The following is a 121,896-nucleotide window of genomic DNA, read 5'->3' as shown; positions in this document are numbered from 1 at the left end:
TTTCTAAACCACGGCCAGGGCAGGGCTAAGGGCCCAGCGCTCAGCGCAAGTAGCTGCGGTCCCCACTGCAGGGCAGGCGCCCCCTCGCCCTTCTCCTCCGGCAGGTGGCGGCAGCCAGCTGTGCCCCTGCTCCCCTGCTCCCCTCCTTCCTGAGCTCTCCCCTCTCCAACAGCCGCCACCCGCTCTGCTGGGGCAGCGGGGGGCAAGGCCCGCCCCGCCCAGGATGTGCACCCCAACAGCCAATGCACAGAGAAGACCAACCCAGCGGACAAGTTCCATCCAGGGGCGATGTGGCAGATGACAGGGTGGGGACCACGTGACCAGAGCAGAGTTGAAGGCCAAGCGAGAGGTGCCAGGCAAAGGTCAGAGGGAGGAGCCTGAACGGCCCCGGGGGAACGGAACGGCCTGGGGGAGCGGGGCGAGGTGAGGCTGGTGACGAGGACGGCGCTCCACTGGGCAGCCCTGGTGGAGGTAGCAGCCAGGGTGCGGGAGGGAACTGAGGGTGGGTGCGCGACCCCCAGCTGTCACAAAGCCCCACAAAACACTCAACCACCTGTCCATCCAAAATCAAGGCTGTATTTACCTTCATTGGTTGATGTGAGAACAGAATGTTTAAAATAACCGGAGTCTACAGTGGAAACACGGGGTTGAAGATACAGAACCGAACAAAGCAAACAGCTACAGATGGCCGAACCAAGGCTCACACGCCGAGGACACAGGTGTGGATGCCAGGAAACAAGGTACGCTGACGACAGGGCATGGTGACATTCACGGGGTTATGAAAGTAAGACTGAAACCAAAAGGAAATCATGCCAAGGCCTTGGCCGGTGGGAAAACATGAGACAAACGTCTGCTGATGTCCTCCGTGAGAAGAGATAGAAGTTATTTCTTTTGTGCCTTTAGCCTTTTCACCTCCCAAAGCCTACTTGTCTGGGGTGGATCCCGAGGACACTGCCGTCAGCACACACGTCCCAGGGCCGCTCCGTGGTCCCCCCGGCGGCCCTGACCGCTTGCATAGTTGAAGGACGCTGCCGCAGTTAAACGTCTGAGGGCATTTCCAACTGACAGCGGGTGGGTTTTTGTGACCATGTTAAACAGATAACCAGAGAAGTTTCTAGAAACCGTTTTTATAAAGTCTACCTAGGTTAAGAATTTAATAACATCATATATTTATATTAACAGACTATTTACAGTTTGTGTTTTTTTTTTAAAAAAACAAACCGAAAAAGAAACCCTTTTACACTTCTGCATAATAAGGCAAATAAAGTTTTGTACATTATTAATTATCCTAATATATATCTGTAATTTCGGTTCCAAGTACCAAGGGAGGGCCAGGGCCGGGCCTGAGTGGGGACCTCACAGTGCGTTGGACAAAATGACCGTTTTCTTCTCCATAAATAAGACAAAAAAACCCCCTGGGGCTCTGAGGCCATTAAATCGCAAAACCAAACTGAAAGTTAAAAAGCAAAAGTCTCTTGTTTCATTTAAATGTCTAAAGAGCACAAAGTTGAAAAAAATACAAATCTATTAAAAACGCTTCTCACCTGTGGGAAAAAAGGTACAAACTTGAATTTTTTTTCCAGTAGCCTCATTCCAAGCTCGGAAAACTAAAGATCACCCCCAGAAAAGCCGTGTATGACACCCCGACTCCACGGGCTGCGAGTGGAAGAGCGAGCATCACCCCAGGGCCGATGGAACTGTGCTTAAGTTCTAGAAACAGACGTTTAGGTTAGTCGACAGCAGTGCGTTCGTTTATGGAGGGGCCTCCGCACACGCGGCGGGCGCGGCCCCGCGGCCACTACCGCGCCTCCACCTCCTGGGGGTTGCGCGAGGGGGAGTAGTCGCGGGCCTCGCCGGGCGCGCGGGCCCCGAGCGGCGTAGTCCTGCTCCGCGGCGGCCCCGGGGGCGTGGGGGGCCCGGCCGCGGCCACCAGAGGGGGCGGCGCGCCGAGCGAGGCAGTGGCGGCCGGCGGGGTCCGCGCCAGGAGCCCGTTGTGCAGCGCGGCGGCGGCGGGCGCGAGGCGCGGGTAGTGCAGGGCGCCCAGCGTGGGCAGCAGCGCCGTGCCGTCCAGGTGCGCGGCCCGGGCGCGCTCCAGCTCGTCGCGGCGCGCCTCCCGTAGGCGCTCGGGGCTGTAGTCGTGCGGCTCGCGGTCGCGGTAGGGGCGCTCGGGCGGCTCGAGGAGGGCGGCGGGGCCCGGGGCGAGCGGGGCGCGGCGGGGCGGCTCTGGGCCGCGGTAGGCCTCCCGCAGCGGCTCCCAGGCGAAAGCTGGGCGCTCGCGGCCCGCGGGGCCCGGGCCAGGCTGCGGGGGCGCGTCGCCGTCCTCCCCGCGCTCCTCCTTGACCTTCACGTCGCTCTGGGACCGCTCGGCCGCCGCCTCGAGCGGCTTTGCCGGCTCTCGGCCCAGGAGGCCAGCCAGGCGCAGGCCGTCCCCCAGGGCCGCCTTGCTGGGCTTGGCGCTGTCCTCCCGGGCCGGGGAGCGGCTCTCCTTGACGCGGGGCTCGGCCTCGCGCTCGGCAGGAAGCCCGGGCCGGCCCGGCTCGCCCTGGCCGCGGAGCAGGAGGCCGCTGCCCGGGTGGCCCACGGCGGCCGCGGGCGAGGTCCGGCTCAGCAGGCGCGTCTTCTCCAGGAGGTCCCTGGGAGCGACAAGACAGAGCGCCCTCCTCAGCCTGGCGGGAAACCGGGCAGCGAGCTCCCCTGACACCAAGCTCCCACCTCATCGCGGCGAGGCCACTGCCCATGGTAGTGACCTCAGGGTCCTTGCGTGCGTGCGTGCGGGGTACGCTTAGCACCTCGGGCTCCCATGGAATCACTGCTACTGGCACCCCGTACACACACGGCGACCACAGCCCACGTCCCCACGCGGGTTACCCCACGGCCGTCTCCCCTCCACAGGCACCACGGAGACCAACTTTGCAGCAGAACCGTAGAACGCTCCACGGGGACCCAGGCCGCGGAGCCCCTGAGCCAGGACAAGTCCTTCAGTGAGGAACGTAGGGCAGTTCCACCCAGGCCCCAGATCCGCTGCAGGGACAGGGTCCTGCAACTCCTTCCTCGTGGGCAGTGTGTGGCCTGGCTGCGGTCACCATAGTTCCGCCCGCCCCATCGCAGGCTGGTTCTCACCCGCAGCACCACCCTGTACTTTACAGTTCTTTGCCTCTGAGCTCGGAGCACAGCGGGCACGGCCCCCACCTTGATGAGGGGCTGGGAGAGCAGCTGGGCTTGAGTGGGTCAGATCCGAGGCTCCTTTTCCCCTTGGGAGTCCCCAGGTCCCCCAGACCCCTGCCCAACCCTCAGTGCTGCACCTGGCCACCATCACTCTACTTGAACCCCACCCACTCGACCCTGAGGTCCCCGTGGGGGACCTGCAACTCCCCGGGCTCCTGACCCTCTGTGGTGACAGTGCTGGCTGTAGGATGCAGGCAGGCCCTAGGCTGCTCCCTGGCACCCTTCCTGGGTCCGGCGACACACGTCCCCACCGCCTTCTAGGCCGATTCTAGGTCGCCTCCTCGCTCTCAACCTCCGCCCTGTGCCCCCAGTACCTGACACGCAGCACTGCCCGTGAGTGAAGTGCCCCAAGTTCAGGACTGGGGGGGACAGGACCTGGGTGGAAGGGCCAGACAGGAAGCCCTCCTCTGCTCCCGTCCACGCGGCGGGCCACGGCTCCTCAAGAACACTCAAGTCCCAGCCTCTGCCGCTGACCGGAGAAGGTGGCTCCCGCCTCCCCTGCCCTGGCCTAGCTCTGCGGCCCATAGGGCTGGGGGCAGGGGGGCACGCACAAGCTCAGCCCCCATCCACCTGCCCCGCCCACAGGCGTACCTCCCAGACTCGGTCCCCCTGGTGGCTCAGCAGCCCCCTGCAGCGTGCAACGGCATTCTCTGCCCTGCTGATCTGAGCTCCCTCGAGGCCCCGCTGTGGTCCACAAGCCCACGGTCCCCGCCAGGGCCTCGGAGGGAGTGCACCCCCGCCCTGCATGGTGCCTGCCCAGACCCTGCGCCAACAAGAGCCCTCCGTGCGGGCAGAATGCAAGGGGCTTGGGGATGGGGGCGCCCTTCCCCTAGTCTTTCCCGGTCCGGAGGATGCAGACTTCACACTCTCCCAACCAAGGAGACTGAATGCAGAGCTCAGCGTGCCCCGCGGGCGGGTACCCGGGGCTCGGCGGAGCTGCCTAGGGGATGCGGGGGCGGGAAGCCGGCAGGATGGGGGAGCGGAGGAACCCCACTCACCGCTCCTCCCTGCTCTTGTCCAGCTCTCGGTCGTGGTTGGTCAGGGCTGAGACCCGCTCGGCGTCTACAGGCTTAGGCCACGGGGGTGGCGTGGGGAAAGAGGGCGGCGCCCGGTGCAGCCGGTTCCAGGCCTCGCGGGGGCTGGGCAGGCCGTGCAGCGTGGGGCCCTCCTTGGGGGCAAAGAGGCCGCCACCAGAAGCTGGGGGGTGGGTGGTGGTGGGAGCGTGAGGCCGAGCTGCCAGGGAGGCGCACACACGCGGAGATTCCCGACCTCAGACCCACAAGTGCCCCAGGGAGGCGGCGAAGGGGGTCCGCGCGCCCGACGTCAGGGCGGCCCGGGCCCGCGCAGGCGCGCGCGGAGGACAAGGTGTGTGCCCATGCGCGAAGTGAGGGCGCATGCGCGGGGAGAGCAGGGGGCGCGGTCACTCACTCAGCGCGTGGCTGCCCAGGCCTCCGAAGGCGTTGCTGCCCAGGCTCCCCAGGCCCCCGAAGGTGCTTGATCTGCTGAAAGGGTCTGTGGGGGCAAGGAGGGCTCAGGGGCCTCCACGTGCGCACTGGACCCTCCCCCCACCCCGTGGCTCCCGAACCTGGCAGGTGCCACCTCTGCAATCTGAGGGGTACCCGGGTTCTTGAGGTCATCTCCCCACCCACCTGCACCCCACAGCCCTGAGGTCAGCACAGGCCAGCCAGACGGCACGGACCTCAAAGAACACCTACCTGTCAAGTGACCAGTGGGCAGGAAGCTGCCAGGATGGGCTGAGGGTCCGAACGGGTTGGTGGTGGGATGGGCAGCACCTGGGGAGGGGGACAGGTTGATGGAGGCCGGAGTGCACCTGGGGCCTCGGCCGTGGCTCCTTCCAAGGGTGGGTGCGCCCTGGATGGCCGCCCCTCCCACTCCAAGCACGTGACCAGGTAGGAGGTGGGCCTTCAACTCCCTGGAGCCTGGAAGACCCCGAGGGGGCGGAGCAGGGAGGCAGGTGCTGACAGCAGCGGAGCCCCCAGAGGAAGAAGGGCAGAGGAACGGCCTGCGATCGAGCCTTCAGGAGTTTCTCCCAAAGCCAGCGGCCCTGGAGTTTCCAACCAGAGCTACAGCCCCGGTCACCTAACAGTGGGTGCGGCCTGGGTGCTGACGGACACTGGCCCGAGTCACGGCTGCCAGAGGCCGCAGCTCCTCCTGCGGCGTCCCCTGGCTGCAGGCCACAGCCCACAAGCGTCACGGCGGCAACAGCCCCGGCTCCCCCGACGCCCCCCAGGACCGAACCTGGAGGGCAGCCGGTGGGCCCAGTCTGGAGACGGGGCTGAGCCAGGGGCCAACTCTGCTGCTTAGGGTGCCCCGCCCCGTAGCCTAGAGGTGAGTGCCTGGCGAGACCAGTGACGTGGGCGCCCCCTCGTGTCCCTCCAGCTCCCTGCACCTGTGGGGACCCCAACAGTGGCGCGCTGCTGCGTGTGTCACCGGTGGGCTCCTCCACCCAGACACACGCAGGTTCTAGCTCCCAGAGAGCTCCCAACTAGAAACTTGACCTCACCTCCAAGTGACCCTGAGTCAAAGAAGTTAGGAAAACAGCTGGCCCCAGGGCTAAAGAGGATGGTGTATCGAGGAGGCCATGGGTGGGTGCGGAGCACAGAGGGGCCCAGGCCACAGCCTGTGGGCTCTGGCCCAGATGGGAGGCCCTCTGCTTTCTGAGGGGCCCTGACGCCTGGCTGGGGTCTGGAGGCCATCAGGGCAGTGGAGCTGGGGCTGGGAAGAGGCGCCACGCTCACCAGGCCAGCCAGCATGACCCCATCCACACCCATCACGCCAGTGTGCCAACGGGCTGCCCGCATGCACCACGTGTCCACGTGCAAGGGGCAGCGGGTGGGGGTGAGCATATATGAGCTCAGAGGAGGGCGGGGGGAGGTGTCCGAGGAACAGTCAGGGAGGGCTCTCTGAGGAGGTGACGTCCTTTGAGGGCCTGACAGCTGGGGAGGAAGCAGCAGCAGCCCCGGCGCGAGGGCTCAAGGCCGCTGACCTCAGCAAGGCCTGCTGCTCGGCTGGCATCTGGGAACTCGGGTTCCAGGAGGTTTCTCGCTTCCCTCTGATAGGAAGGCCTCACGGATGCTCAGGTTGCTTGTGCAAACAAGGTGGTCTGTGCTGAGCACCTGCTTTCCTTCTGGGAGTCCGGGTTTTGGTCCATGCAGGCAGAGCTGCCTGCGTGACCGGCCCCCAGTAAGAACCCTGGGCGCTGGGTCTCCACGAGCTTCCCTGGGAGACAGCACCTCGCCCTGCTGTCATGGCTCCTCGCTGGGGAATGAACTGCGTCCTGGGGCCCCTCGGGGCAGTGCTCAGGAGGCACCCGCCCATTTCCACCCTCCCCCTCCTCCTTGCCGACTGCTGTGTGTCCCTCGGCTGCAACACATACAGCCAGGGCTGGAGTGTGACTTGTGCTGAGTCCTGGGAGCACTGCGAGCCTGGGGGTAGTCCCAGGGAGCCTGACACAGCAAGGCTGTGGCGCGGCTGCTGGCGGGGGCGAGCACAGGGGTTCCGGGAGCCGTTTCCCACCTTTCGGAGAAAAGCCAGACCCTTCCTGGGAGGGACATCGGGAAGGACGCCCCAGAGAGGAGGGCATCCTGGCCAGAGTCCATGTGGGACTCAGGTCAGCAGCGGGGAAGTCTCCGCGGGGGGGTGGGAGAAGCTCGAGGAGGGCAGGGCTGCCAGACCCCTCTGGCTACGACCGGAGAAACAAGAATGCTGCCCGAGCAGCCAGAGCCCTGAGGCGCCCGCACCAGCCAGAGGGAAAAGGCGAGAACGCCTCCGCCCGGCCGCCCCCTGGCCTGCATGGCGGCTGAGCCCCCAGCGCCCACGGGCCAGGCCGCCTTACCTGAGCTGGAGAGGAGGGGCCGGGCCAGGTCCTGCGGGTAGTGGAATCCGGCGAACACACCCGGGGCGGGGGGTCTGCTGAACAAGTCCAGCTTGGCGCCCGCGTCCAGTTTGTGAGGGCCCAGCTGCATCTGCAGGACAGAGTGTGCGCAGGGGCTGCCAGTGAGCTGACAGCAAGGTGGGACGCCACCTGCTCCGCTGGCCTTGCCCAGCGGGCGGTGACACAGGTAAGATTTATCCTGACGACGTTTCAGCGGACGCAGGATAACCGAACGCCATGTGTGATGACACAAGTTCCTGATTGAGGTGTTTCACTCCTTTTCATGTGCTTTTTGAAAGCTGGTGTGTTTGCACTTAAAACACATCTCAATTTGGATGCTACATTTTCATTGGAAATACTTTGTTTACACTTTGTAAAATTAGGCTGGAAGAGCATTCCCATACGCAAGTCGTTCCAGTTTTCCAATGACTAAATTTAGCTTCAGTATTAAGATTCAAATTTATTAAAGTTAAACAAAACTAAGAAGCCAGTCCCTGGGTCACAAGGGCCGCAGGAGGCATGGGGCTAGGTGAGTTCTACCTGCCGAGATGGCAGCGACAGAGCGGGTGCTTGGGCCCTAGCTCGGGGCCCTGCCCACCTCCTTCACTGTGCCTTCCAGGTGGCCCTGTCTGAGCATCTGCATGTTGAAACGCACAATAATCTGTCATAAACCCCTTTCTGTGACTGGTCCTTTGTACCATATTTAGGACGTGATGAGTTAAAGATATTGTGCGTGGGGTAACGTGTTATCTGAGCTGGCAGAGGAGAGCATGGAGACCCTTCTGCGATACGAGGGCAGGGTCCGTCCTGGCCCCCTCAGCGCCCCGGCCCATCGCCCCAGCCGTGGGCCCCCAGGTCTCCCACTTCCCTGCGTCGCTCGGCCAGGGCGCCTGGCACCACCTGCCGGGAGGGGGACGGCCTCGAGCTGGGCTCCTGTTCACCACCTGTCCCCCCCCCCCCACCCGCAGGGAGCACGCAGGCTCTGTGAGCACTTTTGGTCGACTTTGCCCCTGGCTAAAAACCCAGGCACACAGCAGGCCCAAGTGCTAACAGACACCTGGAGGGAAGAAGGGGGCAGGGCCGAAGGCTCGCTGGGAGGACTCGACTGATGGTGGGGAGGCCCGCAGGGTCAGCGCCTCCCAAACCCCTGCCTGTGTCACCCTGGGTGACCAGGCGGGAAGTGGCCTTGAGCTCCCCACACACTGCTGTCCTGTCCCCTCCCAGCCCAGCACAGCGCCTGGGCGAGGGGCACCCTCTGAGCCGCGGGCCGGGCCGCAGGATGAGCAGTCAGGCTCACCTTTATCTTCTGCTGATGGTGGTAGATCTGCCAGGCGATCTGCACGTGCACGGCACACCACCTCCCCGGCTTCTGCGACAGGGCGGGCGACGGGCTCAGCTTTGAGGCCAGGACCCCCTCGCTCCCCCCACCCCCCGCCAGATTCCTGCTGTCACAGCGCACCCCTGTGGCCACTCAAGAGGCACCCAGAGTCCTCCCTGGCCTTGGACCTCCCCTGAGGTCCCGCCAGGCCCCTTCCTCCCAAGGTGAGGCAAGCAGGCATACACACACTCACCCTGACTGCTGTCCGGTACGGGTCTGACACCTGCCATCGACAGAGGAAGAAGCATTAGACCCAGGCTCTGCAAGCAGCCCAGCCCCGGGGGGTCGGGGGGAGAGCACTATGTGGGCCTCCATGAGGGGCCACGATGGCGGGAATGCCCGCCAGGGAAGGAGGGAGGCACAGGCACCGCTGCCACCTACCCCGGGGGCTTTCTGTAGGAGGGTGTGAACAGCACTGGCCTGGCCTGTTAGCTCGAGTGGGTTTGAAGTCTGAGGGGAGAGAGGGACAGGGCACGAGACGACTTTGCAGGCCCCACGCCCAGGCGGCACGAGACCGCCCAGGCGGCACGAGACCCCCCAGGCGCCACCCAGGGGCGGCCTGGCCTCCCACCATATCCTACCCAGAGGTTTCTGAAAAGGCTCTTGACCGACGTGCCTGGGCCAGGGTCTTCCCCAAGGGCCAAGGCAGCCCCGCTTCAGGGAAGGTGAGCAGAGCAAGCCCAGTCCCTGGTCCTGGGGCCTCAGGGGGTGCTTCCTGCCTGGGCCTCCTGCTGCGAGGATGGCCCTGTGCTGCTGCCAGCCAGACCCCGCTGCTGTGCTGCTCCTCCCACCCCCAACCCCGAGAGCTGCCAGCGGGAGAGGTGAGAACGAGCGAAGCCAGGCTCTCCCGGCCCCGTGGGGCACACAGGGCCCCACCCAGGGTCAGAATGTTCTGCACTGAGGTGAAGACCCCTTGGGGGCCACCCGGGATCACGACACACACAACCACGTGCGAGGCGGCTGGAGCTGCCCAGGGATGGGAAGGGCTGGCTGGGGGGGGGGGCGGTCCTGCAGACCCCACCCACAGTGCCCACCCCCCTCCTGGGAGCAGCTGGTACCTTGGGCTGAAAAGCACCCTGCAGGGATCCAAAGGGACCTGGGTGTGGGAGCAGGGCGGGCAGTCCTGGGACGGCTGGAGGGAAGGGCGGGAAAAACTGCAAGAGAAGGCGGGAGGGGCATTCCAGGGGCCTTGCCGGACGCTAGGACGCCCAGGGCAGGGATGCTGGGCCCAGCCCTCTGGTCCCCACTCCGTCACCCCTGCGCTGGGTGGGAGGCTACACGGACACGGCACAGCCCCGCCGCCCTCCACACCCCTCACCCTGCCTGGACAGCCCAGAGCGCGCAGGGACACTCACGTTGGAATGTCGGAAGTAGGGACTGTCCAGCTTGGGCGTGTACTTGTCAAACTGGAAGGGAAGGAGGCAAAGAGTGAGGCCTCCGTCCACGCGGACGCCCTCCGCTGGCCAAGCACCCACCCACACCCTCGGGCCAGGCAGTGGCCAGAGTGAGGCTGGTGGCCTTAGGCCAGCTGTCCCCTAGGCTCCCCGAGGGTGCTGCCCTTTGGCCTTCCCTGTTTTAGTGGTCCCAGCACGGGAGGCGCAGACTCGCCCATCTGGTGTCTGTGGCCATGACTGGGGGGGCGGGGGGGGGCGTGGAGCCCAAGGCTGGTGGTTAGGCTGCAGGACACACCTAGGCCACTGGCAGACTAGTCAGTGACAAAGCAAAGCTAGGTGGTAGCAGAGGGGACCCTGCCCCACAACAGCTGGCTCAGGGGATGGGACCTCGAGGACCAGGAACATGGGAAGAGTCCTGGCTCCCGTGGCCCCTCAGTCCTGTCGGGCCTCCGGACCTGCCGCCCTGCTGCCAGCGGAGACACGGAGGACCCCACGTGGGTGCAACTGGCCCCATGGCCATGTGGACACGCGGTGCTCCCCAAGCCCGAAAGAACGGCTCAGGATGGGGAACCTCATGGCATGACCTGGGGCGGGGGGAGGGGGACGAGAAGAGGGGCTGGACGGACAGCCAGACGGAAGGGGATGGTGTCAGCCTGCATGCGTGCAGAGAGCGTCTGCGTGTGCCTGCTGCGTGTCCCACGCCCGGGCCGCCCCCGCCCGCCCGCCCGCCGGCACGCAGCCTACGCACCGGCGGGGGTGCGGCGGGCGGCAGGAGCGGCGTCGGGGGCGGCCCGGCAGGGAAGGGGGCGAATGTGTGTTGGTGCTGGTGTGTGTGCTGGTGTGTGTGTTGGTGCTGGTGGAACTCCGCCCGCAGCAGAGCTCCCGGGCCCAGGGGGGCGCTCTGGACCAGAAAACGCGCGTTCAGCTCTTGCCTGAGCAGCTCGTGATCTACAAGAGAAAAAGAGAGAGACAGAGAGGCACGTCGGCCGCGGGCTCCCGGCGGGGCGAGGCGGATAGTCACCTGCTGGCACTCCCGGTTTCGGCAGGCCAAGCCGTGGTGGCCGCTCGCTACGTGCGGGCCCCAGGGTGGAGGTAAGAGAGGTGCCTGTGACCAAGTACCAATCAGAATCCCCGAATGAGGCTGGCAATACATGATTGGCTGGCTGAATGAGATCAACAGGCTGGCATCTAAAGGCAAGAGAGAACACCGTGAGCCACCCTGGGAGCCCCCGGAGACAGCCCTGAAGGGGAGCCCTGCCCGTCCCAGCACCCCCAGACCAGTGTCCTGGTCCCATCCTGGGGCACTGAGCTGCCCCCAACCCAAGCTAGGCCGACAAGATTTTAGAAAAAAATTGGAGACCCACAGAGAAATCCTTAGTGACCTAAGATTTGGCCGTGAGGGGCCCCTGCTGGAATCAGGCAGGGAGGGAGAGGCCAGGCTGGGCCAGGCCAGCTGCTGTTCACCTGGGGCCCCTCTCCTCCACAATTCAACCCTCTCCCCTCCCCCGCCCCCCCAGCAGCCCAGGGACGGTGGATGGGAAGAGCCACGGCAGGCCCCGGGAGCCCTCACTGCCATGATCACGGAGCAGCTCCAGATTTCACCAACTCCCTGCCCCAGACTGCCTGACCAGGCCTGGCAAGGGCTCAGAATGGAGCAAGGGATGTCTGTGTCCGTGTACGCGTGTGTGAGCACCTGTATCTGTGTGTATCTGTGTGTGTGTGCGCGCGCGCACACACAACCGAGGCCCTGGCAGGAAGCTTCCTCTGCCCTGGGCAAGGTGGCCTGCTAGCGCTATGGGCTGCGGGGGGGCTGCCATCCAGCTGGGTGGGGTCTGGAGGGCCAGGTGATCACTAAGTATACAGACCTCGGGGGCTGGCCCCCTCCCCAGGGGCCGCGTCCCTCCCCCCGGGGATTAGGGTCCCAGAGTGCAGGGGAACAGTGACCCCGCTGCCCCACCAACGGCGCCCGGACCTACCGGCGGGGTGTCCTGGGATGACCAGGCTGTTGGCCGGCAGCGCCGGGGGCGGGGGCAGTGTCGGGGGCGCGGCGAACATGGCCGCCGCGTGGTGCTGGTGCTGGGCCTGCGAGCGGAGCGCCAAGTGTGAGGTAGAGAGGTGGGGGCCCGGCCCGTGAGGCGACAGGGACGCGTGCTTCGCGAGCCCCAGGCTGGCGCCGCTGCTGGCGCTGCTGCTCCTGCTGCAGGGAGGGGCGCTCAGTGCCCGGCCGGCCGCGCGCGCCCCGCGCCCACCTGCGCCTGCGCAGGCCCCGCCCCGCGCCCACCTGCGGCTGCGCGGGCCCCGCCCCGCGCCCACCTGAGGCTGTGCAGGCCGTTGTGCGCTGCCGCGCCGGGGCCCGGGAAGGCGCCCGCGGGGAGAGGCACGTGCGTCGGGAGTGGGGCCCGGGTCTGCAGGGGCGCGGGCGGCGGCTGTGGCGTGAGGCGGGGCAGGGCCGGGGCTTCCTTCTTGACGGGCGGGCTGGACGGGGCGCCGGGCGCGGGGCCAGCGGAGGGCAGGACCGGCGCGGGGCTGCGCACAGGGGGCAGGAAGGGCGGCTCGGTGCTTAGCTCGCGGCTGCGCTCCAGGCCCGAGACTTTGAGCGCCGCCCCGGCCTTGGCCTCGGACTTCTCGCCCAGCGTGGGTCCTGCGGAGAGAGGGGCCGGAGTGAGCTGGGGTCCCGGCTCACTGAATGCCGTCCAGGGCTGTTTCCGACGGGGAGACACGCGGCGCGGAGCTCCTGCCCACAACACCTCGGTACCCCCGCCCCCCAGGCTACCTGCCCTGAGGGCCGACCCGCAGGGAGTGTCCTGCACCTCCTGCCCACGGAGATCCCAGCGCAGGGACTGTCCCGGCCCCATTTTACAGAGGGAGACCGAGGTGCACTAGGGAGCCGGGCCAGGCAGGGCGCTGGGCTCCCAGCTCATTCTGTCGCCCTTCCTTCCTCCGGCAGGAGCTTCACTCGTGCTAGCAGCTGCTCCTTCTGGACCCACCCGGGTGACCCCTGGCCTAAGCCCTCTGTGGGCCCTTGCCCTGGGGCAGACTTCCGGATGACAAGCCTTGCCTGGTCGGCCGGGAGGAAGCTGCTGCGGGCCAACACTGCCCCCCTCTTCACCGCCCAGAGCCTCTGCTCCCCTGCGAGCTGCGGGCCTGCCCTTGGGCCGTGAGCTCCAGCCAGCCGCCTGCTCACTTGAGACCCTCCTTTTGAAACGGCTACAAGGGAGGCCTCAGGTCACATACCCAGCGGCCAGGCGGGGGGCAGCACCACCCATGTGAGCCGCTTTGCCTGCAGGGGGCAGCATCCCGGTCCCCAGGAGGAGTGGAAATTCAGGTCGCTGGGCTGTGGGCTGACCCCGTGGCTGCCACGCTGAGTGAAGAGCTGGCCACAGACTCCCCTGCGGCTGCAGGGCAGTGTGACCCAGGCTGGCAGAGAGGTGAGAGGTCTGGAGCCTCTGGGAAGTCTCCTTCCCTAGGGCGACACCTCCCTCTGCCTTGGGTCTGTTTGCTTAGGGACGCACCTACAGAGGAGGCCATTGCCACCACTCCTGCAACAAGGACAGGAACAGAGGGCCACTGGCTTCAGCCCACTTGCTGCTCACAGCTGCCCAGGGACACTAGCCCTTTCTCCCCTCCTGTCTCTCTCACATCTCCACACGAGGCCCTCACAAAGTAAGAGCAGCCATCAGGATGGAAAGAGGCAGGCATGGGCCATGCAGACCTGGACGTGACCCCACGTGTGCCACCAGTGCCCCAGCCCTTCTGGAGATGCCTGGAACCTTCTAGAGCCTCCTGCCACTGGAAAAGCATGAGCACTGCTACTCATCACCACCCCCCCCCCCGCCACCTCTCTGGGTACCTCAAAGCCCAGAGTTCCCTGAACTCTGCTGAATCGTAACCTCCAAACCTGTGACTGTGACCTTATTTGGAAAAAGGGTCTTTGCAGCCGTAATCAAGCTAAGAATCTCAAGATGAGATCAGCTTGGAATCAGGTGGGCCCTAAATCCAGTGACGGTGTCCTTGTAAGGGACAGAAGAGGAAGAGGCCTCATGAAGGCGGAGGCAGAGATGGGAAGGATGCAGCCAGAAGCCCAGGGATGCCCAGGTTTGCAGGCAATACCAGGAGCTGGAAGAGGCAGGAGGCACCCCTCCCCTGGAGCCTCTGGAGGGAGCGCAGCCCTGCGCACACCTGACTCCAGATTTCTTATCTCCAGAACCGTGAGCAGGTGAATGTCTGTTGTTTCAAGCCACGCGGTTTGTGGTCATTTGTTGAAACTGATACACCCTACGTTAATTACGTCTGAAATGCCAGCTGAGCATGCCTGGCTCCTCCGAGCCTCTGGTGGGCCGCCTTACCCAGACTCCCCAGCAGGTGTCTGCTCGGCTGCAATGCTCTGACTTGAGGAAGGGGCTTCTTGAGTTCAAGGCACGTAGAGGCCGTGCCCAGCTACCAGGCCAACAGGACCCAGGTGCTGCGGGTGCCCCAAGGCCTGTCCTGTGTGCTCACATCCTGAGGGAGCCCCCCAAGCAAAAGGGCCCCTTCTCTGTGCTGGGCCCAGGGAAGCCCCCTTCCCGGCCACAGCCCACAGCTGACAGGCTGGGTCACAAAGGCCTATCCTGGCCTTGATGGGACCGTGGCCAGGCATCCACCCTCCAGAGCAGTGCCGGCCAGAAGAGCTTTGTGGGACAGTGAAATGCTGGGTACCTGCGCCATGCCACTCGGGGGTCACTGGCCAGGGCCTGGGTGTGCTGGCGGGGCCGCATCCCGAGCCAGGAGCTGCTGGCCATCCCAGAGCACCTGAGCCCGTGAGCCCAGGGAGGGCCCGGGAAAGTGCGCTCCTCACGGTCCCCAGCAGTGCAGGGACCCCACTTTGGGAACCGCCGCTCCAGAACTGGCCAGCTCTGGCCGAGACACTGGCCCCGTTCCCAGCTTCCCTTGTTTCCTTGTGGTTTTCCCGGGGGGTTGGCGGGGGGGCGGGCTGCATCCCTCAGTAAATGACAGCACCCAACTCCTGCCTGGGGCTCTGCACCTGAAACTCAAGACAGAGCCTAACTTGGGGGCCGCCACGGACTTCAGGAATGTGTCCTGTCCCTTCCTAGAGGCCAGGAGCCCAGGAACACACTTACCTTTATCGGCTGCTGGGGCAAAGAGCTTCTCGGAGCCCACAGACGCCTGAAAGAAAGAGAGGAGGGTCAGAGGCCAGAGAGACCTACAGGGCTGGGGTGAACCTGGCCCTCACCCCCTGCCCCCGGCACCCAGGAAACAGGTCTGGGCAGGTTCTGCGCACACAAGGGCCGCCCAGCCTGGCAGAACACATCCTTCTGGGCCCACAGCCCCCATGGAGGAGGGTGACCACGCCCAGGCCCAGCTGCAAGTACTTGGACACAGGTCATTCGGCCTGTGACCAGGGAACCAAGGACGCCCCACGCAGCAGGGATGCAGGGGCTCAGCCTGGCCCTGCTGGGTGGGGAGCTAGGACTTGGGAATCGGGGCGCCAACCCGCGGAGCCGGCACCAGGAACCCGAGGGCTCCGCTGGGCCTGGCACTGGAGGTGGCAGGGTGGGGGGAGCAGAGTTGGGATGCCCGCGCCCCCCAGCCCCAGGCTGCAGGACACCACGTGCCACGCCCCAGACATGCTGAGTCACAGGTCTGGGGACCCCGGCCACCATGATGCACTGAGTGTCCAGGGTGGAGTGGGGTCAACCCACTTCAGGAGGGAACGTGGCAGTTTCTGATGGGCCCCTGGGCCGCTCGGCCTCTCCCCTCCGGGCGAGACGCCCGTGTGTGTGCCAGGCCTTGGTGAGGACAGTCAGGATGAGGCTGTGGCCCACCCGCCGGTTCGCAGCCGCAAGCCCGTAAGGCTGTTCTGAGCAGATCTTTTCTCCCTAGCTAGTGTTGTTTTAAAACAGTTTCGCTGAGGTATGATTCACGTACCATACAACACGCCCACTGAAGGCACACAGCTGTGGGCAACCATCACCTCCACCTGTTGTAGAACATTCTCAGCACCCGGGAAAGAAACCACATGCCCTTCAGCTATCGCCCCAATACTCGCATCTCCCCCCGCCCTGGGCACTGCTACTCTGCTCCCAGCGTCTCCCGATGCCCCCATCGTGGACTTCCTCGGGGAGAAAGCATACAGTGGTTGCTGTTGGCGTGGGGTGACTGAGTACCAAAGGGCATGAGGCCTCCCCCCAGGACGGCCACTGTCAAGAAAGACAGAAAACAGCCAAGGCTGGCAAGGACAATGTGGAGAAACTGGAACACGGTGCAGCCGCTGTGGAAAACGGTACGGAGGTTCCTCAAAAAATCAACCATAGAACTACCGTATGATGCGGCAATCCCACTTGGGAGCATATGTCCAGAGAACTGAAAGCAGAAACTCAAACATGTATCTGTCCACCCGTGTTCACAGCAGCATTATTCACAATAGCCAAAACGTGGAAGCAGGGACTTCCCTGGTGGTCTAGTGGCTAAGACTCCACGCTCCCAATGCAGAGGCCCTGGGTTCGACCCCTGGTCAGGGAACTAGATTCCACATGCCAGCAGCTAAGAGCCCGCCCGCCCACAACTAAAAAGATCCCACACATGGCAACAAAGATCCCGAGTGCCGCAACTAAGACCTGGCGTGGGCCAAATAAATAAATAAATATTTTAAAAACCCCAAAAAACAAAAAACCAACAAATGTGGAAGCAACCCAAGTGTCCATAAACAGATGGCTGGATAAACAAAACGTGGTGTATGCACACAATGAAATATTATGCAGCCTTAAAAAGGGAGGAAACTGACATATGCTGCAAGTGGATGACCTTGCGTACACTATGCTCAGTGAAGTAAACCCGTCACAAAAGGACAAATCCTGTGCGGTTCCACTACATGACGTCCCTAGAGCAGGCAAATCCATGGAGGCAGAAAGCAGGCTGGTGGGTGCTGGGGGAGGGGGAGGGGAGGGGGCATTAGTGTTTAATGGGGACAGAGTTTCAGTTTGGCAAGATGAAGAAATTCTGGAGTTGGATGGTGGTGATGGTTGCACAACGATATGAATGTATTTAATGCCCCGAGCTGTACACTTAAAATGGTTAAGATGGTAATTTTGTTATGTGTATCTCACCACGATAAATAAAAAACTTAAAGAAAAAAGCATGAAAGAGCTCTCTGGGGTGATGAAAACATTCTCTGTCGGACTCCGGTGGGGGTATGTAGTGGTATGTATTTGTTGAAACGCACCCAACTGTACACTTAAAACAGGCGCATTTTGTTGCGCGTAAATTGTGGGGCAAGAAAGTCAATCATGAGATGGGGACTGAGGCGAGAACAGACTGACAGGTGAACAGAACAGAAACAAGAGTCCCAGACAGTGACGCCCACGGGAGGCCCAGCACAGGCAGGGCCCGGGTCTGTGGGAAAGGGCAGGAGCTGCTCGGATGGGGGCTCCCCGGGCCCATGTCACTCCAGGCCTGCTGACGGCAACGTGCAGAGCGAACCGTGAACAGACCGCTGTGCCCCTTACACTCGTGCTGGGGTGGGGCCACCTGCCTAACCACGCCCCGAAACCCCGCACTGGGAAGAAAACAGGTGGCAAACGCAGGCCGAAAACACAGGCCCACACTCCCCGGGCTGGACTCAGACCCGCACCAGAGGGGAGTCTGCTAACCGGGGCGCCAGGGGAGCAGGGAGCTGAGGCCGGGGTGCCCTCTGCAGGGAGGCTGTGCCTTGACCTCTTCCTGAGGGTGTTCCCGAGGCATCCTGCGTGGTGAGCAGCCTGGATCGTGGCCTCACCCGAGGAGATCCCGGGGTGGGGGTGGGGGGATGGGTGGGTGAGGGGCCCACCTGGGCTGGGGGTCGGCGGGGTCAGGATGGCAGAGTCAGCAGTGCCAGCCCACCCACCCCTCAGGGCCAGGATGGGGACACCTCACACCTGCTCACTCTGCAGCAGGCACGGCCCCAGCTCTGCTGGGAGCTACGGCCACGTGTCCAGGCGTGAGGCCAGGTGCCCCCAGAGCCCTGTATCCTCCCACAAAGGCCCATGAGTCACCTATCCTCCCACCCAAAGACCCCCAGGCCTAACAGGACTGGACCCTCGCCACGACCCCAGGAGGGGGTCCTGTTGACACTCCCACTTGAGGCCACACAGCCCGAGTGACAGCTGCTTAATTACTAGCTGGTCTCGTTAACACTCTCACAAATTAATTCTCCACACAGCAGCCAAGAGTATCTTTAAAAGCCAAACCAGAACAAGTCACCCTGGACTGAAAGCACTCCAGTGCCTTCCCACTGCCCCAAACTACAGTGTGAGCTTCTCCCCCAGCCCCCAAAAGGGTGTGGCCGGCCGGCCTGTCTGGGCCCTTGACCCAGTGGCTTCGGCCAAGTCCCCCCAGGCCTTCCCAGACCCCGTCAGCCTGAGGGTGCCCCGCCCCCACTGGCGCACGCTTACATCCTCTTCGCCTGCTGCCCTGCACCAGTGGGAGAAGGGCATGAGTGGGCAGGGCCGGCGCCCCCCACATGAGATGGACCAGAGCAGCGGCAGCCACTCTGCTCTCCGGAGCCGCCCCCTTAAGGTCTCCACTACCTGAGGCACCGACAGCCCCTCTGGGCCTGGGGCTGGTGCTGACCGCGCAAGCAGCCCACCCCAGTGCCTTATCGCGTGCCAGCAGCAGGTGCAGGGAGTGAGCTCAGCCTGCAAGCTGTCGTCAGCTCCCAGGGGTGTGGTCGCTGGGCCACTGGGAGGGGGAGGGGGCTACTCCATGGCAGGTCGGCCTCGAGCACCTGCCTCAGCTGCCCCGTGTGTACCAGCCCTCACCGGAGCCCTCCTCTGATACGGCCGGGCGCCCGTCCCACCCAGGCTGGTGTCGCGAAGGAACGTGGTAGAGGCGTCACTCTGAGAAAATGCGTTTGCTCCTGTGGGGCAGGACTGCCCTCGGTCCTAGACTGGGGGTGGAGGGAAGAGCAGCAAGTCCAGTTAAGGCTGCAGGCGCCCCTGCCCTGCCCGGGAGGCCCAGCCAGGCCAGTTCCGGTTCACTTCAAGGCCCCAGGCTGGAGCACTGGACCCCAGAGCCAGGAGGTGGCGCCCCAGACACTGGGAAAGTGAATGGGGAGCAGAGAAGGGAGGAGAGGGGAGGGGGGCGAGGAGCAGCGACGGGGAGTGTCTTCCCTGGCCCTGCCGACCCCTGGGATGCCGCCCGGGCAAAGGCGGGAGGCAGGTGGGAAGGCCACTGTCCCCTGTCTGTCCGGTCCTCACAGCCACACTGCCCAAATTAAAGTTTGCTCAGGGAAGCTGAGGGATCCAAGTCCCCACAGGGGTCGTGGGCAGGGACCTGGCAGGCTTCCACCGCACGGCAAGGGCCAGGACACCGGGCCAGGCACGGCCAGGCCCACTGGAGAAGGCTCTCAAGAAACACCCACAGGCACTCTTAGCTCCCAGGACCTCTGGGGCCGTGGCTCAGGTTCCAGCCCCCTTCCCAGCACAGGCACAAAGCCACCCCTGCTGGGACTTGGCCCAGGTCGAGGTCCCTCGGTTCTTTCCCTTCCAGGACAAGGGGTCTGGAGCCGGCCAGCTGACCCAAGGCGGGTGGGCAGCCCTAGCGCAACCACCAGATCTGTGCTAATAACTTCCTGAGGATTATCCACTGGGACTTGACCCAGGCAGCGCCGGCACCCTCCAATCCTGGCACTGAGCCGGTGTGGGTGTGAAAGAAAAGGGTCACTTCAGGCCAAAGTCCAGGTTGGAGGTCCCCGGGCTGCAAGTTCAGGGTCCCCGTGGAAGGCGCCCGCTCCGTACGGAGAGTGTCAGGGTCAGCACTCTTTCCCCGGAGATCCGCAATCCCGGCCGCGGGCGGAGGTCAAGGCGCGCTTTGTTTGCGAGGACCCGACCTGCGGGGCAGCCTCGGCCCAGACACGCGGCACAGACTCCGCCGGCCGCGCCCCGCCCCAGACAAAGAGCTCCAACTCCGGGCAGGTGAGCGCGGCGGGCGCCGGGAACCCGGGCGGCCAAGCCCGCGCCAGGGCGCAGACAAAGGCGCGCGTCCCCCAGCGCCCTGCCCCGCCTCCGCCGCGGGCCCCCCAGCGCCCTGGCCGAGGCCCAGGACTCTCTGCGGGTCTGCCGCCACGTGCGCCCCACGGGCGCAGGCGGAGGTACGTGGGGTGTCCGCGCGTCCGGCTCCCGTGAGAGACGGAGTGAGCAGAGCGCCGGGGGCCTCTCCCGCTCCCCGTTCCTCTAGAGGGGGCGGCTGCTCTCCCAACCCCGGCCCCCGAAGTCCCGAGTTCCTCCCCGGAGGCACCAGCGCTCACTCACCGCGCGGGCGCCCCGGGTCCGGCGCGCTCTGCAGGCGACCGCCGCTAGTCCTCGTACCGGAGCCGGAGTCGAAGCTGGGCGGCATGGACGCGGGCCCCCGCCAGCCTCGGCCCGTCGAGGTGGCCCCTTCTCCCGTGGCGCCCTGCCTAGCCGGAACCCAGGCCGGGGGCGCGCATGTCCGCCGCGCCGACTCGGCGCGCTCCGGGCGGCTCTCGGTGCGCACCGGGCTCCCGGACGCCGTCGGGCGCGGCGCGTGTCCCACAGGCGGCGGGGACGGCGGCGGCGGGCGCACTGCTGGCTGGCGCGCAGGCGGCGGCCAGGGAGCGCGGCGGGGCGGGGCGGGGGCGGGGCGCGGGCAGGCCCGATTAATCCAGCCCCGAGGCGCGGATCTGCCCGCATGGGGCCGCGGACTTGGGTTCAAGCGTTCGCCGTCCCATCCCCGTCACCAGGTCTGGGCGCGCGGTGCCAGCTGTACCGAACGCTGTATGGGCCGGCTACTCCGACGCGCACAGCAACGAATATGCATGGCTCCTACGCCCAGTTTACAGAGGGGGAAACTGAGTCACGGAGCGGCGAGGTCGAGGAGCTGGGACTTGAAGGAAGGACAACAGAGCCCCCACATCTGTCCGATGTAAGCTCCGCCCTCAGTTTCACCATCTGCGAAATGGGGATGCAAAGTGGGAGAAGGGGTCCAAGTAGTTACTGTAATTTTGAATTGCGCAGTACACGCCAACCCTGACCACTACTCCGGAGCCACCTGGCCGCTCCGTGGGCCCAAACCGAGTTCAGATCCAGGGGGAACAACCGCCCCTTGAGAAGGCCGAGTATATGCCCCACACCGATCCAGGCCCACGGGGTGGCACCTAACATTCCAGAGCGCGCAGGTGCAACACCAGGACACCAGCAGCACAACTCCCAATCATGAAACTTGCTGTAAAAAAAATCCACGGAGGGTAAGGGGGCCGAGGGGCTCCTGCAAGGAGTTTGAGAGCCCACCTCTAAGCTGCTGTGGGGCTAGGGGCACCAGGAGGTCAGCTCTCCTGAGGCATCCAGGGACCCACAGCTTAGAGCCCAGGTTCAGGGCCTGCATACGCCTGCCCTAAGCTGGGCTATCAGAGGCGGGTCCATTCAGTGGGGAAGCGCACAGCCATTCAAACAGGACCCTGGGACACAGCTCCAGAACCGCGGGCACGGGGCCAGCGCTCCCTTTTCAAAAGGCGGCAAAACACAGGCAGACACATGCACTTACACAGCCCACAGTTAATCTCCAACCGTAAAGAAGAAATGGCCAACGGTGCCAGCCTCTAGGTGGGGCTTTTAAGTCCTTTTGTTCTGTTTGAATTATTTACCAGTTACAGGTATTCCCCTTACCCCGCCCCCATAAACGTCATACCACGAAACCGTTTCCTGCCATAAAAACAGCACGTATGCGGCACCGGGCTGAATGGCTCTTAACCATGAAATCACTGGGCCCTCACGCCGATCCTTTGAGGACACACTATTGTCACCTCCATTTTGTTGACGAGGAAACTGAGACAGAGAAGTGAGGTGACATGCTGGAGGCCACGGAGCTGGTATGTGGCAGGGCTGGGATTGGAAACCCGGCAGTCCGACCCTGGGGTCCGTGGGCTTAGCCAAGACGTGCTCTTCCTCTAGGAGAGCAGCAGAGACTGGTCCTGGGACGTGGGATTCTGGCGGGAGAGCCCTGACTCCCAGGCTGGGGGGTGGCTTTACCTCAGGGGTGGGTGTCTGCGGGCCCATGTGCCCCCGTGCCCACTGCACCGTGCCCCAGCAGGGCGTGAGCTCTTGCACTTGGCCCAGCTCCAAGGCCTCTGGCAGCGAAGGGGAAAGGTGTTCATGCAGTGGGGTGTCCTGATCTACCCCTCTGGGGTCAGCAGCAAAAGTGCCCTAAGCCCAGAAGTCAGTGAACCTTACACAGCAAAGTGGAATTAAGGTTGGTCAGTTGACCTGGAGATGGAGAGACGATGCCACGGGCACAGCTTAATCTCAGGGTCCTTACTAGTGGGAGGAGAGACGGGAAGACGCTGCCCTCTGGCTGTGAAGATGGAGGAAGGGGCCGGGAACCCAGGCATGTGGGCGACTCTACAAGCTCAGAAAGGCCGGGAAGGGATTCTCCCTGGAGCCGCAGAGGGGCCGGCCCAGCCCACAGCTGGACTCCCACGGGGACACTCCTGTGGGACTTCTGGCCTCCAGACTGAGAGATAATAGTGTAGTACTCAGCCGCCGAGTTGGTGACAACTTGTCACCGCAGCCACACTCAACTTACACTCACAGCCAGGACCCTGATTAGGGGATGGAATGCAGAAGAACAAGCCGCCCCATCGGCAGGCCTGAGTCAAGCTCACAGCCTAGTGGGAGAGAAGGGCCATACACAGGGAGACAGGTAATACGAGTACAGATGGGGTGGACAGACAGTAAAGGGCAATGTGAAAAGCAGTGACGGGCACTGATCTGAAGGGCAGCTGGGGGAGTCTTCCCATGAGGGGCGTCTGAGCTGAGACCTGAAAGATGAGAAGGACCAGGCTAAGCTGAGGGGAGCTCTAGGGAAGAGTCTTCTGGGGTGGCCACAGCCAGTGCAAAGGCCCTGAGGCAGGAACAACCTGGCAGGGCCAGCCAGGGAGGTGGGGTGGGGCACAGGGCCTTGAGGGCCATGAGGGAGCTTGGGCATTTGTGTTGAGCAACAGGAAGAGATGTGTGTGGGATCCGAGGAGGAGAGGGATGATGAGGTCTTTAAAAAGACCCCTCTGTAGGATCCGCCACAGGGCTGGGTGGGGCACAAGGAGCTGGGCTAGGAGCTGCAGCGACAAGCAGGCGGGGGGATGAAAGGGGGCAGGTGGTGGGGCCCCTCCAGAGGTGGGGACAGGGACCATCCCGTTGGAGATGTCAGCTGGCAGCTGGTTATGGAGCTTGGAGCTCTGGGGGCAGTGACCCTGGTGCACCAGGTCAGGCAACCTCCCCCAGTCGAGCTGCTGAATCCTCGGGGCCCCAAAGGTACGCTCCATCATCATGTCTCCTCCAGATGAGCAGCCGGGCTGCACCCAGTCTCTCCCAGCTACCTGGAGACCCCACCCCTGGCAGTAAAAGGTTCCTGGAGCCAGTGGCAGTGGCAATTGAGGGCTGGGCCAGTGCCGGGAACCAGCGGGAGCAGCTAGGAGCTTCTCCAGCCTCAGCCTGGCCTTGTCACCCAGGTCTGAAACAAGCCCCTGAGTCTGACCATCAGGTCATGGTCAAGGTCTCAATGTGCCCCCTGGCTCCTCTCCCACCACAGCCTGACCCTGGAGGAGCCTGTCTTCCTGTAATGACATGGCTTCACTTCAAACATCATTCTCAAGACCACCTTGGGCACTCACGGTCCTTGAAAAGGCCGCAGTCCTTGCCATGCCACCTCTGAGCCATGGCCCCGCCCTCTGGTTTGGGAGTAAAATCAGACTTTGGGCAGGACTGGCTTTAATTCTGTTTAGAGAGGAAAGTGGCTGTGATATGAAAGATTTAATGAGGTTGGAAATCTAGAAGGAAATGGAGCAGGCCTAGATTACCGGGAGGAATGAAGGCCACCGTCAGAGAGCGCAGGGACGTCCCAGGCCAAACAGAGGTAATCCACTCAGGGCCCGCACGTGGTGGGCAGGGGCCGACAACCCATCTTAGAACCACATCTGTCATCGTTACGCAGAGCAAGGGGGAGGTACCGTCACAGGGGCCATGGAGGGGGCTCCACCCACAGCCGGGGGGCACTGGGAGTGCCCACCCCGCTGCCAATCAGCCACGTCAATCGCTGGGCTCCCCTCGGCTGGGCTAAGGCGCTGCCAGCTGGCCTGCTCCCTCGTGGCTGCCTCTCTGGGAGGCAAGTGGATGCAGGGGCTGCAGACGAAGGCCCGTGGGCCGTGTGACAAGGACACCTGCCGAGACAGGGCCCCATGCGTGTGAGAAGGCCAGTGTGGCTGGGGGGGTCACTGGGGGGATGGGGGACAGGCTTCCTGGGCTGGGCTCCCCAGCCTCGGTTCATCCTTGCCGAGCTGCGACTGTGGCCTCACACAGAGCGACCCCGTGGCTGTGGACCGGAGCACAGACCCTCTCGGCCAGGCTGGCGGGCTCAACGGAGGGGAGGGCATGGGGGGCGGGGCGGAGTCCAGAGGGTCCTCGCTAGCTGGGCATGTCCATCATTGGTGTCCAGTGTTGGGAAAGAAGCAAAGGCCAGAAAAATCTACAAATGCTCACTAATGGGCCGACCAAGGGTGAACTCAGACCCCGCTCAATGCTGGCTCGCCCTCCTTACTGACCAGAAAACGCAAATTCAGTGCAAAACAGCAGAGGGGTAACTGCAGATTGTGCCAAAGATGTGAGAGTTCGTGCAACTGAGAAGACGCTCTGGAAAGCCTTGGAGGAGGCTGACGGGCTCCTGATGGGCTTGGGAGAACAGCCGCGTGGATGCCGAGTGAGGCTGAGCGGGGTCTCTAGGGCGCAGGAGGCCCCGGGCCCTCCGCAGTCCTCAGCGCTGCGGCCACGACAACCCTCTGTGCTCTGTGCTGTCCGTGAGGGGGCTGCGAGAAGGAGGACAGGGCGGCCTGCTGCAGCGGCTGAGCGTGGCCCCCAGAGACACGCACACCCAGAACCTCGGGATGTGACCGTACTTGCAATTAGGGTCTTTGCAGCTGTGATTCAGGATCTCGGGGTGAGTGCACCCTGCATTGGGGGCCCAGGTCCTATGACTGCATCCTTCTGCACAGAGGAGGCCCAGACACGGGGGTGGGGGAGGGAGGCCACGTGACCACGGAGGCGGAGATGGGAGCGATTCCACGAGCTAGGGAAGCCTGAAGCCACCAGAGGCAGCAAGCCTCCTCCAGGGGAGCGCGGCCCTGCCCACACCTTGATGCCAGGCTCCCGGTCTCTGGGACATAGGAGAATAACTTCCTGTGGTTTAAGCTGCCCAGTGTGGTACTGGGGTCCACTGAGTGTGCGGTGGGCACCCTGACCAGCCCATCCCTGAGGGGAGTGGGTTCTCTGCCGGTGTCTAAAGCAGAAGCCATGAGCTCCAGGTATCAGGAGGGGCGCGTGGGCATTGAGCGCACCCGTGAGTGCCCGCTGAATGCACGTGTGTGCGACATTCTGTGGGCGAACACGCGCACGTGTGCGGGTGTGAAGGCATGCGTGTGCGAGCGTGGGAGCACGCGTGCGTGCGACGCAGGGCAGGGACGTGCGGCGGCTCCGTCCCCAGCCGCGTCTGCGTCTGCACGAAGCCCACGGAGGCCTGGCTTTCTTCAGCCAGAACAAGGGCAAAGCCCTTTCTCTCGGGGCGGCGCCTCTGGGCCTGCTGGGGACCCGGGGGCACAGCGCTGTCGTGGCGCTAATCCAGCTCTCCGCTGTGGCGGGGCCAGGGCGTGCAGGGACGGGGTGGGGTGTCTCGGCCGCCCTCTAACCCCTGCCCCAGCCACGTGACTGGTCCTCAAGCCCTGACCATTTTGGAAAGCATCTGCTTGTTCTGCGCGCTTGGCCTCTGCCTGTGCCCTGACCGATCCCATGGTTCCCACCTGCCCCCAGGTGAGGACCACCCACCTCGCAAGCCTGCACCAGGCCCCTGGCGCCCCCGCCCAGTGCGGCCCCCTCCGAGGCTAGCAGGGCAGGTGTGGTCTGAAGGCGCTACGACCCCTCCGGGCACAGAGGGGTATGGACACCCCAGGGCCAGAGGACAACCTCCCTGTAGGCGCCCAGGCAGCCTGGTGCATCCCTGGGGGAGCCCGGGGAGACCTGGAGGTGGATGTGGGAGCTGCCCGGGGTCCTGCTCAGCTAGTTCTGGAACGGCCGGGGCAGGGGAGGCGGGAGGGGCAGATGGCCCCCACCGTGGAGGTCTTCCTGCCTTCTCTTCCAGCCTCCCGGCTTCTCCTCAGCCTCAGCGTTCCCATTCAGCTGGAAGGTGCAGGTTCAGGTCCCGCCTGGCACTTAGGTCTGTGTGACCCCAGCAGGAAGTTAAACTCTCCGCACCCAGCTTTCCGCTGAGCACAGCGGGCACTCCCACCCTCGCTGCTGTGCTGGGCCTCAGGCTACACGGCGCTCGTGGGCGGGGCCCCTGGCGTCAGTGCCCACCCCCCCTTCTCTGTCCCTGGCGGCCATCACATCTGTCTCACCTGTGCTGGAACACCCTTCAGGCTCCTCAGACCCAACACCTTCCAGACCGAGACCCTCCCCTACCTCTACCCCGTGGCGTCCTGGGGCCCCCCACGCACCCAGGGCCGTCCCAGGTGAGCAGTGGGGTCCTGAAGGCATCAGCGGGCTCTAGCGTCCCAGCCCACAGGCCCTAATGGGCCTGGATGGACCCAACGTGATCACAAGGGTCCTCACAAGAGGGAGGCAGGAGAGTCCGAGAAGAAGACGTGACCTCAGAAGCAGAGGTCAGAGTGACGACGGGAGGAGGCTACGAGCCCAGGAACACGGCAGCCTCCAGAAGCCGGCCAGGCAAGGAACCACGTTCTCCCTGGAGCCTGCGGAAGGGACCACCCCTGCTGACACCTTGGTTTTGGCTTAGGGAGACCCATTTTGGACTTCTGACCTCCTGAGCTATAAACTTGAGCTGTTTTAGGCCACCCAGTCTGTGGTAATTTGTTAGAGCAGCTGTAGGACACAAGTGCCTCTCCCACCCCTGCTTCCACAGCCCAGGCCTCCGCCCTCGCCTGCTGGGACTCTTGCAGTAGCCTGACGGTGCCTGACTCCCCTGAGGCCTCCGGTCCTAGCAGATGCTCACTCTGTCCCTCGGGTTCCTCGCTGAGGGTGGGGCTGCAGGACAGATGCCACTTCAGAGGGTTATCTGGGGCTGAATGAGCTGATGCGTGCAGGGGCCAGGAGGCGCGGGCAGCATTTCAGTCATCACATCGTGGTCCTTGCTAGGACCTATGTGCCGCCCCAGTGCCTGCCTGGGACCCTCAGTGAGCAAACTGCCAAAGGCCCTTCCTCTTCCTCGGGCAAACCCGTGGGAAGACACGCTCTGGGTGGAGCAGCCCTAGGTCACGGTGCACAGCCCTGAGCCCTCGTGAGGTCACCCAGTGAGGTTGCCTGTGCAGGGCCCCCTGCACCTCTGTCCCCCCAGCACCCGGCCTTGGAGGGGGGGCCCGCGGCTGGGAGAGGGGAGGACGGGTGAGCCTCCTACAGACTCCGGGAAGGTGTTCTCAGGAGTGGGGCTGGGCCGGCACACAGAGGAAACCTCTGTGAGCAGGGACACTCCGAGGGCAAGCAGGGGCGTCCCGCAGGAAGTGGGGGTGGCGGCGGTGGCGTGGGAGGCAAGTGCCAGCGGGCCTGGGATGCAGAGGGGAGCTGCCCCGAGACGGGCGGCAGGGACGCACGCCGGGCGCTGCTCTGAGCTGCTGTCGGGCTGCCGTGCCCTTTCCTTGCTGCCACAGGGACCTAAGGGGTGGGCCCGCGAGCCTCGTGCCAGAGGTGAGAAGGCGGGGACTCAGAGGGGGCCCCTGTCAGGCGCCAGGCGGAGGAGCCTGGACCGGGCTCTGTGCTCACCGCAGACTGAGGGCCCCGAGGAGCCAGGCTGACCCGGGGCCTGAGGCGGCGGACGCCCGCCCGGCCATCTCAGCAGCCAGCGCCGACCCCCCGAACCCCGGCCTCCACCCCGGGCCGCAGGCACCGCCACGACCCCCCGTTCGCAACGCTCAGCAAAGAGGAAACCGAGGCTCGGGGCTGGAGGGCTGGCCCTCAGAGGACCCCCGGCCCTCCAGCCAGCCGCCTGACAGCCCCACCCCTGCCCCTGCCCGTTCCTGCGGCCCAGTGCGGGGCGCACGTCCTGGCGGGGTGGCGGGGGCGAGCCTGGCAGGCAGGCCAGACAGACATCCCTCAAGAGACGGCTGGGTGCTGGCCGGGCCGCTCAGGCAGACGGCAGCCAGCCCGGACCAGCAGGCTGCCTGACGAGCCCCACACGATTTTTCACCCCATATTTTTCCAATAAAAAAGCAGTTAGACACCGACCGCAGCCATCTGGCCGCCCGGCTCCGGAGCCTCCTGGCAGCTCAGGCCGCCTTCCTCGCCAGCACTGAGCGCCCAGGGCAGGGCCGGGGTGGGGCGTGGGGAAGCATGTAGGGGTTCTGTGGCGAGGGGAGCGTCTCAGGGGGGCGGGGGGCCTGCATCCCGGGCGTGGGCTGCCCCCGGGGCAGGGCCTGGTCCCGCAGAAGGGGAGGCGGCGGGGAGGTTTTCCATCTGTCTGTCTGTCTGTCTGTCTGCGTGTCAGCCTCCGGGGCTGAGCTGGTTGGAGAGGCCTCGCTGGTTTCCGACTGTCTGTCCGTGTCTGGGAGGCACACTGTCCTCAGCGTGTCTGTACCTCGAGCCAAGAGGCAGAGCCCGAGGCCGGCGGGCAAGGGGCGGGTGGGCCGGCAGGAGCCCGGGGCCGGGGAGGCAAGCGGGGCAGGAGGGGCAGCAGTGGGCCCTGGAGGTGCAGGCGCGTCTGACCTCAGACGCTGGCAGGCGCGGGAGGAGCAAACTGGCCAGGAGAGACGGAGCGCTGGTCTTCCCGCCGCCCTGCCCAGGAGGAGGCCTCCTTGGGGCTGCCTGCCTGGCACTCCATCCCCAGCGCCCAGCACAGGTGTGGAGTCAGCGCCGACAGACCCAGGGCACGGGGCTCCGCCCTCACTCTCCCGCCCCACCTGCACACCCAGCTGCGTCTCCTTCGCCGACCCGAGCAGCCCGGGTGCCTTCTGACCGCTGCTTCCAGCCTGCTGTGCACCGAGGAGTGTGACAAGTCAAGCTTGTCCCAGCTTCGTTCAGCCTGTTCGTGGCCAGGCTCCAGGGGAGGCCAGGGCACTGCTGTCAGTGGACGGTGTTTTCCCTGCCACCTGTGCTCTCACGGCCTCGGAAAGGCAGGGCTCTGCCCCGGAGCGCCGGAGCGCCGCAAAGGACAGACGCCTCTCTCTGCTCTCCCCACCCTATGGGGTGGGGAAGGCGGGGGGTGGTAACTTTGGCCGAGGCCCCAGGCAAGTGTCCACCCTGGCCCTCTGACCTGCGCCTGCTTTTGGATGGGCCCAGAGGAAGTTACTCATTGCCCAGAAACCCAGCTTGGGTAAAGGACAGAAGGAACTCCAAAGGTCTCTCCATACCCGCCACCCCAACTCAGACCCAAACAGCCTCGAGTAACCGGGTGTCCCTGCCATGGAGGAAACAGAGAGGTCTGGACCGCAGGTGATACCCTTGGTGCATAATTAGTGCCCCCGGGGAGCACTGCCAGGGTGAGGCTGTGTGTCAGGGACCTCCCAGGATGGTGCCTCCCCACCGCACTTGGATCAAAAGCTGAATTTCTTGCCATGACTTCTTACAATGTGGCCTCTCTGAGCTCACCCACTCCCTCCCTCCTTCTGCTTCGGCCCCACTGGACATTTTACATCAACGTCATCCCTGCCTCACCACGCAGGAGGTGATCAGTCAGGTTGTAAGATCAATGATGTGGGAAAGGGGAATGCAGATAAGATGGCTGGTGCTACAGCTGCTTCTGTGGATTAAGAGGTGACTATGAGGAAGGAAGCCATATGCCAAGAATGGCCAAACAGAAAGACAGAGGAGACTGATGACCACAGACAGGCCATGCCAGCCGGGAGGGTCCACATCCAGACCTTTAGGTGAGAAATGCAAACTCCTTCTTGAGTCCATTTCCATTACAGCTTCCTCCCTGACACGGGCCATGTGGTAGACAGTTGGTGTCTGCACCTTGAAAGCCAGGACAGAGGTAGGGACTTTATCATGTAGGCAACAGAGGTCTCCGCATCTCTCTGGTAAGGGCAGAGATGTGAGCTGGCGAGCAAGGAGACTGTGCCACGCCCAGAGGAGAGCTGGTGAGGGCAGGGTGAGGGCAGGGCGAGGGCAGGGCGAGGGCAGGGCGAGGGCAGCTGCCGCCTCCAGACCTGCAGCCGGGCAGCCAGGCAGGGCCTGGCGAGTCACAACAGCCCAGCCAGTGCTGACCACACACATCCCCGTCCCGGTGGCAGAAATACCAAGATCTGTCCATGCTGGTTGGTGAATAGCCCTGGGGCCCTAGAGGGGGCCCCTATCCCAGGGGGCTGCTCTAGGAAGCCCCAAGACCTCCCCACCACCAGGCAGCTCTTGGGCTCCGTCCAGGCCCCCTTCTCCGAGCGGCACCATGGTCAGCTGCATGGAATCTCGGCCCTGGCCTCTGGCCTGCATCTCAAGCTGTCTGAAACACACCCTAGTGTCCCAGAAGCCCCATGTGCTCATGGAGAAGGCAAACTCGGGTGACCGGGGAGGAATCCTGTACCTTTCCCTGGCTCATCAGCCAAGAGGCTTTCTGCAGCATGGCCCGGCTCTGCCCACTTCAGGGGCCCCACCGCCCCACAAACAAATGGCAGGCTCAGTCACCCTGTGCTAGCTCACTCAGAGCTCACCACAGCCCAGGAGAGGCACCCCGTCACTCCCAGAGCAGGTGGCGACAGTGGGAGGCTTCTCTCTCCCTCCCCCTGCCTGGGCCCCACCAAGGCCTGCCCGTGCCGGAGCCAGGGGCCGTCACACGCCCGCATCGCCTGTGCAGCCCACTGGGGGCCCACTGCCATGGCCACGCCGGGGCCCAGTCACCATAGGGAAGACTGGGCTCTGCCCCTCCTCCTGAGGACCCCTGGCCGCCGAGGCCCGGTGCAAATGCCACGGGGTCAGCCCCAGTGCAGAGGCCTCTGGAACTCAGACCCTGGCCTTCCCAAAGACCCTCAGAGTGGGGTTCTTCCCGCACGCTGCACAGGGAATGGCCAGAAGGAACTGCTGGTTCCAGACCCCACCCCAGACTCGACCAGAGCGAGCTCCCGGGCCGCCCCTGGTGACCGCGCCTGCCGTGCCGTCAGTCCTTGGCCAGGCTGAGCTCGGGGCCACTGTCAGTGCGCGGGTGGGCGTGAATGCAGAGGAGGCCAAAGCCACGGCCTCCGGCTAGCCCTCGGTCACAGCCTGCCGGCCTCGGTGCCCGGGGTTGACGGCCCTGGGCAGAAGTTCTCGGCGTGCCTGGTCAGAGCTGCCATGTGGGGCTGTGCCCTGGCTCGGCCCCTTCCGGCGCCTGGTCTCCACTCCAGGGTCCTCGCTCCGGCAGGAGGGGTGGACCGAGGGGTGGAGGGAGAAACATGCCAGGACCAGCGCTGACCAAGGGGCCCCTGGACAGAGCAGTCAGCAGCCTCAGGGTCTCAGAAGCCCCTCCCCACACCCCCCTCAGAGCAGCCCGTGGCCTCAGAGAGCGTTTCCTGCAGCTTTTCAAATAAAGGAGGTGCTGAAGGTGATGGCCCAGCGCAGCACTTTCCCAGGTGCTGCGATCTAATACATTAAAGACATCAGGAGTGGGGCTTCCCTGGTGGTGCAGTGGTTAAGAATCCGCCTGCCAATGCAGGGGACATGGGTTCGAGCCCTGGCCCGGGAAGATCCCACATGCTGCGGAGCAACTAAGCCCACGAGCCACAACTACTGAGCCCGCGAGCCACAACTACTGAAGCCCGTGCACCTAGAGCCCGTGCTCCACAACAAGAGAAGCCACCACAATGAGAAGCCCACGCACAGCAACGAATAGCCCCCGCTCGCCGCAACTAGAGAAAGCCCATGTGCAGTAACGAAGACCCAATGCAGCCAAAAATAAATACATAAATTTATATAAAAAAAAGACATCAGGAGCGACAGCTCCTGCGGAAATGCGGCACCTGTCCCAGTGCCCTCCGGCGGCCCGACACCTTGTCCACTCACAGGACGGCTGAGCGGGGAGCACTCGGGACCACAGACACTTCCTAGCTGCCCTGCCCTCTGGCCACCTTCCCAGGACGGTCTCGACCACAGCAACGACTCCACACGGGGCTTCTGGGCCAACTCACCTCGGACTGCACATCCTCAAAACCTCACCCGCCCACACCTGCCCCTCCTCCATTCACCACGCGACTCCCGTCCCCCTCCCGGCCCTTGGGATAAACGCTCGCCCAGCCCAGCCCAGTACCCTACCTCACGAGGCTGGTAATCCGGACCCCAGACATCCTCTGCAGGCCTGCCCTGACCCTGAGCACCCTGCTAGCCAGCCTTTGGGTTCTTTCCACACTTGCTCACGTGCTTATAGGCGGCTCTGTGCTTGAGCGTGAAGCCTGTACGAGGGGGGCCGGCCGTCTGTCCGTCCACAGCTCCTGCCCACGCAGGCCAGGACACACCAGAGAGGCAGCAACCGAGGCTCTCACACCGCACAGACCTCCCGACGGGACCACGTACCAGTTCACAGAAACTTGCCTAGACACCAGTTGGTATTCAGCTGCCCTTCTATCCGCCTCACACGAAGAGCCCTCATGCACACTGGCCCCACTGCCTGGACACTTGTCTTCCTTGGTGCCCAGTGCCACCCCCGGGGGGGCCCCACCCCGAGGACAAGGGGCTCCATCACGTCGGCGCGGCCACCTCCTGCCCGTCTCACCACCGAAGACTCTTCAGGTGGGCTGCTAGCTCGTTCCCCAAGGACGGTGCACCCAGCCTGCCCGGGTTCCAGCTGTGTGACCTCGGGCAGGTTCCTTACCCTCTCTGTGCCTTGTCTCCACTTCTACATCAGGAAGCGACAGTCCCTGCCCCACAGGGCTTTGGGACGGTGAGTGCCGGGCGCCTGCGCCCGCTGGGCCTCACGCCTGTTGCCGCTGCTTCTGGTCGCTGCCCCCGGTCGCTGCCCCCGAGAGCCAGTCCCGAGCGGCGCCCCCCGCTGTATCCCTGCCCACGCAGAGCTCAGCACACAATAGGTGCTCTGCCAATACCTGCTGAGCCAAGAGCTCTTGCCCTTCCCCCAGGACACACAGGGCCCGGCAGATGGCCAGGAGCAAGGACTCCCGAACCCCAAGGGCCAAGGCAGGAGCTGCGGAAAGGAACGCAGAGGGATGACGGCACTGCCGGAAGGCCCCTCGGCTGTCCCTGTGCTAACTCTCCCACTGCATAAATCCCGAGTTAGTAGAAACTTCATTGTTCCTGAAAAGCGGGGGGTTGGAGGGAATTGCGAGGGGCCAGGCGCTGTTGCTACTAGCGGAAGTCTCTGTTTTGGGGTGATGTTTACGGCCCCCAGCATGGAAACGCACCAGAGTGTGGCCCCCGCTCTGCCCACGGCTCCCCCATCCCAGGGAACCCTGGACTGAGACAGCTGCCGGCAGGCCAGGAGCTGAGGCCCGGTCCTGCAGCCCCAAGGGGCCTGGGCAGCGTCCCAGGTCCCAGCGTGGACGTCTACCGCGTCCGGCCCTCAGCCAGGTCGGGGAGGTGACAGCCACCCGCACACCCCACAGGAGAACCACGACCTTTCTGCCTGGTGTCCAGGGCCCAGCCTGCTGGGGTCCAGGTCAGCAGGAGGGGCGGGGGAGGGGGTGGAAGGCTTACCTTGTCATCCCCGTCGCTCTCGCTGTCGCACTGCAGTGGGGGGAAGAGAGAGAGAGAGGTGAGTCAGCGCCCCACAGGCGGGTCGGGGGCTAGGGGGTGAGAAGGTGAGAGTGTGGGAGGGGCCTGGGCTGGAGGGCAGGGCCAGAGGAGGCGGCTCTGGCCGCCCCACGCCCCGACTCGGGGCCTCAGGTCTGGGATGGGGGTGTCCCCAGCCAGCAGGACCAGGGGCCCAGGCGCCGGGAGCTGGGAGGGATCTGGGGACCTAGGCAAGCCCTGGGTGGGAGCTCCATCAAGGACCGGGGCAGGGGGCTGGTCGTAGGGGTAGGCGAGGCAGAGGTGAGACAGAGGAGCGCACGTGACCAGGCAGATGCAGACCAGCACCGGCACGCCCCAGCAGGCCCGAGCTACCCGGTGACCCCAGGACACACGTGGAGCAGCCCCCCGCCCCCCTCAGGCTCCCTCCCAGGTGCTGAGCTCTCCAGGCAGTGGGGGGGGCCGCGGTGAGACGTGAGGGGCCCTTGGCTGGTTACGAGGCCGACGGACCAGGGCTCAGGGGAGGGACTCTGGGCACCGCCTGGGCAGGGAGACAGAGAGGCCCAGCCTCGGGTGGCCTGAAGGGGCCGCAGGGAGGGCGGGGGCCCGTGGAGGACAAGCAGTCAGGACAGCCTGTGCTGCAGGTGCTGCCTGCCAGGGTGGGGGCCACCTGCTCCCCCGCCCGCCCCTGCAGATGCCCCAGCAGAAACCGCTCCACGGGTTAGCGCAGCTGGTTAAGGGAAGATTGTGAAAATCGTGCAAACAAATCCTCGTTTTCCATTTTCAGTGAGCAGAGCTTTAAAAAGAAAGCCTGCTCTAGAAACCACAGCAATTTTCCCCCTAAAAGAATATAAACCATAAAGAATCTCTTCCCAGCAACTGTAATTGTGACACGTTTATGTCAAGTGAATTATATTGCTGAAAATAAATCTCCCCGGGACGCACAGGAGGGTGATGGGCCCCAGGCAGACATGTGGAGGTGTTCCACAGACACGTGCTGTTTCTGTGGGGTCCTCCACCAGACCCACTCTGCGATCAGGCACACGCCCTCCGCGCCCCAGGGCCGGGGTGGGTTCAATGACAGGGTTCACGGAGTTGTGGCGACCTGCCTTGTGCTTTATCAGCCACTCACCGCAGGCGGAGAGTGTCCCTGGGGACAGGGGGGATGGGCATTTGGGGGGATCTTCCTGAGGCTGACAGCAGCCCCGTGGACCCTCTGCCCCCCAACCTCGCACTGCGCCCTGCAGGGCCTGGCCCAAGACCTCCAGGGCGGGTGTCCCCTCACAAATGGCAGAAGGACCACGGGCCCAGTCTCCTGGCCGTACAGCCACGGTGAGAGGCCAGGTCCGCCCCTCATGGCTGGCTGGCTCTAGCAGGGTGGCTGAAACCCAGAGGCAGAGCAGGAAGGCGAGGAGGGGAGGTGGGAGATGAGGCTGGAAAGGTGAGTGGCCAGAACATGCAAAGCTTCACCGCACAGCGAGCTTGGACTGAGCTTTGTCGTGCAGCCACATGACCGGCACTTCCGGACGTTCTCTGTGCCAGGAGGGAGGGGTGGGGGGAACTGGGGGGTCGTGGCCTGTGGGAGCGTGGCCTGGAGGGGGGCTGTGGGGGACAGGAACCCCTCTGATGCTGCAGAATTAGCCGAGCTGCCAGACACCCCCAATCAGGCCTCTTTATGCCTAACAAGCCCTTGAGGTGGAAACTGCAATCCCATCAAACCATCAGGGGGCCGGGCCTCGGGCGCAGCACACTGTCCCTTGGGCAGCCTGGAAGCACCCCTAGGCCTGGCCCTGCTCCACCCCAGGCCCGGTTTCATCCCTTCCGCGCTTTCAGACGGTGCCACTGGTGACAGCTAAACGATCTGACATCGAGGAGGGGGTGAGGGTGCTTTCCAGCGAGTCCACGGAGCCTATAATTAACCAAACAACTCACCGTTTTCAGCCAGCGCAGGCTGCGCTGCAAATGAATTCACGTTACTAAGTCCTACTGAATTAATGTTTAACTGCAATAGAGTCGGAATTGAATGAGGCAATTAATCAGGACAAAGAGGGAAAAAGAGCCACATCTGTCTCGTGGGAGCTGCCTGAGTGAGGCGACCTTCACGGGGTTGGGCTGGGCTGGGCGGTCCTGGAGAGCGTCATCCTGGTATGGGTGGGGGTCCAGGCGGGGAGTCCACAGAGCAGGGGACAGACCCTAGGCCCCAAGGGATGTGCTGGGTATGGTGGGAGCCCAAGACATGGGCTCTGGAGCAGACGCCTTCTCTGACGCTGTGCTGCCACCTATGCTGTGCAGCCCTGGGCAAGTGCCATGACCTCTCTGTGCCTCAGTTATGCTTCTGTAAAACGGAGCCAACAGCCCACCTACAGGATTGTTGTACAGCTTATATGAGTGAATACATGCAAAGCACTAGGACAGCGCTGGGTGTGTACTCATCATGATATACCGTGTGGTTGTATTTTCACCACTACCACCACTACCACTACCACCATCACCACCACCACCACTACCACCATCACCACCACCACCATCACCATCATCACCACTATCACCACCATCACCGCCACCACCACCATCACCATCATCACCACCACCACCATCATCACCACCACCACCACCATCACTATCATCACCACCACCATCATCACCATCACCGTCATCACCACCACCACTGTCAGCACCATCATTACCATCATCACCACCACCACCATCATCACCACCACCACCACCATCACCACCACCACCACCATCACTATCATCACCACCACCATCATCACCATCACCGTCATCACCACCACCACTGTCAGCACCATCATTACCATCATCACCATCACCATAACCACCACCATCACCACCACCATCATCACTCAGTATTAATTATTATTGTCTTCCAACTAGGCCGAGAATGAGGGGCTCCCCTTTGGAATGGCTGAAGGCCCAAACCTGAGAGTTTCAGGGAGGTGTCTCCCAGCCCTGGAAGTACCAGCTCTTGCCCCTGACCCTGATGGCTGGTGGCCAGAAAGGGAGCACTCCTTGGCCCAGATGAGAGCCCAGCATCAACTCTATCCTTCCCTGCTTGCCCCCAGCTCCAATCCCGCTCAGGAGGTAGCGCACCCCTTTACTTGCCTACCGGTTCCTCCCAGCCTGGTCGAGCCAGCAGACAATGAACCAGCAGGCCCACTCATCCAGGACCAGCCCCTCTGCCCACCCTTCAGCCAGCCCAGAGGCTTACAGTCCTGAGTGCACCTCAGCTCACCCGAGGGGCCTCAGACCCCGTCAGCCTGAAGCCTGGGCCAGGTGACTCTAATGAGGGGCTGGGGAGAGGCGCCCCGCTGGGAGCTCAAGACCACCCAGTGTAGGTCAGAGGCAGATGTGAGCTCAGGGTCCCACCTCCCAAAGCCCCGAAGCTCAGCTCTTCCATGTCCCAGGCCACTGTGTCACTCATGCAAATAGATGTGACGTGGGGATGCCCAAGGGTAGCTGCGTGTCGCCCACGTTCACGGACGTGACGTGACGAGGGACCCATCCATGGGTGGACGTGGCCTTGAGACACAGCGTGAGAAGCCATAAGCTGGATGAGGCTTTGTTTGGCCTAACTGGCCTAATTTTTAAAAGAAATTCGCTGCCAACATTTAAAACTCTGGAGATTTCTCATGAGGTCCTGTGCCTTCCTGAGAACGGGGAGCCGCGTGCCCGCGTGACAGCCCTGCCCAGTGCCAGGCAGGGCCCCGCCGGGCCCCCTCCCCGCCTCTCCTGACGTCCAGGGCCCGAGTGCTGGCCCTTGTCACATGCTGGGGACATAGCCCCACGGTGGGTCCCGGAGCCCGGGGCTCCGTCCTGCCTTCACTCCCGGTAATGGCGGCCGCTCGTTTCACCTCTCTGGGCCTCAGTTCCTCGTCCGCCGAGACGGGGGGCCTCGGTGCTGCGGGGGCTTGGGGTCACATCGGTCAGTGTGGGTGGGGTGCTCAGGGCAGCAGCTGGTTGGCAGTCCGGGCACATAAATGGGAGCCACTGTCGTCGCCATCTCCACCTTCCTCAGTGTCACCCCCCTCATCATCGTCCCCTTCAGCATCACCGTCGCCTTCACCATCACCACTGACACCTTCGCCGTCACCGTGATCTGCCCCAGCCCTTTCTCCCCTATCACCCGACCAGCCCTTGGAGGCACCTGAGTCATCCACGGGCCTGGGCACAGACACTGTCGCCCGACAGTCCTGCTTCCCCGGGGGCACCTGCACGGCAGGTCTGGAGAGCTTGGCCTCCGTCACCGAGACCCTTCCAGAAACCTGGGCAGCTACTTGCTTGGGGCGAGGGCTGCTCATCGGCCTCCACAAATCGACACGGTTGTTCAGCAGCCGCAGAGACGGGCCTTGCTCTTCTCTCAGAGCGAACGTTAATTACCGCTGCGTCGCTGCTGCCGCTCCCAGTCCTCGAACAAAGGCATGAAAAATTCATGGGCAGGGCGCCCTGCTGCTGAGCCCGTGCGCCCAGCAGACGTTCCAGCACCCAGGGCTGGGCCAGGTCACCCATGGGGGCGGGGCTGTCCCTCCTGATCGCTGCGGGGTCTCCACTGTGCAACAGAGACACAGGTTGAGGGGCTGCCGGGGGGCTGCTGGAAGGAGGCTGTGAAACCGCCCCGGCCCTTCTTCTCACTCAGGCGGCCCCACCTCCATCCAGGGGTCCAGCAGGCTCAGGGCCAGCGTGGCCTGGCTCTTGGAGGCGGGGGTGGGCCGGGCCCCTGCCCGGCAGCAGGGCCTGAGCTGCACAAGGGCCCGCGGAGGCCCTGACTGCAGAGCTGCTGGGGGCCAAGGAGGGCCGGGCCCTCCCCCCGGTCTGGGCCGGGCTCCCAGTGGGCACCGTCACCTGCAAAGGCCTGAGCAGCTGTGAACCGAAAAAGTAGGCAGGATCCGTGGTCTGTGTGTGCGCGGAAGGTGACGGGACGTTCTGTTCAGGCCACCTGGGCGTGGCGGCGAGGAAGGTCTGAGCTGCTGGGCAGCCGCTGCTGACCCCCGCCCTGGGTCGTAGCCACGTGGCCGGAGGTGTGCCCGGGGACGCCCGGGTGGCACCAGTCCTCGGCGCGGGCAGCGCTCGCTGGGCGTGTTCTCGTGGCTCACGTGTGCCTGTGCACGCCTGAGCGCCAAGACATGGGAGTCGTGCTCCAAGGCGTCTCACATGTGAGCCCCTGGGCACCCTGTCCGGGGGCGCTCCACCCTAGCGTGTCCTGCCAGGTGTCCCACAAGCGTGCGGCACCTGAACAGTCAGGCGACCTGCCATGGGGCCACGCGGGCCCAGGAGCGGTGGCTGTGTGGACAGTCCGTGTCTGCGCTCGGGGCTCCCGCCCTTGGCCCGCACGTCAGCTCCAGCTTATTAAACACTCTGCTTTTGGAGCCGCTTTGGAAGAACTGGGGGAGAAGAGAGGGGCGTCGCTGTCTGGGGAGCAGAGGGGCCCCAGCCCGGGCGGAAATGTCGCCTCCGTTTCTGCTGCAAACGCTCTATGGGGATGTAGAACACACGCCAATTAAGCGATTCGGCTAAAATACAGAGCCAAGTGAGCTGTGGACCCCAGCCGGGCGGGGAGCAGCCTGGGAAGAGGCAGCGCTGTCTGGTTACGCTCTGCGGTGGGAAGGCCACTTCTCACCCGGTACGCGCGCCTCCATCACGTAAACGAGCAGCGCGGCTGAGGGTGTCAGCCAGGCACCCCCCCCCCGTCAGAAGCAGACCCTGGGGGCCCTCGGGGGCGGGGGCGCCACCAGGGTGGCGCTGGGGCCTCCGCTGTCTCACGTGCGGGGCGGGGTGCGCGCGGGGCGCCGGGCACACGGCTGGAGAAGGCTGGCAGCACCCTCCTTTCAAGCGCGGCTGCAGCCGCCACTGCTCCCCGTGGCACAAGCCCACTTCGCCGATGGGACAGCAGAGGCTCAAAGGGTAAAGGGGTTTATCTGCGGCCACATGGCCACTGAGCAGGGGCCGTGAGCTGGGTCCAGGCCCCAAATGGCCCTGTGCCACTCTCCACCTGCCCTAGAACCCCAGGCAAGCCCTGGGACCGTAGGGCTGGCAGGAGTGGGGGCAGAAGAGAGGCAGAGGCCCAGAAAACCACAGGGCATGGGGCTGATGCTGTGTTTGCTCACTGGGCTTGCTTCCACACACTTCACTAGTCCCCACCACAGATCTACCTGCTTACGGACGGCGAAACGGAGGCAGAGCGGTTGGGCGTCCTCCCAGGGCATGGCTGCAGGGTGGGTGATAGGCTCCGGAACCCACAGTCCTAACCTGCCCATGTGGTCAGGGCCCCACGCCAGCGACTCCCTCGTGGTGGCCAAGACCGCACTGAGGTCCCAGTACTGCCCCTCAAAGAGCCCCTGGCCCCCTCGGCCCAGGAAGTCACAGTCGGCCCTGATTAATTAGGCATGATACCTGGATGGTGGATCCTGAAAATCCCATGTTTGTTTACTCAGCTAAGTCACTTTCTGTGAGAATTTAGGCTTTAAAGCAAAACAAAGCACTAATTACTCAATTAACGAGCAATTAAGTTACTGCATCCTAATAGCCGGGCGCGGACTGCCTCTGTGGGGAGGGGACCACCGAGCAGGGATGCGCTGTGGCGACGCCACCCGTCACGGGGTGGGCGCAGCGGGGACAGAGGGGCCCGAGTCACCTGGGCCAGGTGCTCAGCCCACACGGCCCACCTGCCTTCCCCAGGCCCCTCCGGGCCAGGAGGGCTGAGCCCCGCAGCCCGTTCCCCGCCGGAAGTGGCAGTGGGTGGAGCTCTGGGGGCCACAGCGGCCACCAAGCCTGGCTGAGAAGAGACGGCCCTGCAGCCGGGTCTCGGGTTTCGCGCGGCCTGAGAGACGGGGGGCTGGGGCCCCTCCTGCACTTTCAGACGCGGCTGAGAGCTGCCTCTGAGGGAGGCCACCGGGGACACGGTGCGGGGCTCGCTGGCAGCCCGGCGTCATCCCAGGCCCCAAGCCTGAGCTGTCGCTGTGGACGCCGCGGCTTCCGGGTGGCCAGCGCGCGGTCTGTCTTCAGTGGGGAGAGGCTGGGGTGGAGCCGGTGCCCCGTGAGAGGGGAGGCCGGCACAGCAAAAGGCCCCCCTCCCAACGCGCCAACCCCAAGAGGACCTGGAACAGAATTCCAGGCCTTCCCACGCCTGGCCTGTGCGACTGGCCTGCTGCCCCGCCCCCCATAACCCTGCCAGGCTGGCCTTCCCCGCCCTCCCCTGAGCTGAGCTTGGGCGCAGCGCTCCATAGCCGCCTATGCAGTCCTGACCTCGCCCTGCAGCCATCTTCAGTCAGTTGCTAATTTGTTTATCACCAGCCTCCTTCCAGTGAAACCCAAGTTCCCTGAGAACAAAGATCTCATTCGGGAACTTCCCTGGCGGTCCAGTGGTTAAGACACCGTGCTCCCAATGCAGGGGGTGCGGGTTCAATCCCTGGGCGGGGAACTAAGACCCCACATGCCACGCGGCAAGGCCAAAAAAAAAAAAGTACAAAGATCTCATTCTTGCAGTCCAGCGCGGGCAGGGAATGAGTGACTGAATGAATGACACGGGGGGTACACACAGACCCTGGACAGCAGTGGGTAGGGAGTGAATGTGGGTAGGGAGTGAATGAATGAATGACTCAAGGGGGATACACACAGACCCCAGACAGCAAAGGGTAGGGAACGAATGAATGAATGACTCGTGGGTGTACACAGAGACCCCAGACAGCAGGGGGTAGGGAACAAATGAATGAATGACTCGTGAGTGTACACAGACCCCGGACAGCACAGGCAGGGAAGGAATGAAGGAGCAGATAGATGACTTAGGCCCTGACAACTGACTGGTCCCACCCCCCTCCCCTCATGGGGTCTCGAGGGTCGGCATCCAGAGGGTGCTTTGGGTTTCACACAGAGTGGGGTTCTGCCTGTGCTGGGGGCCGTCCCCACAGCATTGCCTAGCACCTCACATAATTCTGGAATGTTCTGTCAGACAAAGTTCACGAAGCCGACAACCTGCTCAGTATCACCAGAGCCTTGACCCTGTTATGAAAAACACAAAGTTACTTTTCATTTTCTCCGGGTGCAGTTCCCACAGATACCAAGGAGGACTGGGGCACCTCCCTGTGGGTAACTTTTCCAAGAGCCACGAGGATACACTCGAGCGCCCCACGGCCTCTGCTCTGCGCACCCACGCCGGGACTCAGGCCCGGCACTCACATCATGAACGAGCCCTTTTCCCCCAGCAACTTCTCTTCCCATCAGTTCTGCCCCTGTAGCTTTCTAATTCTGTGCCGGGGTTGCGTGGTCCCACCGTGAGGGGCGATGCAGGGTGCTGTGACGGTGGGCGCGGAGGGCAGCCCCGTCCTTCCCGGGAGCCCTCCCTGAGCCCTCCCCGCAGGCTCCGCCGGCCGACTGGCAAACCTGCTGCCCCCAGATGGGCCAAGCGTGTCTGTCCCGCAGCCCCCCTCCTCCGCTGCGTGCCTCATCGGTCCCCTCCAGCAGCTCCTGGCAACGGAGCGGCGGCCACGTCACTGCTCAGCGCCAAGGGTGACATCGCCTCACGCCCGGGGCAAACGTGACGTCCCCGAATCTCCACAGGCCTCACGGGCCACCAGCTCACCTGACATCCCCCCGCCTCTGGCCGGCCACGTTGTGACTGTAATTACACCTGCATGCACGCACGTGTACTCACGTTGTCGTGTACACGTGCACACCTGTACACATACTTGCACACATGCCCAAGCACACACACACTGACACACAAATGCTCACGTGATGGCTAGGGTCCCACGCGCTCTGTTCCCCTTAGGAACGCCCGTGCCACAGGTACCCCGAGAGGCCGGGCCCCTCCTCCGAGCCTCTCCTCGGGTGGACGGCACCCTTGGACCCGGAGCTTCGGGGCGCCCTCCACATCCGCTCTGTGCACTTTTGCTGACACGACACCCCTCTGACTCACTTCCCCTTTCCCATCTGCCCCTCCCTCCATGGCCTCCACGAGAGCGGGGATTTCTGGGTTCTCTTCAATCCTCTGACCTTGGGGCCTGGAGTGGCACCTGGCCCACAGCGAGGGTGCCACAAATACTTGGGGACGGCCAGCAGTCGCCGCTTTAGGACCCACTTCCCGCCCACCCCTGGCCCCGCCTGAGCTGCAGACCCCGCCGCTTTCGGCTCCCGTCTCAGGGGCCTTGCTGGGGCCTGGGTCCACACCTAGGACGGTGGGTCACACCAAACCCGCTCTCCCTTTTCTCATCAGCGGCTCTCCCCGCAGCCCTCGCTGGGCTGGAATAATGAACGATCCCATGTCAGGAATGAATAAAAGATGGCCCCTGGCCCTGCCGCCCGCCGCTGACCTTTTTGGAGTCGACTGTATTAATATATTCTCCTGTTGTCAGACTCAAAGCGCTAACTGCCTTATGAATTATTTATCAACACAAAAAGTCTTAACCAGAATGGTGTTAACATTAATTCCTAACCTTCTGGGTCCCGGCAGCCCCGCCTGTTCCACATAATTGAATTTCACTCCCAGCGGCCTGCCCGCCACCCTCCCGCTCCCCAGAATGACCGTCCCTCCAGCCATGGCTCCTGGCACACGTGGCCGTGGCCTTGAGGGGTTCCCTAGAGCGTCGGCGTCCAGCTTCTAGGGACAGGACCCGACTGGACGAGAGTCCTTGGCTCGTGCTGCCTGAAGGTGCGAGGGGGGCGGGGCCTCCAGGGGCCTGAATTGCTCTGGGCTAACCTGAGGGGCCAGGGTCTGCCCGCACTCCAGGCTGGGCCAGGAGGGGAGGGCGCCCCCGCATCTCCGCCTCTGCAGCCGCCGCGGGGTGGGAGCAGGCCGAGAGGGGCGGGAGGGGTGTGGCCGGGGGCAGAAGCTGCTGCCTGCCCGGAGGGGCGGGGGAGGAACCTGGGGAGGGGGCTGTGGTGGCCCCCACGAGCCCTCCCAGAGCCCACTGCGGAATGACCACGCCGTCCAGAGCTCGGCCTCACCCCCCCCCGCAGGCTGCGCTCTGGAGAGGTCCGCAGCCAAGCGCCCCTGAATGCCCGCCCTCAGAAATGGTCATGGTGAACGCTGCTGCCCTAAGCAACTAAGTCAGGGCAACTGGTTACTTAGCAACCGATGACAAACACACGAGTGAGAAGAAGCTCGCTGGCCTGGCGAGCGGGGTCCTGAGGTGGCAGGGCCACACCGCAGCAGGCATGTTCTTGGTCACCCTCCCACTGAGGGCCGAGGCCCATCCCCTCCCCTGGGGGCTGGGCTGGCGAGGCTGAGCTGACTGATGGAAAGCGGCACACGTGCCAGCAGGCCAGCCCCAGGGCTGCCTTGCCCTCTGAGAGCCCCGTGCTGCCCCACTGTCCCACAGGGAGACCCCCGTGGAGGGCCTCGAGCTGCCATGGAGAGGGTGGGTCCGTGCCCACCCAGGAGCCAAGGGTGTGAGTGAGTGAGGCCACCTTGCGGCCTGCCGCCCAGCTACGGGGGCAGCACGCCCAGAGCTGAGTGCACAAAGCAGTGGGATACGACAAGACAGCTAGAACACGTGCAGCTCTGGGGGCCAGTGGTTTCTAGAATGTCCCAGAGCCTTCCATATGGAGAGCAGGGGAGGGGAGGGACCCCGTACGGAGGCCAGGGGCTCGGCATCGGGATGGAGGAGCTTGTAGGGCAGGGGCGCGGTAGGGTGTCCGGGGTGGTTTCTCCTGGCAGTGCCTGCAAAGTGCCCAAGGGGGGCCCAAATCCAAGGCCCACTGAAGGCCTGACCCCGCAAGCGCCGGCTGCGGGTGTTCTCCCGTCAGCGGCTCCGTAACGCTAGGCGGGCTGGTGCGTGCGCCGCAGCTCCTACCTCTGCAGCGGGCTGAGGCCTCTTCGTGGGTCCGCTGCCGGTTTGAAATAAAATAATGGGGGGTGGGGAGGAGCCTTTTAAAGATGGTTGCAAAATGCCACGGAGACTTGAGGTTTTCTCACGAATGAATGCTCTCTTGCCACTAAATCCAACCCCTGCTCAGATGACAGCACAAGATACACACGGGTGACACACCCACGTCACCCCCGAGGCCTGGACCACCCAGCCTGAAGCTTCAGGCCCCCAGCTTGCAGTCTGCCTTGCCCACCGCTCCCCAGAGCTCCCGTGGGGCCACCCACCCAGAGGGGCGCCAGCGCCTGACGTGTGTGGGCAGCTGGGACGAGCCTTGCTGAAGCCATGGGCTGGCGGGCCCCTCCCTTCCTCCTTTCGGGCCCCGGCGCACCTGCACCCCAGCTTGCATTTGCCCTTGGCCCGACCTCCCTGCTGGCTCTTCCTGGGACGCTGCCCCTGACCGCTGGCACAGTTGCCCCAGATGCCCTCCGCAGCAGCCAGCACTCCTGGAAGCACCTGCCGCTGACGCACCTGCTCTCTCCCACCATCTCCCCGCCAGGGCAGGGGCCCCAAGACTCGCTCTGCGGTGCGCCCAGCGGAGCACGGCCCCAAGGCGGGCGGCGCAGAGGCCACAGGCCTAGGCAGACGCGTGGAGTGTGACAGCAGGTGCCCGGCAGGCGCGCGGATTCTCCCCGCAGCCCTGTGGGGCGGGTCCCGGGGCTCCACTGTCTTACATATGAGAAGACTGGGGCACCGGGTGGCACCCGGCCCGGCGGCTTCACCTCCTCTCCCGACCTGAGACCCTGCTAGGCCCTGCCCAGCGGGCCGCTCACCCCCTCAGGCTTCACAGGACCTCGGACTGGCAGTGCAGCCTCCAGGCGGGCAGGGGCTAGTGGCCTCTGGCTCTGCCATCCCTGCTCCTCCCCTGCTCGACACCTGGGGGCCACACATGACCTTCCCGGAGGTGGCGCTAGCGTGTTCCTGATAGAGCGGAGCTAGAAGCCAGGATATTCACCGACCCGGGGGCCAAGCCGTCCTGCTGGGTCAAGCACCCAAAGGCCACGGGGCCTGCGGGCCCAGGGCTCCCAGAGGTAGGTGGCTGTCCAGGTCTGTGCCACCCCAACCTGACTGTGACCCGTGGGGGCTCGGAGACGGCCTCCCCCCAGCATGCGCTGGGGCGCTGCTTCATGAGAGGGCGAGCAGGATACAGCAGTGGGGCGGAGGGAGTGATGCGGGCTCAGGGCCGAGAGGTTGGGCCAGGGACCCCCGGGGAGCACAGGACGCCTCCTTCTCCCACCCCAGCGTCTGGCCGGACAGAGGGTGGCCGCAGGAAGTTTCCTGGCCGGGAGAGCGGGTCCCCAGGGCTCCAGAGGGGCCCAGATGCTGGAGCCCTCAGGGGGAGGGCGTGCCGCCCTGGCAGGTTGACCTCTACGCGGGACAGCGGAGTCAGGGGCCAAGGACCCGGCTGCCTGCAGAGGATGGCCACAGCCAGAGGGGCCCAGAGTGTGCCCACGGGAAGCCCCGGCAGGCAGACCTGTCAGCCGCGCACGGCTCCACTCAGGGCCGCTCGTGTCAGGGAAATCCCGAGTCCTTGACCACTCCTCCGTCTACACCAGCACCCCCTCTACACCAGCACCCCCTCCAAAGCCAGCACCCACCCCCCATACCTGCACCACCTACGCCTACAGCACCGTGCAGGTCACCTGCTTCTCTTATTTATCACTTACTCTGTCCCTGCTCTATCTGGGCCCTAGAGCCCTTTTAGGAAGAACCTGCTGCCCCCTGCCTGGAGAGGCCCCCCACCCAGTGCCCGCCCACAGGAAGCCGAGCAGAGGCCCTGAGGGCCATGCCCTTCCTGGTGCCACATCCACCGACCCAGGCCAGCGATGAAGAACGGTCCGGCTGTCCTGGGCACTCTCCCCTCCTGGCCCTCTTCCCAGCGGCGAAGGCCCCCAAGGCGAACACATCACGGTCTGCTTCCCTGGGAATAACAGCCGCGGATGTACCCACATGCCACGTTCAGAATCCCTCACAACTGGCCGCGGAGGCGGTGCTGACCCCCCTGCCCCCAGCCCAGCCGGGAGAGGTGCTGGACGACAGGGGCAGCGGGACGCAGGCTCTCTATCAGCCCACAGGGAAGGACTTCCGGGTCCTCCAGCTGGTCAGGTGTGGGGCACGGCTGCACCCCAGGACCCGGAGAGGTGGGCCAAGTGAAGGACAGACGAGGGAAGAACGGACGAACAGACGGACGGATGTATGGGCAGACGGTGCCTCCTGACAGAAGGCTGGCTGGGTACGGGCTGGGGTTGCATCACAGGTGAGGACACTGCCCACCGCACACCCACCGTCCCTGGCGACCCCTTCCCAGCGGCCCCTTCCTGGCTGAGGACGGTCCTGTGCTCAGAGGTGGGAGGAGGGTGCAGTTCCCGGCTCCAGGGAGAGCCTGACGGGCTTCCATTGCTTTTGTACAGATTACGGCTGCTCTGCTCGGAAGAGGCCCGAGGAGCAGGGTAACGGGTGTCGTAAACCCGCCTCGTAAAGACGGAGCCTGCCGCAGGGCTGCGAGCGGGGCAGCGGGGCGGGTCAGAGGAGGCCCGGCCGCCAGAGCGAGCAGGGGCCGCTGCAGGGGCTGAGGGCGCTGAGCCGCGGCCGCGGTGGGCACGGGGGCAGGCAGGCCTCAGGACGGCCCAGGGGCCCCCCGGGCGCCCCTGCCAGCCTGCAGGACTCGCCGCCCGCGTCCACCAGCCCTCCCGCCCCTGAGGGCTCACGGGAGCCGACGCCCCCGCCACATGCCGCGCCTCATCTTCAGCCACGATCGCCCCTGGCTTACGGGCAAAGCTGGCAAGTGACCTGCAGGCGGCCAACCAGGTACCCCGTCCCCGGCGGGCCACCTGCTCTGCCCTCCCGAGCCCCACACCGGGGCTCCCAGCAGGCAGGGCTGTGCCGCTCGCTCCTGCCAGCGAGGGTGACGGGGCAGAAACCCGAGCGTGGAGCCGGGAGCCACGACGAGCACGCCCGGGAGGAGGGCTGGCAGGACCCACAGGGCGCGGGCGCGTGCGCACGCGGCTCATGGGACATGGCCCTGCCGGCGTGGCTGGAGCTCAGCTGGCCTCGTCCACTGCCGCACCTCCCAGGGCTGTGCGCGGGCTGGTGCTGTCACACACGCGTGCACGGCGGACCTCCCCCGCAGAAGCCGCTGCGCCCCGAGTGTGAGAGGCCTCGTCAGGGTGGGTAGGGGCTCCGCTTCGTGAGCGGCCTGTGCGTCCCCAGGCTGCCCAGGTGCCGGCAGCCCTCTCATGAGGTGCTGACACTCTCACCAGAGGGGGGGCGTCCACAGCCCCTCCCCACGAGCCTAAGGGGTGCTTACGACAACAGAGCCTCAGGAGGCCACAGCACCGCCGCCGCTTCCTCCTAGCTCTCGGGACCCCGGGAACCAGCCACCACGCTTGAGGAAGCCCAACCAGCCCGCCGGGCGAGGCCCACGTCAGAGGCACTGAGGCCACCAACCACGAGCTGGCAGCAAGCCCCAGACGGGGGAGGAAAGGAGCCTCCCGTGACCCCCAGATGTCGAGGTGTTTCCTCGACAATGAGCCCCTGCGCCCCCCCTCCCCGCCCCTCCAGACAGACGTCCTCGGCAACAGCTGGCTGGGCACAGCGCCAGCCTGGGCCCTGCCAGCCCTCGTGTCGGCTCTGTCTGGGCCACGCCAGCTGCTAGTTTTAACTCTGCCCTACTGCCCAGGCTCCAGGGGGAAGGGACCAGCCAGGGGCGCGCCACAGGCCGCAGCAGTCTCCTCCGCGGCCCCGGGGCAGGGTGCCAGCTGGGCCTTGACACGTCTTATTCGCCCACTTGCGCCAGGAATGCGAGGTGTGGAGGTCCCTGAGACCCGGGGCTGGTGCTGCAGTGCAGGTGATGTGAGATTGGCAGGCTCTCTGCAGCCCGGCCAGCAGCTCAGAGGTCACTTCCAGAAACCCCCTTGAGGCAGTCACGCCCATCAGCTAACGATGCCTTGTGTGTATGTGTGTATGGGGGCCACCCCGGCAGGTTCGGCAGGTGGGGCCCCGCCCGACCCAGGTGAGCCTGGGCATCCTGGAGGCCGGGGTGCAGGCAGGTGCCCCTTCCTCCCAGCCCTCCGCCGCTCTCCTGGGAACCAGCGTTAGAGGCTCACTGGCCGCCCCCGCACTGTTCCCGACACACGTGGGCCCCCCGGCCCAGGGCCTTTGCTCCCGGTGTGTGCGTGTGTTGGGGCCGCTCCGGTGTCAGGGCGAGGTGGGGAGGCCTTCCCGCCACGCCACGCAAACTCCTCCGCAGAGCTCACCGCCTCCATGGGGGACGCTACTTATCCCCGGGGCAGGGGCGTTGGCTGTTTGATTCCTTTCCAGCCGCCATGACGGGCGGTGGGTGGTGACCAAGCCCAGGGGAGGGCGGGAGGACCGCGGCTCAGCTGAGACTGGCCAGTGAGGGTGGGAGAGGTGCTGTGCCTTGGGCTCAGGCGGGCGAGGTGGAGGGCAGGCTTCCTCCCATTGGTGACAACCAGGGGCCGGGGCGGGGCGGGGCTGGGTGGGAGGGGACGGCAGGGACGCCGGGGTGTGGCCAGTGCCGGGGGTCCCTTAGCAGAGACCCCTCCTGACAGTGGGCGCTGCAGCGGGGTCTCTGCCCCCGTGCCTCAGCGTCCTCATCTACAGGGTGGGCAGTCATCGCCAGGATAACAACGTCCACCCCGGAGGGTGGCCGTGGGACACCTGCCCGGGTCACTGCGGCGTCACTGCTGCTCGGTGTCCTCCGCTCCCGTCCCCGGGCAGCACGCTCGGGGTGGGGGCAGGGCCAGCCTCCCGCCTCGGCAGGAGTCTAGATACTCATTTCTCTTTAATAGAGGAAAGCCCCAAGTCCCCAGCTTCGGCGGGAGACGAATCCTCGTGTCCTTGGTTGCAAGCAGCCAAATTAGGAAAATTACTTTCTAAGTAATCCTATGGCACTAACGCACCTCTGACGGCGGGCTGGGGAGGCTGCACGGAGCTTTCGGGACGGACGCTGTTGGGGATGAACGATAATTGGGGATTTGCTGGGGATAAATCTCGGCAAATTAAACTCTTTTAAGTACGGTCTATAAACCAGGTCAGACGACAAATGCCCCCGCCCCCCGCCCTGTCACCTAGTACGGGGGGAGGGACGCTGTCGAGGAGAGGCAAGCACAAGCATGACCCCTGCTGGGCCTGAGGCCCCAACTGCAGACACGCACAGACGGCAAGGGACACACAGGCCAAGGTACACACCTACACGCAATGCCACGTGGCCAGACACACACACACACACGTACTGCAGAATCACAGTTGTACATGTACAGAGGCACCCGTGCCACGTCCAGACACAGGCTCTCAGATGGACACTTACATGCAGATACACACGTGTGGCAGGCACACACCCACCTGCTACATCCACAGACACATCCGGGCACCTCCAGACAGACATTCGAGAGGACAAGACCCAGACACACACACAGATGGCCAGAGAGAAACACGTTATGCTTCTACGCGTAGGCGTGCAGCCGCACGGCCACACAGAGACACCGCCTCAAGGCACGTGCATGTGACCGACACGTGTCAACACACAGGGGTACACAACACACACTCCCCTTTCACTGAGAGCCACACACAGACATGGCCCCCAACCTGAGTGGCACCCTCAGGTGTGTCTGAGGCCTCCACAGTGAAATCTGGATCTAGAGGCAGGACTGCAGCCGCCCTGAGCTCGGCCCAGCTGGCCTCCAAACCCCAGCCCCCTGGCTCCTGGCAGGGCCGCCTGCCTGCCCCCAGCCCCGAGCCGCTGCCTGCTGGGCAAGGGTCCTCTGGGCCCGTTTCCATTCCTCCAGCCCCAGGGGCAGCCCCCCCTGCTACCACGCCAACTGGGCAAGAGGGCCACCAGGGCCGGGTTGACCATGCATGCCCTGCAGCGCTGGCCGGCACACGTCAGGGACCTGCGGACACATCTGCTCACGCCAGGGCCTGGTGCGCACACGCAGGCGTCTGCAGACATGGTCCAGGAGCCCCACGGCTGAACAGCAGGCTGGGCCCCTGCCCGCCACCATCTGTCACTCCCGTGCAGCGGCGGCGGGGAGCTAAGCTGCAAGCAGCTGGCATGTTAATTACAGGTTCTTCTCCAGGAAACATTCAAAGCAGCGTTCTGGGGAGAAACCACGAATGACACATGGTGATTTGGAAGCAGAAGGGCCGCCCAGCAGCTCTGGCAAGGAGACTTGGGGCAGGGAGACCCCAGCTGCCCTGGGCATCTCAGACACAGCGGGAAGCTCCACACAGGGCCTCCCTGGGCCCAGCCTCTCGGGACTCCTGGACCCTCTGGGACCGATGCAGGCCGGTGGGCCTTCTGGCCCCCACTGTCCCCGTTACCGTGCCAGCTCGCCCCAGTGCCGACCTGCACCACACTGCCAACCATCTCCCACAGCCCTGGTCCTGGCCCAGCTCCTGGCCTGAATGCCACTGCCAACACAGTCAGCTCCAGGGGAGGCTGGTGTGTCAGGACCGCCCAGGCCCGCGGGAGGAAGGAGCAGCACGGGCCACCGACCATGACCGTGACCGCAGATGAGAGCACCAAGGCTGCCCAAGGAGGGCAGAGGACTCCCCAGGAAGACACCCCTCGGGCGGCCCCGGGACCACCACCCAGAAGTGTCCAGCCCCCCAGGTCAAAGGCTCGAAGACGCTGTGGCCTGGCCCGGGGTTAGAGGCAGAAGGCAGAGCTGCCTGGGCCAGCGGACCCTGGGGGTTGGGGAGCTGGGGGAGAGGACGGCCAGGGATCCATGGCTGTCCCTGCCGCCCGGGGAATTAATGGGTTAATTACACACCCTGTAAAAAGCCCCTGTGATTTAGAGAGGCTGCCTGTCAAACCCTGGAACTCTGGAACTCGCAGTAAATCAGGGGCTGCGGGGATGAGGCGGGCGGAGCCCAGGACCCTGCCCTCCAATGAGCCGAAACGGCTGTAAATCTGCAGAAATGGCTTTTATGGAGCTCTGGGTTTTACGGTGTCATTAACAGTCCTCCTGATACTTAAGAGGAAATGAAATAAAGTCGTGAGGAGGAGGCTGGGGGACAGGGACGGGGCCCCCCCTTGGCTGGAGTATCAGGCGGCAGCAGGCCGTCCCCCTCCTGCCCCTGGGCCCCAGACGACAGCTAAGGGACTGGGGCCACACACCCCGGTCCAGACTCTCCGGCCCGGCCGAGTATGGTCCGGGAGATGGTGTCAGGGCACTGGGGGGCAGCTGCTCCACGGGTGGGACCCGACACCAAGCGCTGCCCCACAGGACCCAGAGGCAGAGTGTCCGGCCCACCCACACTCCTCGCAGGCCAGGGCTGCAGGGCAGGACCCCAGGAGGGATGCTCCCTTGGAACCTCCGCCCACTCCGGCCCCACCCCCAACCTGCACCAACCCCCCTCCAGCCTGGGGGCAGCGCCTGGCACAGTCGGGGCTCCTGAGGGCCAGGGTGCGGGGAGCAGACAGCAGAAGCAGGGCGGGACACTTACGGAGTAACCTCTGCCTGAGACCGCCTGCGCCGAGCTCTGCAGGGAAGGAAGAAGGACAGTCAGGAACCGGCGGCAGCCCCTGATGGCCACCCTCTCCTCCGAGGACCTGAGCAGGCAGAGCCCGGCAGCCCCCTCTGGGGTGTTTGCTGGAACTCTGGCCTGGGGCCACGCCGAGCACCATGGAGCCCAGATCAGCCTGGGGCCTGGCTTGAAGACCTGCACCAGGAGCCTTCCACCCCCAGACCTGGAGACGTGGTCCAGCCCAGCGGGGCCTCCCCACGTTCCTCGGGGATGGGCTCAGCCCTTGGCCAGATCTCAGCCCCTCCCAGAGGACCAACCCCACCTTTCCACACAGGGTTCTGGGCCAGGGGTCGACCCCCTCTCTGTGCTCAGGTCGACCTTTCCCTCACCACCCACCAGCCTCCCAGGTCACAGGGTCCAGCGGGAAACCTCGGGAAGCCTTCCTGGAGGAGGAGCTGGGCAACTGGGGCCTCAGATGTCAAGATGTGGGGGTCAGCTGTGGCCTGGAGGCTGACAGCCACCCCAGAGGCCCTGTGAGGGGACCCCAACAATGCTTGATGGAGCTCCCTCTGGTTCAAAAGGGCATTTCAGATCCGATGGGAGAGACCAGTCAAGTGCATTTCACCAGCTCCCCAGGGCTGAGCCCTGAGGTCCAGGCGGACAGGACATGGTGACCGGGCAGGTGTGTGTGCGGGGGACATTGGCGCAGTCAGCGAGGGCGGGCTTGTCTGAGGTGTGTGGGACCCACAGACCAGGGTCCAGGCCACACTGAGGTCCAGATGCCAAGATTCTTCTGGGAGGGGTGACCACTGCAGCCTGGCCCACTCTGCTCTGCTCAGCTGAGGCCAGGCCACCCCTCCCCGCCCCAGGCAGACCCTGGCCGGCCCGGGCCAGCCCCTGGGGGTCTGCCAGGCCGAGCTCACCGCAGTGGGGGTCCCTCACCACCAGGGGTGGCCCAGCCCCAGGCCCTGCTAATGGGGGTGGGTAGGGTGCCATAATTGCCCCCAAGCTTGCGCCCTCACACCGCTGGCGCTGTGCTCAGAATCTGTCTCCGCTCATTTACTGCGGCTGGCAATTAGAGGAGTTCGAACTAGGGCAGCCCCCGCGGCCCCAGACAATTACCAGCCTATTTTCCCATCTTGTGGCAACAAGATCGGAGCCGGGCAATTAGGCCCTCCTCCCGGCCTCCCGTGCCCGCCCTCCCCCAGCCCCCATTTAAATGATAATGAGAGACGACTCGTTCCATTTAGCCCTGCAGAAAACCCATCTCTGCTCTGCGGCCACTTCTGCAGCTGGGGGTCAAGAAGACAAAGGCCTCTTCCAGGAGCAATGCCTCCTCCTGGGAACCCTTCTGCCTGAGTCGTCCCTCCCCCTGGGGCCCCTCTGTCCCCACCCCTAGCCCTGACATCACCTGCCCATCCCCTTCTCCAAGGTCCAGGGAGACCCAGGGGCCCTGGAAGGCTACCCAGCATCCCCACTGTGGGCCAAATCCCAGCGGCAGCTCCTGTGTGTTGCCTGCCTGGGTCATCCCCACACTGGGCCCCAAGAACACCCAACCCGGGACCTGAGCTCAGGGACCTGTCTTTTAGGCAGGACACCGAAGGGTGTCCCCGGACAGGCCAGCTTGTGCCTCGGTGGGGCACTCTCCCCTCCGCGTGGCCCCCAGTGGCCACCTCAGCATCCAGGCAGAGACCTGGAATGCTGGACACGCAGGCCACTGCCAGCCTGAGCTGACAGGCCGGTCCGCCTGGGCAGGTGGGAGTGCTTCCAGCTTGTTCCCTGCAGTTCCAGACCTGCTCACGGGGCCAGAGACGCTCCCCCTACCCTTCTTAATAAACACATCTGTGCGAGTCATTCCCCATCCACGTCCCTGCCGGCTGCCTGCCTGGCACCAACCCCAAGCCCGCCCCCAGCGGGACACAGGACCTGCACCCCAGCACGGTCGCCTCCACGGGCCCCGGCCAGTGCCTCGTGGTTGCGCCTCATTCAAATCCCTCCTAACGGGGAAGCCCTAATTAGTGAAAAATCATGTTTTAATGAAGGCAGATGCTAGTTGTGAGCACAAAACCCTCAGTTGAGACTCTGGGCCCCTAAGCAAACGGCTTGCAGTGTCTGAAGGTTGGGGGCTGGTCTGGCAGTCACCCCAGGGACCCAGAAATGCTCCGGGGAGCGGCTGGGCTACTCACGTCACTGAGCTGGTCCCGAGAACTGCTCCTCCGGGAGCTGGTGGCTTCTCGGACGCTGTCACCGTCACTGTTGTGGTCGCCCCCTCTGGACACTGTGACCTTCATCTGGGGAACGGGAGACACGGGCTCAGCAAACACCCTGCAGGGTGGGGCCGGGGCACAGCCAGGCTCGGGCTCCTCCCCCCTCCGAGACCCGGTCCCTCTGGGCTGAAACCTGGGGAGGGGGCGGCAGGGGCAGAGCCAAGCATTTACAACCCAGTACCGCCCATTCCTACCCAGAATGGGAAAGAAATGCCTCAGAGAGCGAAGGGCGAGCACTCAGCAGCATGAACTGCTGCCAGCTCGGTCTGTCCTTTCCTCCCGCTGGCCCAGTGGATGACTGTAAAGACTCCTGGATGCGGAGCGGGCCAATGGGCCGCCCTGCCCTTTTCCACTCCACCAGGGCTGGTCAGGGGGCGCCAAGACAGGCCGGCGGCAATTCACCCCCGCTCCCGGCACGCACACCACTCCCGGGCCCCTTCAGTCCTCACCACAACCCATGGTGGGCAGTCAGGGCTGCAAGGTCTGCAGAGCCACTCCCCGCTCTGTGTCCTAGGGCCATTACTCAACCTCTCTGTGCCTCAGTTCTGTCATCTGCAGAATGAAGCAAGTAGTACTCACTAGGACAGGTGCTGCTAGGTCATAAATCTGCCAGAATTTCTGTAGACCTGGCGGGCCCTCAGCTCTTTGCTCCTCACACAAAAGCCCTGTTAGATGCTTTGTGCCCACTTTACAGAGGAGGAAACCAAGGCCTAGAGAGGTTACGTGACAGTGTGGAAAGTGGACCCAAAATCCTGCTTGCATCTTTCTTTTTACTCGGAAATAGTTTCAAACCTCACAGAACTGCGGGGCAGGGGTGCCCATCACAGCCCCAGACCTCCACCCTCCCAGGCCCAGTAAGTCACCACCCCTGAACCAGGTCAGCCTCCGCCCATGTCTTGCCAGCTCCTGGTGCCCTCCCGGCAGGACCCGCGGAGCTCGGCCATCCCACCACCTCCCGGTCTCTCCAGCCTCCCTGTGTTGGAACGTTCCCGCAGCTTCGTCTGGACACGCACTGACGGCCCACACCTTCGTCTGCGTGTCTGACGTCTCCTAGCGGCAGACCGAGGCCGTGGCTTTCGGCCGGCACACTGCCTAGCACCCGATGACCCCTGCTCCAGGGGCTGCCACTGTCCCTGTGGGGCAGCGTGGGGGGCGTGCGGGGCGTGCGGACGGCCTGCCCCCCTCTCCACCCCCAGGCCTCCCAGCCCAGCGCACAAGCTCGCGGAGCTCAGGAGTGCTCAGAAGCTGCGCCACGACCGGGGTCAGGCAGGCCCAGTCCTCCACGCCCAGCCGTTTTTTCATAAGCATCCTTCAGCCCCAGAGACCCCAGCCAGGGCAGGAGGTCAGGACGGGTCAGCAAGGTGCACCAGCTATGCTCTGGAATATTCTCGAGTCCCCAGGAAACCCCCTTATGGCCTGAGCCCTTCTTCCTGCAGACCCCAGCGTGGGCTCAGCCAGAAGCCTCTCTCGAGGCAGCCCCTCAGAGCCCCTGCTCCCCAGGGCCAACCTAAGCCCTGAGATGGGGTACAACTCCCCAAAGCCACAGGCCCCTACACTGTGTGGCCAGCAGAGTGTAATGACAAAACACAGAACCAGGGTCCATCCACAGCCCGGGCCCTGGGTGCAAGGACCCTCTTGGGAAGCTGGAACAGCCACACCCGGGGGGAGCCCAGGCCTCAATATCACCCTCGCTCCCCACGGCAGGCCCTGGGGGCTTCTGCTGCGGCTCTAGTTGAGACTCAACTAGAGGTTTGAAACTATTTCCGAGTAAAAAGAAAGATGCAAGCAGGATTTTGGGTCCACTTTCCACACTGTCACGTAACCTCTCTAGTCCTACCCCAGGCAGGAGCACCCCCATCGTGAGCCCGTGGCACCCCAGCCTCACTAGCTCCCTCGTGCTCAGCCAAGCGGTGAATGCCCAGCCCCTGGGCCAGCGCTGCCTCTTCTAACTGTGCTTGAGCCTGTTTCCTCATCTGTGAAATGGGGGTGCCGACAGAGCCCTTCACAGGCACTATGGGGGTAAGAGGTTCTGTTTGTGAGCCGGAACCCTTCTCCAGCACCGAGAAGCCACCAGGTGTCCCTGTTGTCCCCAGTGGGCTCTAACTGCCCCGCAGGGATGGGCGTTTCTTGCCTCTGGACCCCGTGACAGGCCTCACCAAAAGGAGGGAACATGGGAGCCTGGGGGACCTTCCTCACCGCCTTGCTGGCAGGCAGCCTCTGCAAGAAAACAAACGCCCTAGTCCAGTGGTTTTCACAGTGGGGTCCCCGGACCAGCAGCAGGAGGACCCAGGAGCTGGTTAGCAATGCAAACGCGCACCTTCAGGCCCCGCCCCGACCTGCTGTGCCGTCAGGCCCCCTGGGGGCTTCTGCTGCGGCTCTAGTTGAGACTCACGGCTCTGATCAGCAGTCATCACCCCCATGAGCCCCACCTCACTGCTGGGGGACAGGATCTCGGGTTGGGCTCGGAGCAGGGTCCCTGCCCAGGAAGAAGAAGGCTGGACCCAGAGACACTGCGAGGACAGGAAAGGCCTGGCGCAGGGCCGCTCTGTATAGTTGTGCAGGTTGCTCACTGCACAAGGACACCTAACGAAGCAGGAGGGGAAGCAGAGGCTGAAGAACAACCCACACACAGCTGAAATGTGAGGCGGGAGGATGCCACATTCCACTTCATACATTCACACAAGTTGTCTCCTCTCTAAGCTGGGCCTCAGAGAGGATGCCTTATCCTGACTCCTCGGTGGTGCCCTGCAGAGGGGGGCAGGCTGGGGTCTGTCATCCTTCCTCAGGCAGTCAGTTTTAGCTCTGAAAGCCCCATTTCCCAGAAAATCCTGTAAAACTGAGTCCTGTGCCCTGGGAACCACCCCAACCCTGGACTGGGATGGCTGGTCACCTTCTCTTCCTAGGCCAGGACCCCAAACAGCCCAAGCTGGGGTCTGGCTGTCCTGTAGCCCTGCCTGCTTCCTAGAGGCTCAGAAATGCTGCTAGCCAGCTATGCCAGAAGGCCAGGGACGCCATGCCTCCATTTCTAGCTGGAGCTGGAGAGATACGGTCAGAGTCCCTGGGCACTGATTGTCCTGGGATGGCAGCTGGGAGCCCCTGGGCCTGTGCCCACCCCTGGGCCTTGTGGTCTATCCATCTGCCCATCCATCCATCCATCCACCCATCCATCCACCCTTCCACCTATCCACCCATCTACCCATCCGCTCACCCGTCCATCCACCCATCCATCCATCCATCCACCCATCTACCTGTCCACTCATCCATCCATTCACCATCCATTCACCTATCTATCCATCTATCCATTCACCCACACGTCGTCCACCCATCCACCCACCCAAGGCTTACTGCGTGCCTATGAGCTGGCTCTATTCTGGGCAATGAACACAAACAGACCCAAGCCCGCGCCCTCCTGAAGCCACAAAGAGGCCAGCACACGGTCGGCAGACGGCCACAGGTGCTTTGGAAGGACAACAGCGGAGAAGAGCAAAGAAGGGTCGCCAGGGCGGGCCTCACTGAGAAGGTGACACTTCTGAAAGGCGAGGAGGTGGGTCACGGGGCTATCGGGAAGCGGGGGGGAGGGCACCGCTGGGAGCAATGAGGCTCCCTGGGGAGAGGAGAGCCCTAGCGGTTTCCGCGAGGTGTGCAAAATCCCTGAGCACGTACCCATCGGCTCGTGCAAGGTGGCCCACCACCAGAACGTGTCCTCAGGCTGGCGGGGCCAGGACTCCCCTTTAGACGGGTGGATATGTGGAAGCAGGGCATTGCTCTCCAGCTGGCAGGGTCAGCTCACGGCCCTCAGAAGGGTGGCGAGAGGACACTTCCCTCAGACCAGCAGGGTCGGGGCACCGCCCTCAGACTGAGGCACCCCAGGAGCACCTGGGGTCCTGGGCTTTCTGGCCAGCGGGGCTCCCCTCCTCGCCCTGGGTTCCGTGGCATATCCCAGGAGGAAGCGTCTGTCTCCCGGGCCGGCCGCCAAGCGCACTTGGCCGCAGACAGGCAGCATGTGGTTCCACTCGGTGATCAGACCCCCAGAGTGTGGGGGGCGGGCGGCCAGCCCAGGGGGTGCGGCTGAGAAGGGGCTCGAGAGGCGGGGCCCAGCGGTGTCCCCAGGCTGCCCCTCAAGCTGCACACCAGGTGGCTTCCCCCTGGTGCGGAGAGGAAACGCCCTGGGCCTGGGATGCCCTGGGGCGGGCTGGGGGCGCCCGGCACCCCTCTCGCCAGCAGTGAGCAGGCTCACAGGGAGTCCAGACCCTTCACAGACCAGCACCCACCAGAGCGCACAGATACGAGGGCGACTGAGAGCCCCGGACGGCCCTGCGTGAACCCAACCCGGCCTCTCCTGCCCACATCCCGACCATCGCCCACCTGCTCCTGACACCTGCCCAGTGCCCCGCACGCACACCACCCGGCCGAGACCCTTGGCTGAAGCAGGGCGCATACAGGGCCCCCGCGACCCCTAGAGCCCTGCCGCGCAGACGGAACAGAGGCGCCCTCCCTCCGCACACCCGACTGCTGCGCGCGTGCAGACGCACACGCCACCTCTGGCGACAGTGGGGTGGCGGCCCTGGAGCTGTGCAGTGCACAACCCGGACAGCCGCACGCGACAGCCCCTGCAGGAGCTGGCGCCCGGCCAGACGGTTCTGCCCGCAGACGACCATCAGCCCGTGGAGCTCTCGGGAGTGCACGCGAGCACACACACGTTCTCAGGGGCTCTGGGCTCTGCCCCATGCCTCTCCCCGCTGCCCCCCAGGGGTGGGAGGTGCCCTCTGGCCCACGGCCGGTCTGCACTGGCCTCCAGGATAAGGAGAGGCCCACTTGGCCTCCACACCTGCAGGCCTGGGAGGGGAAGGGGTGGAGGATGGCCTAGTGCAGACCCTGGGGAACCCTGCAAAGGGGGCTGCGGCTGAGGCCACCCAGAGTCTCCTTCAAACCAGTCAGGGGACAGGCTCTGGGAGGTGGGGCAAGGGTCAGGCACATCCCAGCGAGAAGGGAGTCGGGAAAAGTGCCCCCGTGGCCAACTCCACGACGCCCCTGCAGAAACCGAGCACAGGCTCCCGACAGCCCAGGCACCCCATCCCGTGTCCACTCAGCAAACACGCACAAACACGCGTGTGCACACACCCGGCCTCTCCGTGCCGGGGCCACATGGCAACCCAGGCCTGCGGCGGAGGCCCCTCCTCCTGCACTCCCCACTCCTCCCAGCACCCCAGTTTCCTCTCAGGGACCACCCCCCGTGCAAAGCGAGCGCTCCTGGGCCTCCTCAGGGATCGGACACCGTGGGCCTGGGTCTCCGAGACCGTGTGGGCCCCCCGGTGACTCCCCTGGGCACCTCAAGGGAGACTGGGCGGCCACAGGCCAAGCCCACGGCCCCGAGTGGCCCCCGCGGGCTGGACGGGGAGGCCGCGCCGCGCTCATCCACGAGAACCCACCTGCCTTCTCGCCCCCCCCTCGCGCTCCCTGCCCGTTCCAGCCGGTCCCCAGTGTCCAGTGCGTTCTGGGGGCTCCGAAGCCTTCCGTGACCCCTCGGAGCAGGTGCCCGGCACAGCTAAGTGGGGGGCGACAGCCTGTCGTGTCCACCTGAAGCCTGGACTGCAGCAGGGTCCGAGGCCCAGGCTATGCCCGGGATGGGGCCCCCTTCCCCCCGGTGCCCCGCCGCCTAGCCCCTCTGTCACCCCCGCTACATCAGTGCCCCAGGGCTGTAAACCCAAAGCTCTGCCCAGGAAGCCCCTTGCCGCCTGACTACTTGCTCTGTACCCGGTTCCCTGTCGCTCAGGGGGCCGCCTGACCCCACTGAACCTGCACCCCGCCCTGCCTGGCACGTGACAGCAGTGAGGACATCACATACTTTACTCTGTTCAGCCCCCCGCCCCCACCCTCCGAGCTCCAGGTCTGTGCTCTACCTCCCACTCTGGGGAGCCCGGGCTTCAGGCAGGGCCATAGAGCAAGGCTGGCCCAGGGAGGGGCCCTTCTCGCAGACCGGGCAAACACACCCGCGAGGGGGCTGGTGGGCGGGTCAGACGCTGGCGTGGGCGAGGAAGGCCGGGGCCCCCGCCCCACCCGACAAGGCGGCCTGCACGGCCTCTCCTCCGCATGTGCACAGCACACCCCCCAGCTCCGCGTGGAGGACGGTCACCCCAAGTGCAGCACTGCAGGCTGGCGTCCGCGACTGACAGCAGCGCCTGCTGGTGAAGTGTGGTACTGCAGCTGCCGGGTGACCCGGGGAAGGGGGAGGGAGGGGGGCGGTCCTCCGGGCTGCGAGGGGGTGGAGGCTCCAGAACCATGCAGTCAGCCCTAAGGAGCCCCGGCTCTGGGCGTGGGCCCTGCTTCTCCCAGGAATCCTTCCCGATGTTCCCTCCACTCCTGCGCCACCAGGTGTCCCTCTGAGAGTGAAGCAGGGTCGCTGGACCGCGAGTGCCCAACAGGCAGGGGCTGTCCTCAGTCCCCACTACCTGGCATGGGGCCCGGCACAGTGAGGAGGGGTCCCACGCCAGCACAGGGTCAGGGAGCGAGCTGCTGCCCTCTGAGGCTGGCCACCCCTCCCGCTGCTCCACATCCTTCCCCTGGGACTCGGCTCGGTGGGCAGATGGACAGGTGGGTGATTGATGGATGGATGGACAGATGGGGGATGGAGACGTACAACAGACTGTATACGGGACGCTGGCTGAGTTGAGGCTACAACCCGGGGAGCCAGCAGGCTCTGGGAGCTCTATGTAAGCAAGTGCATGTGAGTGTCCGCGACACCCTGCCTGTGCCTGAGTGTGGTCCCTCTTGCTGGGGGACAGCGGTGGTGTGCCGTGTCCTGCCCCCAGTCGTGCCAGTGGACTCTGGGTGTGTGTGCCACCAGAGCAGGGTCCCCTGGGCTCCATCTCACCTCCACTCTTTGGCTGAGCCACTCAGCCTGCTCCATTGCTGTCCCCATCTGTCTGCTGAGTCAAGCCACAAGCACCTCCCCGCAGCTGCCCAGCCCTCCTCCAGTGTGAATTTTGAAACACATAACTCAGCTCATGTCACTGTGCAGCTTAAAACCCCCCAGTGGCCCTCTGTGGGTGAGTGGCATTCACACTTGCCCAGGCCCTGTGCCACCCCCATCCCAGGGTACGGGCCAGCTGGCTCCTCGTCACCCTCAGCTCGGGTCACCTCCTGGGTGAGGCCGCCCCGATCCCCTGGTCTAAAGCAGCCCCCTTCCGTTTCCAGGCAGACCTGTTGTCACCCCCAAATCTCCCCACCCCTGTCACGCCTGTCTGGAACTCCAACGGGTGTCGTAGTCACCGAGGCATTCCTGGGTCCAGACAGGGACTGACAACAGAGCCCAAAGAAGTACACGCCGAACGGGCTGTGACAGCACGGCGGGCCGGGGACGTGGGGTGGGTGCCGGCCGCGCCCCAGGTGTCCACTCCCCTCCGCCCTCCTCCCAACAGCGCCCCTCAGCAAGTCCCCCGTGCTCCGTCCGCGTGAGGGTCCTGTCTGGGGTGGGGGCCCGTGTTGCAGGCCGCCTCGGCACCCAGCCTGCGGCTCCCTAGGCTGCAGGCCCCGGGCACAGGTGCCAAAGCCACGGAAAGGCCAAGCACTCTGCCCTTAGGCCCTGCCAGGCCGCCGGATTCCCCCCGCAGGATGGGGCCAGGTGAGCCTGCCAAGGAGGCCAAAGCTGAGCCTCGCCCGGCCAGGCCTCACCCAGGAGGCGGGAGGAACCCTTCTACAAGGAATAACGATAAAGCAGTAACCACAATAAGAGCAGCAAACAAGCGTATCTAGCACGGACCGTGCACGCCAACTCAGTTTTTCATCTCAGCAACCTGAGGCGCATGCAGTAGTGACAGCCCCACTTTACACTTGAGGAAACAGGTCATCTGAAAGGAGGAGTCCTTGCCTGGGGCCACTGCAGAGCCCGGGCCCCTAACCCTGGAACTGCACCTCCGCGTGTGTGGTCCCAGCCAGGCTGGCGCAGAGCCGACCATGACGATGACGATGACGGCATGGGGGGGGGAGGGGGAGAGGATGAAGAGCGACCCAGGAAAGCCCCCCGCGGCTGCCCCTCCCCACAAGCTGCAGCCCAGGCCTCAGAACAGGTGGAGGTGGGAGAAACCATCCACATTAAAGCAGCCAGGCATTTACAGCAGCTAGCCAGGACCCAGAATGGTTCTGACTTTAAATTGACTCACCGAAAACCCTTAGGGAGGGGTGTCATTACCCCACTGTACAGATGAGAAAACTGAGGCACTGAGGGGCAGTCATCTGCCCAAGGCCACACCGCTAGTAGGTGTCAGAGCTTATTCCCCATCACGATGCTCATCTGCCAGAGGCCAAGTGTGAATCTTCTGGAAGGACTCTACCCAGCCCAGTCTGGAAACTGTCTTATAAGTGATTAGAAAACCCCTGAACAAACTGGCAAACAAATATGGGCCCAGCCGACAGATGTGATGGTGAGGAGCACGGACGGGCCAATGTGGAGTGCACCCAGAACTCTGTCCCTCTCTGTCTCACTCTCGGCGTTTACCGAGGCTCCAGGGGCCCAGCCCTCTGCCAGCCTCGGGGTTACCAGGCCTGGTGGAGGGGTGCAGATGAGAAATAACCACACCGCAGAAGGGTGAGCTGAAGAGAGGGGCACGGGGGACTTCCCTGGTGGTCCAGCGGTTAAGAATCCGCCTTCCAATGCAGGGGATGCGGGCTGGATCCCTGTTCAGGGAACTAAGATCCCACATGCCGCGGGGCAACTAAGCCCGCGCACCGCCACTAGAGAAGTCCACGTGCTGCAAGGAAGGCCCAGCGCAGCCAAAATAAAAATTAAAAAAAAAAAAAAAAAAAAAAGCGGGAGAGGGGCACGGGCACAGGGGAGGGAGGGTGTGCGTGGAGGGGTGGGCGGTGCGGGAGCTGAGCCACAGGGTGAGTGAGCTGGCAGGCAGGCTGTGGGGGGAGGGGGGGAGCTCAGGCCATATCCAGAAGCCAGGACTTCCCGAGGGTGGAGGGGACCTTCCAGAATGCTTTCAGCAAGGGAAGGGCATGCTCAAATGAGCTCCTTAGAGGAACCTCACTGCCCGCAGAGGGCAGGGAGACGGGGGCCGGCCAGCTGCTGCTGTCTTCCAGGGAAAGGTCACGGTCAAGGGCAGAGACTCTGGAGCCGAGCCACCTGGTTTGAATTCTGGCTCAGCCACTTTTCCTGCTTGTCTTGGGCAAGTTACGGAGATGCTTCCTCGTGTTGCTATTGCTTGTTTTTTGCTTCAGTGCCCTCACCTGAAAACGGCACTAGCAACACGCTGCCTCACAGGCGTGGTCGCTGAACACAGCCCCTGGGCCGACTGTGGGGTCAGCTGGTGAGACGGTGGTGGGCTGGCCGTGACGGGTAGGCACGGCATCCGGTGACAAAGTCAATTTCTTTAACAGGTACAGGACTATTCAGATCACCTACTTCATCTTATGTCGGTTTTGGCAAGTTGTATTTTTCAGAAAATTTGTTCATTTCACCCAAGTTGTTCAATTACTGGAATAAAATTGTTTCTGTGCCATCCTTTCCAAGTCTGTAGCACCTGCAGTGGTAGTTCCTTTTTCGTTCCTAACATTGGTAATCTGTGTTCTTTTTTGCTTGATCAGTCTAACTAGGGAGTTCTCAATTTTGTTGGTGTTTTCCAAGAAACAATTTTTGGCTTTATTTTCTCTATTGTTTGCTTTCTGGTTCACTAATTACGCTCTCATTTGTATTCGCCCCTTTCTTCTTTAGGATACTTTCCTCTTCTCTTTCTAGCTTCTTCAGGTCACTGATCTTGAACCTGTCTTCTTTTCTAACACGAGCACTGAAACTGGAGGTCTCACTCCGAACACTACTTTAGCTGCACCCCACACATTCTATACGGTGAATTTTTGTTTCCATTTGAATTTTCTAATGAAACCCTGCTCAGAAGGACAGTCAGGAGGCAGAAGCGAAGGACTGGCCTGGGTAGGAGTGAGCAGTGGAAGATTGTTCCCTGTTTCTGGCCCAATCACCGGGGCAGACGCAAGGCTCCCCACTGAAGTGCGGGGAAGCTTTAGAGCTGTGTTCTGGTTTGTTCTCGCTCAGTGTGGGGGCCGTGGCATCTGAGTGGAGGGTCTCGGCTCTGGATACACAGGCCTGGTGCTCAAGGGGAGGTTCTAGGCTGACACGCGCTCGGCTTTGCGGTCCAGTGGTGAGGGGTCAAACCAAGGCTGGCTGAGCGAGAGAATGAGGAAACCAACAAGAGCAGCAAGTGCGGGGAGAAAGTGACCTTGGGAAGGTCACCTCCCCGGCCTGCCGGCTCTGAGACACACTGGACCAGTCTGAGGCCAGTCTCAACTGAGAAGGGCTGCATAAGGGCAGAGTAAGATACACGCTGCTTTTCCAAGACTTGGTACAAAAAAACACTGGAATATCCCATTGATAGTTTTCATACTGACTACATATTGAAACGATACTACTTAGAATGTAGCTGTCCCTCGGTGTCCGTGGGGGGCTGGTTCCAGGAGCCCCCTGCAGATACCGAAATCCACGGTTGCTCAGATCCCTCGTATAAAATGATGTAGCCCAGTCAGCCCGCTGCGTCCGCGGATACACAGAGCTGACGGTACATGGATTTAAAATACATTAGGGTTAATTTTGTCTCTTCTCTTCACACTTGCAATGTGGGTCCTATTACAGTCCTATCAAAGAGCGCTGCTCCAAGCTTCGTCTGCAGGGTCAGGACCTGCCTTTTGACAAGGCCCCTGGGACCCCTCCAGGGGTTTGGGCGGTGCACCCCTCCGTCTCAGGCTCCCCAGTCCCACCCCTGGGATAGGTTTCTTGCCAAGCCCCCCAGGCAAGGGCAGGTGGCTGGGCCTGGACACCATCTTCCTTAGACACCACCACCCCTGCTCTGACGAGCTGCTAGGGGCGTCTTGCGGTCAATGCAGCCCCTGGCTGGGAGGAGGCGGGCCAGCCAGACGTCTGTGCACACCAGACGCACGCTTGCCTCTCCTAACGTACTGGGGGACTGAGTCACGTTCCGTGTCTGCTGGGACAGAGGCTTCACGGGGCGCGGGTGATCTGCTTCAGTCGGGACGCATCCTCAGTGTTGGCGCCTTAGGTGCTGACGAAGTCCTCGTGCGGGGAGCGGCCGGTCCAGGGGCCTGTCCTCCCCAGAGTGTCTCCCACGTGAAGGAGCAGACCGTGTTGGGAGCGACCAGGCGTTCACGTGTGGAGCACCTCCGTGCTCAGAAGAGGTGCGTGCACACGCGCACGTGGGGAAGGCCTGCGCACAGCAGCAGACGAGCCATCTTCCCCAGGAAACTGCCAGCCTGGACTGGGTGCCCCAGGTGGGCGCTGGAAGTGGCGTGCGGTCCCCCGTGAGGGCCGGGGACTCATCAGGGGTCGCCCATGCTCACCTCCCGGGGCTGCCCTGCCACCCACGGGGTGGATCCCAAGGGGTCTCCTTAGTAAGCACCTGCACAGTACACTCCATCTCTGGCCGCTTTTGGATGGACCACCTGCTCACCCCTCCCTCTTCAACCTGGCAGCAAATTACAACCACCACTGCCCTTGCCCATCACAGGTTTAACAGGGACGAGGCGCCGAGTCAGGGGCTCCTGCCCAGAAGGTGCCTGTCCTCTCCCCACGGCCCAGTCTGCAGAAGGGGAGGTGGGCTGCAGGGCCGGAGGAGAGGTCCCAGTACAGCACTGTGCCCAGGCTCTGGTCTCCGTCCAAGGGCTCCCTGGGGCAGCATGGGGCCTCCCCCAGAGCCCCACGACACCCCCGAAGACTCACTCCAGCCCCACCCATCAGGCTGGGCTGCCCTACTCTCCCTGTGACGGGGTGGGCCACACCCCACACCCCACACCCCTGACCTCGGGGCCAGGTCAATTGCCAGGGCCCCAACCTCTGCCACCAGGCCATGCAGAGCCCACACAGCTGTGTCCTTTGGCCAACAAAGTGAGTCATCAAATTAGAATTAGCCACCAAAGTTTCAAAAACCACTGAATCCACAGAAAAACCCAGGTTTCCAGTTGTTCGCAGAAACAAAGATCTGGCCACACTGGACCTCTATATTCTCATGGCAACACGGGTCCCCCAGGACACAACACACGCGGCCCAGTCCCCTCCCTGGCCAGCGGGTGCCTCGCCAAAGTGCACACCCCTCAGGGTCCCAGCACGCTGAACCTGAGGCCAGCCGCGGCCGTGCGGAGCCCCGGAGGGGTTAGAGGGCCCCTGCAGGTTCAGGCGGAAGCCAAGCCCCTTCCTCAGCAGTGATCACGCAGGGAACAGCCCCACCCCAGTCACCACGGAGCTCCCCCCTGGCCGGAGCACTTCCGGAGGAGGAGAAGGAGAGTGGCCCCAGCCGTGGCGTCCCTGTGGGCTCAGCCCTCTTCCCCACCCCCCTTCTGCCATCAGAGACGGTGCCCCGACAGTCCTGTCTGCCCCACTAAGTGGCACCCAAGCACTGCAGCCAACATGCCCAGAGCAGAAAGGCCTAGAAAGGCAGCAGCTGCACCCGTCCAGTCCTGGCCTGCCCGTGCCACGCCCAGACAAGAGCACGGGGCCGGGGGCGCGGGCGGTGCGGCGATGCTCGCGCTGCCCCTCGGGCTGGGAGGTCAGGGCAGTGGGAGGGAGGGGGCGGCCTGAAGCCTTGCCACCCTCAGTGCATGACGACAGGGAACAGTGGGAACGAACGTGAAGGGTCAACGACAAGACCTCAGAAGCGCCTTCAGTGGCATCTAGAAACAGACCCCTTCCAGAGCCGGGGCTCCAAAACAGGACAGGTGGAGCCAGTCCATCAAGGAGGCTGCCAGGGAGGCCTGGAGGGTGATTATGGCCAGCTGAGTGCCCCCAGGCCCACACCACGTGACGCAGTGAGCCAGGTCCAGGCCAGGCGCCCGCTCCCCTGGCTGCTCTCCCGCAGCTCAGCCGGAACGGAATGAACGACAGGCAAGTCCAGATGTGCAGAAAACCACTTGTCGGCGTAAATCACTTCCCGTACGACACATGCGCTGTTAAATCACCAACGCTGATGCTGTCATAAAAATAACGGCACAGCACTTTTTATTTTCTTTAATCCGAAAAATAAGCCCCATGTTTCTGGGAGGGAGACCAGGTATCTGTAGGCTCTGCTCTAGGTGTCAGGACCCCCGGAGGGCCAGGGCCCTCATGACCAAGCAGGGAGGGAGGCTCGGTTCTGGAAACCGGGGGGCACCTCCGTGGCCTCCATGAACCGGGTCGGTATTAGAGGCGGCTGTCACAGCCGGATGAGACTGGGCGCACAGAGCACTGAGTGGGAGCCTGGCCAGGGCACCCCTGGTGGCCGACGCTGCTCTCCCACCTTGTGCCCAGGACTCCAGGAGCACTAGCGTGGGGCTGCCCTGAGCCAGAGGCCAGGGGCAAGGGGTGGTGACCCTTGAGCGCAGGTGCGGGTCGGGTGGGAGTGGGGGGCAGCAGAGAGTTTTGTAGTGTGAGGTCTGTCCTGATAGGGGACGTCCTAGGGGGCCAGGCGCCGGAAAGCTGTAGGGGACGAGTGGGATGCTAGGAGGGGACACTGTGGGAATGGCCTCAGGCCCTGCAGGCTTTCTTGGTCCAAAGCTGGGGGGTGGACAGGAGACTGCCCCCAGCTTCAGTGCTCAGTCACTGGGGTGGAAGAAGAGTCCTGACAGGGGGCCTCCTGTCTCAGCAGCAGTTGCTACTCAACCACAGACAGCCCTGAGCACCCCTCGTGTCCCCTCTCCACAGTCACAGGACTCTAGAGCTGGACAAACATCACCCTTTGCAGAGGGAAGCAGCAGGACCTCAGGCCTGGCTCTGGTTGTGCCCACATTCTGCCTGGTGGGGGGCGGGAATGCACACTGGCCAGATGGGGTGGGGCCCGAGGAGGGCAAGGCCTACAGCCGGCACGCCCCCCAAAATCACACACGCACACACTCCACGCACACGCAGACACTTGCAGACCACACGCCGCGTATATGCACACACACTCACACACTGGCTGTGCAGCACACCCGGGCACGGAAGGCCAACATTCAAGGACACGTGGGCACTTCAGAGGCACAGACAGATGCTAAAGGACCCCCCACCCCACGAGCCTGAGCCCCTGGGGGTGGCTGTGTGCTCGCTCCCGGGGGCGTGCGCGTCACAAAGCAGCGGGCACGGCGGGGGCCAGCCCGGTGGGAGGTGGGAAGGCGCTGTGGTCCTCTCCGCTCTTCCCGGCGTGGGGGGCCTCCGCTCGGTGGTGGCCCTGCAAGGGCTCCTGTCTGCTGGGCCTCAGCCTCCAGCCGCAAACGGCCCGGCCTGTCCGGAGAAGGCCTCCGGCCAGTCTGACAACACATCTCGGGCCACAGGCTGAGGGGGGCCTTGGCCCGGCCCAGCACAGCCACACCTGGGGTGGTCTGGGAAAACGGGTGTCAGGCTCCGGGGCTCACAGATGGGGCCTGGCGGGCCACTGCAGGGGTGGAGGATCGAGTCCGTCGTGACCTCAGGGGCCGGCAGGGTTGGCCCGGGGCCAGGAGGGAGAGCTGGGGCTGATGGGCCCGGACCAGGTCCAGCAGGGACTGCCGTGGCTGGCTCGGGGGCCCCAGGAGAGGCCGGCGGGGTGGGGCTGGCCGGCCCAGGAGTGACGGGCGCTCAGGTATGGGGAGTAACGGCTGGGGCTGGCAGGGCTGGCTCGGACCCAGAAGTGACCGCAGGGGCTGGCAGGGCTGTTTCAGGCCCAGAAGTGGCCGCTTTCGTCGGCACGGCTGTTCTGGGCCCAAGAGTGGCCGCTTGGGCGGGTGAGGCTGTTCTGGGTCCATGAGTGGCCGCTTTTGCTGGCACGGCTGTCCAGGGCCCAACAGTGAAGGCTTGGGGGGGCCAGGCTGCTCTGGGGTTTCGACTAATTGCTGGGGCTGACTGAGGCCCAGGAGTGACCGCCGGGGGCGGCTGGGCTGGCCCAGGAGGGACCTTCGGGGCTGGCACGGGGCTAGGGACACCCGCCGGGGGCAGCAGCACTGGCCTGAGAGTGAGCTGGTGGGCCGGCGACGTGGACGCAGCATGAGGAGTGACTGTGGGGGCTGGCACCGCTGGCACTGGGCTAGCAGTGACCGAAGCGGCCGGCACCGCTGTCCTGAGGAGGCCCTGCTGGGCTGGCCACGGAGACACGGGCCCATCCACGACCGCGTGGGCCAGCAGCGGTGCCAGAGGGCCAGCAGGGACCGACAGAGGTGGCATGGGGCCAGGACAGACCGCAGGGGCCGGCAGCGGTGCCACGGGGCCAGGATGGACCGCAGGGGTCGACAGAGGTGACACGGGGCCAGGATGGACCGCAGGGGCCGGCAGCGCTGCCACGGGGCCAGGAGGGAGCGCAGGCGCCGGCAGCGCTGCCTGGGGGCTAGGAGTGCCCAACGCGGCTGGCGGGGCTGAGCCGGGAGTGACCGCTGGGGCCGGCAGGGCTGATCTGGGGCTGGAAGCAGCTGCTGGGGCCGGCAGGGCTGACCTGGACCCAGAAGTGACCGCCGGGGCTGGCTGGGCTGTCTTGGGCCCAGAAGTGACCGCTGGGGCCAGCTGCGCTGACCCGGGAGTGGCCGCTGGGGCTGGAAGGGCTGCCCAGGGTCCGGGAGAGCCCGACGGGGCTGGCAGCGCTGACACGGGGCTGGGAGTGACCCCTGGGGCTGGCTGGGCTGGAGCTGCTGCTGGCGCTGGGCCGGGCCGTTCTGGTCCCAGTGGTTGGCTGGGAGCGGCCCCCCTTCTGGGGAGCACACCTGCATGGAAGAAAGAGCACGTGTCCACCTGGGCAGGTGTGCCTGTAGACCCCCCATCCAGCCCAGGCCCCTGAGACATGCTGCCCCCTCACCAGCATTCCAATCCCCAAGGGAGTTGAAAGTGGAGGGTGAAACACCAAGAAAAACCCCTCTCGGAAAAGAAGGCGCAAACCAGTGAGTCCCTGGAGAGGAAAACAGCTGTAGTGCTGAGCCGACACCTAGGACAGAACCCTGTACTCTGGGAGAAAGCCCCTGGCCCCAGTCTCCCTGCCCCATGCCAGCTGAGCTCTGGGTGACAGCAAGGATGGCTCCTCCCACCGAGGGCCCGCTCCCAGCGGGGCTGCTCCTTGCACCTGGTCCACCAACCACAACTGACGTGACTCCCTCCCTGTCTCGCAGACCCACTGCGTTTCGCGTAAGTTTAGCACGTGGAGAGCACCCAGCGATGAGCCTGGTCCCCACGCGTTACAGACACGCTGGACACCCCACAGTCGGCGGAGCCTGACAGACGCAATGGGGAAACGGGGCCAGCCTATCCGCGGGTGCGCCCTCCAGCCCCGCCCGAGCCAAGCACCCCCTGCCCCCAGTTCCTGGGTTCCTGGCCTGGTTTGCCAGCCCCCTCCCGGGGTGTCTCCTGCCTCCGCTCAGAACCCTCAGACTTCCAGCAGGCGGCTGCCCCCGGCCCCAATCCACGTGTGCCCCTAATCCCACACCCGACAACGATGGAGCACGTTGCCAGGCAGGCCCAGATGCCGATGGGTGGTGTCCAGGTGCTGCTGTGGCCCCCAGGCCGCCCGGGAGCCCTTGACTCGGAGTGGGAGGGCCCAGCGCTCACCTGCTTGGCGGGCTGCAGCGGGGCCTTCTTCTCCCCTCGGTCGCAGGTGGGCTCCAGGTCCTGCTCGGAGCTGCCTGCCTCCAGGGGCCGCCCGTTCTCACCAGGCTCTGCAGACGGGCAGTTGTCTGACTCACGGGGCTTCTTGACAAGGCGACGTTCCCACTTCTCCTTCCGCTCGTGTGGCTTCAGGGCCATGTCCTTCTGTGGGGTGAGGAAGGACAAAGCCAGTTAATCGGCGGTGACAGGATTCCAAGTGTTATCCCACCAGTGACACCATGAGAGACTACGTTGTGCCAAAGGTGGGGCCCTGGGCATGTGACAGCACCTACCTGGAGATGCCACTCCCTGCCACCCCCCCACAGTGGGCTGTCAGGCTGCCACACCTCGGGAAGGAGCCTCCCATCCTGGGAGGGCCGCATGAGGGGGAATGAAGGGAGATGGATGAATGGTAGGGGGCAGACGGGTCTGATGAGTGTGGGTGGGCCTGTCAGGACTGGGGGTCTGGGGAGGGTGACTGGGGTGAGTTTCCTGAGGAGCCCAGCCAGTAACGTGGGGCCCTGATCCTTGGCCTGGTGTGAGGCCTCACCCAAGCTCAGCAGGAAGCAGCTCCTGAGACCGGCAGCTGTGCTGGCCTTCAGGAGGCATGGCCCATCCTGGGGGTACCCTCTGGATCCCTGGTCTGAGACCAGGGCGAGCCCTGGGTTGAGGGCCATCACCGCAGTAGCTGGCCATAGGCAGAGATGCTGCAACTCCAGCTGCCCCATCCCCTGGTCCTGAGCCACCCGTGGGTTTATCAGCCCAACTCCAGGATGCCCAACTGGCATCCTGACCCAATGGGAGCCTGTCTTGGGAAAGCAGTCTCCATGTCAGCCAGGTGTGCAGAGCTTCAGCGACCCCAGATGTCATCCCTAGAGCAGGGACCTGGGCCCGCCTTGCTCACAGCTGTGCCCAGTGCCTGGAGCCGGGCCTGACACACAGTGGGTGTGTAATAAGCACGTGCTAAAACGATGCCGACAATGGCAGCATGGGCGGCTGGGCCTGTGCACTGCCCGCGCAGCTCCTACTGGGCCAAGGGGGCCTGGACCCGCCCCCACCTGCAGCTCTGCCAATGTGTCCAGAGATGCCGGCATTCACTGGTGGTGAAGAGGCAAGGGGCACCCACCGGCCTCTTGCTTGGGTCCATGGGGAACCAGGGGCAGCGCCAGCGCCACTGGGCTGCTGAAGAGAGAGCTAAGGAAATGCCAACAAGGGACCCAGAAGGTTCCGAAAGCCTCTGCCCAAGAAGGAGGGAAAGAGGAAAGCCTGAATGAGGGCGATGGTGACTTGTCCCAGGTGACACCCTCACGGCCCCCCAGGACATGTCCCCTGGACCGGCAGCAGGGAAAGGGATGTGCTGTGCTTGCCGCGCGGGGTCCTCTGACCTGGAGCCAGCAGCTCCCTCAAGGCGACTCCCCACGCCCCTCCTCCCGTCCAGTGAAGGGGGCCCACAACTCCCAGCATTCGAGAGGAGTGCCAGTGAGGTCAGCCAGACTGGAGCTGCCCCTCCAGCCACGGAAGCCCCCCAGCTGCCCCGCCTGGTGTGGCCCGCGGCCCGGCCTGGGAGCGGCCATGTCCAATCGCAGGCTGACTGACCACCCCCCCTCGGCGGCTGCACACAGTCGCGGCTGCACAAGGCGGCGGCAGCAGCAGATCCCTCCCCTCTCCCAGGCCCAAAGACCTGCGGCTCAAGCAGGACCTGGGGAGGGAAGGGCCACCCATGGCCTCTCAAGAGGGGGCATGTGGCACCCCTTGACCTCTGACCCCACACCAAGGGCTGGCGTGCTCACCTTCCTGCACGCCCCGCATCCCAACTCAGGGGTTGACTCAGCATCAACCGGGAAGAGGGGGGGCTGGTGTGCCAGTGGGGGCTCCTAAAGGTCAGCTGAACCGTGAGGCCGCAGGCAGGGCGCTCGCCCTGGTGCATCTGTGAGGTCAGACACCCTTCCATGCAGAAGCGCGCTCCCACCACATGTGGATCTGCCCAAAGTTCCACAGGCTTCCGCCTGAGCAGCAGGTGGGACCCCAACGTCCTGGATGCAGGACTGACCCTTCCCCCTGCTCACACTCTGGGCTATCAGACCCCAGGGACACCCACAGGTCATCTACACTTCCGGGGCCACTGCCGGAATCCCCAAGGGCACCAGCTCATCTCAGCCCGAGGGGGTCGCTCTCCCTCCCGCCCTGCCGACAGAGCCCCTGCTGACCCCAGGACTTCCCAGCGCCTGCCCTGCCCACAGGCCAACTCGTTAAACTGGCAGTGAGCGCCGACTCTATGCCCAGGCACCTGGGACCAGATCGGGAGGGAGCTGGGCCAACAGGCGAGTTGTCACGACACCCAAAAAGGCAGGAGGGTGACACAGGCAGGGAAGCGGAAAGGAAGGAGACGCTTCGGAGCTGCTCGGGGAGGACCCTTGGCCAGAGCCCAGGGAGCCTCCCTCAGGGAGCAGCCAGCGCCAAGACCCTGAGGTGGCGAGGAGTTCCATGCTCCCTCTCTGGTGCCCGTCTCCTCAGGACGGTGATGCCAGGAACGAGGCTCTACTGGTCAGCAGCCGGCCCAGCATACGGCCTGGGCTTCCCTGGCGAAGAACGCTGAGGCCGCCCCTCCGGCGGCGAGGAGGCACTGGTGAAGACGGCTCGCTTTCCACACGCAAAGGACTTAATACGCATGGGCTCCTGGTGCGCCCGTGACACGTGAATGTCACCCCCCACAGACAGAGGCCGAGGCCCAGAGAGGCCCAGCGATGGTCCCGGTCACCCAGCGCGCAAGGGTCTCCCTGCTAACAGGCTGCTGCCACACAGGCCCTGGAGCGCAGCGAGGCCCCCAGAGTCCCTACCTCTCCAGCCTGGACGCCACCTCCCGACCACGGGGCGCCAGCCTGCAGCTCCGTTGCCTCAGAGCCTCACTGCCCACCCGTGGGCGCCCACCTCCCCCCAGCCCCATCGCGGTGCAGAGGGTGGGCCCAGCAGGCTGCGGTCAGAGGCCCCAGGGAAGACACAGGGCAAGTCCCCAGGCACCACGCTGTAAGGGGTGCGTCAGTCAGGGCCCCCGGCGTGCGTGCGCAGGCGAAGCTCGATTAGAAGGAGGCGGCGGCACGACCGTGCAGGCCGACGTCCCGAGACCCGCTATGGGCGGCCTCGTGACCCCAGAGGGCCGCGGGAGGCGGAGGAAAGGCCGTCAGGCAGGAGCCCCGTCTTCCTCGGGGCACGGCGGGCCTTTTGGTTCCACACGGCCTTCAGCAGACAGGACGAGGCCCGCCCGCATGCAGAGGACGCCTGCCGCACTCAGTCTGCGGTGGAAACGCAGCCCCGTCCACACGCCCTCCCATCTGGGGCCAGGCTGGCACGGCTGGCCCGGCAGGTGCCACCTGAGGGGCCCGCGGGCATGGGGAGGCGGGGCTTTGATGCAGCCCCACCCTGCACACCCGGGACCCTGGAGACCCTGGGGCCCCGGGCAGGACGCGAGTCTCTGGGCTGCGGCCGTGCTGGTCAGGCCCCGGGCCCAAGCCTGCCCTGACAACGGGCCTCTCGACTCCCACACCTCGGAGCCCCCCCACCGTGGGCCACCTTGACCTTCTCATCGCCACAGAAAGTGGCAAGTTATCTCTCCCCACCTCCCCACGGGCCACCTCCTTCCGGAAAGAGTAACTAACTAACCATCTTGCCCCCGTGCGACCTGGTCCCGAGATGCGCACGTCCCGTGTCACTGCGGGGTGAGCCTCGCCTTTACAGGGCAGGAAGGGAGCAAGAACCCTCCTCAGGGTCTTTCTAGGGCCGCCCGAGGCCACTTTTGACCTACCTGGCTAAAGTCACAAAGACTGCTTCTAGCCCACGGGATAACCTCTGAACTCTCAGGTCTGAGCCCTGGAACAGAACAGGGCTGCCCGTGGCGTGTCTGAGCAAACACAGAGAACGTGTCCACTACTAACCATGAATCTCCAGGGGCAGCCTGCCCCAGGGGGACACCTGGGACCTGTCTTTCTAACAAGCATTTGTGAACAAAGAAGAAGGACAGGGAAGGGCAGACGTGCAGCGAAGCAAGCGTGGTGCTGACTTACGTGGTGAGCACCTCAGACAGACCCGCCCCCCGCCGCGCTCCGGGGCCCACCTCGGCCCCTCCACAGGTTCTGGAAGGGCCTCAGGAAAATTCTAGGTCATCTCTCCAGACACATCCGGACACCGCATCGTTCACGTGGTAAAAAGGACGCATCTGTCAACCACAGATTGTTCTAACTCGTCACATCTGTAAACCTGTTTTTGGCATTGTTGTCTTTCGTTAGAAACAACTAGATTGCCAGAATCTTTGAACCACCAGTGCCTCTCCCCTGGCCTGCACTCAGTCCAGCTCCATGCTGGCCACAGCCCACAGTGGCAGGTGGGGCCCAGGGCAGGACCTCCTGCATCTGGAAGAGTTGGGGGAGCAGGAAAGCCACCTGCCTTGGCCGGGCTGAGGTGCACCAGGCGTGGGCCTTGTGCAGACGGAGGGGACGGCAGGACCACGGGCTCTCTCCTGGCTTCCGCAGGCAGGAGGCCTCGTGCTGCACACGTCCCAGCTCCAAGAGAGGCCCATAGTGTTTCCCGCCTGAAGGTTCGAGAGGATGAACTCTAAGCCAACGGCCCTGCCAGTTTCCTCTCCTGGAAGGAAAATCGCCATCTCAGAAGGATTTCTCTGGAGCAGGGCTTACCAGGGTCCAGATGCAGCCGCTCCTACACCGAGCCACTGCCATGAGAACGACCGCGGAGCTCCCTGGGCTTCTGTTCTGTACCGCACTGCTGGCGAGCGCGAGCCAGGCCTGAGCTTGGTGCCCAAGGCTGGGGCTGCCCTCACCTGTGACGCCAGACCCGTGGGGGGGTGTGTCTGGGCCCGTTTTGAAGGCTCAGCCATGCTTGGGCACACGCAGTGCCAGAGTTCTGCCCTCACTGGCCTCAGTTTCCTCATCTGTAGACTGGCGCGGCAGCTGTGCCCAGGCCTGCAGGGAAGAGCGAAGCTGAGGTGTGCGGGGGTTTTACCCACAGCCACACTTCTGAGCCACACTGCGGGCCCACAAAGTTGGTGCTACGAGTGCTCCCGAGTACAAATGGGGAAACTGAGGCACCGCCAAGGCTGCGACAATTCAGGGTGAGCCAGGACGAACTCCAGTGCTCCAGGGTCTGGGGTCGTGTCCCCCGGAAGTGGCCAGCTCTTGCCGTCACCAGAGGGTGTCCGGCTGCAAGTGGGGAAACCCAGGGGGGTGTCCAGGCAGGGCCTCAGTCACCACAGAGCCTCGGGGCACCATCCCCTCCAGATCCGCCCGTGCAGTCACACCTGTGAGCACACAGGGACAGATGGGCAGACGCGGCCACACAGACCCCAGCACCCACGCCCGCATGCAGTGGACCCTCCAGAGCAGGCGCTGCCAGGCACGGCGGTGACAAGCCCTGGGACCTGAGGCAATGGCCCTGCAGCGAAGCCCCCCGCAGTAGCCAGGCCCTCTGACCCTCCCGGACCACGGGGGCGGCGGTGTGCATGTTGCTGTGAAATCAGACTAGATCTTCCTGCAGCGATTTTACGTGACCACCTGTAGCTCCCCTAAACACGATTACTATGCAGCGCCGATAGAATTTCTAACTCGCTTCTGTAAACCGACCGCGGAGAGATAAAAGCAATGACAACTAGTAAACACAGACTCGGAATGATTCCCCTCACCGGGGGCTGAGGCTGCCTGCTCCCACCTGGATCAGGCCCTTTCAGGCCCCCAGACCCTGCAGGCAAAAGCGCGGCCACACCCCTCTGACCAGGTTGGGGGCCCCTCTACTCTGCGAACCACGCTGGGGTCTGCTCCCCAGTACCCGGGCTCCAGCCCATAGAGCTCACCCCTCGTCACCAAACTTGGGCAACTCTCGCCGCCGGGGGCAAGAAGGCAGATGGCCCACCTGAGCCCTCACCACTGCCCCCCACCCCACCCCACCTGTCGCTCCACTTCCCGGACGGAGGCTTTGTGGGACGTCCATGTTACCCTGGGGCAGGGCCAGGCCTGGAGACCCGTCCCCGTAAGGTGCCAGGAGGCTGCGGGTGGCAGAGGTTGCCTTCTCCCAGAGCCTCTGGACCTGAGGGCCCCAGCAGCCCTCCCGACGCATGGTTCAGGCACCTGCTCTCCATGGTTCCGGGAGCTCGCGCCACACGCCACCCACGTCCAGTCTGAGTGCGGCCCCACCCACTCCACCTTCAGGGCCTCGCCCATGGCTCACCGGGCAGGCTGTCACCCCCGACCTGGACGCCCTTCAGAGCACATCTGCCTCAGGGCCTTGGCGCGGCTGTTCCCTCTGCCCTGGCACCCATATGGCTCACTCCCCCTCACCTGCAAGTTCTGGCTCAAACTCCCCTTACCGCACCCAGGGTAAATCCGCAGCCCCCATGCCCCGCCCCGCCTCCCCACTCCTCAGAAACTCAACGTGCAGGCGCTCCTTTCCTGTGGTCGGGGGAGCACGTGGCTTAGCGCAGGGTCTCGCCCCAGGTGGGAACCCCCTCCCCTTCCCCCTGGCCAGACAGGAGGCAGCTTCTGCACCACCCACCAGCAACTGGTGCCCGACACCCCCAAGTGACCAACTCTCCATGCCTACCTGGGACTATCTAGAAGGTTCTGGCGACGACGTGGGACTTCGGTGCCAAAATCAGGGAAGTCCTAGAGAAACTGGGGAGGCCCCGTGAACCACGACGACAGCATCTTCCATCATTTAGACAGCCTTCGCCAGAGCCCCTCCCTGCCCACACAGTGGGCTGGGGGCCAGGATGGAGGTGTGGGAAGGTCCCTCTGCCTGGCCTGACCCCCACCCTGGGCCCTGCTCCAGGTGCAGGAAGGCCAGGGACACCTCCAGCACCTGCTGCTGACCTCTCTCCGGGCTTGAACGCTGAACTGGGAGCTGGCCCGGCTGTCCCAACTCTGGTGTGGGGACCAGGTCCAGTCACCCCCTCCAGCTATGCTGCTGGGACAGAACTGTCCTCCCTGACCCGTCCACCGCCTAAGTCACACTCACACCGCACAGGCACCGCTGCCCGTCTTCTCCTCAATCCCACGCCCAGTGCGCCAACCCCCCAGGCAAGTCATCCTGCCTGAGAGTCACCTGGCCCTTGAGGACCATTTCCTGAAAGCCTTACTGACACCTCAGCTGCTCCAGAAGCTTCCGGAACCTGACTCGTTGCATCCTGGTCCCTCTGGGTTCGTTTCCCGCTGGCCCGCTGCGCTCCTCCTCAGTGCCCTGCCCCGAGCACCCGCCCACAGTGGGCGCCAGGCACTGAACACCTGGTGAGGCCGGCACGGCTGGATGGCAGACGGTCAGGGAGCCAGGAGTCAGGAGCCGGGCCTCCAGCAGGACGACCACGGCATCTGGAGTGCTTCCCGAGCGCCAGCCCCCTGCACGCCAGTGGGGAGCGCCTCCGGGAGGGACGCCCCTCCCAGGCCCTGTACCCACCCCTTCACACATCCAGTGAGCCCCCGCCGTGTGCCGGGACAGAGAAGAGTCACCTGGAAACAAAACACAGACCTACCCCATTGCTGAAGACAAGCCAGACACCGCCTGGTGGAAGAAGGCGGCCGCCTGCTCAGGTCTGCGCCCTGTGGATCCGCTTGAGCCGCCACCCAAGACCACGTCCACGTGTGGGTCCCCCACCGCGACCCTGGCCGATGGTCTGGGCCACCCTCTGCCCTGCACTCGACTGGGATTTACGGTCACAGCCACTGTCCTGACAGTGACGTTGCGAGGTCAGTCTGTCCAGGCCCCTCTCGGCATGACCGCCGGTCCCTCCACGCCCAGACAGCGCATCCCGCACTCGCCCACGACTGCCACAGTTGCTCTCACGCTCGTGGCCCTGGGAGCTCCCCCTCGGCCCCGGAACCTGCACAGCTGCTGCCGAGGCCTGCCTGGCCTGGCAGGGGAAGCTGCGGGGGCCGGGGCCGCTGCTGCTGAAGCACCTCGTGCCTGCCTTCCGTCCGGGTGGGGCACGAAGAGAAACAAGCTTAGAGAAGGGCCTCGAAGAGGAGATGGGGAGGGCGCAGGACCACACGGCAGGTACGTCCACCTTGTCACTCCCTAGACTCCCTAGAGGAAACTGAGACCCGGAGCGGGCACAGGGCTGCCAGGGGCCACACGTGAGGAGAGGCAGACACTCACTAGCTTCACTGGCCACCTCAGCTGGCGGGGAGGGCCTTGGAAGAAGCAACCTGAACTTGCTCCTGGGTGATGGCGAGAGGTGGGCAAAGGCCCCAAGGCAGACGTTCCTGGGTGCTGGGACCGAGGTGAGGAGATGGCCAGGGCCAGGCCTCGAGGGGAACATGGGTTCATTCCACAGATGACAGACAGGGGGCCCCCAGGGGATCTGGGCCAGGCAGAGATGTGATCTCCGGAGCCAGGGGCCACTGGCTGTATCCAGACGAGTCTATGAGCATTCCTGTCTGACAAATCCTTACTGGGGCCGCAGGCGGAGCCAGGGCTGAGGGCAGGCCAGGCAGCACGTGGGAAAAGCATCGGCCAGGGGCCTGCCAGGGTCTGAGGACCAGCACGTGGGTCCAGGGCTGGGGGGCAGAAGGGACAGCTGTGGTGTGTGAGGTCAGCTGAGTGATGGGGTCGTGGCAGACCCACGGTCCCTGTGGGGACTGGCTCGTACAGAGAGGCGGGACCCCTGGGGCCACAAGAACACCCCACCCAAGGCTGCAGAGTATTTGCAGGGAGGATGGCAGCTGCCAGGCACCCGAGGTGGCACAATATGTCAGATTGGGGGCGACCAGTGGGACAGGGCCAGGGGAGAGGATTCAGGACGTGGCTGATGGCCACGCAGGGCTGGAGCTCCCATGGAAGCTGGTCTGGAGGACCCACCAGGAACCTGATCCCCATAGGGTCAACTCTTGACTCAGCGTGAAACTGTGAGGACTGTCCCTCCCAAGGACAGGAAAGGCAGGGTGGCCAGACACGCAGCCCTACGCCAGAAAGGTGAGGCCCAGGCTGGACACGTGGGAGCCCTGCCGCTCTCTGGTCACATGGCCTCCACCCCCAGCCCCCAAGGTGCAGCACAGACCCACGCCCTGTGCCTGGTTCCCATCCCGCTCTGCCACTTGCCAGCCATGTAGACTCAAAAAGTGACTTAACCCCCATGCCTCAGTTTTCTCTTCTACACAATGGAACAGCAAGCATCCACTGCAAGGGCTGCTAGGAGGATGAAGTGAGCCGAGGCCCTGACTGCCATCGCTCCTATTTCCGTGCCTTTCGGCATCACCATGGATCGGGCCGGACTCGGGCCTCCCACTCCTCCCTGCCAATGGTGTTTGAGTGGCGGCCCCCTGCCAGGGCCACACGTGTGCCTCGCACAGATGGCTGCTCTGCTCCCCACAGCCACCGGCTGACGCTAAGATCTCACCAGAGAACCCTCCCTTGTCTGGGACCTGCAGGCACCTGCGGCTGGTCAGCGTGTGCTGCTCTGTGCAGCGTCCAGAGGGCAGCGACTGCCCCAGACGACGGCTCCAAGGAAGGAGCAGAGCCGGGGCCACTGAGACGCTTCCCCAGGACAGGGTGTGACCCGGCAGTCCCTGCCCTCACATAACATTCCGTGCGCACCAGGATCCCATCAGCTCTCCCGGCACATTCACACAGAGTCCTGGTGAGCTGAATGAAGGGAGTAGCGCAGTGTGTTTTCCTTCCAGAACTAATGTGGGAAACCAGGGCACTGGAAGGTTCTCCACACCCAACTGGAGTCAAATACATTTGCCCCAAGTCCCCAAAGCACTTGACTCCATGCAGGTTTCAGATTCCAGCTCCCGAGGGAGAAAGCACCTCAGGTGACCCCAGTGACCACCCACGTCCCCACCCTCACCCCAGCCGCCGAGCGCCTCACCCACCTTCCCCAGGCCTCTCCACCTGACAGCCCCACCCGTGCCGGCTCCCGCCCAGCAGCCGCTGTCACGACAGCCCGTGACCTCCCCCCAGCCTCCCGCGTGCCTAGTCACCTATCTGCCTGGAGCCAAGCCCGCAGCCAGCTCAGGGCATGGCCACTGCTTATCGATGCTCAGTGAGTCAGGAGAGAAGGACGGGTCAGAGCCCTCCCTGGTGGCCAGCGGTCGCTGCCAGAGGCCCGGCAGCCTCACGCGAGCCTGCCTTCGCCTGCCTCGGGGTCACCACTGCCCGGGCCCCAAGGAGCGAGAGCGACGAGAGACCGTCCCGAGCAGCAGTCCAGGAGAGAAGGGCTGCCAGGGCTGGATGAGGGAGGCCACGGCTCAGGTACGCAACCCACGGTGCTGAAAACCTCAGACTGGGAGGCGGCCCGGCTGCCCAGGGGCCTCACGAGACTGCACCCGGGGACGCGTCCTCAGGGCACCAGGGCCAGCAGGTACACCGGTCACCAAGGAGGTAGAAAAGGGCTCTCGGCAGAGGAGTGCGGGCCGGCGGGCAGCACGGCCTGGGCAGCAAGACCACAACAGGCACCTGGGCCCTGCCCCTGACCAGCTCTGGACTCGGGCCCCAGGTGAGTGGCAGAGGCCAGACCAATGCTTCCGTCTCCCCATCTGCACAGGGCCCCCATGACCACGGCTCCCCGCTCCCAGGGCTCCGCGCAGAGCACGTGAAACCACACGGGTCAAGGCCAGGACGGTGGTGTCCCCCAGCGGGTGTCTCACTGCGTGCCACTGTTGTCACTCTGGCGGCCCCCAGCTCGCAGTGACCCCACGCCCACGGTAGGGGTGGTGTCCAGGCGCCAGCATCGCTCCTACAAAAGGCCGACTCTGCCCGCCTGACACGTGTACCCGGCCCCCCAGCCCTCCGCGGCGCAGACATGCGCACACAGCCCAGAAGCCAGGGCGGCGCAAAGGGAAAGCGGGCTACAGCTGCCCCCGGGCCGCGCCACCGGGGCAAACTCAGCTTGTGGGAAGGGGAGGCTGCAGGCCACGGGGGTCCACGACGCTCTGCCCCAGGTGCAGCACAGCCTCCAGGCGCCCGGGAGAGGGTGGCAGTGGGGAGACGGACGTCTGCCACCTTTCCTGTCGTCAGCCCCCCGCCGGCCTTCACAGTGTGGGTGGGACACACAGGGGAACCAAGGCCCAGGGGCCACAAGTGCTGTGCGCGCAAGCCCCAGCCATGGGAGCAGGGGAGTGGGCCAGCGTGCCGGAGCGGAGATGGTCCTGGCCCCCCGCATGGGGCTCAAGACCCTCACCTGTGCTCAGGGGCAGGCGAGGGTAATGAGCTGACCGTCCGTCGGGACTGCGGCTGCTTCCACGCTGGGTGTCACCTCTGAGTGTCTGCTCTGTGATCCTCCTGCCCGCGATGGATACGTGGTGACCGGGGGAGGGGGGACACAGCTGAGCCCTCCCAGCCTGGTGCAGCCTCAGGCTCTGCAGTCTGGTCGATCCCCACGGTGCTCAGAGGGGACGGCCCTTCCCTAGAGGTGGGACAGCCGGCCCGGGCCACAGTGCTGCTCCTGCAGCCCAGGAAAGGCTGCCCCTTCGATGTTGTGCAGGACCACCCTCTGCCTCGTCCCACCTGCGGACTGGGACTGTGGCAGGCAGATCCTGGGCGAGGACTTGTCCCCCGGCCCAGCCTCAGTTTCCCCATCTGAAGACTAGAAGGCAGCCTGGAGGAGGTGCTCTGGCCTGGAGGCTCAGACGCTCTCCAAGCTGAAGGCTTCTCTGGCTGCTGGCTCTCCTCACAGAGCCCAATCATCTGCGTGGTCTCAGCCCTGCTTCCCCGTCAGAGGGCTGGGCTGGACACGTGGCCCCCCCGGCACACCAACAGCATGGGCTTCCGTCCACGGGCCGCGGGGACTACACCCCAGCTCCCTACACTCCTGGCCCTGAGCACCCAGAGCCGGCACAGACCACGTGCCCTCCGCCCCTGTGGGCCGCTGAACCCGGCTCGCAGACAGACCGCCACCACTGAGCCTCCTCGGCACCCCTCACCGACTCCCCGACCCGCCACGGGGCCAGGTCCAGACCGGAACCCACCCCTCCGCGGGCGTGAGGCTCGCATCCCAAGCTGGAAGAGCGCCGCTGTTTTCAGGGGAAATGCGCAGCGAGCCCCTGGGCAGCCCCCGCGTGGTGTGGAGCAGGCACGACTCCACGTGCAGCAGCTCACGTGTGGCCTCGGGGTCTGCTTTGTGCTCATGAGAGTAACACGTGTTGGTCAGTGTGTAGGAAACAGAATTAGAGAAAGGAAGTCACCTGCGACCACGGCTAAAATGTGGGGTCTTTTCCTTTCCATCTCTATTCCCGGGTACACACCTCCCAGACGTGTGTACAGATGTGGTAAATAACCTTTTCCTGCTGCAAAAAAGGAGACACAAGACCGAAAGCGTGGTTACAGCTGCACTACATGCTCTGGAAAGGCCAGGGGCTGGCGAGAGTGGTCACCGAAGGAGGCTGAGTTTGGAGCTGACTGTTTTCAAAATATACCTTGTCATACACCTTGACTTCTGAAGCACGTAAAAGTATTTTGCTGTTCGAAAAGCAAATTAACAAAGAATCATATGGATGCCTAACCAGAAGAGTGGTTCTAGCGGCAAATGCTTTCTCTCCAGACCTGCAGAGACGGAGCTGAGGGCAAGGGCTGGCGGCCCTGAGGGAAAGCCCCAGGAGGCGCACAGTAGGTCTGCTGGGCACGTCCTGACTGCCTGCGAGGCGACCTCTCGGGAGACCTCGGGGCCCGCACAACCTGCCCTGCGGTCGGAGGGCAGATTTGCCACAGGGAAAAAAGGTTGAGAGGACCTGGGGAGAGACCCACAGTGCTGCTCTGGCCTGCCCCCAAGGGCCTTCCCATCACCTCTGGTCAACACACCGGGAGGTGGAGACATCACAGGAACCAGAGGGACAGCAAGGGCTGTCCATCAGTCTGTCCCAAATGTCCCTGCTCAGTGAGGACAGAAGAAAGAGCCCCTGTCCTGCCCAAACCACAAGACCGCTGTCCCACTGCTACCTGCTCACTGCCCCCACACGGATAGATGGAGACTCAGAAAGCCGATGGGGACCAGGGCTCAGCTGTGTGACCCCCTGCCCAGTCTGTGGCCTCTGCACACCCTCAGCGCAGACGCTGGACTCCAGCCGCCCGACCCAGGATCCCAGGAGACAACTCTATCCCCAGGACTGTGGACACATCCTGAGCCAGGCCAAAGCAGGTGCTGCCCTCAGCCGACAACATCACTGCCACGTTGTGGAGCTCCTGCTGTGTCCACAGCACCTGACGGAGGCGGCCGGTGATCCTCTCGGCTGCCCCAGAGGCAGGGATCGGTCTCGTCCTCCCTCAGGGCACACTCAGGTACACAGGGTAGATGGTGAGGGTGCCTGGGACCTGCCCGGGACGCAGGGGGCGGGAAGGCCTTCCCCGGGCAGAGAGGGGGAGGGGCCTGTCGGGATGTGGCGGCGGGGGGGGGGGGCCTGCATCCCCAGGACAAAGGCAAGGAGGACTCGAGGGACACTGGCACCGCGCACAGGTCCCACCTCCGGAGCAGGGCCACACCTAACATTAGGTTATGCTCCAGGGGTGGCAGCCTGTGTCCGCATGGAGGCCAAGACGGACTCCCAAGGGCCTGGCAGAGCTCTGAGACCAGGCAGGCTGAGGCCTCCACGCTCACGGTGCCGGGCCTCAGTGTCCCCATCTGTGCCGTGGGGACAAGCAGGCCTCAGAACAGCACCTGGTAGAGCGCACTCATTTGCTGAGTGCCAGCTGTCATTATCAGCCTCGTTATCAACTATCTGAACTCTGGGGGAAAACCACTACACTTTAGCAAGAAATGAGGCCAAACAAGCGGGGCTGATCTAGGAGTTATGACTCGTCCAGAAGTCCCGTACTTTCCAAGGCAGGCGGACTCCTCCCTGGCCCAGCAGGGCAGAGAAAGGTGCATGGAGTGGCCCCGGGGTGATGCGGCCGCGTGAACGCCAAGCAGAAAGCAAGCTCAGTCTCACTATGACCCGGCCGGGGCTGGTCTGAGCCTGCAGAAGTCCCCTACAGCCGAGGCCGCACTTTCCGGCCCCTGATGCAGAAGGGGTGCAGCCAGAGCCACTGCAGGCAGCGTGTGGGCCCAGCAGGTGCGCTGAGGGACCCTGGGCGCAGCTTTCCCGAACCTCAGTATCTCCTCTCACTGGTTCATTCCACAAACACGTATGGGGCACTAGGACCCCGCAGGGGACACACACACACAGACATGGGGCCTGCTCTCTTTCAGCTACAAGTTCTGGCGGGGAGAGCGTCACAACAGAGCAGACAGCTTCGGAAAGAGTGGTAACTGACAGCAAAGAAAGTCTGTGAAATAAAACGGGGAGATGGACAGCTGGGGGGAAAGGCACGCTGCTTCAGGCCATGCCCGGAGAGGGCCTCTCAGAGTGACATCTGCGCCTGAGACATGAAGGCGCCAAACAACCCAGGCAGAGGGAACAGCGAGTACGGAGGCCCTGAGGCAAAACCTGAAAGGGGCTGATGTGCTGGTGTGAGAGGATGTCAGGTGGCAGAGGCCAGCTGATGGGCTGCAGGGCCCTGGAGGCCGCAGTAGGGGTTTTGTCTCTTCCCCACGGGGCAGAGCGGTTACGCACCTGGAAGGTGGGTGGTGTATCCCCTCTCAGAGGCCGCAGGGCAGGACCTGGCTTGTACAAAGGCACAAAACTCAGCCCTGGGACCTCCCCTGCCCAGACCGGAGCCAAGGCACACGCCACCACACCCCACCAAAGCGCGTTCGCTGAGGACCCCTAGGCCCAGGAGCCATCTCAGGCCCCCCAGATGTGCACAACAGACGATCCTGGGGCTCTGTGTTAGCACAAGCTCTGACACCGGTGCCCCACCTCTGTGCATCCATGTGCCCAGACAAGAAGGGGCAAACCTGTCCCTGGGCCACCTCTCCCTGGCTGCCAGCACCCGACCCTGAGGCTCTCTACGGACCCGGGGCACCCCTGGGAGGGGGCTCACTGCAGAGACCTGAACTGTGGGGGCTTCCCTTCCCCCAAAGCTCAGCCTCTGCGACCGGTGAGTCCTAGGCCACTGGCCCCCAACCCCCAGGAAAAGGGGAGCTGTTAACTGAGCGGCCCCTGGGGCCCCAAACCCAGCAGGTGCTGGTCCCCCAAAGTAAGTGCTGCCTGGGGCCCCTGGAGGGTGGAGGGGCTGGCGGGCTGGCCAGCTGGCTGCGGCTCACGGGACTCCGCGGCCAGGCGGCATTCCTACCCAGGCCAGTTCTAGGAGACAGCAGCTCCCAACCGGTCCACTTGCCAACTCTGACAGCGTCCATTTCCTTCTCCACTCACTTGGTTCCAGGCGAGAAGGGAAGCATTTGCTCAACAGATACTTCCATGATAACTCAACCAGACAAACGATATTTTTTTGCCATCCTATTAACCACGCAGCAAACAGCGGTCGCAGAGAGGGGGATAAAACATGACCCTCCCTCTCCCCGTCTGAACAGAAACCTCGAGGAGGAGGAGAGGAACAGAAGGAATTCCCCGTGTATCCATTTTATCACGGCCTCCACCAAGTCCAGCAGTGTCCACCTCCCTAGCACATCCTGAACCGAATCAAGTGATATTTTGGCAACAGAAACACAACTGAAAAAAGACCGGCTGAGTAGCTAAACGGCCCCCAGTTCGGACAGTGTAATTTAGAGATTTTTCTCCCCAGCACCTCAAGACACAAACACACCTGCACCCAACGCAGGTTGCCGGGTCCTCCAGGAGCAACCCGCCGGGCGCGCGGGGCCCACGCAGCCCGGGGAGCCCTAAGGGGTGGGTGTGCCTATGCTCCAGGGGCTTCCCGCTCGCGACCCCGCGGCAGCACGCTCGCGGGGGCCCACCTACCTCCAAGGCCTCCAGCGTGCTGAAGCTGGCGATGGCGAAGCCATCGATGACCTCTTCCTCCTGCGAGCTGGACTCGCGGCGGCGGCGGCGCGGGGGGCGCGCGGCGGCGGCGCGGGGCGGGGGCGCGCGGGGCAGGCCCGTGTTCTCCTTGCCGGGCCCGGGCTCGGGCTCGTCCCCCGACGACGCGCTCTGGTCGCGGGCGTCGCGGGCCGCCTCCCGGCGCCGGCCGCGGTCCCGCTGCGCGCGCGAGCGCCGGCTCTGGCGGACCTTGGCCTCCATGGCGCGCGGTGACCTTGCGGCCGCGCCGTCGGGCTCCCGCTCCGCTGCCGCTGCGCTACGCGGCACCGCCGGGCTCGGTGCGGACCGCGCGGACTCCGGCCGTGGGCGGCGGCGGGCGGCGGGCCGGGCCAGACATGCCGCGCGGGTGGCCTCAGCCCCGGGCCCGGCGCGGCCTGGGCGCCTCGGCGCGGGAGGCCGCGCGCATTGGCGGGGCGGCCGGCGCTCAGCGGCCCTCGGCCGCGGCCCCGGGGGCACGCCCCATGCGCGACTGGCGGCGGGCAGCTGGCGGCGGGCGAAGGCTGGGCGGAGGCCCGGTGGGCGGGCGGGGCGCGGACCGGAGCTGAGGCGCCTGGGCTCGTGAGGCGGCGGTGGCAGCGGCGCCCCGAGCGGATAACAACTGACGTACTTCCGCCAGGCAGCCGGCGCCAGAGGAAGTGGGCGCTTCAGCGGGGCTGACGCAAGCCCCGCCCTCCATGGCCCCGCCCCTAGCCCCGCCCAGGCCGCGTTCTGCCCCTCGGCCTTGCCCCACCGCCCCGCCTCCGGCCCCGCCCCGCCCCGCCCAAGCCGCTCTCCGCCCCGCCCTCACCCCGCCCCTCGGGGGAGGGAGCTGGGAAGCCGCCCCCCTTGCCGCCCCTCCGCTCGCACCTGAGCAGGCGTTCCTGAAAGTGGGAGGTGTGGGGAGCTGGAGTGCTGCCCGCTATTTCAGTTGCGGGGTCGGGGGCGGGGGCGTCTTTGCGCCTCCCCAGGCGCAGCCTCGTTCCGAAGAATCTTTAAATGGGAGCGCATGAGCAGAAAAGTGGGGGGCCTCTCCACGCTCACCGTCACCCCACCCCGCCCCCGCAGGGTGAGCACGGATGAGGCGTCCTTGTCCCAGCCCTGATGCGAGGGCCGAGGGTGGGGCGTCCTCGCCGCCACTCCTGATACAGGGGCGGGTAAGGGTCTTACTCCGCTCTTGGAGGGGCACAGACCACCTACGCCCCGAGTGGGGGCGTGTGAAAGTCGGGTGAGAGTTTCTCGGCCCCTCACTACCCTGCACCCCAATCCAGGACTTCTTCACGTGTCTCCTGCCCCTCTTGCCCCGGGGTCTTCCTGCAGGCTGGTCTTGCCCCTCCACGGCTTCCCCGTGCTCTCCACCGGCCCCTGCCCAGGCACCCCAACCTCTGGGTTCTAGTCTGGGAAGGGGGAGTTCTACACGAAGTGCGTCCCCTCTCCCTTCTCCTGGGTCAAGTTCCCCACCTCACCCCTCTGGGTGGGAGGCCCCGGGCGTGCCTGGTTGGCACAGAGACAGCAATTTGGGGTGCAGGGGCTGCTCTCCATCCGGGGCTGCATCATGGCAGGAACGGATGGGAAAGGGCAGCCTGAGAGTTGAAAGCTAGGTATAGGAGGACCTTCCTCTTTCACCCATGGAGACTGTGGTGAGGACCCACTGCAGGTGGGGAGGGGCCGGCTGTCTTCCTCAAATCTTAAGGTCATCAATTCATTTAACACATATTTACCAAATGCCCTACATCCCAGCACTGTTTGTGATGCAGTGGTCGATGAGACAGAGGGCCCTTTTAGAAGTGAGAGAGAACATGAACACAGAGCCAAATAACGTACTATGGAAGGCTAACTTGAAGGAAACTGAACAGGCAAGTATCATAGGAAGTGGGCATGGGGTGGTCCCGGAAGACCTCTGAGGAGTGGCAGTTTGAGCTGAGACCTATCAGATGAGAAGGAGCCAGCCAGCAGCAGCCCAGGGCCCCAGCGTGCGCAGGGCAGGCAGCTGTGTGGTCTTGGTTGTCACAGGCTGTTGGCAGGGTTGTCCCTGGGGGCGGCTGCGAAGGCTGCTCTACAAGCTTCTGAATGCAGGGGGTGGGGAGCTCAGGCCTCCAGACCAACCTCCAGTCCTCCCAGGCCCATCCTGTCAGGCTTCCTCTGCTCTGGGCCCTCCTCCCAGCCTCTCCTAGCCTCCCTGGGGTGGGGGCAGGGTCCCCCTCCCCCTCTTCCCATTCCAGATTTTGTTATAACTCTGACTACCCCCAGCAGCGTCCCTTTTGATTTTTAAGAGCCTTGTTAGGAAGACGGAAAACTTTCTTTGCATTCGTCCTCCCCTAATTCCCCTCTGAGGACAGAAGGCCAGAAAATCTGTGTTGGGGGGTGGTCCCAAGGGAAATACTTTCGGGTTTCATCTGGATCTAGGCCTTTGGGCCTGCCTGCCCATCCCCAGAGGGGTCTCCAGGCCCCATACCTGCTCCGGAGGCCTCAGAGACCTGCAGCCTGGGCTGCTGAACTGACCTTGGGGACTGTAGGGGGCTTCCTATGGGCCCTTTCTTGTCACCCCTTCCCCACCCTCCTAGAGCAATGCTTGGGAAGGTCCAGGTTCTAGTGTTGAAATTTTCAAGTGTAGAAATGACTGTGTCTGCTCATCTGTTCTTGAAGACGCTTGGATGTGCGTTCAGGGTGAAGGATGGGGTCTCTGTAGACCCCCTGTGGGAACTCCTCTCTGAGTTTCTTAGCTCTCCTGGGGAGCAACCCCCTCCCCCCCAGGTGTTTCCCTCCCTCGATTTATTTCCAGGTGGCTGGCCAGCGCTGTAGGGACCAGCTGCCGCCATCTCCTCAGGATTCTGGGCCCAGGGAACCTCCCCTCTGGAGAGGGGCAGGGTGGGGTGATCTGAGGCCGAAGCCTGCTTGCCTGCCTTGTGCGCATTTTTCCCCCAGCTATGCACATCGTAACAGAATGACTGGGTACCCTTCCCAGGGCTCTAAACCTGCTCCGCAGGGTTTGCAGGGGCCTGCAGAGCTGAGCGCCTGACGCCTCCACTCCCTGCTGGTGTAATGGGTGGCAGGGCCCCTGTGCTTCTCGTTTTGACCTGTTTGCTTGCACACACATTTGCCCTGTTCTTCCTGGAGAGACATGGGGGGCTTTGGAGTGCAGACACCAACAGTGGCTAAGGGATAGCTTCTAGATCATGCTAGTGATGGGAACTTTCTAGATCTATGCTGTCCAGTCCAGTGGCCACCAGCCATACAAGGCTCTTGAGCCCTTGAGATGTGGCTCATGCAACTAAAGAACTGAATTGTACATTTTATTTATTAACTTTAATCTGAAATGAAATAGCCCCTTGTGGCTGGTGGCTACTCTGCTGGGCAGGGCAGGTCTAGGACCTGGGCTCCAACCTCAGCTTCTGTCATCGGACTGTGGGCAGGTGGTCTAACGTCTCTGCATCTGCTGTCCCTTCCATAAACCCTGGGCGGGGGCGTGATGTCGATGCTCCCTGTGGGGGGGGGTCTGAACTTCACCTAGAGTGACACAGGGGCAGAGACTCATCCGGTCCTGGAGATTTGCCTTTCCAACAAGCTGGGCTGAGGGTCTGGGGACCACAGGTTGTGCGCCCCTCTTGTTCACGTGAGAAAGGTCTCCTTCGCCCCTTGCTCCGCCTCCCCCGAGAGATACGCCCCTCAGGACCTGGCTCTTGATGACCTTGATTTCCGCCCTCTTCTCTGCCTTCCTACGAGCTCCCTCCAGGCCCCTGGGGCTCAGCTTTCTGGTCTGCAGCCAGGCCAGGTCTCTCCTGCCTCATCCCATCCCTGAGGACTCATCCCTCCCAGTCCAACAGGGGAAAGGGGACCCTCCCCGAGGGCAGGACGCTGCCAGAGAGAAGCCCCCCATCCCACCCCCAGCCTGCTGGCCCATTGCCGTGAGGCCAGAAGCCCAGTCTCCCCCTGGTCCCGTGGCCAGAGCCAGGCCCTCGCCTGGTCACCACATACAGCAGAGCTCCCGAGAGGCATCGCTGAAAGTTATTTGCTTCCAGGGTGGCCTGTCAGCCCCATCAGTCTCCGCTGTTTGGCTTTGCGTTAGAGTCACTGCTTTTCTGTCAGGCTCTGAGCAAAGTTAATTGGTGTGGAATTGTATTCAGAATTCAGTCTGCCCTCACAGAGCCGCTTCAGGCCCTATAAATCATCAGAGTCAGCTGCTCCTTTGGTGTTCAAACATACTTTTCGCCTGTAGGGTGACAGCCAGAAAATGAGTTCCTGCTAACAGGCCAACCCCTGCTGCCCCGTCTGTGAACGGCTGTTTGCTCCAGCACGGTGAGAGATGATGCTGGTTTCCACCTTCCCAGTATCCGTTCCCCCTCCTTCTGGCAAGAGTGCCTCAGTGTACTTGGACACCTAGCCCGCTTCCATGGGTGCAGTCTGGGAGGGGCGGACAGCTCACTGTGTGCCCCTCCCTCCTAGCCAAGGAATGGGCAGGTGTCCCAGCTCCTGCCGTATTAATGCTGTGTGACAAACAGCCCCTGGAATCTCTGTGACTGGGAACATCAACTCTTTCTTTCTTGCCGGTGGGGCTGCAGGGTCCTGGAGGGGCTCGGCTTCAGCCTGTGGGTCAAGTTCAGGTCTGTTTCAAGGGTCTCTCTCTGGGAGCCAGGCTGCAAGAGGTGAGCTACCTGAGGCATTTTCTTTGCAAAACTCATGGGGCGAAGCCACACTGCACAGGCACTTTGAAAGTCTATGTTTAAGCCTCATCATGTCTGCTCACAACCCGTCCAAAGCAAGTCACTCGGCCAAGACTGCCACCCATGGGGCAGGAAGTTGAGGCCTGCCGCTCCAGTGTGGGTGGGGAGGGTGGCACTGTATTCTCATGGCCGGGGGTGTGTGTGTGTGTGGCCCTGCTACAGGAAGGAAGTAGAGATTTGGGGACCATATTCCCATTTGTCACAACAGGGGCCCAGGCTACGCCGTGCCGCAAGGCTTGTGGGATCCTAGTTCCCCCACCAGGGATGGAACCTGCGCCCGTTGCAGTGGAAGCGCAGAGTCCTAACCACTGAACCACCAGGGGATTCCCTAGAATCTGTTTTGAGCAGGGTATCCGAGGGGTTGGAATTTGGGGGGTGCTCATCCAAGTGTGCCCCTCCCACTCATTCCTGCTCCTCAGGATCTGCTCTGTGCTTGGGCTCTGAGCCCACTGCTGCGTGGGGGCTGCCCAGCTGTCCTGACCCCCTACTGCCCCGCCCTGCCCACAGCCTCCCTCTTCATCAGCCTAACTCAGATGTCACTCCTCCCCGAAGTGCAGTTGGGCACTTTGTGCTGGGTTGACCCAGCTGAGTGGGAACATTTCTCAGAATTCCCCTCGCCCAGTGGCCGGTCAGGGCTGCCCACGTGAGAAGTCCATGCACTCTGGCAGGCAGAAGTGAGAGCGAGAGCGGTCAGTTCACCTCCGGGGGCCCTGCAAGGCGCCCGGCCTGCCAGCGTCACCCACGGAGTCAGGATCCACCATCCCCCATCCCCAAGAGGCTCAGGCAGCTCTGGGCTGCAGCCCCGGGGGCTTCCTCCATCTCCTGCCCCTCCTGGAGCCCCGAGGAAGGGCTTGGCTCCCTGGGCCGGCTGTGAGAGGTCCCTCTGGAGCTCGGGTTTGTCCAGGCTCTATCTTGACAGCTGCTGCCCGGCCTCCTGGCCATGCTAGAGACACACAGGCAACACCCCGTAGCGCTGTCCCCGCCACCCCTATCCGCCCGTCGTGGAAGGCCAGGCTTCGGTGCCCGGTCCCACAGGCAGTGCACCTCCCTGGGCCCGAGGCCTTTCCAGGCACAGGCTCCCTCCTGCCATCTTGGTATCCTCTCCTTCGTGGGTGCGTCAGCTCCAGAAGAGCAGCTGTGGGCCTGACTCCATGCGGGCATGCACAGGGGGCCCTGAGTATCCTTTGTCTGGGGTGCCCCAGGAGTCCCGGCTTCCTGATTCTCCTTGGAGGGTGTCTTCCAGCAGGTCCAGCCTTGGAGGAGGAGTGGAAGGCTCATGCAAGAAAGGGGTGTTTGGGGACTTCTCTGGTGGCGCAGTGGTTAAGAATCCACCTGCCAATGCAGGGGACACGGGTTCAAGCCCTGGTCCGGGAAGATCCCACATGCCATGGAGCAACTAAGCCCGTGCGCCACAACCACTGAGCCTGCGCTCTAGAGCCCGCGAGCCACAACTACTGAGCCCGCGTGCCGCAACTACTGAAGCCCGTGTGCCTAGAGCCCGTGCTCCACAACAAGACAAGCCACTGCAATGAGAAGCACGCACACTGCAACGAAGAGTAGCCCCCACTCGCCGCAGCTAGAGAAAGCCCACTTGCAGCAACGAAGACCCAACACAGCTAAAAATAAATAAATAAATAAATTTATTTAAAAAAAAAAAAAAGAAAGAAAGGGGTGTTTGCAAGGCAGGGAGGTCCTGTCTGCACGGTCCCTGTGTCCCCAACATGGCCCTGAGTGGTATGCACAGCAGGTTGGGGGTGGCAGCCTGTGGGAGGGAGGACAGGGCCGCAGGGACCCCTGGGGCTTTTCCACTTGAAGTGGACAGACACCCAAACCCAGCCTGGCTTCCTCTGCTGTGGAGCTTCAGGTGTGCACCTGGGCCTCAGGTCGGGCTGGACTCAGACAGGCTTCACCTGGGGAGGTGAGGGGTGCAGCAGGCTCATCCTGCTAAGTTCAGGTCAACAGTAAAGAGGCATCTTTTCAGAGCCTTCAGAGGGAGGACAGTCCCGCTGGCACCTTGATCTAAGACCTCTGGCCCCCAGAACTCGGAGAGAGTGAGTTTCTGTTGCTTTAAGCTGCCCACTTTGTGGCCACAAGAAATGACGACAGGCTGCTACCCTGAGGGGGGTGCGTTGCTTCCCCTACCAGCACCCTCTCCTAGAGCCCCCTACAACCTCGCCTTGGTCCATGGAAGGGATGGAAGTGGCCATGTGCCCATTCTGAGCCTAGACTCAAGAGATTCTGTGTGTTTCCACTTGCTCTCTTACGCCTCTGCCAGGGCCGTGAGAAGGCCGTGCCCAGGCTAGCCCACTGGACCCAGGAGGATAGGGAGGGTGAGACACACCCAGGACTGAGTGCTCTGGCTACAGTGCTGGGCACGCCCATCCTAGAGTGAGTCCAGCTGAAATGAGCAGTCCAGCCAACGTCCAAACACATGAACCATAAACACTTATTGTCCAAAGAAGCTGGGATCTTGGGGCTGTTTGTTACTCAGCATGTTGTGGACTAGCTGACTGATGCAGATGGGGATGAGGAGGGTGGAGGGGACGTGCAGCCAGGCTCAGAAAAGACCTCACAGAGCTCCTCAGCTACAGCTGGGTGATGAGCCCAGCGGTCAGGGACTGAAACGTTTCTGCTCTGCCAGCCTGTGGGAACCAGCTGTTGGTTCTGCAGTGACTTTCAGGACATCTGTGTGTGCAGCAGAGGCAGTGGTGACCTCGAGGGGCACAGACCTGGCCTGCGGAGGCCTGTGGTCTGCACTGGAGGTGGGTAGTTAGCAAGTCATTACACTCGAAGTTACCAGGTTCTGCCATGGCTGGTTGGCTGTGGGTGTGAGGTTAGGAAGCACAGGCACCTCTTTCAATGAGTGTGACAGTGAAGGGGAACATGGTGTGGGACGGTACATGGAGAGGAAGGTAGGGCCGGGAGAAGCTCCCCACAGAGGGAGCACCGTGTGGTGGTGCAGCAGTGGTGATGGTGACAAGGGCACTAATAGCCATCGCTTTTTGAGAACTTATCTATCAGATGTGGTTGCAAATCCTTTTCCTGCATTAACTCATTTAATCTCTTAGTTGAGCTAACACAAGACTCTTTGTAGGTGTTCTTATTACAGGTTGCCATTCTTTTTTTTTTTTAAATTTTATTTATTTATTTTGGGCTGCATTGGGTCTTCGTTGCTGTGTGCAGGCTTTCTCTAGTTGCAGTGAGTGGGGGCTACTCTTCCCTGTGGTGCACGGGCTTCTCATTGCGTTGGCGTCTCTTGTTGCAGAGTATGGGCTCTAAGCGCCCAGGCTTCAGTCTTTGTTGCACGTGGGCTCAGTAGTTGTGGTTCGTGGGCTCTAGAGCACAGGCTCAGTAGTTGTGGCACACGGGCTTAGTTGCTCCGCGGCATGTGGGATCTTCCTGGACCAGGGCTCGAACCCGTGTCCCCTGCATTGGCAGGCGGATTCTAAACCACTGCGCCACCAGGGAAGCCCTATAGGTTGCCATTCTTAATTGCAATTCTTAATTGTCTCCGGCTGGAAAAGTGCAGGGCTCAACGCATTCTCATAAAATGTTATGTGTTCCGTGTTACCCATGTAACAATCAAGAAATAGAACGTTACATACAGCACTGGCTTTTATTTATCTTACTTGATGTTTCATTGATACGACATGATTGCTGCAGTTCCAGCCACCATGTCCTCACTCCAGCACCCCATGAGGAGAGGAAAGCAACAGTGGTGCCAAGTCCCAGGAGCTCTCATCACCAGAATAGTGTGTCTCATGGCCATTAATTGTTGTAAAGGAGGCTGGGAAAGTGAAAATCCGGCAAAAGGGGGTGGATTTACTAATGGCTGTCTTCAACCAAATATGATTTGTCATACGGCTGGGGTTGGGGGTCAGACTTTCCTGTGGTCCTGGGGTTTCTGCCTCTAAAGGAACGAAATGGGGCTCTGTGAGCCGGGAAGCGGCGCATGGATGGCTATTCGGTGGCCGGTGAGCGTCGTCCGGCATACATTGTGCAGCATGTCTTTGGTGCTGGAACCCTGATTTTCCTCTGGGGAATCCCTCCTCTCCTGTACTCAGTCCATGAAATTAAGGAGGTGTTAACTTCATCTCTGGCTCCAGGTGTGAGTGTGTCACTCCAGCCTTGCCAGTTGGAACATCCCATTTATGTGCCCAGTGATTGGTCCAGGGGTGGGCACATGACCCAGGGCCTTGGTGGTGACCATGGAGGGAGGCTCCCTCTTTCGCTCAGGTCCTGGGGGCAGGCAGGTGTCAGCTGGGGTCTTGCCATCACAAGAGGAGTGCCTGCCAGAGACTGGATCCCACATGTAGGACATCTGAGCAAGGAGACTGAGGGGACTGAGATCTAACGACATTTTTAACTTCGGATCCAGCTGCACCCGAAGCCAGTTCTATGCATGGACTTCACATACACATGATTCAGTATATTCCCTTTTTGCTTAATCCAGTTTGAGTCTTCTGCCACAAGCACATCTTACTGAAAGAGTGCATCTGAAACGACCCCGTTACCTGTCAAAAGCCCATGAAAACCACAGCAAAGGGGTTGGGACCCGGGTTCTCTGGTTCCGTGTGCCTTGAAGCTTGATACTCCCTCCCAGGCTCCTGGCTGCCCCTCAGTCAGGGCTGATGCCACCCACCACCTCCTCAGGCAGGAAGTGGCCCCTGAGGGGTCCGGCCCTGGCAGCTGTCAGGCACCCATGCCACGCTTGGTTTCTTTGTTTATCCAGCAAACATTTCCTGAGCTCCTCGGAACTCCAGAACTTACCTTCGGTTATGGAGAACCCAGAGAAGAGCAGGACAACGTTGGATGTGTCAGGTTTTCTTTGGCTGTTCTTGTAAATGGCAGACACCCAAGTTCCGGTTCCACTGACTCGGGCAGGAGGAGCGTATGGAGGACACGGGAGGGAGGTTGAGCAAATAACCCCTGGAGGGCGGGGCGGGGGTGCTTGGGAGCCAGCGGAATGGGGGCTCAGGCGCACGTCCACGCGTGCTCCGAGGGGCGGCGGCTGCTCTTTCCCTCTGTTTCCCTCTCCATTGCCTTGAACTGTTTGTAAACACCTAGGCCTTAGTCGTGACAGGCTAGCTGACGGTGCGAGTGGAGCTGGCAGTGCAGTGCTTCTCACAGGATCGTTCTATTCCTGCTCCACGTGGTCATTCAGGGACCCAGGCCGGTGGAGGGTCTACTGTCTGGAACGGTATCAGTTGCCCGAGCCATGTAAGAGGGAGCTGGGTGGGAAGGCCCCAACCCGTCGTGCGGTGGCCCTGAAGTGACACAGGGCAGAGCAGCCACATGGGTCCCCAAAACACGAGAGGGCTGGGAAGTGAGAGGAGCTCACAGGTATTTGTAAGCAGTAGATGTCTCTCCAACAGCGTTTACGAGTCCTGGAGTGTAGACAGGACTGGATACGTACCAGCTGTTGTGCTTATAACTCTCTGGACTCGTACGCAGAAGCCCTATTTTCTGGTCCTTCAGAGATCACACGAGGTCTCGAGTCTCAGGTTAACCCAGGTCAGTGTTATTACCGAGCACCTGCTCTGCTGGGCTCTCTGTGGGACACATAAGACTCCATCCTTGCTTAAGGCACAGTGTCTCTATTTCAAAGATTCTGAACTTGATCTGAATTCTGCTGTGGGCTCACTTTTTTGGCAGGTGGAAGGTCAAGGCATTTGAACACCTTTAGGCAGAGTCCGTGCTTCCCTGCCACAATCCGCACCACTCCCTACTCCCTTCCACCATATGCTTCGCTCATCTGGTTCCCGCCTGTCTCTGCAGATATCTGTTGCCCCTGGATTTCCTTATCTGCTTGTCCAGGTTACTCTTTAAGCCTTGTTTCAGGTGGTTCCAGAGAACTGATGATTAACCTGACCTGAGCTGACCTTTAGAGATTTGGGCTGAAAATTGTCACTCCAAATACAGGCTGGAAAGCCTAAGTGCTGAAGGTTGGTGTCTCCTGAAGTTGTGCAGTGTACAACCCGTGTGGGTGTACTTGGCGACCCTTGTCTGGAGGGGAATGAGAGATGGGCCAATTCTGAAACCTGGCCACCATGGTGTGAGGAAGCTCAAGCTGCTGCCCATGGCCAGGTCCTCTTCTCCCTCCTTCCCTCACTCTTCAGACCTTGCATGGCTCATCCTTCACTTATCACCTGCCCTCAGGGCTCAGCAGAGGCTCACAAGGATCCACTGGGGCCCCTTCTGTTGTGAAGAACCTAAACCCAACTCAGCTGGCGTACGTAGAATGAAAGGACTTTATTCATGTTGCTGAAAAGGGCAGACCCGGCTTGACCTAGGGTTTCAGATAATCTGCCAAGACCCTGTCTCTCTCCATCAGCTCTGCTGTCCCCTATGTTGGCTCTGTTCTTGGCCAGGCTCACACCCTGGGGTGCAGGTTGGGGCAAAATGGCCCGGAACTGAAGCTGCCCGATCACACTCTACCAGGGCAGTGACCCCAGCGAGACGGTCCTGGTAAAATCCCGGGGTTCACTCTGATTGGACTCACGTGGGGATCCTTGATCACACACTGCGAGTAGGGGGTGATGACAATGGCGCGAATAGTCAGCAGTTACTGAGGGCTCGTCAATGGCCAGAGTACCATCTTTCTCCCTAGACATTTAATCGTCATAGCAACCCAATGAGATCAATCCTTTTTTATCCTCATTTTATCACTGAGGACACTGAAGCACATAGAGGTTGAATAACTCGACCTGGAAGTCACGTAGCTTTCAGTCATGAGCCAGGCATGATGGGCCCCAAATTACCACCCTCACCTTCATCATCACCACCATCATCACCACCATCACCTTTTTCATCACGTGTTTCACCATCTTCCTCCTCCTCTTCCTCCTCCTCATCGTCTCCACCACCATCGTCAACATCCTGAGAGTGAAAGTGAAGACGGAGGCGGTGATAGTGCGGAGGGATGCAGGGAAGATTTCTCTGGTCACTGGGGTCTCCAGCCCAGATGTCAGGCAAGAGTGCTTTGCCTGCATGGGAAGAGTCAGGAGAGCACGTTGGAAATATCAAGCCTTTGCTGATGGATCAATATATTGGCTTCAGGCTCAGTTCCTCTGCAGTGTCACTACTCATAGATGTGATGTGCTGGGGGGGACATGAGGACTTGCTCACAGTTGGGGTAAGTTGTGGAATTCTCCTCCAAGAAGGCAGAGTTGGATGTGGAGTGACTCCTTCCCAGTCCCTCGAGCCCCGCTTGGAACACCCACACCAGGCCTTGCAGGAAGTGCTGGGGGCCATGGGTTCCCATCCAGGGTGATGGACACACAGTCTCCCACCCAAGGCTCCTTCTGGCTGAGCCCAGGCAGAAGCGAGCCTGGGAGGCGCTACCTGCAGGGTCAGGAATGAGCAAGGAATGAGTCCCAGGCAAATAGCTGGGCACAAGTTGGAACACAAGGGTGGACACAAGAAAGAACCTCCCGGCTGGCTACGCACAGACAAGTCTCTTCTTGCTCCAGTGAAGCAGGTAGCTCAAACCTCTGTTAAAGAGATAACGCTCAGCCCTTCTTGCTTCCCTGGGTGCCCTGACATTTTTCTGAAGATGGGGAAAGGCTGACGTCACAAGGAGATTCTTCTGACGCCCTCCTGATGGCACAGAGTGGAGGATGGCCAGAGTGAGAGGCCATTGTGGGCACCCAGTCCCCATGACATAGAGACCCAAGCTCCTGGGGGGTGATTTGTTCAAAGGCACACAGGGCGGGTCAGGGTGGAGCCAGGACCCAGCCTACCTGTAGGGATCTTTTTAGGACCCAAAGAGTGTTGGTGAGGGCTCTCCCCAAAGTGACAAAAACCCAACCCAATCAGGCATGAACAAAAATGGAACTGTGCTACCTCAGGCAATTGGAGATGCCAGGGATACCGGTTTCAGGTATGGCTTGAACCAGAGGTCAACCCAGGCCGACACATCCGAGTCTCCCTGGCTCTGTGCTCAGCCATTCGCCTTCGCTAGGTGTTTGCACGTATCCAGGAGTATCACTGGTTTGACTAAGGTTACCTGCCCAGACCTGGACCAACCTGTGTGACACGGACAGAGGTAGGGGGAGTGACACCTGCTGACTGGCCAGACCTGGGTGTGACCAAGGTGAGGGTGGGGCCCCTGAGTCTGTACTCCCAGGGAGAGGCTGCTCCTCAAAGCAGGCTGGGGTGTCATTAGCAAAACGGGGGAGGGAGGTGGGCAGGCAGAAAGAGCCCTGTCCCCCGCAGTGGGGCTCCCCTGGCCCTGACGGATGCAGAGGGGCCCAGCATCGCCTGTCCCTCCCAGGGAAGGCCCCTGGCCGTCCTCAGTGAGGCCCGCTGGGAGCAGGTCCCCAGCCACGTGTGTGCTCTGGGCACTGGGCCAGCAGCCTGGCCGGGGGGGTCCCAGGGGAGCGGGTGTCGGGCTGCCAGGCGGCCCACACGCTCTGGGCTTTTCCATGGCAACAACTGGGCCAGCTGGCAGCTGGGCAGGCACTTCACGAGCCTCTCAGAGGACATGAGGCCGTGTCCTGCATCCTGATGAGGGAAAAGGCTAGGCTTGAGGGTGTGGCCCACGGCGGCGTTAGCGACACGGCTGGCAGGAGGTGGAAGGAGGTCGGGGGCTCCCAGGAGGGCCAGGCAGGGCTGGACCGACGGAAGCTCATCTCTCACCCATCCCGCAGAGTCTCCTGGGCGCAGGTGCAGTGGTTCAGAGCCTGGCTTCAAAGTCGTCGTGTGGGTGAATGACCTCCAACACTGTGCACACAGCAATCTGGGCCTCAGTTTCCTCACCTGTAGGACACGAAAAATCATGCCCATGTCATAGGGTTGTTGAAAATCGTAGGTTTAAATGAAATGCAATGAGTCAGGCACCCTCCACCTGGGCCCTCTGAGGAAGGTATAGAAAAGAGACAGGCGCCAGGAACCTGCCTCGAAAGAAATGCTGGACGACGGCCTGCAGGCAGACGGGGAATGATTTAGGCCAGAACTCAGGTCTGCGGAAGAGGAGAGAGCTGGAGAAGGAATAAATGAAGGCAGAGTAAAATCTTCGCTTTTTCTTATTCTAATTGTCCTAACACGTAACAGTTTCTTCAAAACGGCACCAGCACAATGTATCGGGTGGTTATAGCTTGTGGGGATGTGCACAGATCAGTGTTCCATGAAGGTGCTGACGTGCCTGTGGAGCCCGGCAGCGTTATTGGAAGTGAACTTGGATTGGTCGTGAATGTACATTGCAAACTCTAGGGCGACTACCAAACATTTTTTTTTTATATACAGGAAGTACAGTTGCCGTGTTGCAAAGGGACACAGGCGTGTTTGGGGCGTGGGCGTCCACAGGTGGGGCAGTACTGGCACAGGAGGAGCCGTCCCACCTGGGGCTGAAGGGCGGAGGGGAGGGGACAGACGTGGGAACCGAGGGAGTGAGGCAGACGCACGGGGAGGGAGAGAGGAGGGGACCCTCCGTGGGCAGGGTGCCCGCAGGAGCTGTGGTCCAGGTAGGTCAAGGCCGCAGCCAGGGGCCCTCCTTCTCTTGCCCCTGGCCCTGCTCTCCTGCGGGCGCTCCCTGGGCTGGACTCAATGGTGGTCGGAGGGCAGGGAGCCCCTGACTTGCCCTCTCCGGGCCCACAGCAGGATGGTGAAGCGTGGGGCAGGGAAATTCCAGGAAAGGCACAGATGGATGACCTGCCCCCGTTCTCAGTACCCGGGAGCTGCGAGACGCCCGTTTCTGTTCCTGGGCTTTAATTCCCGGCCCCCCCTTGGGGGGTCTGGAGCCTAAGCGATGGGGCCAGGATTTTGTCCTCGGGGGCTGCGCTCTCTCATGGCTGGATCTAGTCCTCAGGATGTTTCAATCACCGGCTTTTTAATGACCTCAAACAGATGCTCTTCCCACCAGGGAGAGACGGCGTGGAGTGCCAGGAGCCTGCCCAGCAAATTTAATCAGCCACGTTACTCATCTAACAAATGCAGTCCTTCTCCACCCCACAGCCTTCAGGCAACCACAGGCGCGTAGAAGCAGGGATGTAGCCAGAGGGTGGGGACGGCCCAGGGCCATCCTGGGGCTGCGGGGTGGCCCTGGGGGAGGCTCCTGGCACCCACCAGCTGTTGGTGACAGCTGCTTCCGTCTGTCCCCCCACCCCAGGGCTCTGTCAGAGGGTTGTTGTTCAAACAGATTGATTTTGGCAAAGCCCGTGGATGGATGTGCTCTCACAACTGCCACTGGGCGTGCGGTTTCCTGGTTGCCGGAGGGGGGGCCACGCCAGAGGCACTCCCTCGGTCTGGAGGCCAGCAGCCCGATGCGGGTCTCACGGGGGCCAAGGGATCGAGGGGTCGGCAGGCGCTCCAGGCAGCCGGCTGGCCCTGCTGGTGAGGGCTGCCTGCAGTCAGGCCCCAATCCTCACCCCCGTGAGACACAATAAGTGAGTCAGATGGGTGACAGTCAGTGGAGACGGCTGGCAAAGACGGGGCCCAGGGGGCTTAGATCACAGTTAAAAAGGAGGCCAGGGCTTCCCTAGTGGTGCAGTGGTTGAGAGTCCGCCTGCCAATGCAGGGGACACGGCTTCGAGCCCTGGTCTGGGAAGATCCCACATGCCGTGGAGCAACTGGGCCCATGAGCCACAACTACTGAGCCTGCGCGTCTGGAGTTTGTGCTCCGCAACAAGAGAGGCCGCGACAGTGAGAGGCCCGCGCACCGCGGTGAAGAGTGGCCCCCGCTCGCCGCAACTAGAGAAAGCCCTCGCACAGAAACAAAGACCCAACACACCCGAAAATAAATAAATAAATAAATAAATAAATAAATAAATAAATAAATTTATATTAAAAAAAAAAAGGAGGCCAGGGGCGGGGGAGGCTTCAGATAGAGGCCTGGGTGAAGGCCTGAGGCGTGGACCCCGCGCTGGCAGTGGGGAGAGCGCGTGCACACGCCGCCACCACTGGGGGAGGGGCAGAGGCTGTGAGTACAAGTGGACGGCCCAGCACCCAGTGGGCTCAGCATATGTGACCTGGGTGTGATCTGCGGCCTGGGTCAAGGTCAGACCGTGCACTGAGGGCCCCTTGGCTCATCAAAGGCCACCTGGCGCTCCCAGGACCGGGACGGAGCCCTCGGAGCAGGAGCAGGGAGCCCCTGCAGCCTGGGAGGACCCGCCGTCCACACAGATGCGACGGAAGGTCATCTCCGACTCTCACAGGGCCAACGCTTTCCCTGGGAAGCAGCAAGGGGCCAGGTGCTAGCAGAGGGGTCAACCCGCCCCCTGGCCTTTCTCTCTGTCACTGTGCCCCAGTGCCTGGGTCCTCAGGCCCAGACAGCGCTCCTGGAATCTGGAAGGCACCCCTGCTTCTCCCCCACCCTCACATCCAACCGGGCAATTGACTGATTCCAGCCGATATTGATTAAGCGCCTGCTCTGTGTCAGGCTCTCTTCTCATTACCGGGATGCAGCGAGACAGAGCCCAGAAGGTGCCCCGGTGTGAGTTTTGGAAGCAGTTGTGCTGGCTATGGTGTGAGCGTTAGTCACCCTCAAAGTCAGGGAGAGCCCAGTGCACACAAGACCCCTGCTTCTGACCCCGACTCCAAGTCCAAGGCCCCTGAGAGGCAACCCCCCGGGGAGGACCACCCGAGCCCCCTCAGGGCTCTGTTCTCACGGTCCTGCTTCACTGCAGGGAAGGGGCGTGAAGTAGCCTCAGCCAAGGGAAGGGCGCAGGACAGACCCAGGAGATCCCCGACCACGAGCGTCCGGTGTCTTCCCCGTGGGCCCCTGACGTGTGACAGCACACGCACGGGGTGCTGCCAGCCGGGGGCTCCCCGCCTTGGCGTCCCATTTTCACGGGGGCTGTGGGACCCGCGTGGCTGCCCCCAGTGTCCGGCCCCTCGGAGGGGGAGCGGATGCCACTCAGCCCAAAACCCCGCCATGACCGCAGCGGGGACTCTGACGGGCCGCGGCCCCGCAGACGGCGCTCCCATCAGGGCGCCCGGGGCCTCGGGTCCCTCCTGGAGCCGGACAAAGGCCAGCCCTCAGGGGCTTCCCTGGTGGCGCAGTGGTTGGGAGTCTGCCTGCTAATGCGGGAGACACGGGTTCGAGCCCTGGTCTGGGAGGATCCCACATGCCGCGGAGCGGCTGGGCCCGTGAGCCACGGCTGCTGAGCCTGCGCTTCTGGAGCCTGTGCCCCGCGACGGGAGGGGCCGCGGTGGTGAGAGGCCCGCGCACCGCGATGAAGAGCGGTCCCCGCACCGCGATGAAGAGTGGCCCCCACTTGCCGCAACTGGAGAAAGCCCTCGCACGAACCAAAGACCCAGCACAGCCAAAAATAAAATAAATAAATAAATAAATAAATAAATATAGTAGCTATTTGATGGAAAATGTAAAAAAAAAAAAAAAAAAAGGCCAGCCCTCAATGTGGGGGGGTGGTTAGCTCTACACCCTCTGCAAAGCTGGCTTGCTTTCATGGGCGTCTCTGGTTGGAGCAGACTGAGGTCGGGGCAGACTGAGAATCCCCGAGGCGGGGTCAGAACGTGCTACCTGCCACACAAAGTCCTTCCATGCGGCAGAGCCTCACGGCTACAACTGGCAACAGTGCCATCTGGGTCCCGTCACCGTGCTCTGGGCCAGGGCGGGGGCAGGGGACACACTAAGTGGCCACATGGTGTGGGGCTTCCGCGCTGCCCCAGCGCTGTGCCTCGGGCTCCAGCTGTCACTCCCTCGGGTGGCACGGCTTGGGTGCCCGCTGTGCGCTGGTGTTCTGGGCCCGGGACGCAGCTGGCCTGCTGTGTGTCCTGTCCAGTGTCACACAGAGAAATACAGCAGGAAGAGGGTAGGGAACGAGGGTATTCAAAGGGCAGAGCAGGGCCGGCTGAGAAGGTGCCTTATCTGGAGGGGTGAGGGAGCGAGCCACGTGACGCCCGGGGAAGGTCAGCGAGGGCTGCCCGGGTGGGCGGTGCAGGTGAGGTTGGCGGGGAAGCAGCGGGGCGTGTGTGCAGGCCCGGCACCTATCGCTGCTGTGACACCGCCTCTGAGCCAAGCCCTGGGCGCCGGGGAGGGCGTGAGACCCGGGAGGCGGGAGAGGCGGAGACAGCGCCAGCCTGGCCGCCTCGTGTGTCAGCTCACCTGGCCGCTGGAGCCCACACCCAGCACCGCTCAGGGTCAGCGAGGGCGTTTCCGGGCGAGATGAGCCTCTGAGGGGGGCCCCTGCCGCAGAGGCCTCGCCGGGGCAGGGCCTCTCCAATCCGGAAGGGCCTGAATAGCGCCCACGGTGCCGGCAGGAGGACGCGCCCCTTCTTCCCGCCTCGCTGGGGATCAGGGACGCCTCGTCTCACCTCCTCCTGCCCTCGGACCGGGCTTCACCCGCCGGCTCCTCTGGTTCTCAGGCCTTAGAACGCGGGCTGATCTACCCCACCGGCTGTCCTGAGCCGCCGGCTTGCAGACGGCAGGTTGTGGGACTTCCCAGCCTCCATAATCACGTGAGCCCCTTCCTAGAATGAATGAATGAATGAATACAAGCAGGAGGCCAGCTAAAGCCACTGCGAACCTAGGCAGCAGAGGCGGGGCTGGGGAGGTGCGTCTGGATACGAGTCCTTCTCGTCCCGGTCGAATGCACTTGCCCCGAGACCACGTCCCTGGCCCACTGTGCGCACCGGCACCCAGCCGCCGGTGACACGCCAGCACGCGCCAATGCGCTGGACGTGGCCGGGAGGACAGGAATATGGGAAGGCGCGAAGGTCCTCCTATCGACCTAAGAAACCAGCAAGGAGTAGTCGTCTCTCAAGGGGGGACGCTGCGTGAGGGGTGGGTTTGGGGTGTCGTACTTGCTTCCTGGGGCTGCTGTAACAAAGCACCACAAACCAGAAACAACAGGAATGCATTCTCTTACCATTCTGGAAGCCCGAAGTCTGAAGTCAAGGCCACGCTCCTTCCAGAGGCTCCAGGGGAGGATCCTTCCTGCCTCTTCCAGCTTCTGGTGGCCCCAGGTGTCCCTTGGCTTGTGGCCCCATCCCTCCCGTCTCTGACCTGCACCCAGCTGGACTTCTTCCTCTGCCCAGCCCTCCTCCCGCCCTTTTCCTCTCCGGGGTGCGGGCCCCTCCCAGGCATCTTGCTTACTTACCCAGGGCCCGGGAATAAGACCTGGATCTGTCTGTGTGGGCGTGGCCTGTCTCGACAGGGATTTCCCCTCCGTCACCCCCACATGGACTTCGTTCCAGGAGGAAACGTCTAACGCCAGGTGGCCGTCGGAGCACCAGCAATGCAACGCTGCCCAGCCAGTTGCAGGCTCGCTGTGGCACCTCAGCCGCCTTACGCCCCTGGCTCTCAGGTCGCCTCCGAGGCTGGTGGCGCTGCACCCGTTTCACGACGAAGATGGGGGCCAGAGAGGCAAAGCGACTTGCCTGAGATTGCTCAGCAAGAGGTTGTGGTGCTGAGGTCCAAACAGAGGCCTGTGTCCTGCTTCCAGGCCGTATCTCAAAGGGGAGGGGACAGGACCAGAGCCGCTCTTGGTGGAGGCCCACTGGCTCCTTGGGGCGGCGGGCAGGAGGCCAGCCTCCAGCTGCTGGCTGGTCATATTTATTCTGCTTGAATAACAACAGCAACGACATGAAAAGAGCTAAGAGATATTTTCTCTGCCCGAGACAGGGGCTCACCTAAATGGCTGTGAGAGCCCTCGTGTCCCCACGGCGTCCCCAGGACAGAGGCAACTGCGGGGTGGTGGCTGACGCTGTCATTCACTTGTCACTTGAACGTGACCTGTGGGTCAGGCCCTGTTCTGGGCGTTGGCAGCAGGCAGAGCCCGAGCACGGAGAGGCCCTGCTCCCACGGGGTTGTCCCGCTCCAGGGCTCTCGGGGTGGCCACCATGGGCGGAGCAGGACGTGGCCCCGCCCTCCGTCCCTAGAATGTCCAGCCTCACACGTTGGAGAGAGACAGGCTCCTCCTGCTAAGGCCTCACCAGGACAGGTGACCCGATGGAGGTCAGGCAGGGCTGGGGTGCAGGAGGGGCTGCCAAGCTGAGGTGAAGCCGGGGAGGGGAAGGCCTCTGCACGGGTGGCACGGGGACATCTGGGTGGCCTGGATCCGCTGGCCAGAGTTCAGCTGCCCTTCAGACTGCTGGTCTTTAAACATTTGTTCAGATTTTGTTATAGCGGTGGTGGGGAGAGACAGGTTTTTATTTTGCTAACATTTCATTTCTTCCCCCAACATTTTGTCATGAAAAATTTTCGAACACACGGGGAAGCTGAAAGAATGTTCCAGTGCAGACCCACAGCCCATTGTCCAGACGCAGCTACACCATTTACTGTACCTGCTCTCCAGCCAGCTCTCACCCGCCATCCAGCTGCGCTGGTCACCTTGGGCAGCTGCAACAAGTAACCACATACTGGGGGCTGGATACAGCAGACTTTACCCTCTCACAGCCTGGGGGCCAGAACTCTGGGATCAGGGGTTGCAGGGCTGGTTCCTCTGCGGGTTCCGAGGCGAATCTGGTCCGGGCCTCCTCCCGCTCCTGGAGTTGCCAGCACCCTCGTTGTCCTGGGCTGGTGGCTGCATTGCCCCCGTCTCTGCCTGCGTCATCACATCACCTCCACCTCTCTGTGTCCCCTCCCTTCCTCATCTGATGACCTTTGGGGGCCACCAAATGGCAAGTGAGAGAGCTGGAATTCAGGAGAACAGGAGTCCCCCCGGCCCAGGAATAAATGAATTCGTAAAGGCAGGAGTGATACGGGTAGCACCAGGCGGAGGCTGCTTTCACTGTAAATCAAGGGCCAACTCTGTTAGGGCCTCTCGGGGATGGCATGAGAGATGGGGATGCCGGAGGCCGGGGGCATGACCCCGATTTTCATCTTGTTCCATCGTAGACTTCATTTCTGAGCATATAATACCTGGACAATGATGGCAATTAAATGCAGATTAAAATTTAAATTCGAAGTGTGACCTACAAATAGGAGAGAAGGATGCAAACACCAGCACCTCGACGTCCCCCAAAGCCAGTCCTGGTCTGGGGGCCGGGGGGTGGGTGCTGGCCGCCAGGCTGCCTGGCTGCAGGTGCAGGAGGCTGCTGGTCTGGGAGAGCTGGCGGCACAGGAGAGGAAGTCCTCTTTATGGGGGCCCCAGGCTTGCCGCACTGGGGCCCCGAGGAGGGCTGGCTCCCTGCCTCTGCCTCCTGATTCCTGCCCACTACCCCCAGCCTGTGACCATCAGACCATGGGATGCAAGCCCGGCCCTCCAGCCCTCCCAGCAAACATCGGACTGACGCGGTTTGCTGGCCAGAGACACCTGACCCCTCCACGAAGCCCTCCCCAGGGGCACCTCTGGCCTGGCGGTGTTCACCGCGCCCCAGCCAGCAGTTCAGGGAGAGACCTCGCAGCCAGGAGAGGAGGCTGGGGACCAAACAAAGTGAGATTTCAGTTTGCAAAAGGGGGCCAAGCCCTCAGACCTGTGAGATGGATGTGGTCTTGGGCACAATTCCGGGGCAGAGCTCGAGTGGACACTGGAGGCCCTGGGAGAGGGAACAGTCACCGGGTGGCAGGCTCTCCTGCTGCATGACAATCACACGAGCTCGTGGCTCAAAGCCACCCGCCCTTCTTCTCCCCGCGAATCCCGTTCCGGGGCGTCAGGTCCGGGCAGGTGGTTCCTTTCAGAGGTTCCGGGGAGAGTCCTTTCCTTGCCTTTTCCAGTTTCCAGAAGCTGTCCTCATCCTTGGCTCCCACCCCTCTGCAACTTCAGAGCCAATTCTTCCAACCTCTGCTTCTGCCGTCACGTCCCCTTCTCTGACTGACCCCCCACCTCCCCTTACAAGGACCCTTGTGATGACACTGGGCCCACCCTCATCACCCAGGACAATCTCCCCATTTGAGGACCTTAATTAATAATCTCTTCCAAGGCCCTTTTGCCTTATAAGGTAACTCTTCACAGGTCCCAAGGATTGGGACCTGGCATCCCTGGGGACTGTGACTCTGCCCCCCACCCCCGTGTTAGACCAGCGAGGAATAAGGGGCTGGCGAAACGTGTGTGAATTTCAGCGTTTGGCCAGACTTCCAACCTGTTCTGTGGCGAACAGCAAACAAGGCTGGATGCTGAAGGAGACAGTGACCGCTGGACCGTGGGTCACCGCCTGCTGACGGACGGGGAGTGCCGACCGGGCCGCCCCTTTGCCGGTCCTGAAGGTGGACGAGGATCCTTAGGGGACACTCACCAACCTCGTGGCTGTAATCGTGCTGATTGTCCAAAAGATTCCACTCGGCTGTAACAAGGGAATGTCCACCCGCTGGGGACGGATGGTCTGGGTGTCAGTCCCAGCTCTGCTGTCCTTGTGCGTGGCCTTGGGCAACTCACTGACCACGCCGCATCCCCGGTTGCTCACCAGGAACACACGTCTGCCTCAGATGGGGCTGTGAGGATTACAGTGAGATGATCCACGTGCAGAGGCGAGTCTCTAAAGATGCCGGCAGAGCATCTTGCACTTGCGTGCCCGCCTCTGGTCCTGGAGGGGCCTGCTCCCTGCCCTGGGACCGGGCCGGCCTTCGTGATGCCTTGGCCAACACAGCACAGTGCATGTCGGGCCGTGTGCTGGGCTGTGTGACGCTGGGTGTTTGCACTTGGAACCAGCCGCTGTGCTGTGAGGAAGCCCCAGCAGCTCACGTGGGGAGAGGCCACGTGGGGAGGAACCGAGGCCCTTGGCCCCCAGCCGTGTGACGGCGCTCTCTTGGAAGTGGGTCCTCCCGCCCAGCTGAGCTGCCCAGGTGTGGAGCAGAGGCAAGTGTGGTCACTGAGCCCTGCCCACCTGGCAGTTGCATGAGCAAAAGGACTGAGTGCAGTTGGGTTGAGCCACCGAGTTTGGGCGACCTGTCAGGTGGTGACAGAGAACTGAGGGCCCGCATGAAGCCCTTAGCTCGGTGGGAAAGTGCTCAGTAAGTGCATGGGGCGCAGGGGTGGGTGCAGGGCGCCTGGCCTGCGCCTCCTCTGTGTTCGGGCCCTCACCTCCAGCAGCTGAGCCCCACGTGGCTCAGGGTGTGTGGGTCGTGGGGACCCCAGCCGGCACGTCAGGAGGGGCTGGGGTCTCACTGGGGTGATGTTGCCCCCGGGGCATGTCTAGAGACGTCTCTGACTTACGCACGGGGGCAGGGGTGACACCCGCTCTGCATACAGCCCCTCCCTTCCTCCTTTCCCACTTACGGGCACGGTGGTGGCGCTGGGCCCCCCTGATCACCAGGATCATCTTATTCTGAGGTCAGCCGATTAGCAACCTTCATCCCCTGCCGTGTCTGGTTCTGGGGATTTAGTGCGGCAGTAAGACCTCATTTTAACTTGATCACATTGGAAAGATTTTTTCCAAATGAGGTCGCACTGACGGGTGCTGGACGCATCATTTTGGAAGGCCATTCAACCCTTCGACCCGTAACAAGTCCTTGGATGAGTGTTGACGGCCGCCAGTGCTGTGCTATGTTGGCCGCAAGCTCATGCAGCGGGAGGCCTGGGGCCGGCCTCCTCATCCTCATGGGGCTTTCCGCACACCCCCTCGGCCTCCAGAGGGCCCGGCCTCAGCTGCTCGGCTGTGCTGGGAAGGAAACCCCTTCCACGTGCTGCTCCAGGTCTGTCGGGGCTCTGTTGGGGCACGGGGGGCGTGGAGCGGTGGCTTCTCACCTCGGCTGGCTAGCCCAGGTCTTCTGTCTTCCCCGGAAGCCTCCCCAGGGGCTCCCCGGAAGCGGGGGCCTCCTAAGGCCTGGGTCCGGGGCTCGAGCGATGACACTCCCTGATCTGACCATCCGGGTGGACACAGGCCAGCCCTGATGCCGGGGGAGGGGAAGTATACCTCCCCCGAACCACCTTGATGGGAAGACTGTCACAAGTCACGGGGCGTGGGTGCAGGGGTCCGGAGCGCCCTGGCCGTCTTTGCCACCGTCTGCCGGCACACAGGCGGCCTCGCCCCACAGCCCAGTGGGGCGTTCAATTGTTCTGTTGTTCAGAACTTCAGGAAGGGTGCGTCACACACGTCACCTTAGGCCACCCCAGTCAGGCAGCACATTCACACACTACACCCACCATTCAGTGCTCACACACGCATTCACACACATGCCCACACACTCCCGCACATATGCACACACGTTCACACATGCTCACATACAGACCCAGAATCTTCTTTATAAAGCCGTGACCCGTAAAACCACACACACCCCTATTTATTCCAAATTAATGGCTCCGCGTCACCTGTCGGAGTGCCGGTGCAGGGCCGGGGGCAGCAAGCCCTTCCGGCTCCTCCTGGTGCCCCCTGGCTGACCCCCCAGACACATCCCTGCCCTCTGCCCTGGGCCTTTGAGCAGAGAAAAGGCGAGACCCTGCACTGGTCAGCACCCCTCCCTCTTTTCCGAGCGGTCCCCCCACTTGAATAAAAGCCAGTCTTTATACATGGCCTGGGGGGCCCTGCTCTCTCTCGGCCTTCTTGCCCCCCACCTTCCTGTGCCCCGGCCAGGTGGCCTCCCCAGGCTTCTGTGCTGGCAGCTCTCTCTGCGGGCACTCTTCCCTGGGTGGCAGGAGGCTGAGTATCTGGTCCCCCAGGGCCTAGGAACGGGGACAGAGCCTTCCGAACGCTGGGCGCTGGCCTCACAGCTGCCTTGTGCCCTCACGTGGGGCTCTGACGTGTCCATCTGGGGACGCTACTCTGGCTACTCTGCGGACTGAGCCCTTGTCCGGCTCTGCCCTGCCAGCTGGCAGGTGTGTCCCCCGCTTGATCCCTTGGATGACACTGGCACAATTGAGTAGCTGGGCAGATGTTCCCTTAACCCCTTCTCACGCAGGCCAAGGAGCAGACCGGAGAGAACTGTCCAGACTGGCTGGGTGCTCGTCCTGACCCCCAAGGCCTGCTGGGCACGGCTGGGCGGGCGCCCCTAAACCTGCCGCCCAGCCACCCAGAGCGAGCTGGTTGGCTGGAGCCAAGCCAGGCTGCAGTGCCTTTGGCCCCAGTAAATCCTCCCACGGGATGTGTAACAGGGCCTGAGGCGTCTGCCTGCTCCGCTCAGCCCCACAAATTGCAGGTATAAATTTCCTAGCTTATTGCAGGGATTCTGGAATTCAATTAAATCAGCCATCCTCCCGCTGCTGGGCATGCTGAGAGGGCAGCTCTGGGGGACCTGCCAGCTGCCGGCTCTGCCTGGGACCCTCACCCCCTCCACACAGGCCACGTGCCTGACGCGGCTCAGGCGCCTGGCGTGCCTCTGCGAGCAGAGATAGAGCCCTGCCCTGGGGGTGCCACCCGGTTAGAGGGACACGTGGCCTCCTGAAGCCACATGGCATGCCACACGGAGGCCAGTGCCTCGCAGCGGGGCTCAGGAGGCCCGGGCGGCTGGCTTGCCTTGGACGACCGGGAAGGTGGCATTAGAATTCAGTGAGGAACGAGCCCCGGGAACGTGGGGGGGAGCAGCCCGTGCAAAGGCCCTCGGACACGAAGCCGGAATGCTGGCCGCACCCGGAGGGGACGCGTGGCCGGAGCACAGCGTGGGGAGCCGGTGGCTGAGGGAGCAGGCCTCCAAAGCCGTTTATACGGACCGTGGTTTCATAATGTGCTGCGTGGGAGAGTGTCCCCCCGAATTCATGTCCACCGGGACCTCAGAATGTGGCCTTACTTGGAAATGGGGTCTTTGCAGAGGTAACTAAGTTAAGATGAGGTTATACGGGATTAGGGTGGGCCCTGAATCCAAAGACTGGGGTCTTTATAGGTGGAGAGACAGAGACGCAGACACAGAGAGGAGAAGGCCCCCTGAAGACGGAGCAGAGATTGCAGGAGCCGCGGGACGCTGGGAGAGGCAGAAATGTGAATAAACACGCATATAGACATACGAATAGGGCTTCCCGGGTGACGCAGTGGTTAGGAATCCGCCTGCCAATGCAGGGGACACGGGTTCGAGCCCTGGTTTGGGAAGATCCCACAGGCTGCGGAGCAACTAAGCCCGTGTGCCACAACTACTGAGCCTGCGCTCTAGAGCCCACGAGCCACAACTACTGACCCCACGTGCCACAACTACTGAAGCCTTTCCCAGGGACCTGAGGGCTGCGAGAAGGGGCCGGAGGAGCCGGCAGGAGAGCACAGCCCCTCTGTGGGGGCTGCAGTCGCCTCTTCCAGGCCTGGCTGCTCCTCGCCAGTGGTGGACATCCTGCCCTGTGACTCGTGGGCTTGACCTCTGGGGCCATCATCCATCCGGCCTCCGTGCACTTCAGCCTGTGAGGACCCTGGCCTGGCCTCTGAGCCTGCCCTTGGGGGACCTGTGTCCTCAGAGCCGCGACACGAGCCCGCCTGGCTGGTCCCCTGGGCCGCTGCACATCAGTGGAAGGGGGGATGGGTGTGCCCCCCAAGCGCCCCTCCCCACCTCCCCTGCCCAGTCTCTCCTGTTTAAGAGAGCGTTCAGCTCACTCCTGACGCTGCAGAAGGAAAACCAGTGAAATCCTCAGCGAATCCCCCAGAGAGTGAGCCCTGGGCACTCTTATTCAGACACTTCTGACCAGTGGCAAGAGGCACCAGAGAGGATGTGGTCCTGGCATGGGGGCGGTGCGGGCAGGCCCTGGAGACTCCCGGGCGGTGCCGGGTGGCCCTCACTGCCCCCTGCCGTCCCGGGCCGGTTGGGCTCATCCTCCTCCCATTGGCCTCTTGAGTGGGGACCGCTCAGCCCTGCCCGGCCTCCTGGGGACCCTTTATTCCATTGGGCGAGGACTGCCCAGCAAGCCTGACCTCCTCTCTGCTGGCTTCTGCGTGGCTTCTCCTCACAGGCCAGCGGGCGTCTCCGAGGGGCAATCAGGCCTGGCCCTTGGCTCCTGGGGGTCCTCCCATGGGGGTCACTCGGGTGTCTGTGATTGTACTTGCAGTGCCTGCCTTGAGCGCCCTCCCTGACGGGGTGTGTCCACACACCGGGGCGGGGGGAGTCTGGCCCCCAAGACCCAGACATCTACACCCCTTACGTCAGCCCAGGGGTCCCCGGGACAAGCCTCCCGTTCAAGTGGCCCTGCTGGGAGATCCAGTTCCTGGGTGGTGAGCTCAGAGGAAGTCACTTGTCACCTCCCGGAGACCTCTGGTCGCCAGTCCAAGCTGAGTGGAAGCGTGTTACACTTGAACTTTGGAGAATTTGCCGGAAGGTCGACTCTGCACAGGACGCCTGGCCCAGCTCGGCCGCACTCAGCACCCGTGGCCTCCTCCTGAGTCTCCCCTGGCCTCTCAGCCACCCGCGGCCCCGGGGCTGCAGCGGGAGCAGCGGGTGCCAGGATGCAGCTGGAAAGCTCGCCTGGCAGATGGGGGCCCCGGCCTCCGGCAGGTGCTCTGAGCAGCGGCCAGTGGGTTAGCGCTGGATTCTCTTCGCAGAGCTGGTGGAGTAGCACTTCTCCTGGGGGCTTAGGACTGAGTGGTCCTCTGCAGAGCACTTACGGGCTGTGTTCCCAGCACCCGAGGGGGTGGCCCTGGGGGTGGGTGGAAGGGTGCCAACAGCACAGAGTGGGAGGTGCTGTGACCTCGGACTCAGGGCAGGCGTCGGGACTCCTCGTGGGGGCTGTGGCTGCAATCTGTCAGTCCGGAGCCTCTGGGGGGGTCCAAACAGAGGAGTGGGATGCAGGGGGCGGCCAGCAGAGTGCTGGCAGGGCCGAGGGCAGCAGAGGGGAGGGAGAGGTGCCCTGGCGACCGGCAGCTGCACGGGGGAGGGACAGAGGGTGTTGGCCCTGCCAGCGTGGAGGGTCCTGAAAGAGGAAGCCCTTGTCCCAGCAGCCTCCCAGGTCCTGTGGTTCACTCATCCCACTGGCTCCGATAGCGCCCATCCCAGGACTGGTCACGTGGCCAAGGAGGGCCACAAGCCAACACCTTAGGCCTGGGTTAGTGCCCGAGGTGCCCCACTCAGACAGCACGGCTGACGGGGGAATCTGGGGCGTCCTCCGCCCAGGGCGTGGTGATGCCGGGCGGGAGCGTTTGCCAATGACCATGTGTCGGCAAAGCAGACCCAGCCCTGCCCACACCTGCCGGTCAGGAGGGCCTTCAGCGAGTTCCCGGTGATGGAGGGCACCCTCCAGGCCTTTCCTCTGGCTGTGGCCTGGGCCTGTCACCCCTGGTGAGTCCTCCCTACCAGGCTGGAGTGGGGGTGGTCTTGAGCCCTGGGACCTCGGTGTCCCCGCCCCGCCTTCCCCGAGTCCTGGCCAGGCGCTCAGGACCCGGCAGCGTGTAAACCAGGGGCACCTCCACCCTCAGCGGCTGTCCCTGTGCAGGAGACAGACCACAAGCAAACAAGTGCACGTTATGCACGATTGCTGGAGAGAATCGCTGTTAGGGCGAGGGTGGTCTCGGGGACCCCCAAACTGCAGGTGACAAGGAAGGAATTAGATAAAATAGCTGAGCCGACCTTGAATGAAGCTGCACTGCTGAGCCCTCATCTGAGCGTGTCCCTGACTCCGTCATGGGCCTGGAAGGCTCCCCGTGTCTCAGTGAGAAACCCCACTCTGGACTTCATGTCTGTCCCTCCTTCTGCCTCAAAGAGCACGACCAGCCATCCCACCTGCGGCTGATCGCTGACGTGGCACACCTGTTCCCACTCAGGGCTGCGCACCTGCTCCTTCCTGGTCTCCAGGTGGAATTGCCGTTGGCATGACGACTTTCTCAGTGGTCCCGTCTCAGGTCCCGGCGAGACTGCATCCTTTGGATCAGTCAGCATTCTGGTTCTGGAGCAGCAGAAATCCACTCGGTGATCTACGCAGGAAATGAGTTCAGCACAGAGGATGTTGGTTAGCTCACAGGTGCAGAAGAGACACAGGGAGGTCAGAGGCCAGAGCATGACAGGTTCCCTGTGCCAGGGCTCAGGCTGGTGAGGGGTGACTGAGGCTGCCTTTGAAGGCAGAGCCCTCGGCTGCCCCCCTGCTGGCTCTGGGTGCTCTACACACCTGGAAACACCTGCACATTTCCTGCTTGTGTGGGGTCCTCAAGACAACCTCACTTCTGACACCCACTGCAAGTTTGGGGGTCCCTAAGGCCACCCTCAGTTTCAGTGATTTGCTAGGTCTCACAGGACTCAGAAAAGCTGTAATGCTCAGGGTTACAGTTTATTACAGCAAATGGTACAGGTTAGAACCTGCAAAGGGAAGAAACACACAGGACCAAGTCCCAGAGAAATCAGGCGTGGGCTCCCGGTCCTGCCCTATCCGGGGAGTCGCGCGGGCAACGCTGGATTCTCCCAGCTGTGATGAGTGACAACACCTGCAGTGCCGCCGACCAGGGAGGGCCACCGAGACTTGGGGTCCAGGGTTCTCACTGGGTTTGGTCCCATAGACATAGCTGCCTGCCCACGTGGCTGCTCTCAGCCCCCCACCCCTCTGGAGGTGGAGCTGATGCTGTGTGGCCAAAGGCCTGACCATAAATCACATTGCAGCAGAGACAGTCTGGTGTGGCTCAAGGCCCCAGGTAAACAAAGACACTCTTATCAGGCAGGACCTCCCCAGGGCTCAGAGGTCACCTCCCTGAAGCTGGCGAGGGCCAGTCCTAAGGACCTTGGGAGCTTGCAGAGTATGGACACGCGGGACCTTCTGAGTTAACCCTTTCCTGCCCACGCTGCTATAAGCACAACTTCTGCTCTGCGCCAAAGCCGGGCATAGGAGGGTCTGGGTGGCCAGAGCTGGGTCCCGTGCAGCGGGGGCTGAGAGGCAGCATCTGGACTTGTCAGCATAGACAGTGGGAGACAGGGGCTGCCCCTCACCACCCCTGCGCTCGTGGGGACTTGCCTGAACATAGGAGGGTGCTTCCGCTCCCCCAGGTCACGGAAGGTCCATCCACCGTTAAACGATGGATCCAGAGTCTCACACGTGAAGGTACGAGGTCCTGGTCTGCCTCTGTGTGTGTAGGATCTGCCTTTGTCTCGTTCTGACCCCAGAGGACCAGGCTTCGGGGACGCTCCTATTCCCCGCCACCTCTCCGCTGGCCACGTGGGTAGCAGCGACATCAGTTTCTTCCAGGCCGGGAGACCTGAGCCCATTGGAGCCTGGCGCCTTTGCCACGTGGGCTCTGGCGCCCTGCATGTGCCCACCTGCTGCTCTGGCATCGTGGGGTCTCCCTGGTGGAGCGGGCAGGAGCAGGACAGCATCTCGCGTCCCTGACGACTCGACATAATCAGACCGGCTGGTGTGACTGTGCAGCCTCCGTGGGTCCCTCCTGCCTGAATGGGCCCGAAACGGCCTCCCCGTGGTCTGGGCTGCCCTCCCCCCCGCCCTCCTCGCTGGGGTCTGGGCTGCCCACTGCCGGGCGCCCCTCACTCCCTGAGGCGTTCAGGTCCGGCTCCCCCCACACCCATCCGCTGTACTTGGGTCACCGCCTTGCCCATTTCAGGGTCCACAGGGGTGACCTTCCAGCATGTGCCGGGTCCCCTGACCTCCCCCGACGCTCAGCCTCGTCTGCAGCGCCCTGTCCTTCTGCACCTCAGTTTCCAGCCCCGTCTCCAGAGCCTTGTCCAGTCGTCCCCCTTCTTCCTCTGCTGCCCCAGGACCGCCGCCTTCTCGCCGTCCCCTCCTCTCCCGCCCGCAGCTCCTCGGCGGGTAACCCTCATGGTCACTGCTGCACGGGTGCCCTGACCCCGTCAATGCTCTCCCTTCATCACGCGTTGCTGGAAATCTGTCTTTCTGGGTCAGTGCAGCTCTTCGCCTGCTCTCTGCCTCGTTCAGCTGAACTTGGCTGCGGGGAAGGTAAGGACAACGTGCGGATCGTTCTCACTTTAAATTCACAGCCACTGACCCCCGGGAGCTCCGCAGCTGTCAGTCCTGCATTCCCCAGTTCTGGTCTCTCTCCCGACGTCCGTCTCTCCTCTTCTCCGACATCAGGTGCCCCCTCCCCATCCTGACTCTCGCCCCACCACCTCGTTTCCTATTCCAGCAGCTGGAAGAGGGCTTCCCCAGCCCCGCACCCTGCGTCTGCCCACTTCCTGATCTGCCGGGAGCCAGCCTGCCCGCCCGCGAGGGCCAGCTGCCAGGCTCCTCTGGCTTCCTGCACCCGGGCCCGCATCCCTCATCTGGACCGCATGACCCCCAGCGACCGCCTCTCTCTTGCACCATCCACAGTCTCTCTCTTGGGGCTTTTCCATCTACACACATGACTCTCCTTCAACATCCCCCAGCTTCTGTTTTTCTTCCCCTGGCCTGCTGTCTGTCCACGGCTGACCCCCTCCTTCCTGCATCCTCTCTGAGCTCATCCTCTCCCCTGTTCATCTATTCCGGCCACACTGGCCTCCTGCCTGTACCCGCATGGCCACCCTGCTCCCTCCTCGGGGCCTTGGCCGGGAACCACCTTCCATCCGGGACTGAACAGCACAGCTCTCTCCCTGGGCTCCTCTGATCAAAACACCGCCTAGGGTTGGCCTCACAGAGTGTCACCCGAGCAGCGCATGGGCCCCCAACCCAAGGGACCGCACTTAAGTTTAATGCTCTGCGGTCCCTGCCTTGAAACTTCTAATGATTCTGTCTTTGAGCTTGTTTTGTGAGTGGGGTTGTATGGGATGGAGGAAAGTGTCCCTCTCCCACCCCAGGGCCCCAGGCCCTGGCTCACTGCCCTCCACGGGGCCTGGTGTGGGCAGAGGGGTCAGATCAGGCTGGGAGCCCACCCTGCAGTGTCTCAACGTTGGGTGGCGGTGGCCGCCCCACCCGGATGGCAGCACGGCAGCAAGCCTGGTGGACGCAAGCCTCTCGGAACCCTGATCAGGGACGCACGTGCGTCCCAGCGCGGAAATCTAAATTCCTTGGGGGATCTGCGTGGTCTGTTGGGGTGAAGGCCTCTGGGAAGGGGAGACACCTGGCCTGACTCCCCCAGACCCTGGCTGGCCGTCAGACCATCAGGAGGAGGACCTTCAGTCGTCAGGTCCCAGCACACGCCCGTGTGGCAGGAACAGGCCCCACAAAGGTCCCCATGCCTGGTACCCTCCCTGGTATCAACCACGCCTTCCAGCTTCTGTAATTATGAGTGTCTGGGGCCTCGCTGACCCGGAGGGATGGCCTCTCTCAGGTTCCCGATTCCAGGAGGCTGTAAACCACTCACCCGAGCGCCCCTGTCACGTGTAACCCAGCCGGCCCGAGCCCCACCCCGACCCCCCTCTGTGGGCTCTCACGCCCAGGGCAGGGCCAGCCCCGCGCCCCAGAGCCCCGGGAATGGCTCAGCCTGCCACTGCTGGGCTGCCCTGAGGCATCTTCCCCTGGGAACCCCAGTAAAGGCTCTGACCCCGGTGCCCCCCCCCCCCCCCCCCGCCTCCGGGCCTCCCCGCGGCCCCTCCTCCTGGGAGCCTCCCGTCACTGGGCGTGGCCTCCTGACCCGCTGGCCTGGTGGCACTTCACGTTCCCATCGGTACTCTGTGCTTTACAACGTCCCCCAGACAGGCTCCAAGCTTTGGGGGGGGTCCTCTCTTCCCCCTGCGACTTCCCTTGGTCTAGGTTGTGTTTTCTCTTGGGCCGGCTGAGGGACGAGCCCCACACGTCATGTGAGTTTGGTGACGCTGCCCGTAGATGACAGGCTCTGGCACGTGCGCTGCATGGTGCAGAAATGGAGAGAAAATTCGTGCTAATAGTGTCAATATTTCATTTAGTTAGAATGACATTAAATAGTAAGTGAGAAACTCTATGACAGTTAGAGAGAGAGAGAGAAACAGCGGGAGAAAGAAAGAAAGAGAGAAAGAAGAGTTTAGTGCCTACGACATTCTCCCACCATGTTTTGAGCAAGGGGCCTTGCTTTTCAATTTTTACACGGGGCCCACACAGCCGGCCCACAAGTGCTGTGTATCTGCGTGGAGGTTTGCTCGTCATCTGTCCCATGTCACTGGAATGCAAGCTACCTGAGGGTGCGGACCTCGGCTCCTGAACCCCCAGACCGTAGACGGGTGATTGGTTCGTGGCGCTGTTGGCGGGGGGTGGTGGGGATGCCAAAAGCGGTGTCGGCAATAGCGGTGCCGCTGTGTTTGGGGTGCTGTGCATAATGGCGTGGCTGTGGGTGACAGTGGGTGACAGTGGTGCTGGTGAGGGAATGCGGATGTCCGCTTGGTTTGGTTTTTTTTTTAAGATTTCTTTGATGTGGACCATTTTTAAAGTCTTTATTGAATTTGTTACAATATTGCTTCTGTTTTGTATTTTGTTTTTTTGGCTGCGAGGCGTGTGGGCGTCTTAGCTCCCCGACCAGGGATGGAATCTGCACCCCCTGCATGGGAAGGTGAAGTCTTAACCACTGGACCACAGGGAAGTCCCTGTCTGCTTGGTTTTCAGGAAAAGGACTCACATGAAGACCCTCATCTCTGGTTCTCACGTGTCTAGGCTCACGGCTCTTTCCAGGCAGCGGTGGAGCCCTGCTGGGTTTCTGCCTGTATCATTCAGGCTACCAGCAGGCAACAGAATTCAAACAAAGAAACCGTATAAATTGACGATTTGCAGGCGTTCAGGCAAGGCTAAGGGATGCTGAGGTGCCCAGGGGCGGGCGAGAGCGGGAGGCCTTGCCTCCAAAGTAACTGGGCAGCGAGCACTGCTTACGTGAGCCCGGTGGGAGCTGGGCACCGGGAGGGGCTGCCCACGTGGCTGACCGGCCGCCCAGCGCACAAGCCAGGCGGCAGGGAGCCTGGGAATTGCAGCCGTCAAGGCATCTCCGGGACGGCAAGGCAGCCAAGGACAGAGGATGGATTGGGCGGGAGGGAGGGCGCCACATTGACCGGCCGCACACCAACCCAGCCCAGGAGGACCATCCCAGCATCCCGGCACGTTTGTGGGGAAAACCTGGAGCCAATTTGGGGACGGTGCTCTCGGAAAGTGATCTTGAACCCCATTCACGGGGTTCCCATCCGCCTTTGGGGGCATTGGGGTCATGAAGTGGAAAGAAGGCAGATAGAAGCGCCCCCATGATCTCAAACCCAGCTTCCGAAAGTCCCCCAGCTGATGCCCTACTATTCTAGAGCTGGGCGCTCACCTCAGACCTCAGGGAAGGCCCGCCCGGCCCAGGCCTGGCCTCTCGTGACCCCACGGCGCTGAGCACGGCTGGTCACCCAGTGATCAGGGAGCAGCATTAAGGTTCCACCAACTCGTTTGTTCTCATTGTTTTCCCGTAACCCTCACCCCCACCCCGGCCCTCCTGTTTTGTTTCGCAGCAGCCTCTCTGAGTCAGCCCACCAGGCCCCAGCTCCCAGCCAGCCCCGCCTCAAACGTGGCAAATTCCTCTTATTGATGACGTAAGCCCATCCCTGCAGTGACAGCATTAAGCCATCCAATTCCTCCGAAGGGAAGTTTGTAATGGGAAGGGTTTGGCGGTGAACAGGGCTGCTCTCCCCTCCATCCTGGGGCTGGGGCAGGACACGGGCCCTGGAGGAAGAGACAGCCTGGACCAGCAGGAACTCGCGGACGCTGGCAGGGCAGGGGCCCCTTGGAAGTTGTTCTCAGGCACCTGTGCTCCATTTCTCTGGAGGGTTTTTGGTTTCCTCTCCCGTTTCTGTACTTTGTTCCTCCTGCAGGCTGAGCTTGGGGCAGAGGGACAGATGCCTGGGAGGTCAGGGGACCTCGGGGGCAGGTGCCACCTCCCCACCCCAATCTGTGCACCCACTGGAGAAACGCCCGCCCTGGGTGGGCCGCGCAGGAGAGGAGAGGCCGTGCCCAGGACACTGCCGACACCAGCTCTCCGATGGCAACGAGGACAGACTCCCGACCTTGGAGGACCCACCCCTGCAGGTGCATCCTCTCTGGCCCCCCGCTGTCCCATCCTGCACATGCCTCAAGCACACACGTGCATTTGGAGAGGAGGACACACACAGATCCACACGTGTACTTCAAATGTAGAAACCCCGCCAAGGTAAACATGAGCACACCTGCACACACACACTCACAAGGCTCTCACATATACACACACACTCAGACACACACTGTCACACATGCACACATGCATGTACACACGCTCACACACCCCGCGCACATGCAAACACCCCCTCCACATATGCGTGCACACACACACACTCACGCTCATGCCTACCCAGGCCCAGCTGCAGACCCAGACGCAGATGGCCACGCATATTTCCGGACGCTCACAAACACATGGGCGTCCAGATTCAGACTCACACGCCTGACTCACGCACATGCCTCGTGGGCCTCCGTGCGTCCATAAGCAGAGGCACACATGTGTTCACCCACAGACACACCTGCATCTCCTTGTGCACGTGTGTCCACGTGGGCCCGTGTGCTCACAGACGGACGGGCCCGAGGACACAGGGCCGTGCACACCATGGCCTGGCTCTCTGGCCTCTGGGGGGGTCTTTGTCTCCACTTGGATTGAACAACCGGCTCTGTTCTGGGACCTGGGGGTGGGGCGAGGGGCAGGTTCCACGCTTAAATGCCTTTGGCAAAACTCCCCAAAGCAGGAGCGAAGGCAGGCCGTGCTTCGGAGGAAAAGCCCCGAGCAGCTGCAGCCCAGCCCTGCTCTGGGCCCGCGTGGCAACATCTCCCCGAGGCGGGCGGCCTCTGAGCTGCCAGCCCTGGAAGTGCAGGAGGGGCTGCAGGGCTGCAAGTGCCGAGCACCCGTCCACCAGGCAACCCAGGAAGCAGAGGCCTGGGGGCTGCGATGGGGTCTCCAGGGCTGCGCCCACCCCGTGGCGGAGCTTCCCAGCTGGGGACCTGG

General features: G+C 63.1%; 1 protein-coding gene across 7 annotated transcripts; it reads right to left on the bottom strand.

Moving 5' to 3' along the window:
* Positions 1 to 556: 556 nt before the first annotated feature.
* FBRSL1 (fibrosin like 1) lies at positions 557 to 87,222 on the bottom strand. 7 transcript variants are annotated; one of them, XM_057526234.1, is made up of 20 exons: positions 86,558 to 87,222; positions 70,737 to 70,937; positions 54,125 to 54,229; positions 51,918 to 51,953; positions 33,538 to 33,567; positions 15,010 to 15,055; positions 12,206 to 12,533; positions 11,869 to 12,089; positions 11,012 to 11,080; positions 10,641 to 10,840; positions 9,854 to 9,904; positions 9,557 to 9,652; positions 8,880 to 8,948; positions 8,692 to 8,721; positions 8,418 to 8,489; positions 7,082 to 7,211; positions 4,941 to 5,018; positions 4,654 to 4,737; positions 4,224 to 4,422; positions 557 to 2,633 (listed from the first exon to the last, which is right to left on the bottom strand). In XM_057526234.1, exons 1-20 carry the CDS (start codon positions 86,834 to 86,836, stop codon positions 1,799 to 1,801), a joined length of 3,159 nt encoding a protein of 1,052 aa, XP_057382217.1. In that variant the 5' UTR covers positions 86,837 to 87,222; the 3' UTR covers positions 557 to 1,798. The 7 variants fall into 7 exon arrangements, with proteins under 7 accessions (XP_057382217.1, XP_057382218.1, XP_057382221.1 ...); XM_057526235.1 differs by having other exon boundaries at positions 11,869 to 12,086; XM_057526238.1 differs by lacking the exon at positions 10,641 to 10,840 and having other exon boundaries at positions 10,914 to 11,080.
* Positions 87,223 to 121,896: the final 34,674 nt, after the last annotated feature.

The sequence above is a fragment of the Balaenoptera acutorostrata genome, chromosome 13 (genome assembly GCF_949987535.1).
Source record: "Balaenoptera acutorostrata chromosome 13, mBalAcu1.1, whole genome shotgun sequence".
Lineage (NCBI taxonomy): Eukaryota > Metazoa > Chordata > Mammalia > Artiodactyla > Balaenopteridae > Balaenoptera > Balaenoptera acutorostrata.
This window is presented reverse-complemented; position numbering and strand designations above follow the sequence as displayed.

Bases quoted from the DNA above. Each gene is read 5' to 3' on its own strand.
- FBRSL1 (XM_057526234.1), bottom strand. From the start codon at position 86,836: ATGGAGGCCAAGGTCCGCCAGAGCCGGCGCTCGCGCGCGCAGCGGGAC. The intron at 12,090-12,205 runs GTGGGCGCGGGG...CCCTCCCTGCAG, and splicing joins AACGGCCTGCACAGCCTCAG to CAGGAGCAGCAGCGCCAGCA. The intron at 7,212-8,417 runs GTGAGCCTGACT...TCTGTCCTGCAG, and splicing joins ACCATCAGCAGAAGATAAAG to ATGCAGCTGGGCCCTCACAA.